Genomic DNA, 144,179 nt, shown 5'->3' with positions numbered 1-144,179 from the left:
TTAAGCCCTCTTTAACTGTGTAGTCCCATACCTACACAGTCTCAGAATCATCCCACTTGACCTTCCCCAGGCGGTGTGGGATTGCACAGCTTACCCGGTGTTTCCCCTTATGGATCACGGGACTACTGACTGTCACATTTAATTACCAAGAGGATCTTGTTGGTTGGGAAGCTTGACAATGGTCTGTACAAATTCGATTCTCTCCCTATCTGTCAACAACCTGCTGCATCATCTTCCAGCAGCAATTCCAGTTTTTCTCAATGTAATCCTTCTTGTAATTCAGTTTCTTTACCTGTTCATAATGCTCAATTTTCTCTTTGGCATAACAGGTTAGGCCATCCAACTGCTAGAATAGTTCAAAGTGCCTTACAATCTTGTAACATACCCATTAGCAATAAAACTCAATCTGGTTTTTCTGATTTGTGCTCTGGATGTTGTTTGGGAAAACATCACAAGCTTCCTTTTCCAAATTCCACAACCACTTACACTGAACCACTTCAACTACTGCACTCTGATTTATGGGGTCCTGCCCCTATCAATTCAGCAAGTGGTTATAAGTAGTATATTAGTTTTATATATGCCTACTCTAGACATAGTTGGATCTATATGCTAAGAACTAAGTGTGAGGCTCTTCCCACCTTTACAACTTTTAAAAACCAGGTTAAACTTCAATTGGGTTACAAGATTAAAGCCATTCAGACAGATTGGGGTGGTGAATATCAAGCTTTCATCAATCTGTTGCATCAATGTGGTGTCATTCACAAAGTGTCATGCCCCCACAGTCATGAGCAAAATGGAGTGGCTGAGCGTAAACATAGGCATATAGTTGAGAGTGGTCTCACTCTACTTGCCCATGCCTCTCTCCCACTCAAATATTGGGATGAAGCATATCGAGCTACTGTCTTTTTAATTAATCGAATGCCAACTCCCAAACTGAATTACAAGTCTCCTCTTGAAGTCTTATTTCACACTAAACCTGACTATACCACTCTTAGAGTCTTTGCTTGTTTGTGCTATCCAAATCTAAGACCCTATAATCGATTTAAAATTCAGTACAGGTCTATCCCTTGTGTATTCCTCGGGTACAGTCTGTCTCATAAGGGTTATAAATGTCTTTCCAAAGATGGCCGCTTGTATATCTCAAGAGATGTACTATTTGATGAGAATGTGTTCCCATTTGCCTCTGTAGCTTTAGATGCTGCACATTCCAGTTCTCCTATCAATGCTGCTGTCAATGCTCGAATTCCTACTGTCACTTCCAAAACACCAAATCCTTCTGCTATTCATTCTACTCCTTCTGCTGCTGCTACCACACACAATGTCATCTCATCATCTTTATCCAATACACATACTCCAACCCCAAATCCTTCTTCACCATCTGCTCCTAATCTTGTCCATGATAACACACTGTCAGAACTTTCATTCCAACACACCTGAGCATGAACCTACCAGCATTCAACCTGTTATTTCTAACAATATTTCTAGTGGTGTTGTCTCCCATATAGGTACAAATTTGCATCCTATGCAAACAAGGTCAAAAAGTGGCATAACTAAACCAAAAGTGTTAATGGCATCACTTTATCCTCTCAATGTCAAATCTGCACTTAAAGATCCGAGGTGGTTTAAAGCTATGGATGTTGAAAGTAAAGCCTTGATAAGAAACAATACATGGAAATTGGTTCCTCTTCCACCAAACAGAACACCAATAGGATGCAAGTGGGTATATCGGGTTAAAGAAAATGTTGAAGGAGAGGTTGTTCAATTTAAGGCAAGATTAGTGGCTAAAGGCTTTCATCAACAAGCGGGTTTCGATTTCAATGAAACCTTCAGCCCTGTTGTGAAGCATGTTACTATTAGGGTTGTTCTAACTCTAGCTGTCACACAAAATTGGACAATTAGACAATTGGATGTGGATAATGCATTTCTTAATGGTGAATTGCAAGAAGAGATCTTTATGGTTCAGCCTCCTGGTTTTGAGGATCCACAGCATCCAACTCATGTTTGTAAGCTTACCAAAGCTTTATATGGGCTCAAACAAGCACCTCGTGCTTGGTTTGAGAAGCTATCTGGTGCACTTACTGATCTCGGGTTTACCTCTGCTCAGTCAGATCACTCCTTATTTGTGAAATTCAACAACAACAACTGCTTGTATGTTCTAGTATATGTGGATGATATACTAATTACAGGCAGTAGCTCAACTCAAGTTACCAATCTCATTTCTGCCTTGAGTAGCAAATTTGCTCTCAAAGATCTTGGTAATCTTGATTATTTCTTAGGCATTCAGGCACTTCCCACTACTACAGGGCTTCTACTGTCACAAAAGAAATATCTTCAAGACATTCTTTGTCGTGCTCAGATGCAAGGTGTTAAAACACAAAGCTCTCCAATGAACTCGGGTCTAAGACTTTCTCAATATGGGAGTGATACTGTCACTGATCCACATCTCTACAGATCCATTGTGGGTGCACTTCAATATGCCACAATCACTAGGCCAAACCTTGCATATAGTGTGAACAAAGTCTCACAATTCATCCATAATCCATTACAGTGTCATTGGGTTGCTGTAAAATGAATTCTTCGATATGTGGCAGGCACTCTTGACTTTGGTTTGCACTTACAAAAAGGCTCAACACTTGATATACAACATTCTGTGATGCTGACTGGGCGGCTGACCCAGATGACAGACGCTCTACGATAGGGTTCTGCATCTATCTTGGTCCCAACCTCATCACTTGGCAGTCCAAGAAACAAACTACTATATCAAGGTCTTCATCTGAGGCTGAATTTAGCAGCTTGGCTGTTGTCGTTACAGAACTCACATGGCTTCAGTCTCTAATGACTGAACGCAAAGTTAAACCTCCTTCAGCTCTTACAATTTGGTTTGACAACCTTAGTTCAGTCATGATGGCTTCCAATCCAGTGTTGCATGCCAGAACTAAGCACATAGAGATCGATCTCTATTTCGTGCGTGATAAAGTTCTCACAAAATAAATTCAGATCAACCATGTTCCCTCTGAACATCAGCTGGAAGATGGGTTTACAAAGCCTATTCCCAGTAATAGGTTCTCTCTAATTCGTGACAAACTCAGTGTGCATAGTTCTTCCTCACTGAGTTTGAAGGGGGCTGTTAGAGAACCTATACTAAATTGTCCAGCTGTCACTTAAAGTTTTTTTTCTGTGTTGGTAGTTAGTTGGTTTTCCAACTTACTTTCTGTTATGTTGTTTTCCTTTGCTTGTGTATATAATACCTGGATTGGCATCTGTTGTAAAGTGTAACAGAATTGAATAAACACTTTCTCTCTTTCTTCCTTTCTTCTTCTTCCTCTCAATTCTGTTTTCTAAGTTTCTTCATTCTTTAATCTGTTGAGTACTCCTGGTCGGCATATTTGCTTGTTTATCGTTTGATATTCCGTCCAACACTCATCTTGTGTATTGTTTTTTGTAGATGAACTCAGGTGAGTCTTGGGAACTCGGACATCAGATCGACCAGGATTTGCTTCAACTTCTGCACGAGGATGATCCTCGTCTTCATTCTAGTCCTCCTTCTAGCGAAGGACATTCTTCTGACCTTGTACCCAGCCATAGGATGATGGCTCGTTCAAAGAACACCACGTGTCTGGCCAACGGTACTGATCCTCAAGTAGCTCGGCTTGCCACTCTGCCCAGCACTGAACAGGATTCGGCCGTTCCGATGGAGGACGATCGCGAGGGGACGCTGAGGTCCAGGAGGTTGAGGAGTTGGACGATTTGCGTCTCAGCAGCCTCTCCGAGGCGGAGGGAGATGAAGAGATTGAACTCCAAATTTCGGGGAGTACAATGAGGCTGGGCTGCCAGTCGATGCTGACGGAGACGTCCTGGTTAAGGGCGTGGACTACGTCAGTGAGGAGCTTGCTGTGGCGGTTCCTCATAGGAGGCAGGGTGCCTTGGGCGCCAGGTGGGTAAGTCCTCCGTCCAAGATTACGGAGGCGCGCCTTCGAACTCTTGACCAGGACGGGTACCTGGGTGAGCTGGACTGCTACATCCCTGCCCATAATAATCGTGCTACAAACCCTGACGAGGGGATGTGCGCCTGGTCGGGGGCCCATGGTCAGCAAGGAGCGTTGATGCCCTTGCACAAATATTTCAAGGATATGGCGGACTTTTCCGGTCTCTGCATGGCCCAAATCACTCCTAAGGGCATTAAGTATTTGTCCACCCTCTTCGTCCTCTATGCTTCCCAGGGATGGGGTACTCCTTCTCCCCACGAGGTTGACTGGTTTTTTGATCTGAAGTCGACCCCCAAAAAGGCAGGTCGGGGTACTTCTATTTCTCTCAGCCAGGCTTCAAGTGGTTGACCGGCACGGATGACAAGGCCATCAACAAAATAGGGCGTTTTGTTGATGAGTACTTCATGGTGAAGGATCCGAGCATTACCCGGACTTGGTTTCAACAGATTCTGGCCTATCACCGTCCTCCCCTCACTCTTGCTCTTAGGGATAGAGCTCAAAAACTTGCCCGGTTGCTGGGGGAAGACCGGTATTATCCAGTTGGCCTCCGATAATAATCTTGTGAGGTACGGGCTTTATCCCGAGGACGTTACGCCTAAGTCCGTGGTGGGGAAGAAGAGGAAGTCTGGTGCCGATAATGACTCATCTTTGGATGTGATTGTGGGCGGAGTCCTGAAGGAGTTCACCAGGGTAAGTCTTTTTTGATACTTCCCTCTAACTTTCAACACTTAGCTCAATATGCTAAAGTTTTTCTTCTGTGCAGGTCTGTCTGAAGTTGGCCTACACTTACTCCCGGGCTAAGTCTGTCGCTTCCAAGAATGCGGCTCTGTCCGACACCTTGAAGGCGGAGGCGGACTTGGCCAAGAAGGAAGCTGAGGAAGCCAGGGTGGAAGCCGGAGCTGTTCGGTTGGAGTTGGGCGAGGCCAACAAGAAGCTGTTCGCTGCTGAGAAGAAGATCTCTATGCTGACTAAGGATCTCGAGGCTGCTGATCGTTTTGAGGAGACCATCGAGATCTTATCTGCTAAGGTAAACAGTCTTCAAGATGAGAGGACTTCTCTGCGAGCAGTTCTTCTTCGGATGAAGGAGGAGAAGGACGCCAAGGAGGGAGAGCTTTCGGCCGAGGTGGAGAGGTTGAAGGAGAAGGTCAATGCCTTGGAGACAGCCGATCTCGAGCTCTTCTTTGATTTTTGGAAGGCTAATCCCCGGGCCAACTTTGACTACTTGGGCGACGCTAAGGACATGTACCTTGAGTACTGCGCGGCCCAAGTGGCTTATGGTGGGAACGAGGCGGCTGCTTCAACGTCTGGCCAAGCTGCTTCAACCTCCGGTCAGGCTGCTGATGCTTCTCTTGTTCAAACAACAGATCCTCCTGCTCTAGTTGACCCAGAAGAACCGAACCAAGAGCTTGGGACTCCAGCTGTTTAAACACTTCTTTTCATCTCTCTTTTTTTTTTTATATATCTTATTCGGCCTCAGGGCCTTTTCTAAGACATCATGACCGGCCAAGCGGTCTTTAAACTTGGAATTATTTTTCATTTTTTGGACAACGGGCTGACCGGGCAGCTTTTAATCCCAGTATTACGAGCTTTTGTCATCCTTAATGAATTTCATTCTCTGTTTATAACTTCCGTGCAATTGTGATTGTTTTATTTTCACCAAATCCTTTGTACAGGTATAGGTGCCCCCCAAGTGACCGAGCAGACGTATGAATCTTGGTCACTTGTCTTTACAAATATATTATTTATTTGTTCGGTGTTTTGGGGTTTGACCAAACCTTTTGTACGCACTGTAGGTAAATTATAATCATGCTGATTTTTTCGACTCAATTGAATTTTGAAATACTATCTTTATTCATTTTTTGATCGAAAAGTGTATTTTTTACCATAGTAACTTACATCAGAGCTATTTGATCTAATCTGATCTTTTAGCTTAACATGAAATAAAACAAATTGCAGACACAAGAAACTGTACTTTAAAGTGGTCAGCCCGACCTGAGTACTTTGTTTCTCGAACCTTTGGGCATAGTCCGCCCAGAAGGCCATTCACTTAAAAGCAAATGTTCATTTAGTACTTAAAATGGTCAACCCGACCTGGTACTTTATTGGTAGTATTTCCTTAAATGTTCTCTATTCCAGTAACGTGGTACTAGAATGAGTTGCATTTTTTCATCATACTTACCTAATTTGTATGCTCCGGAGTCGAGAACTTCGACCACCTGATATGGTCCTTCCCAGTTAGGTCCTAGTACACCTGTCGTGCTGTCTTTGGTGTTCAGGAATACCCTTCTCAGGACCATATCTCCCACGAAGGATTTATGAGCTTTCACTTGTTTGTTGAAATACCGAGCTACTTTTTGGTGATGAGCTATCAACTTTAAGTTTGCAGTTGCTCGTTTCTCTTCGATTTCATCAAGTGATTCTGCAAGGAGTATGTGATTGGTACCTTGATCGTACGTCAATCTTCTGTGAGAAGGTGGCTCGAGTTGGACGGGCAGCATAGCTTCATAACCGTACGCCATTACAAATGGTGTCTGACCGGTTCTTTTTTTTTCCGTTGTACGATATGACCATAGAATTTTGGGGAGTTCTTCTGGCCAGTTTCCTTTGGCATCTTCGAGTTTCTTCTTTAGTGTATCCTTCAAGGTTTTGTTGACTGGTTCAACTTGACCGTTTGCTTGAGGATGTGCCACTGCGGAGAAACTTTTGATGATACCATGGTTCGCACAGAAATCAGTGAAAGATTGGCTGTCGAACTGTTTGCCATTGTCTGAGACTATTTTGTACGGTAGTCCAAACCGGCATATGATGTTCTTCACTATAAAGTCTTAAACCTTTTTTGATGTAATGGTCGCAAGTGGTTCGGCTTCAGTCCACTTAGTAAAGTAGTCGACTGCTACCACTGCGTACTACACTCCGCCTTTACCTTTAGGTAACTGCCCGATTAGGTCATTTCCCCAAATTGCAAAGGGCCACGGACTTTGCATCTGTGTCAGCTCGTTAGGTGGAGCTCTTGGTATTTTTGGAAATCTCTGGAATTTATCGCACTTCTTAACATAGGCTTTCGATTCTTCAATCATCGTTGGCCAGAAGTAACCTTGCCTTAGAATTTTCTTAGATAAGCTCTGTCCGGTGGCGTGATTTGCACATAATCCGTCGTGAACTTCAGATAGGAGCCGTCCAGCTTCATCTTGTTTAGCACATCTGAGTAATGGCATTGAGAATCCTCTTCTGTACATGACCCCTTCTACTATGATATACCGTGCTGCCTTCCTTCTCATTTTCTGAGCTTCATTTCGATTATCTGGGATTTCCCCAGAGTTGAGGTAGGCTGCTATTGGCGTCATCCAGTTTGGGGATGTGTCGATCATTTCGATTTCTTCCGTGCCAGTGATGCTAGGCTCTTCAAGGAACTAGATAGGGACCAAGTTTGCCTTGTCACTTGCTGCTTGCCAATCGAGCTAACGCGTCTGCAGTTGTATTTTCTTCTCTTGGAATTTGTCTGAGACCGTAGCTTTTGAATTGTGCGAGCAGGTCATGTATTTTGCTCAGATATGCTATCATTTTTTCTCCCCGAGCCTCGTATTCGCCGGATACATGATTTACCACCAGCTGTGAATCATTGCAGATTTCAATGTGTTAGGCCTTCATTTCCTGGGCTAGCTTAAGTCCAGCGATTAGAGCCTCGTATTCAGCTTTGTTGTTAGATGCCTTGAATTCGAATTTAACCGCAGCGTGCAGGTTTTGCCCCCAGGCGTGACGAGGGCAATTCCTGCACCAGATAGTTGATCTCTTACCAACCCATCCACATGTAGTTTCCAGGTCGATTTGTCTTCATTGTTACTTGGCTGAGGTAGTGGCTCGGGATTGCTTTCTGGTATGCTTTCTTCTTTGCCTGTGCATTCTACCACAAAGTCGGCCAAGGCTTGGCCTTTGATTGCTGTTCGGGGTTGGAAGTTGATTTCGTACTGACCCAATTCTACCGCCCACTTGAGTAACTGTCCAGAGGCATCTGGCTTTTGTAGTATTTGTCGTAGTGGTTGGTCGGTGTATACCCGAACAAGATGAGCTTGGGAATAAGGCCTCAGCTTCCTTGTTCCTAGAATAAGGCAGTAGGCGAGCTTTTATATCAACGAATATCGGCCCTCGGCCTCGATGAGCCTTTTACTAATGTAATAGACTGGGTGTTGTACGCTGTTCTCTTCTCTGATCAGCACGGCACTCACGGCATGCTCCGTGACAGCTAGATATATCCCCAACTCCTCACCGTCTAGAGGTTTAGAAAGTACGGGAGGTTTTGCAAGTTTTGCCTTTAAAGCTTGAAAAGCTCTTTCACATTCTTCTGTCCACTCGAACTTTTTGTTTCCTCGCAGGATGTTGAAGAATGGAACACATTTTTCCGTTGATTTTGACACGAATCTGCTGAGTGCGGCGATTCGACCAGTCAAGCTTTGCACTTCTTTGGTTTTTGTTGGCGAGTTCATATCCAGGAGGGCTTGAATTTTTTCTGGATTGGCTTCAATTCCTCGGGCATTGACGATGAAGCCTAGAAACTTTCCCGGGCAGACTCCAAAGGAGCACTTTATGGGATTTAGTTTCATGTTGTACTTCCAGAGGACTTTGAAACATTCATCCAGGTCGTCTATGTGCCCCCCAGCCTTTCTGGATTTGACGAGCATGTCATCCATGTACACTTCCATATTTTGCCCAATCTGGTCTTTAAACATCTTGTTTACCAATCTTTGGTACGTAGCTCTAGCATTTTTTAGACCAAATGGCATGACTTTGTAGCAGTAGAGACCCATATCTGTTTGGAAACTTGTATGTTCTTGGTCTGGCGGATGCATTTTGATTTGATTGTAGCCTGAATAAGCGTCCATGAAGCTTAAAATTTCGTGCCCGGCTGTTGCGTCTACGAGCTGATTGATCCTTGGAAGTGGAAAATAGTCTTTAGGGCACGCTTTGTTGAGGTCTTTGAAATCAATATAGACTCGCCATTTCTTGTTCGGCTTGGGCACAAGTACGGGATTCGTGACTTTTCAACTTCATCTTTCAGGACTACTGCTCGTTCTTTATCCAGCAGTCTTCGTTTTTGCTGAACTGGCCGGATGTTAGGATTAATATTCGGGACGTGTGAAATAATAGAAGGGTCGATTCCGACCATATCTGCATGTGACCAAGCAAAAACATCTAGGTTTGCTCTCACAAATTTTATCAACTCTGATTTTACTTCGAGCAACAAACCCTTTCCAATTTTTAGCTTTCTGGCCGGGATAGCTGGATCGATCTCGATCTCTTCTAATTCTTCCACAGGTCCAACATTGCTGCTTGGGTCCCCAAGTCGAGGATCCACATCTTCATCCTCGCCTTGGGAAGTTTCCTACTTGGGAATGTTTTTTCCCTTGTCTGGGCTCTGGCTGGAGGATATTTCCTTCTTAGCCTTGGCCACTGCAAGGTTGTAACATTCCCGAGCAGATTGCTAGTTCCCTCTAAGACACCCTACCCCATTCTTTGTTGGGAACTTCAGGCACGAGTGAAATATTGATGTGACAGCTTTTAAGTCATACAGGACTGGTTGGCCAAGCATTACGTTAAAAGCTGAAGGAAAATCCAATGTTAGGAACTGTGCCATGATAGTTATGCTCGTCGGAGCTTGTCCAACAGTGAGGGGTAGCCGGATTTGCACTAGAGGTGCAACTCCTTGACCAGAGAAACCATAGACAGGCTGGAGGCATGGTGTTAGATCCTTGAGTTGAAGCCCCATCTTCTCGTAAGCAGTCTTGAAAAAAATGTTTGAAGAAGCTCCATTATCAATTATGGTTCTAGCCACCATTTTATTTGCTATATGGACTTCCACGACCAGGGGGTCGTTGTGCGGAAATCTAATCTTGACAGCGTCTTCATCGTTGAAAGTTATGGTTGGTTCTCTTGCTCGTGGAACTTTGGGCTTCCTTTCTTCCACGACCAGGATGACTTCTTCTTGCTCGTGCTGAGTTGTTCGGGCATACCTCTCCCGAGCTTTGCCCGGATCTCCAGCAATGTACGGGCCTCCAATAATGACTTGTAAATGTCCATCGACGGGTGGAGGTACCAGATCCTGCTTGTTTTGACCTTGGCTGGTCTTGACATACTTCTGCAGGTACGGATTGTTTTTCTTTATTAGAAATTCAATTTCCCGCTTCAGATTGTAACATTCGTTCGTGTCGTGGCCGTAGTCTCCGTGGAACTGACAAAATTTCTTCATGTTCCTTTTGTTGGTATCTTTCTTCATGGGCTCGGGCTTCTTGTACAGAATTAATGACTGAGTTGCCATATACACACTCTCTATATCTTCACTTAGAATAGTGAATGTAGTGTGTTTGGCATGATCACGGGGAGTCTATCCAGATTTATCGGTGAACTTTCCTTTCTTTCCCATTTCCTTGTTTGTGGTTATTGCTTGAACGCTTGCCACTTGAATTGTTGGAATAATTGGGAAGTTGGGCGGATGTTCCAGTGGAAGGAGCCTTCGTTTTGCCCGGCTTTTGCTCACCTTCTGCTCGTTGAATGGCTTCTTCGAGCTTGATGAAGCCTTTGCCTCGGTCAAGGAAATCACTCATTGAGTCTACCTGCCCGTTCTTCCTTATGTCCTTCCATAGTTCACCAAGGACTTCAATGCCCCCCAGTATCGCGGATAACTTTCCATCCTCGGTTACCCGCGAAACTTTGGTCGCTTCCGTCATGAATCTACTGATGTATGCCCGGAGTGGCTCGCCTGGTCGTTGCTTTACTTCGACCGAATCTCCCAAATGCAATGGGAGCTGACATGAGGAAGAGAATTGCGCATGAAATTTCGAAGAAAAAGTTTTCCATGAACTAAACTTTCTAGGAGCCAACTTGAAATACCATTGATGTGCGGCATACATCCTCTTGTACTCCTTGTAAATCTATTTGCATCTCAAAGTACTTGAGATGGGAAAGAGGATCTTCCCTCCCAGAATACATCTTCCACGTTGGCATTTTGAACTTGTGAGGCAGTGGCAGGAGATTGATCTCTGGTGAGAAGGGAGTTCCGCGAGCACGGTCTAACTCAAGATCATTGTTACGCTGTCCGGCCATGCCATGAAACATATTTTTCAACTCGTTAAGCTGGGCCTGTACGGCTGGACTGACCTGCTCGGCATTCTGGTCAACTTGGATTTCGTCAGCATCTTTCTTGAGCGGGGATTTGAATATGGGCTCAAGGCTGCATGATCGTTGTAATATTCTGCTCGTTTGTTCCCCTTCTTCTGTTTAGATCGTTCCACTACTAGAAAAATGGGTTTCAGTGACCCATGTTGAGTAACTCTAAAACTCTTTAGTGACACTTCACTGCGCGTCACTAATGAGGGTGACTGGAAAAGAAGTTTCTAGTGACACTCCACAGCGTGTCACTAAACCCTTTTACAGTCATTTATTGCATGTCACTATAAACGTTTAGAGTCACACATTGTCAGACGGTAAAAATAATAGCTACATATATAGAGTGTCACTATATCTATATTTTTATTTTCAAGAAATAAAAATATTATCAGATTTTTTATTTTATTTTATTTTTTATAAAAATAAAAATAATATTTATTTGATAAAAAAATAAATCACAATAATATATAAATTATATTTTTTTTCGGAATTAAAATTACTAATACAATAATCTGAATTGCATGTTCAAATGAATCAACAAAAAAAATTAAACTGAAATGTATATTACACAAACATAATACTCAGGACAATTTGAACCACATAGAAAATGTATACAAAATCTAAAAATAAACAGAACACATTTTGAAAAATAAAACCTAAACAAAAAAAATCAAATTCTTGTATTACAAACTTCAAGCCCGTCGAACCACGAACTTCACGACCCAAAAATAAAACCTAAACAAAAAAAATCATATTCTTGAAGCGATAGAAATCCTCTGGTCCTGGAGCATGTTTAAGTTTGGTGCCAGTAATCGGGTGTACCAGTCAAAATACAGCAACTGCTTTAAGAGAAGTGCAAATTCCCTTGGAAATTTTAATCCATATGATTCACTCACCTGCACCTATCGATCAAGTAAACAAGTCGTTTAGCTTACGATAAAATGATCACATCGATTACTTCAAATAATAAGAATATTAATTCTACCATTTTCAAATTGTTTCTTGATAAAACCCCTTAGTGGCCAAATTTCAGAACCAATCCCGTCGAACCCAAAGCCAGTCGAACAATACCCAGCTCGTCAAACCCAGAACGTCAATATCAAACACCAATCGCCACCCATCTTCTAATCTGACTCCTTACATTAATAATATCAATATGAAATCCAACAATAAAAACCCAGAAATAAAAAAAAAATATGATAAAGAAATGGAGATATGTAGAAAGAGGATTAAAGAGATGGATGGTGAAGAAGCTTATCTTGTTTCCATGCTAGAGAAGCTCATCCAAACTCTTTGACCGGCGGAGCAGACATCGGAGACAAGAGAGAGAACGAAGGAGTCGGGATTTTGGGATTTTCTTTGTCCGACGATGAACCCATTCGAAGGTTGAGAGGGTAGCTGTGATCGATGGTAATGTGCACATTGTGCAGAATGCTGAACACGTACAGTAGAGAGAAAAGGGGAAGAGAGAGAGGCGACAGAGAGATAGATAAGGAAGAAATTAGGGTTTTCTTTATCACATTTATATATTTAGTTAATAATATTTTTTTTATTTATTTTTTTTTTTGCTGAGATAACTTTTTTATTTAAATAAATATGTATAATTAATAATTTTTTTTTTTCAAAACGTATTGGTTATCTAATATTAACATATATATTTTTTTTATTTACTTATTAATTAATTAATTATACATACTTTTTTTTTAAAAAAAAATTAGGATTGTGATATAGTGACACGCTAAGTGTGTCAGGATATATTTATCCAATCGCACCTAGCGCGTCACTATAGATCAGTATTTTTTAAATTAATAAAAATTAAAAAAATTTAGATTTTACTCTTTAGTGACTCTCCATATTTTTAGTGACACACATTATAAGAGACTAACACTGAATATTTAGAGTCTAATTGTGCATGTCACTAAAAATAACCCCTATCTTTAGTGACACACATATTTATGTGTGTCACTAAATAGTGTCACTAAAAGGCCAAATTGTAGTAGTGTTCCTTAGGTCATGGGTTGTTCCCAACCTATCGAACACAGAAGAGCCTGGTTGCCTCAGCGATTGATTTGCTTGGTTGACAGGCGGAATAGCGCCATTAGCGTGGTTGGAACCGTCAGGTATGGCTCCTCCTAATGAATTCTCGGACAAGGTATGCCCGCCTACAACTTGGCCCACGAGCGGAACTCGTAACCGGGGATTGGGCGGCTGACCATTAGTTGTTTGGGAAGTATTCATCGTCGGGTCATCTTCCGTTTCTCCCACAAGAATGACGTTCGGCGTTTGCTAACCTACAAGTTGGTAAGCTCTTCGTATCAGCACGGTGGCTTGCCGACTACGATCTTCGATCTCTGCATGGTGAGCCCTTAATGCCTCCATCACTTTATCTCTCCATTCAGCGAACATATGCCTTTGTTCGTCAAATGCGAGATTTACTGCAGCACGCAGTTCATCCTGATCATGACGCAGGGTGTTGCTATGACTCTGCATGAGTCCGAGCGCGTCACGGAGATTTTGTAATTTGGTTGCATCTCCGATGGTCGTCTGAGCGTTGGTTCTAGGTGGAACAGTCGTGTTATGGATGCCCTGGTTGTGTGCTGAACTGTTATTCCCAGTCTCTTGCACACCAGACGTAACTCCACTAACAGGAGCTGTTTCACAATTCACCACGCTTCCCGTCTGTCCGGGATTGACAGTCCTGGGTTTTGTAATGCCGAATCCAGCGTCTGTGAATTTGCTGGGTCAGACAGGCCTCTACGAGTTCGCACCATCGTGTTGGCTATTGAGTGTCGAATAAAGAGCGATTTGTGATCTTGCTCTCAATGAAAGCACCAAAATGTTGATTTCGCTTTTAGCCAACGACAATGAGTCTATTTTATAAGTGACAAACGATATGTAGTATCAGATATACAATAAAACAATTATAAGAAACAAAAATTTTATAGAGGTTCAGCCCCGAGCAGTTCGATAATAGCCTAATCCTCGTTATTTATATTGACTTAAGAACAAGGAAGAAGATTTCTTTTCTTATAGCTCTTACAACAATATCTGTGAATATATAATTCGTAGATAATAATATAGTCTTAGCTTAGCTGTGTATCGACTTTCAATCTCTCAGTCCCCTTGCCCAGTGAACATGTATCACTATTTCTAGGGCTGGGAAACTTGAGGAGGAAGAGTTTCCTCTCTCGTTACAATGCGCATAAACAGAAAGATCGTGGGATCAATGCTGAATGCAAGGATCGTGGGATTGAGGCTGAGTACACTGATAGTGAGATCGTGTGTGTGCCGTATCCACATAAATTGATCCCTAAGTTATAGGGATTGAGCTAATGACTCATGATGCGAAGGCTGAATTCGCTAAGTGCTGATTGCTCTGCACGGATCGCTGAATATCTTATTCTGAATGTGCCAGCGAGGTATCCTGCTCGGCCTATCTTCCCGAGCAGGTGCTCCAAGTGGACTCCACGTGTCACCATTCTCGTGATGCCACGTCAGAGTGCAAAATTTGGGATAACAATAACTAAAGCTTATTATTTTAAAGAGTTGTATTTTTTTATTTGATACTTATTTTAATCTATTTATTTTAATATATATAAATTTATTTAATTAAAATTACTAATTTAGATAACTCTAAATATAAATTTTAATTTAATATTTATAAAATTATACCCTAGGAAGATCTAAAAAATAGAATTTATTTTCCATCCTTAGTATAAATTTGCCAATAAATATTATGAAAATTACTTAATTTAAGTTTGTTTAAAATTAATTAAATAATTAATTTTCTACTCAAATTTAAATTTCTATAAATATATAAAACAAAATTCGAAATCCAATGTATTTTAAAAATATATTTTCAAAATTCACTTAAAATAAAATAAAATAAAACTGAAAAAATTATGCTAATTTATGTTGGTCAAAAATTAAATAAATTAATTTTCAACATAAATATAATTTTCCTATTTAATAAAATCTCGTAAGAAATATATCAAATATTTAAGTGTGTAGAATAAAATCAACTTAAATATTAATTTTCTAATTTTATTAAATATATTTAGAAAAATACCAAAAGTCTTCCTAAAAATTATCTATCTAGATAATTCATAAACTAATTACTGATTTTCTAATTAAAATATTATATATTTTAGTCTATTTATTTTAATAAATCATTAATAAAAATTACTTGATTTAAGTTAATATAAAGTTAATTAAAATTAATTTTGAACTTAATCTAATTTTCAAAATTCGAAAAATTCTGAAATATCTCCATTAAAACTAATGCAATTCGAAATTTAAGTGAAAAATAAAATATATTCTGAAAATTATTCTAATTTATGTTGATCTTAAATCGAAGAATTTCCAACTTAAATATAATTTTCTATTTAATTAAATTCTTTAAAATAGAAATAATTAAGTGTCTAGAATAAAATTAACTTAATTATTAATTCTAATTTAATATCTAAGAAATTATTCTAATTTAAGTTTGTTAAAAATTAATTAACAACTTAATTTTCAACTTAATTATATTTTTTAATTTAATTAAAATTCATGAAATAGAAACAAATAATTAAGTATCTTGAATAAAATCAACTTAATTATTAATTCAAAATTAAGTTCTAAGAAAAAATCCCAATTTAAGTTAGTCTAAAACTAATTAACAAATTAAATTTTAACTTAAATATATTTTTCTACTTAATTAAATATTAGAAAATATAAATTAGTTATTAGAAATCACTATCTAGAATCTTTTCTTTAAACTAAGTATGTTTTTCTAAATTAATTTTAAAATAATTTCATTTATTTCAAAATTAATTACATTCCTAATTCAATTTTAATTAGGTTAAACTAGAATAATCAACCTAACACAATTATTTAAATAAGGCAAATGGACCTTCACAATGGGTTGTTCATGTGAGGGAGTGCTGTGTTTAATATGTCGTACCCACTACTAATAACCTCCGAATTCTCTCACACAAGGCCCAAAGGAAAGGAATTTAACCTTTCATTAAATAATTGTTATTCATTGAATAAGCTCAATACTAATTGGACCTAAATAGTAATGATTATCCATTATTACAATCCTAATTGTCAAAGATAGATGATCTACACTGAATAGGGACAAATTGACTGTTCTACCCTTCAATGTATTTTATCCTTAAAACACTTAGCTATCTATAAATGATATTTCAGTAAACTAATATAATTACTGAAATGAGATCTCAATCATTTATCTCTATTCAGCCAAGCTTGAAGGAAATCATTGTTTCACTTCTAAATAATTATAGAAGCTATAGATTCCATATCTATGATCAACGCTCCCACTCAATTAAACTACCATATTCCTAAGATGTAAATATCCCCCAGAACCATAGGTTAGCATCCACGAACAACTTGAAGAACATAAATAATACAACTAAGTTGAACCTAACCATAACAAGAATTAAGATCCATAGACCTTAGATCAACCATTGATATATTGACTTAGAAAGATATAACGGTAAGTTTATGATATCTTTATCCAAGATCAATATCAGTTCCTTCCAATGTATACTCCATACATCCGATACTGATAAACTTTGCCAATGTCCTAGAAAGGACATAACACTTATTCAAGGTGTAAGTATACCTTATCACCGATTATCATGTCAGTCTAAATCCAGTGAACTGACAAATCATGGAAATTAAACTTTTGAACATATAATCATGATTATATTCTACTGTGGTGACGACACTATAATCATGAACAAATATATATTTATATATGCTCTGGACTTAATAGAATTTATACATTGAATATAATCATGAAATAAACATGTGAACCATGCAACATAAAATGAATTCTGATCTTTCATTAATTAGTAAATCTGATTATATTGAAATGAGTTTTATTTAGGGTACAAAACCGAACAATACCAACATAAACTTCCTTGTATTACATATAGCGAGCAGATCACCTCGTATTATAAAAACCACAAAGAGGACATAGCGAGATGGAAATCTTTCCAACACTTAGTGTTTTTTCTTATCAAAATGTGGACAAGAAAGATAGCTCGAATTAGAGAAGATGTAACCTTCCACATCAACAATAACCATTTAAAGGATAAAACTAAAGAATGGTTGGGTAATTATTTAGTATTATCTCACGCGTGATTTAAATAAAACGTGGGGATTGTCCACGTCTCATTTACAATACTTATATTTAAATCTATCCCAAAAAGAATAACTGCCAACCTATACTCCTATAAATAGGGGCAGATTTCATGGAAAGATTGACGAAAAATTTGAGAAAGAATCATTATTATTCAATATCAGATATTGTACTCTGTACTCTAAAAATATCCCTAATAAGAACTCGTGTAGTATGTAGATTTTAACTGCAAAACTACATAAAAATAACTAGTTATTATATATATTTTATTATTTATTAATTTTTGGAGAATTCTTATTATTGAAATGCTATTTAATTTTAGTTAACAAAAATCTGCGTTAATAATATTATATAAAATTAATCTAAATTAAATATTATTTATTATAAAATTACTTGTGACATTTAATTATATATATTTTAAAATAAATTTAAGAAGTACCTTGACACGTAATATACATATTTAGTATATAAATTTTATTAAAAAAATAAATAAAAGAAAAAAGAAAAGTAATTACTAATCATTAATAGTTGATAATCAACTAATTAATTAATAAATTACTTAATATATAATTAACATAATTAATATTAATTGTAAAGTATATAAAATTATTTTAAATATTAAAAATCACTATAAAACAACAGTTACTAATAAAAAAAAAGGCTTTTTTCAATTTTTACCGAAAAAAAGTAATATTATTACAAAAATATTTCTAGCTGGCCAAATAAACAAATATATAACTCAAATAAAAAAATTACACATATACCACTTACACACACCTTCAACTCACGATCCATGCTTTCTGGGTATTTATCGCGCAACCACGCAGCAACCCAACGCAACTGAAATAAAAATTCAACCAGAAAGAGAACTATCATCAATTCTGGCAACTTCACCTGAGAAGACGACTAAAATCAATTAATATAGGGGCTGTTACGAATTCATAAAAAAAGTATAGAAAAACTACTACGAAACTAAAATGCAACTGAAAATCCAGTTTAATTAGCATAAAACTAATGTCTTGACTTGAATTTCAAATCCATGAAAAGGCAGATCTTAAAAAGTTTATCTGGAGTTCCCAAACAATCCAACTCAAGTATAATCCAAAAAAAATTACATCAATATTATAAAATTTATTATCCTAGTGTATTTTCGTTGTTTTCCAAATTTCAAATGGTAAATTTGTTCATATTAAATCATAAAGAGACATGTAGATAGAGTTACGTGGAAACACTGTTTTAATTTTTAATGTTTTACAACAGGTGCATTACAGCTGCATAAATATTTTGCTAATAGTTATTTCGTCTGATTGAAACCTCCGCCTGCTACAACCTTCAGCCAATTACCACCCAGAAACTTTCGTCTGATTGAAACTTTTGCCTGATGCAACCTTCGGCCAACCACCCAGCAACCACGCTGCAACCATCGTCTTATTGAAACCTTCGTCTGATGCAACCGCCGCGCAACCACGCAACAACCATCCTGCAACTATTGTCTGATTGTGTAAGTGATAGTGTAAGTGGTATTTTGGTAATTAAAATTATATAAAAGGTATAAATATTGTCGACACCTTATAGAGGTATTTTTGTAAATAAAATATCAATTTATATTTTCTATGTAATAGTTCCATAAAAAAAAAAAAGGAATACAATTGTTTACAGAAAAAATAAAGTTATTAAAATTAATAATACTAGAGGTCTTTAAAAAAAATTACTAAATGTTAATAAATGAGTGTAATCATGCATAGTTGGGATTATAAAAAATCTTATTTTTAGTCATAACAAAATTTGTGACTAAAAGTTAAAAAACTGTGACTAATTATAAATTATTATTCCTATGTTGTTACTAAAAGGTTTATGGTTAAAAATTATAATTTATTGTGACTAAATAAATTTTTAGTCACAATACTTGTTGTTACCAAAACTAAATTAGTGACAACTTGTAACTAAATATTATGTTTTAGTCATAAGTAACATTTAATTGTGACTGAAAGTCACATTTAGTCAAAAATAAAAAAATATGTTGTAATTAAAAAGTTTTCACTAAAATTTACAGTTTTTTTGTATAGTTTGGAGACATAAACATTTGTCAGGTTTGACTTTTTTTCTTAGTTTGATAAAAAAGGGTCTGCTATGATTTTTGTATTTGTATTAGTTTGGTTTTTGGTTAATTTAGTTGAGGTGTCACGTTAGTTTTTTTTTATTGTTTTGAACAACATTAGATCCCAAATATGTTTCTATCTTAGAAAAAAAAAAGAGAGAGAGAGAGAAAGTTTGGCAGGCAACATTTAGTGGTCATGAAGGTGATGTGGCCGATGTTAAGGAACAGAGTTACTTAAGCTAATTACTTGTTAGTTATTGTTACTAGTTAGTTGTGCTGTTGTTATTTAGTTAATTGCTTTCTTGATGTTAGTTACTGGTTTATTTTTGTAAGAAACTACTATATATAAGCTCAGCTGTAACATTTCTTTAATATCAATAAATAAAAATCACTTTCTTCCTTTTATTTCTTAATCGCTAGAGCCGAAGACCATATTTGTGTCCTTATAAAAAAGATCATATGCATGTACATGTGTAATGCATATCTTCGATTAAGCTATTTAATAATCTTCATTTTGACTTAATGGAAACTGAAATGAACGAGAAAATCAATATAGTGGACACTTAATTGATTATGCAAATTAATTTCATTAAAATTTTAAACATACATTATTAATGGTTGGATTTGGAGGGATTTGAGGAATAATCTGGTTGATCATTATTATTTACAGCCAATAATAACTCAGTCGTCTCCTGCTGCTTTTCATTGTATCTTTCTATTTCATCAACTAGCAATCCTCGAGTATCCTCTTCACTACTGTTGCTATTAATTTCTTTATTATTTGATGACCCACCATTCTTTCCCTTCCTGAATTTGTATCCCCAATTAAGGCACATCGATCAATCTCTTTAATTTTATATTTTTCTTAATCCTTTCAGGTCAATTACAGACATATATAATATGAGCTCTTGCTTTCTTGCATGTCTACATTCGATATATATCTTAAACAACTTTGTTTACTTCGTAAACTTTGGTTTCTTATTGGTTTAATGTCGAACAAAACAAGGAATTAATCGATTCTATTTTATTTTGTTTTCACATGTTTTTGTAACCTGTATTCCTTCGCTTACTTCGCACTTACAAAAAAAAAACAGAATACAAAGATACTATTAACTATGTTAGCGTGATTAGGAGAAGGGTATAATTGTAATAAAATAAAGCAAGGGGAGATCTTAATTAATTGTTGTTATATATGTTCGAAGCATTAATGATCATTATCTACATAAGAAAGAATAGAGCAAGAAAAAAAATGTTTCTAGTACTTCTGTATGATAACTCTGAGTTAGAAATGCATTATACTGTGGAATAATGAAATACATTTGTCTTGTTAAACACTTTATCATACAATAAAAATCATTTCCTGCTTATATAAATAATAATTCGCCAATAAGAATAACACAAATTTCTTTGATGTGATTTTGTACCTAATATTTCCTTGGCTGCAACTGGAGATCTCCTACTTGAATCTTTAAGGACAGCGCTCTTTGAAGAAAGGGTACATATATACAGGAGTTTCTATTTTGCGTTTATTTTTTATTATGATCTATTTATGATTAGGACTTATTGAAATGAGGTAAGGGTTATTTAGACATATATTTCAAAACATGCCTTGTTAAGGCTAGTATATGAATTAATTTGTTAATTTGGTTAGTATTAGTTTCTTCAATTACTCTTTCTTTATTATTGTTTTCTTTTCTCATTATTACGTGTATTCTTATTTTTCCCTCTATAAATACATTCTGCTCTGGCACACATGGTTGCTGTGCTTTTCTTTACTTCCCATTCTGTTGTTCCATGCCTATATAATCAACGTTGCAAACATGCTTTTGTGTAATAGGATAATGCAGAGAAGAGTTTGAGTTGAGGTGAGACAACGATTTGTTTATATTGAGTTACTTTAGGTGCGCTAGTCATGAGCTTAGAAATGCATATATACATATCGTTATGAACGATGGGGTAACATAATTATTTGAAAATGCAGTATACTTATAATTTAAGACAGCCCATACTTATGGGAAACCCTATATACAAAATAGGATAATCTATTAATTAATATGACAATAAGTTTGGATATCGATGGTTTAAAAGCAGTCGTTCCCTTTTAGCAGCCCTTTAATATATTGTGTACTCTTAACTCAAGCTTTTTTTTAGAAAAATAATAACAATAAAATATATAAGACGTTAATCCAAAGCCGGCTTCGCGTTTAATTAATCAAGTAATGCCCAGTGTCAACGCGTTAATTAAACATACAACTTCAAAACCAAAGTAAAGTAAAACATCCAATCCACAAAAAAAATGTTAATTAAAACAACTATAAGCTTTCTCCAATATTATGTTTGTACGTACGAATATGTACACACTACACAATACGGGCAATAGCTATACAAACAATCCACATCTGATATATGATATCTTCTTACCCTTTTACAGGATCACAATTCATATGTATTAATTCCAATGCAGAAACTTAATATACTTGATCAGTTGGTATATGGTCAAAATTTCAAACAACTTAATGTTTAAGAGAATTATAATTTATTGAGTCACACATATTTATAAGCGTTATTATATTTATTAGAAACGAATAGAGTGATCAATTATCATTAGAATTAAGAAAAGTATCATAATAATATTTATGAACTTCGATGAATACAAAGAATATTGTGGCATAATTAAATATCATATACTATAAATTTATAAGCATATGTATTTAATTATCAATTATCAATTATCAAATTAATAATAATAATAAATTAGTCAAAATAATTAACACTTTCTCTTCTTCATCCGAATTTGAGACTTTCTCTTCAATCCACGCAATTGGTTTTCCCAAACTTGCTTAGTAAACATAGACGAGGGTGACGATCTTCTCATTCCTTCTACTCCAAACCCAAACCCTAAGTCATTATGATCATGAGACAGAGCCAAACTCAACTCGTGATCATACATTCGACGCAAAACAGGGTCAGAAAGTGTCTCGTAGGCTTTCTGAAGCTCAACAAATCGTGTGGTGGCCGAGGGGTCAGGGCAAACATCAGGGTGGTACTGAAGTGCCATACTCCTGTAAGCCTTTTTAATGTCTCCCAACTCCACATTCTTAGTCTCTAGAGAAAGCAACTCATAAAAGTTGACCTTTTTATTATTCTCTTGCATTGTCTCAAAATACTGATTAGATCTGCATGAAATGGTATTATTTTTCTTCACCTTCAAATTTAGTACACTAGCCACTTTCTTTGGCATCATGATCATGGGTGCTCTTATTGTTACTGTCTTCAGATTCGTGTAACTCAAGGAAATATCCATTTTTTTTTAATTTAATGTATATATTTTTTTTGGTATATAATCTTGATCAAGAAAAGGGTAAAAGAAGAGAAAAGGATTAAGAGAAGAATAGGGTATGTAGTGATGATCAGGGGGTTTGGGTATTTATACATAAAAGGGGTTCGTGTGGATGATTAGTATTAAAAAATGATTTACAGGTACGCGGTATCGATTAGATTAGAATAATTTATCTTTTAGACCTGAGACACCGTTGAATAAAAACTTTATATCAAGTCTTAATTTGACTTAGTAATTATATATTTTGCTCGATCGCTAATGGCAGCTACTTTTCAAAAATATAATACATTATTTAAAAATGTAGTTTTTTCTCCACTTGTGGACATATTCTTATTAATTATATCTCACACACTAACTTTAAACTTTCCTTTTATTTACTTATTGGGTAGGTGGTACTTACTGAGAAATCTCCCGGTATTTTACATTTTTATTGTTTTTATTTTTAAGCTTTTTTATTCCCTATTGTTTCTTCTTTTTTTAATCGTGTGGAAATGATACATTTTATGGACTTTTATACATGCAAAATATGCATGGTTCTTTTCTTGAAAAAAAAAATTATTTAATGACCAAAATTAAAAAATATAAAAAATAGTATAAGTTAATTGATTACCTTTTTTTTTTTTTTTAGAAAAAGTTAATTGATTACCTTAAAGTAACTGATTATCCTAAATTATTTTTTTATATATATTTTAATTTTTTAATTTTTTTTTTTAATTTTTTCCCATAAATTTTTTTTTTTTTCAAAAAAGTGTTGTATTTTGTAAAGTTTTACCAAAACAACCACGAAATTAAAAATTTCCCTTTATATATAATTCAATTTTATCAATATATTAAAAAATTTTATTCAAAAAATATATATGTAATGTGTATCTCTTAAAATACTTTCACATTTTTCACTTTGCGCACTTTATCTCCAGTTGTTGGTTAATAATTTGCTCTCTCCCAAACAATTATAAGGACTGTTTGTGTTTCAAAATTAAGTAAAGGTACCTTGGTTACATTTAAGTATTTATCTAAGAGTTCTAATTATAATTTCTTATATAAAACATTAAGTCCAACATAATTAATTTAAAATATTGTAGTGTTTAAGTTAATAATTAATCAAAATACAAGGTTTGGAATTATATATCCTAAAAACAAAATATTGTATATATTTCTGAATATTTTACATTAAAAATATATAAAAAGCTAACTTTTATTATCAAAATACATTTACACCTGTATGTAAACTTTTATACTTATAACTATTAACAATTTACAAAATATCTCCTGATCTTGTCTCACACTTTTTACAGTTCTCACTTTTAATGGCAACGTACTTCTACCATCGAAAATTTGGTCTCCAAATTACAAGAAATGAGACATTTTATCCCACTTTTTATACTCGAGAAAAATAAAAAAATTGGATAAAAAGTATGTTAGAATATTTTATCACTGATGTGTATTACGAGGTGATTTATCACTGTTGTATATTATGAGGTGATTCATCACTACTATTTATTACAAGGTGATTCATTACTGCTGTCTTATATAAAATGATTCATCACTGTTGTGTAATACGAGACAATGCAAAATTTTTATACTATGAGTAGCAACAAGGTCCTTAATTACATTACGGGTAGCTACAAGGTTCTTGCTGTGAGATGTTGAATGCTTATCAAAATAACATCCAAACAAAACTCAAATACTTCACTTTATGAAAATTGTGATACTTATGTAGATGATATCACCTCGAAGCAATATATATCTTTTTCTTAAAAAAAATTCACATTTTTTTAAGTTTTTGTTTACTCTATTTTTTCTAGAAGAAATATTGTTTTTTTAGTTTTTTATGTACTTTTTTACCTATATTTTTGGTCATGTGTTTGTTCTTTTCAATTTTGTTGACCATTTTTTTAAATTATTTTTCTTTTTTTTTTTTAATAAAAAAATCTCTATCATCTCATGTACTATTTTTTGTGAAAAAATATATATTTTTTTAATCATTTGTACATTTTTTTACCTATCCTTTTTCTCTTTGGTTTTTTTAATTTTGTTTGCTAATTTTTTTTCTTATTTTTTTATTAGTAAATAATAGTGTAGAAAATTATAATAAGTCTGATAATGAAAATTAATTACGATGTTTGTTTTCTGTTGGAATAAATATTAGAATAAGTGATAAATTCACAAAATTATCTATATTTTAATTTTTATTCTTATATAAAAAAAAGTATTCGATTCATTTTACTTTTATTTTATTTAATATTTATGATATAATTCTCATTACATGGCTTCTCCAATATAATAAAGATATCATTACATAATGTAATCACCATTACGTTGTAATTTCATTACATCACTTTTAAAAGAAAATCGAAGATTATAATAGCGGTTTTGATTCCAGTATATTCTCCATTATACATCGAACACCAAACGTAACCTTACATATTATATATTTTTGTGTTATTTTATTTGTACATTATGATAGAAAAAAAATCACGGGCTTACATTTTAACAGCATGGCAGATGATACACTTTAATAAGAATAGGTATTACACTGTTCTTACTTAAATGTAACTGATAAAAATATACTACAAATATGGGCTTTGGAGGCGGTTTTTAAGGCCGTTCAGCGTCAGTTTTGGCGAAATTCGCTACCGACGCTGATCTTGGTGACGCTAAAGGGGTATGAAATAACCGTCGCCATAAGAACCCTACGGCATCGGTTATTCTGAAATAATTGAGGCCATAGGGACCCTATGGAGTCAGTTTTTATAAAATGACCGACTCCATAGGGGTTTCCTATAATTTTTTTTCAGCTTTAATTAATATAATTTTTTTAAAATTTTATTAAAAATCTAGATTTATTTTTTTATTGTTAATTAAATTAAATTAAAGCATAAATAAAATTAAATTTAAAAGCAAATAAATACACATTTATATTGCTCTAAGTGTTTGTATATTAGGTATTTTTTTATTAATATTTTATACTTTATAATATGTGTTTGTATTTTTCTAGTATTTCAGTATCATTTTTATAATTTTTTAAGTTATGTTTTTTTTATAATAATTGGTATATTGAATAATAAATAATGTGTAATATTTTAATTTTCATGTAACTTAATATTTTTACACATTTAAATTTTATAATATGAGTTTCTATTTTTCTAGTATATTAGTATTACTTTTATAATTTTTTAAGTTATGTTTTGTATAATAATTAGTTTATTAAATAAATAATGTGTAATATTTTAATTTTTATGTAATTTAATATTTTTGTACATTTAAATTTTATAATATGAGTTTGTATTTTTCTAGTATATTATTATTATTTTTATAATTTTTTAAGTTATGTTTTGTATAATAATTAGTATATTGAATAAAAATAATGTGTAATATTTTAATTTTGATGTAATTTAATATCTTTATACATTTACTTTTTAAAAAAAAAAAAAAAACCTTTACTCTAAGCAAATGTATTACACTATTATTATCCCAATAGACCATTTTTGTATTTTTTTTTAGCTTACTATATCTATCTTTAACACTCAACAATATCTATCCTATGTATTAATATTATTCTAAAATTACTCTAAGTATTTAAGGATTATCTAAATATATATATATATAAAAAATATTCTTATAAAAGTAAGTTAAAGAAAACATACCTTATACCAAAAATTATGTACTTGACTTCCGATAAAGTCACTTCTGATAAAATCTTAACAACTAAGTTTAAGAGAAACTAAAATAAAATATTATCCTAATTCTACCGAAATTTCAACAGCATAACGGTTATAATTGAACATTTCCAAAAAATTCAAACCTATTAGTAACAACAAAACACAATTCAAAACAATATTAAATAATCATAACAACATTTAGCAATATAAAAGTTTACCACCCATCTGACTACAGTACATGTATTCACAGAACCTACTTCACTACGGATGAATATTAATATTTAAGATATTCAAACTCATCTAACATGCATATTATTCCACCCATCGATCCGATATAGTATAATATATTGCAGAACCTACTTCACTACAGATGAATATTTAAGATATTCAAACTCTACTAAGCATTCATAATTAATTTATAATAAAAGTTAGTAAACGTATACATCGAGCTACCTAGAAACCGATCAACACCCAAATAAGTCAGATCCTTGCAAATTGACCTCACAACCTACAACATAAAGAAATACTACAAAATTACCAATTTTTTTATTTAGCTACTTACTAGTTATATAATTTATGAGTAACTAGTTACTAACTAGTTTATTTATTACTAACTAGTTTCTAATGAGTAACTATTTAGTAATAAAAACACATAAATATGAATGAAAATTAGTAACTTGTTAAATAGTTGTAACTAACTATTTACTAGCTACTAAAAAAATAAAAACACATGAATAAAATTAAAAATATAAAAAAATGATACAAAATAGAGTTAATTTCTAAACTTTTGTTTCTAAACTCATTTTTTAGAAATTAATTTCTAAACTTTTATTTTAATACTTTCCAATTTCATTCTCATTCACAATATTTAACAAAACTATTAGTTTAAAGTACTCAATATATACATATACAATATATAAAATACTCTCCTATATTACATTTCTCATTCACAATATATATATACACACAATACATATTTAATACAACACAAAATACATACATATATACTCTTCTATATCACATTTCTCATTCACAATGTATACACACACAATACATATTCAATACAACATAATACATATTTAATAATATAGAAAAACCCTAAAAAATTTATAAAATAAAAAATAAAGCAATGTACATTACTAAAATTAGTAGAAATTAGATTTATACCTTAATAGGCGTTGAGAAACAATGTTTTCTCCACTAAAAACGGTGGCCGGAGGTATAACCACCACAACCACTACCTTTACTTTTGGTTTATCCTAAAAAATGAGGAAAAATATATTCTTTTCAGGTATATAGTTTTAGGTATGAAAAATAGAAGATTTAGAAACAAAAATGAGCTAAAATGGTGAAAAAAATAGTGAAATGAGGGTGATTTTTTTGTGGTGGTTGGCGAGAGGGTTTGGGGTTTCTCTGGTTTGGGAGTTTCTGGGTTGGTTGGTCGAATGAGGAAGATGAAAGGTTGGGCTAGGGTTATAAACCCTTTTGGCGTCGGTTATTTGGAAGTAACCGACGCCATAAGTAGCGTAAAATTTCATTCTAAAAATTTCCAACCCTATGGCATGGGTTATTTATTATTATGCTGAAAAAAGTACCTCTATAGACTTGTTTTGTAGTAATATAAGAAATATAATTAAGGTTATGTGTCTCTGACGCATCTTCATTAGTTTATATATATAGGGACATGATTTTTTTCCGTGATTGTACTTTCACAAAATGTATTCTGTGATGTACGACAGCCGTTAGATGAGAGAGTTATTTAATCTGATGGTTGAGATTGATTTAGGGGTAATTAAGGTTAAAAAAATAGTAACGTACCCTGAGACTCATCTAATACATGTACCACGGAATACATTCTGTAAAAGTACCTCACGGGACAAAATCGTATCCCTATATATATGTATATATAATTTCTCAATCTCATGGCGGCGAACCTTTTTTTTCATTCATTGTTAATCTACTTAATTTTTGTAATAAGTTATATTTATTGTCTCTCTGATTAGTTTCTTAGCAACTACATTAAAGCTTCTCTCCTCTACAACTTGCACATTCACTAAAAGCAATGCTAGTTTCTGTGCCACTAAAATATGACTTTAGTTAATTAGTTAGCAAAAAATAAATATGACTTTATAGTCTTATTAATCAGGGCTAATCAGATAGGACAAATTAGTTGGCGGCCAAATATATGTTGGTCAAAATCAAATACAACATGAATTAATAAACTAATAATGAGATATCTTTATATATTAAAAGTGTCTATCTAACGGCAATTTTTGGTTTAACGATTCTTGGTTTAACGATTCTTTTTTTTATTTAGCCTTACACGATTAACTTAACAGAGTATTAACGTTAAACGTTAAAAATAAATAAACCCAAAAAATTAAACAATCTTTTTTTAAATTAAAATAAATATCTTACCCACATATCTCTCTAACAAATCCTACATTTTTGAAATTTTTTTACACGGCTAAATTCAAATTTCAAAAATAAACCCAATAATTAAACCAAAAAAATTAAAAAATATTTACGATTAACTTACATATCTCTCTAACAAACTACAATTTTTGAAATTTTTTTATTCATACAAAATAAACCCAATAATTAAACCAAAAAATTGAACAATCTTTACGATTAACCCATTCATCAGAATCGCTTTGCTTATTCTTAATTTTGTAATATTTATTTTTCTAGGTCAAATGCAACATATATTATAACCTTATTATTATTGTTTTCAATATGTTTTTACTGGACATAAAAGTTTAATTTAAATTTATTATTCAAATCTCTTTAAATTAAATATTATTTATTTTTTATTCATTTATTTCCTTCCGAACTCATAATATAATACTTAATATAAAACATAGCATACGTACATCGCAAGTAACAATATACTAGTATAAATAATAATTATTTATCCATGTTATCTAAGTCTTGCTGAACTAGACTCCAAATGAAACGACTAAAACTCGTGCGATTAAGCATTTTAATCTATATTTTATTGGGAGACCAACGTGTTAATTGATATTAAATACAATATTTTTGTAAAAATTCATGATGACGGCTATATCTTTTAGCAAAAGCATATGCAAACGCCCTAGCGTTTTGTAGATAAATAGGGCCAATTAATCTGTAATGGCCACAAGCAGGCCAAAACTATAGTTTATGATCTTTCTCTATTTATAAATGTTATATAATTAATATCATTTGTTTGATTGGGTTTGGTTGGGTTCGGTTCGGTTTTTCTAACAACTACCTTAATTATTTTGATTGTTTAGAGGTACCAAGATTAATTATAGATAGTTCGAAATTTTGTTTAAGGGTGATTATATTTACACTCCAGAAATTATAACTACACCCCATTATTAAGTTTACCCCATTAAATATTACTTTTTATAACTATATCCCACCTTATTTACAAAAGGGTATTATTTGTACACTTCAAAATTTCCTTTTAGGTTATTAAAAAAAAAAAAAAAAAAAGAAAGAAAGAAAGAAAAATTTTTGACGTTGCGTTCACGGTGTCACTCTCCTTTTCTTCTTTTTTTTTTTCTTTTCTTTTTCCTGTTTTTATTTTTATTTTTTTGAACAAAGCTCTTTTTCTTTTTTAATTGAAGAGTTATTGAAATTTATTATCGTATGTGTGATTTTTTCTTCTTTTTTATGAAAGTAAAATTCATTAATGTCTAGGAAAATCTTACAATAAAATAAACAAATCTGTATTATATAATTCATTGCAATATAACCCTTAACGATCAATATCTATTAACGAATAATATTTCTTTTGAAAAAATTTCCTTTTAACAATCAGTATTTAAGTGATGCAGATTACTAAAGGAAGGATCAACAAAGGGTCTTAGTCGTGTTTAGGCTTCTCACAAGCCAGTGTCTCCAAATTGAAAGATGTTATCATCCATAGCCGCTCATGTCCTTGCAATTTTTTGTTGAACAATGTTGTTGGTTTTTAAATTTTTGGACATTTTGATCATTTTACAAAAGGTTAATAATGTAAATATATTGTTGGGGTGTAGATATAATTTTATGGGGTGTAAATATAACTTGCCTTTGTGGAAAAGTATTGAAAATGACCATTTTACCCACGAGATAGTTTATGTAAGTTTTTAGTGTTAAGCAGCCATTTAGTAAATGGTTAGTTTGTAGATACACATTATTTTTTCCTAGGATTAAGTTTTTTTTTTTTTTTTCTGATTGCTGGCAACAGCCAAAGAAGCAGGACAAACCAAGAACAACCAACGAAGGCAAAAAAACAACTAAAACAGACCCCAGCAAAACAGGAACTGGGAAGGAAAACTAACTGAGAAAGACTAGGAAAAACTAGGAAACAGAAAAGAAAAGGAAACAAAAACTACATCCGCATGTCTACTACACAGCCATCTGCAATCCAAGATTGCAGGGAACCATCAAAATCGGACAGATCAAAAGTACCAAAGGTATTAGTTTGATTTGCCCATTTGGCCAAAGCATGGGCCACACCATTATGCCTCCGGGAAATCCAATGAGTCTCCCAGTTGCATAACGAATCAGTTGCAGTGAGAAAGCTTGGAATCAGCTCTCTCAAATTGTAGTGTAAGTTGTTGCAATCTGAACGTGCAATCCGAATTGCGTCGATCGCTGCCGCCGAATCACTGAGAAATATTACATTCTTGTAGCCCAATGAAACTGCTGATTCCGCTCCTTTGCTAATAGCATGTAGTTCACCAGGGAGAGGAACACAATAGTTTGATAGAAAAGTAACGATTTTTACAATCCTATTGTCTTCATCAAAGAATATAGATGCTCCTGCAGATTGAGATTTTCCAATTGAGATGTCAGAATTACAAATTAGCCAACCTGGGGGAGGAGCAAACCCTTGTGAGTCGTGAAAGGTTGCAGATAAGTTGGAATTTTGCAATTCAATTTCCTTGAGTCTTTGGTTAATCCCCTGTATCACCAAGCAAATTGGAGTTGGGTTCCCTTCATGGCAGAGTTTGTTCCTCACTCTCCATATGCTTTCAAATATGATGGCTGCCCCACCTAGGAAGGAGTCTAATTGTTGTGAGCCATGCCTATGATGGGTTATCGAGAACCATTTTAGCCACTCATCCCACGACCGGATCATGACTGTAGATGTTCTCATTTGCCAATTACATCCAAACCAGATGCCTCTGGCAAAGTCACAGTCCCAGAATAGGTGTAAAGAGTCTTCCGGTGCTGCAGAGCACAGAGGGCACATAATGTCGATACTCGGGAATATCTGAGCAAGTTTTTCCTTTGTGAGAAGGCTGTGACACAGAATTTTCCACCAGAGCAATTTTTGACGGTTATGGATCTTGGCTCCCCAAACTATTCGCCACTTCTCATCCGCGTCTGTCCTCTCTTGCACGTTCTTAACTATTCGGTAGGCTGATTTGACAGAAAACATGCCATTTGGTTCAGGTATCCATAACCATCCATCTTCCTTTGGAGTAATAGGAAGGGATATGTTCAATATTCTTTTTGCATCTTCATTGCAGAACCAGCTTCTGATTAAGGCTCTATTCCATTGGTTATTTCTGATGAAATTGCTAACGAGGCTAATGCCATCTGTGGCATTTCGAGTGGGGGCTGGTTGAGTGACTTCACCAGGGACCCAAGGGTCAAACCAGATAGAGGTAGAGTTCCCATCTCCAATTTTTCGACACATCCCCTTCCAAAGAAGAGGTCTTGTTTTTAGGATTGCTTTCCAAAGAGCCGAGTCTGTGGATTTTGCTTCCAGCTCCATGAAGTTCTCACTTTTGATATACTTCCCATTTATAATTCGTCCCCAGAGACAGTCTTCTTGAGTTAGGATTCTCCAAGCCCATTTCATAAGATAGGCTTTATTCATTGCCTCAATTGAACGGAAACCCAGGCCTCCCACCACTTTTGGCCTACAAAGCCTTTCCCAAGCTACCGTGTGTATTTTTCGTCTCTCCTCCGTATCACCCCACCAGAAGTCTCTTAGGATTTTATCTATTTTGTTGGCCGCAGACACGGGAATAACATCAGAGGAGGCTACGTAATTGGATAACGTTGAACCCACTGATTTCACTAGACATGTTTTCCCGGCACTAGATAGTAAACGGGCTTTCCAGCCTTGAACTCGTTTAAGGGTCTTGTCAATGATTCCCTTAGTGTCATTTGATTTCTTGCGAGACTTAAAGAGAGGCAATCCCAAGTAGGTGGCATTCCTCCCCATTTGTTTCATGCCCAGCAGTTGTGAGATGGCTTGGGATTTCCTTCTAGATACTCCCTGAGAGAAGTGAATTGCTGATTTTTGGGCACTAACCGATTGTCCTGACCAATTGCAGTAGGTCTGAAGACATTCTAAGAAAACCTTGGCCTCTCGAATTGACGCTTCCCCAAACAGAACTATGTCATCAGCGAACATGAGGTGGTTTATAGCAGTTCCATTTCGGGCCATCTTGAACCCTTTCAGTAGACCGAGTTTCTCCTTCTCGAAAAGCAGCCTAGATAATGTTTCCGCAGCGATGATAAAAAGCGATGGAGAAAGGGGATCGCCTTGTCGCAAGCCCCTCCCAGGGGAGAATTTTCCCACAATAGAGCCATTCAATAGCAACTTAATTTCCTCAACTGAGATGCAGGCCTTTATCCAATCCGTAAAAGGACTTGTAAAGCCGAATTGGTATAGGACTTTGATGATAAACTCCCAATCCATCTTGTCGTAAGCCTTTTCAAGGTCGAGTTTGATGAGCATGAACCCTTTCTTACCTCTTCTCCTCTTCATTGAGTGAATAATCTCCCGAGCTATCATAGTATTTTCTGCGATGTGTCTTCCTTTGATAAAGGCAGCTTGGTTTGGGGACACGCTTTTATGTAGCATGCTCCTCAGACGGGTGGCAATGACTTTTGAGATTACTTTGTAGGCTACATTGCATAAGGCTATGGGGCGGTAGTCATTAACCATCGCTGGAGAGTCCTTCTTGGGAACAAGAACAATTGCCGTGTCATTGATATACTTGGGAAGATCAGTGTTGGTGAAGAAGTGGGTAACCATCTCAAAGAGATCATCTTGAACAGTGTCCCAATGGTGAGCATAAAAGCTTGGCGGGAGTCCGTCTGGCCCTGGCGCTTTATCTTTTCCCATTCCAAACAGAGCTGCTGTTATTTCCTCCCTTGTTGGTATCATATTCAGGGTGACATTGTCCTGTGTTGTGACAATTGTGCTATTTGGCTCTTGTTGGAATGAAGGGTGAGTGCATTGATGTTTCTTGAATAGATTTCTGAATTTGTCGATGAAGCATTGTGCTATTTCCTTATCGTCTCTAATCCAATCTTCACCCGGGTTGTTTTTGATACATTGTATGTAATTCCGTCTTCGCCGGACTATGGTAGAGGCTATGAAGAATTTCGAGCACGTATCACCTTCTTGAAGCCATTGCACTCGCGATTTTTGTTGCCAATGAATTTCTTCTCTTTTTAGAGCCTCGTTGAGTTGTTGGCTTGCTAGCTCTATTGCAATGTAATCATCCGGGTTTTTTGTTTCAGTGTCTTGGAGATGAGCTTGAGCCTTCTGTACTTGACGATGAACATTCTGGAATTGAGTTTTGTTCCAGTGCTGCAGCTTCTTTGTTGTGGCTTTAACTTTCCTAAAGAAATTTAGCATGGGATCACTATGTTGTCTCTTTGCCCAGGCCTCTTTCACGATCCAGAAGCTTCTGGGGTCTCTTGCCCACATGTTCTCATACTTGAACAGTTTGCTCTTGCAGTTGGTGCCTCCTAAAGTGTCAAGGAGGAGTGGCCTATGGTCGGAACCAGAGGCAGAGAGATGATTTATGATTGCATTTGGAAACAGTACACGCCAGTCCGGAGAGGCGAGTCCAGTGTCGAGTCTAGCTCTTTTCATTGCTGTTCCCGGATTGGAAGTCCCCCCACCTTTGGCCCAAGTGAATCGTGGCCCTTGGAACCCCAGGTCAATCAATCCAACACGTTGGATCATACGACGATAGTCAAAAGAGTAGAGGGCTACGTTTCTGCTTTGAGTGTAATTAAAACAGTCAGAGTCTCGGAGGGTACCATTCATGTCCCCCAGTAAGAGGATTGGGTTAGTGGCGTTGATAGCTAAATCTCCAAGGTGTTTCCAGAAAACCTCCTTTTGATCTCTATGAGGGGGGCCATAAGTACCATACAACTGCCAAAGGCACCCTGGGGGGTCTGAACTAATTTCGCCAATTATTACATGTTTGTTTGCTAGCTTGATGTTACAATTAACCCCCTTCATCCAGCAGATACCCAGTCCCCCCGAAAGACCAACAGGGGGAACATAGTGAGAGTGTTCGAAGTGAAGTCTAATACAGGTTCGAGAGAATTTATCTTGTGGAAGACGAGTTTCAGACAGGACTAGAACCTCGGGTTTGTGTTGGCGAACTAAATTCGCCAATTGTCGAACTGTCGTGGAATTCCCGAGACCACGGCAGTTCCAAGCTAGCACTTTCATGGCAACTCGGGAGACTTTTCTGGGCAAGTCTCCGTAGCCCCGAAGCAAAAATCCTGTCTCCCTTCTGTTGCGCTTCCTTCTTTTGTCGTGTTTTCCTCTTCATCCACTTCTGTTATTTGGCAACTTGTCCTAGGCTTCGTGGTCTTTTCAATTACGATGAAGTGGTTGTTTAAATCCACTTTCAGGTCGAAGTCGCTACCACCAATGTGGTTATACTTCCCTGACTTTCCTCCCATGTTGATTTTTGTTTGTTTGCGACCCTTGAACGATTTCGGGGTTGCTGAGAGTGTTGGGTAATTCTTGGGAGGCCGTCCTCTGCGTTTCTTTTCCACTGGTTCATCTTGTGTAATGGGTGCCTTGCCTTTTCTATCTCCCCTGCTTCTGCGTTTACTGCTGGAGCCTTGTTCCATACACGAGCCAGGTGAGAAGCTAGTGGGAGGGGAGGCCATTTCAGTGTCAATCCCCAGATGTTGTTGAAACGAGGGAACATTTTCCCCGGTAGTGTTGCTTCGAGTTTCAGGCTCAGAGTGGCATTCCTTCGATTGAGAGGACGGAGTAGTGTTTGTGAATGAGTTGAAACTTTTGACTGGAGATGGGTTGATGAGTAGTCCATCTGATGCTTTGCGTTTTCTGGGCCCTTGGGAATGTTCTTGGACTCTAAAATCTTCTATGTCAAGTATTGGGTTGATTAGGGTGGGCTCCCTGTAATACTTATCCACAGTTAGAGATCCAAAAATTAGTTCACGGGCCTTTGGGTCTGCCCAGCATTCATTTGAGGGCCAATCAATAAGTTGGGCCTGAGTTCCCAGTAGTGGATTGTAGGCCAGTTTACTTGGGCCCATGTCGAAATCAGAGATTTGTTCGTTTGTGGGTGCTTCTTCTGCCTCAGCAACTTCTCCAGGTTGGCCGTTTCTAATACGAGGTTTGCTGGGGTATGCTTTTGAGTTACCTTTTAGTGTAGCTCCTAGAATGGAATTTTTTGTACTTCCCGTCCCTTTCATCCTCAGGCTTTTCCCAGCTTTGTTCTCTGTTTCCTTGTCGTTTGCTATATTGGAGCTTGATGCCCCATTGGTTGTGATCCCAGCGTCCTCTGCAGCAGCCTGTTGTAGGTCGAGAATAGAGACCGTTTTTGAATTGTTGCCATAAGGGGTAAATTCTCCTATACCCGGGAGATAAACTAGTGGAATCTGGGTAATGACCGTGTTGGGTTCATCAGCTTCGGTTGCTTCCTCTTCGTCGGAGACGATTCTTTTCTTCGTCGGGTATTGTCGACGGCATTCCCGTATCTCATCTGTCTCTCCATTTTGTATGGCTCTGTGAACCTTGAATTGGTTTCTGAGGATGGGGTCATTCCCCAATTGTTTTTGTAGGACCCAGTCCTGGAACCACTTGGCTAGAGGGGAGGAGAAAGTCGATTTTTCAGGGACCTCTTTTTTTAGCCATGTACCGAACATCGGATAGAAATTTCCTTTGGCGTCCTTCACTACCGTGGGGGACTTGAAGCAGGTGCTTTGGTCATGGTTTATTATCCCACACTTGAAACAAGTTTTTGGTAGGCGTTCATACTTGTATTGGAGCCATAGGTCTTTGAGTTTTTGTCTCCGGAGGAAGAAGCCCGAGAATATAGGTTTATTTAGGTCTATAGTTGCTCGGAATCTAAGTGAACTCATGCCTACGACATCTTCAATCCCATGGGGGAGTTCATAAACTGGTGAGGCTTTGGAGGCGATTTCTTTCAAGTTGGATAAGTTCCAGTAAAAGGGGGGGATGCTGTCCACTTGAACCCATATAGGGGTTTTGTCGAATCTTACCTCAGCTGGGGAGAGCCACGATGGCCACGGCATGATGACAAGTAAAGCTCCGCAGACGAACCATGGTCTACGGTTGAGAACATTCATCGCATCATTTCTATTTGCAAAAGTGAACTGGATAATACTATCATCTAGTTCTTTCCATTTCCACCCCTTGATGGCATTCCAAGACATTTTCAGAGAGCCCTGTATGGTGGCCTTACCAAGTCGATAACGACTTATGATTTTCCCCAGCAGGACTTTGTTCTCCTCCTGTGGTTCATCAATCTCCCCAGGGTTTAAGGCGAATGTGATATCATCTTGTGTGATCTGTACCGAGTCTTGGAACAGGTCACACACTTTTGAAGGATCCATTGCGAGGGACTGTGGAGGTGGTGTTGTCTGAATCTGTGATTCAACAGTAGTTATCGTCTGAGTAAAAACACTCTAGAGCAGGACTCTAAAAACTTCCAAGAAGTGAGCTCCTATAGAGCGATCCTTCAACAACGTTTAGTTATATTTTTTCATTATTATTATTTATTTTTTTTTTATTATTTTTTTTTTTTTAGAATAACTTAGAAGCATCTATTTGGAAATCAAACCCTCTCTCTCCTTCTCCTTGTTCCACCTCTCGGCTGAACCCCACACAAGGGGAAATCCAAATTTTTCTTCTTCATTTCCCTCCAATTTTTGTTAGGAGTCAAGCTAGGATTTGGGATTAGTCAATTGGAGAGCTAGTAGAAGGATCAAGGTATGTTACTGAATCTCAATTTCTTATTTTTTATGTGTAGAGGAAAAGTTAGTTTTTATATATTTTATGTGATATATAGCGTTAATTGTTGTAGAATAAGTTAATATTGAGTTCTTTTTGTAAAAACTACCTAAGTTTAATACGTTGGATTATTAAATAATTAGTGTTTATTTATGTGATTTAATTATTATTAATTATTTTATATTTGTGGAGATTTTTGAAATTCAATATATATCTATTATGCTATTTATGTGAATTTCTTGTTTTTCCGTAATTGTGTTCGGTAGCAGTGGAACGCAATGCTGGGCCATTAGAGAGTCACGCTTTCATATGATTTAGAATGTTATAGATAGCATGGGCATTATTGTTAGACATTGAAAGTATCATGAAATTGTTGGGGTTTGAAAATGACCGAATTACCCTTAGTTATCACTAAACCTTTGGATTATGTATAGGGACAAAATAGTTATTTTGCTAAGGTTTCTTATTTGTCTTTTTGTGAGCTTATTTTGAGGATAATAATCAGATTTTAAATTAAATTTTCATATATTACTAATGTTTCCTTCATTTAGAAGAAACCTAGAAAATAAATCTCTCTCTCTCTTTCTCTAGGAAAACAACTAGGGCTTGAATTTTTCTACATCAATTGTTAGATTCTAGCAAGTTGTGAGTATCCTAAATCAAGGTAAAATTCTTGTAGCTTCTCCCTTTTCATTGTCTTCAAGCTCAAGTTAAGGTTAATGTTTGAATTTTTGGTATTAGGTTGATGTCTTGTGGATTAGAGTTTGGTTTGATGTTCTGAAGTTTAATTGAGATAATTTAAGTTGAATTGAGTAGGATTTATTGGCTGTGGTGATGCTTGAGTAAAGTTTGAGTTTAAGAACCCAAATCTTGCTCTCTAGTGGTAATTTAGGAATATGTGTAGATTGCTAGGTTCTGTTGCTTGATATGAGTCTATTGTGGTATATACAGTTGTTTTAGAGATTATTGGAAAGTTTGGGTTGATTTGTAGTGTTGGGGACATTTTTGGTGGTTCCTACACTGAATTAGTCAACCGATTCAGGAGAACCAGTAACAACCGGTCGGCCGGTTGGTCCCCAGGAAACCCCATCAAATCAGAATTTTGGTTGGAGAACCGGTTTACCAGTTGGGGCAGTTTTGCCAACCCTAGTTTTTCACATTTTTGTGTTATTTAGGTTGTTGCCATGTCATTCATCAATAGGGCTATTCCTAGTTGTGATTTTAAGTCCCTAATAAGTGTTTTAGCGTGTCCTCATTGGAATTTCGAATATTGTGGATTAGGGCCCTATAAAGCGCCGAGCTGTAGTTCCACTCAGGCTGACCGACACACCTGAACCTGGAAACGAGGTAAGATAGCATAAAGTATGTATATGTGAATGAATGCATGTTATTACCTGTTTACACTACTAGCACTGCTAAATGTGTATTTATAAGGGTGTTAGTAAGTGTAGGGTTTTAGGGTAGTTACAGGGTTACCAACACGAGTACCAGGGGTACATCGTGCATGTGGTAGAACACTTAGTAACTCTCGAAAATACAATAATGGCCCTACCAACACGAGTATGGAGTTGGTGCTCTGGTGCATATGGTACAGTGGTCGTACTTCCGTTGAGAACGTTCTTAATCATTTGGTGAGCTTAACAATTGGGCTCAAGACGGCTTAAGCATAAAGCCGGTATATCATTTCTTATATATATATGTTATGCATATCTTACTGAGTCGGTTGACTCATCAGTTTGCTACCTTGTGTAGGTAAGGGTAAAGCAAAGCTTGAGGAGGAGTGAGTTGAGCCTTGGTAAGGATTGTACATATCGCTGCAGTGCAACCTGAAGGGCTTCGGTCTACAACATTTTGAATTATATTTTATAACTGCCTTGTAATTTTTAAAAAGAAAATATTACGAAACATTATATTTAGTAAATGTATTTTAAACTGTGTTCTAAACTCAGGATCCCGGTTTACGAGGTTTTATAAATATAATATAATAAGATTTTCTTCAAATTGCCAATTTTAAAATACGGGCATTACAGTTGTATCAGAGCCACCAGATTGTTCACTGAAGACCGTCAAGATATGTACAATCAAGGCCAGTGTCGAGCTCAGCTCATGGTTCTGTAAGCTTTTACATTTAGCAAACTGTTTGAGATGTATTGCATATATGTGTAAAATGTTCCATTACATTTCTTCCTTTCGATTCCTAGATTCGACCCATCTGAGGGGATCTAAAGAACGAAACTAGCCTTTGTAGAAACACCTTTAGGCCTAACCAAATTAAAGATTTTTGTTTTGGGCCGACCACATTATTTCGGCATATCCTTTGAAGAAGAGGCCAAAAACACCAAAGGGCTTCGGGCCCAATACTCAGAGATATTATTGATGATAGGACACAGTCCCACCGGAGCACCTAAAGGTCGTCGGACAGAAAAGTTATGGTCCCTGACCAACACCGTCATGCTATCCTTTCGCTCAGTACCTTTCCTCCTCAAGTTTTCTGTAGCAAAAATAGAATAACCCTTGTCAATCATTCCCTCAGCCTCCCTATGGTACCCACTTTCTAGATTTTGACGCATTATCTCCTCTGCATTAGCCTCAGCCATTAGTAGCATTCCCAACAAAGCAGATTCCATCTGAGAATGGGTGGGGGAAACCTGTTTGCTCCCGTGGCCTCTTTCCATCACTACACGAGTAAAAAAATCCTCTACTCCAAGAACATAAAATCTATTCTCAATACGAGCACTTAAGCAACGCCAAGAAACATGTAGCGGGACAAAAAAATCATCATCAAGACTTAGCATTCTCTTTTTCACAGAACATAGAGATTCTTCATGACCAATCCAACCACACTTGAAGAAAAATAGGAAAGTCGTTCATAGTTAAAATACACCCAAACTCTCTTTTGGCTCTCATCCAAAAGAAAAGCGCCATCCATACAAGGAGCCTCCAAACTAATCTATACCCTAAATTTGAGATATTCATTAACAAGGATCCCACCTTTCATAGTAGGACAAGCATAGAGGCAGTTTCCCACACGATTAGCCATGACAATAGCCCCCACATCAGTCAAAAATTGAGTAAGACCCATAAGGCCTGAACCCAGATAGTCGTGGCATTCAAGTCAACAGTATGCCATCTGCCATCGTTCGGTATCGGGAAAACAAGCATGGATCCATCACAAGGGGACCAAGGAGCCAACCTGACAATAGCATGAGCTTCATTAGCTTTCTGAAGTTGAAACAAGAAGAATTTTTGACTTCATATCACTTCTTGTAAGAGCCAACCCTTGGACGAATTCTGCAACCCAGAAAGCATTCTCCTCAGAGTACCATTAGAGAACTTCTGTTTAGCAAAGAAACAACCCAAGATGGACTTGACTATCGTGTTATTCGTAATTAGTGCATTCAGTTCAATTTAGAGGTTAAGTCATCTAGAAAAACATCTCAATCTCCTCCATAGCTTCTTTAACCAAGGTAGCATCATTAGAAGTTCCTGAAAGATTCTCTATTGAAGCAAATAAAAAAAATAGAGAGAAAACTCAGATGAGTACTTAACACCACTTAGCAAAAAACTTTCACAAAAAAAAAAAATCAGGGCACAATCTAAAAATTAAAATGTTAAATCTGAAAATATTGCAAAGCCAAATTTGCAACTGATCATTGCAAGAGGGAAGGTGAAAACACCCAGGACACCACAAAGGGTTTGCACCACCACTCTCTACCACCATCAAGGTCGTACTCTGACACTGGTACGAGGCAAAAAAATCCATCCCCATTACTTGTACGGAGAGAAGTTATAAAATTTGGGGTGTTAATAAAATACTTCTTACTAAATTTTGTTTATAAAAAAGTAAACCTTATATACTATTACGAAAATTATTAAATAATACGCAAATGCACGCAATCAAGTAGTAAACTCACGCAAGTGAGGTCGAACCACAGGGAATTAGATTAATTACTACTAAATTATACTTATGATTCTATTTGGCAAATCAATACTTTTTATAATTCAAAAAGAATGAAAGTAATTCAAGAAACTTAAATAACACAAGTGAATATTAATCAAGATGAGATAATAGGGAGGAGAATCCTGTTGTTTGTTTATCCAATTATTAATGCCTAATTGCTATCCTTTTCTTGAAGTGAATGACAGATTGTAAATTAACCTAACTCTTTTCAGATCTTTTAGGTTCTAAATCACATGTTCTCTAATTAATCTCTTAATTAAACTAACATGAAATCAGCATTAAGCAATAATCTAATTGTCACATAAGTCATGTGAATACTCTCGTTTCACATAGAACATCGATTATCCAATTTTAGCATTCTCAATTCTCACTTTTCAGATTTTGAATTGAGATCATAGAACATGTAGAAGGTGATCAAGCTTGCACATGGAATTAAACACAAATAGAGATAATTTCACAATCAAGAATGGAGGAATGGCAATTATTCATTAACTAGGCAAAAACTTTAAACAACATTCATCATCCTCCCTAAATGGGAAATTTAGTTCATAATAAAATCCATAACCATTCCTAAAACAAAATTCAACGAGAAATTCAAAAGGAATAGAGAAAGAAACTGTTGGTGGAAAGACTCTGGATCTTCACTTTTCTCCTCTTGCCGCTCTTCACTGCGTTTTAGGTCTCCAAATCGCTCTCCCTAATTTTCAATCGCAGTTTTCTATTTATTTCTCATTTTTAGGGTTTGACGGACGAAAATGCCCCTGCTCGTACAGACTCTCGCCGCGGCCACAGATGGTCTTGCCGCGGCGACTGGAGCTTCCAAAAACCGTGTCTCTATTTTGGACTTGATGGCCGCAGCCATGGCTATCTCGTCGCGGCCAGAAGTGCGTTGAGCCTGAATTTGGCATTTTTCTTGGCTCCAATTGTCTTTTATTGCACTTTTGCATCCCGGGGCTTCCATTACTCCGAGAAACCTCAAAACATAGAAAACAAGCATAATTCCGTCCTAAAACATCGAAAAGCGAGCATAAAAGTGATCCAAAATATAGGCTAGAAATAGCCTAACAAAATCCCCCAAATTGAATCTTTACTCGCCCCCGAGTAAAGCTAAAACTCAAACTGAAATTAAACAATGCAATAGATAACTAAACCTTCAAATGATTGAACTACCACTACCACCTGCACAACTTCAAGCAAATCAATAACCAAAATTTCAACTCAATAACTCTAAGAATTAACATGGACAAACAATTCAAAAGTAAGCAATTCATATAGACACAAAACACCTCTTTTGACACTCATATCACAACCATTCTACACTCTCTGACATTTCGCTAACCCATGTTCAATAAGCTTGAATGATATACCTTTCTCGACTAATGTTAACAATTCTTGCTCGGAATCAAAAGGTCTTTTTCGGTTACAATATCATGGCTTAGGTAAAACGGGTAGATGAAAAGTCATTTAGGCTACATTATTCCAAACAAAGACCCGCAATAATTCATTCTTTCATCCCAAAGAAACTAGTAAGAGATTACATTTTTCCTCGTTTATGTGCCTACCTCATTGTTCACATTTGTTTCTCAAGAAGAAATTATCACATTTATTTTTTTCTTTTGTTTCTTTATTTTTCTTCCTTTCTTCTTTCTTTTTACAGAAAAGGCACATCACATAACAAATATATTTTTTTTTTCAATCTCTTACTTTCAAAATATTTCCCACTTACAACACTCCATTCCCCCCAAACTTGATTAAAAGCTTCTGGCATAATAAGGTACGTTGAGAATGAAAGTAGTTAAAGATAACAAATTAAGCTTAGTTAAGTGGCGAGAATTTTGAAACAGGTTAAGGCTCAACTTCGGGTAAACTAAGGATAAAACTTTTCAGGTAAGCTCGAAAGGCTCAATCGATCCAAAGAAAATATGCCTAAATCATTTTCCAAACAACCACGAAAGGATTTCGCTTCAAGAGAGTATGTCACTCAAGTTCTATTCCATGTCAAGCCAACATTCCAAAATCCAAGTAGAATAAAAGTGATACACATTAAAAGTAAATGCTTTACATCTAGATGAACAACCTTCTTACACAACATCCAATTTAATTCAAAGAGTTCATGACTTAAGCACACGGTTAAAATTCCAATCCATTACACAAGTAAACAACAGTAGTTCAATCTTCCAACTTAGCTATCAACACATGACACTAACAATAACAAAGACTAACTAACAAAACGAAAAAAAAAAACTGAAAAACTGAAAAATTAAATCTCTCCCCCCAAACTAAAGATACACACTGTCCCCAATGTGTTAAAATAAAATTGTGGTTGAGAGAGACTTACCTGAGCCCCATCAGAATGGGTTTGGTGGAGGTGGTTGGTCATAAGGATTGAAGCGAGGCGGCATTGCCAAGTAGTTGGGCTCTTCCACTCTGACATTCATTCTTGTGATTAGCGTATTCAATTATTGCACCTGATTTTCATCAAAAACGCTCATCTGCGCCATATAATTCTGAATGTGCATGTTTTGTTGAATAAGATAATTGAGTTGATCATGCATGTACTGCATGGCTGGGTCGAGAGGCCCAGCAATACATTGCGGCTTTTGTATCATAGGAGTATTGTGGTACTCCATGTGCCTCACACAAGGTGGTGATAATGTCAGCAAGCCCGAGTCCACCCCCACAAGATCCCTCAATCATCATATCAAAACTTGTTCTAATTATGTCCCCCACATTCACGTTGTAACCCTTCATGATGGCATAAACGAATTTCAGCCTGTATATCTGAGCATCAGAATAGTGTTTGTTTGGTACCAACCTTGCACTAACGAAATATAGACATGCCTTGGCCACCGGGTTTAGTTCACACCAAAACAGCTAATAAGGTTCTCCATCGTATTCATGAAACCTGAGGCCTGGGTAACCTAATGTAACGACCGCCTTAATAAATTGGATTAGAAAAGGCAATTAGCACTAATTTTTATTATTTTATTATTATTTATGAATTTAATTATTTTGGCCCCAATATTTTAAAAATAAATATTAGAGTTGTAATTTCTCAATTTTGGAGATTTTATTAAACTCTAGGGGTATTGTTTGATTAATATATGAAATATGCAATTTTTGTAATTTTGTTCGGCGACAACGGAAAATGCGATGGATGGCTAGATTGATCACATGGGTAAGTTTAGAACCTTATTTATTAGTTGTTAATATTTTAGAAGAAATAAAATATCGGGGTTGAGCGGGGATATGGAGTTTGACCATTTTACCCCTAGCTTAAGAAATACCCAAGCTTTAAGTTTAAGGGGCATTTTAGTCATTTACCTTTAAGTTGATTAGGTGGCTGCCTAAGTGGACGGCACATGGCACTTAGATTTCTTTAAGGGAATTAATTAATTATCTCTCTTTTTCATTTGAAATAAAATTAAGGAAATTGGAGTGAAAAACCAACCTAGAACTCTCTTTCAGCTGAGCAAAACCAGGGCAAGGGCAACCCTTTTTCTTCCTAATTCTCGGTGATTGAGCTGGGAATTTAAGGAGGAGCAACCAAAGGTAACCCTAGAATATTGGTTTCATGTTTTTTTTAAGTTTTTACCTTAGTTTGAACTTGTGGTTTTGTGTTTTAATGGCTGTTATGGTTTGAGATGATTAGGGAGCAAATTGTAGGCTTAGTTTGAATTGATTAAAGGTTATAGCAGCTGGTTTGGTTGGTTGATTTAGGTTTTGTGTTAATTTGAGCATAAGACCTTAAACTTTGGTCTTTAATGGCAAGTTGAGTTTCTTTGGTTTATTCTGTGAAATTCTGGTTGGAAATAGTTGTTTATACATTGTATAGGTGTACTGGAGAGTTTGATAAAGTTTGGTTGAGTTTTGAGTTCAAGGGGAGATTTTTCGGGTTCCTAGCACAGAACCAGAATTCCGGTTCTGGCGGACCTGTGGCAACCAGTCGACCGGTTGGTGACCCAGAACCGGATTTCCGGTTGGGAACCGGTCTGCCTGTTGGGGGAATTTTTGAAACCCTAGTTTTTCCCAATTTTGAGATATTTAGGGTATTACCATGTGGTTTATTGATAGGGAAACTTTTAGTTTCAAGTTTAAGTCCCCGAGATGTGATTTAGCGAGTCACTCATCTGTGTTACAATTAATGTGATTAGGGCATCCATCTAGCGCGAGCATTTCCGTTCAGGTCGGCCAACACACTTGAATTCAGAAAACAAGTAAGAACTGTATATAGAGTGTTAAATGAGATATATGCATGGTGTATGTGTGATTGTGTATGTTTTGGGTGATATCATAGCGGCACAACAATTGTGTCGGTTCGGCAGTACAAGCATCGTACTGGTTAAGAGTGATATTCACCCCAGAGAGTATTAATTGGCGCTATCATAGCGGCACAACAATTGTGTCGGTTCGGCAGTACAGGCACAGTACTGGTTAAGAGTGATATTATGGCCAATTGTACTCTCGGGTGCTATTGATGCTATCATGGCGGCACGAACATAGTGCCGGTCCCGCAGTGCGATCATAGTGCTGGTAGTGGGTGATATCATGGTCAATAGTACCAACCATTAAGAACGTTCTTAATCAGTTGATAAGCCTTGTAAATAGTTGTATGGGCGCCTAGTTACAAGTCGAAAGTTCTATGATATGTTATATGCTTTTCTTACTGAGTCTGTTGACTCACAGTTCTACTTTCATGTATAGGTAAAGTGAAGGCGATAATTGAACTGGAATGAACCTGAGCTCGGATGGGATTGTACATGTCAAAGCAGTGCGACCTGGAGTGTTCGGTCTCGGAACATCTGGGAATTGTATTTTGATAGTCGTTGTGCGACCTGAAAAATGTGTATTTTGAAATATTACTTTTAAGAGTTTGAGAACGGGATCCCGGCGCTTGTAAATATTTAAATATATTATAAAGTTTATTTATTAATATAAAAGTTTTAATTTGACACGTTTTTCAAGAAAACTCTTCGATTAGCGAAGATTGCACTGTAATTGAAAAAGCACTGTAGCGTGCCTTAGCATTAGGGCGTTACAATTTTGGTATCAGAGCCGCCAGGTTTGTCTACCAAAACTTACTAAGACATGTACAATCTTCATCAGTGAAAGCTTGGTTCACGGTTCAGTAAGCCTGTACTTGTTTAGTACTTTAAATAATTGTGAATATGAAAGCATATTAGATTATAATTATTTATGTTAAGTGCATTGCCTTAAAATCCGTAAGTGCGGTAGTAAGAATGTAAATAGGCCGTTGCCTGACCAGGCTGACTTACTAACTGACAGGTTAGTCTTATAGAATGGACACCTGGTGCTTTATGGAGAGTCAGAATAAAGTGGTCAGGGCTAGTAACGGTTGGAGAGAATGGAGTCCAAGTTGTCCCCGTAACCAAGGTGAAAGTCCTTGGAGGGCTTCCGACGGGAGTGATGGTTATCAATCCCAGGCTCCGTTGGATTTGGAGCAAAGATTTGCAGAAATGGAAGCTGTGATTCAACGACATGAAGAAGAGATTCAGAGGTTGAAGCAACAAAGGTCTTCTGTAGTATCTTTACCATAAATGCCAATTATTTTCGATTCGGTATTACCAGCGAAACATGGAATGGCCGGTAATCAAGTGGAACCATTGCATGAAAAGATTTGGATCCATGAATCTTCAGTCTTTCAGGGGGATTCAAATATGAAGAATGCTTCTTGGGCTGAAAGTCCTGAGGAAATTATCGTGAGACCTCAGGAGATTATGACAGAGGGTCAAGATGTCACCTGCCTGATTCAAGATTATGGTGGAAGTGGTAGGAGCTCCATGATTGAGGGGAAGAGGAAACCTACGTCATCAGTGGTGGGTTTAAGACAGAACAAGCGGTTCCAAAGGTTTCAAGGAAAAAGAGGACGCCAGGGTTATTCTTACCCTGAGTGCCCACGTTGCATGAAACACCATCCCGAAGAATGTAACCGAAAAGTATGTTTTCAATGTGGTATGGTTGGGCATTTTAAGAGAAATTTCCCACAGGTGGAGAAAGTAGAGCAAGAGCAAGAAGCGATGTTTGTTCCTACTCTAGTGTATGCTAATGTTCAAGCTGATGACGCAGTGAGCTCTTCTGTGGTGGCAGGTCAGCTCCCTGTAAACGACTTCTTTTATTTTGTGTTGTTTAATTCGGGAGTTATACGTTCATACATAGTTATGTGAATAATTAATCTTTTAGGGTAAGGCCTTGTGATATTTTGGAAAGAGGGTTTGGAACCCTAATGTCTAGTGGGGAGTTGGTTGTCTCTTATAGGCATATTAGGTCTATGCCCGTTAGGATCGAAGATAGGGAGTTAAGCGTTGATCGTATAGAACTGGAATTAATTGAGTTTGACATTATACTGGGAATGGATTTTCTGTCCAAGTGTTCGGCCAGTATAGATTGTAAGCAGAAAATGGTGACTTTTCAACCGAAGGTGAAGATCCATTTGTTTAGGATGGATCAGTCCAGGGGTCTTGGATCTCGATTATCTTTGTATTAAGGGTTAGAGATTTGCTATGCGGTGACTGTGTAGAACTTCTAGCAGTAGTAATTAATATCAGCAGACTCGAAACATTTGAGCCTGAGGCAGTCGGGGGCGGTGAAAGATTTTTTTCTCGATGTATTTTTCAAGAAGTTGCTGGGGTTGCCGCGTCACCACAACAAGAAATTGATCTCGTAATTGATATGGCACCTGGAGTTGATCCTGTTTCTAAAGCTCCATATAGAATGGCTCCAGTGAGACTCAAGGAGTTTAAGTTGCCATTTTAGGGGATGCTTGACATTGGGTTTATTTGACTCAGTGTATCGCCCTGGGAAGCTCTGGTTCTGTTTGTGAAAAAAAGAAAGATGGCTCCCTCAGAATGTGTATTGATTATTGGGAACTAAACAAACTGATGATTAGAATAAGTACCTGTTGCCCAGAATTGACGATCTGTTTGAACAGCTTGAGGGAAAGGCAGTATTTTCGAAGAATGATTTGCGATCTGATTATCATCAACTCAGAGTTCGAGGAGAAGACTTACCGAAGACTGCTTTTAGAACCAGATATGGGCACTATGAGTTTCTGGTAATATCATTCGGATTGACTAATGCTCCTGCGGCCTTTATGGATCTTTTGAATAGAGTATTCAAGAATTTCCTAGATAACTGCATTATAGTGTTTATCGATGACATTTTTGTATACTCCCAATCAGAAGAGGAGCACGAGCATCGTCTTCGAATGATATTTCAACGACTTAGGGATCATAAGTTGTATGCAAAGCTCCAAAAGTGCATTGTTGAGGTGTCCTTTTTGGGTCATATTGTTGGGAAGAATGGAATTAGGGTTGATCCAAACAAGGTGAAGAATTGGCCGAGGCCAAGTCTGTGACAGAAGTTCAAAGTTTTCTCGGTTTAGCAGGATATTATCGACGATTTGTCAAGAATTCTCTGAAATTTCTATGCCCCTAACCGAATTGACCAAGAAAAATCAGAGATTTCTGTGGTCAGATAAGTGTGAAACAAGTTTCCTGGAGTTGAAGTAACGTTTAATAACAGCTCCGGTGTTAGCTTTGTCATCAGATCCAGAGAAATTTGTAGTTTATTGTGATGCATCCAGATAAGGTTTGGGATGTGTTCTGATGCAAGCTAACAGAGTCATAATTTATGCTTTTTGTCAACTAAAAGATTATGTGCAACACTATTCAACTCATGAGTTAGGTCATGCTGCGGTGGTTTTGTTTTTAAGATATGACGACATCATCTTTATGGTAAAAGTGTGAGATTTATACTGATCATAAGAGTTTCAAGTACTTTGTCACCCAAAAGGAATTAAACATGAGGTGGGGAAGATGGCTGGATTTGGTTAAGGACTACGATAGCGAGATTTTATATTACCCCGGGAAGGCCAACGATGGAGCCGATGCGTTGAGTAGAAAGAATTGCAGGAAAGTTTGTACTACTGTTCTGTTAGCCCTTAACTAGCCTATGAAATTGTTAACGCAGAGATTGAATTCGTAGTTGGAAAGTTACACAGTTTAACACTTCAATCTGATCGATTAGAAAGAATCAGAAAAGCGTAATTGGAATATCTTGAATTAGTTGAGGTTCGAGGCGATGTAATGGCCGGTTGGCCTAAAGACCTTTTTAGTTTCGAACAAGTGGAATGTTGTTATTTAAAGTTTGAGTTTGTGCTTTTAATGTTGAAGAGGTCAAGAAGGAGGTACTTGATGAAGTTTATACCACACCTTTTTCATTGCATCCAGGAACCACCAAAATGTATCAGGACTTAAAACCCTATTTTTGGTGATATGGGATGAAAAGAGAAGTGGTGGGTTATGGTTCAAGTGTTTAACCTGCCAGCAAATTAAAGCTGAACACCAAAGGCCGGCAGGGTTACTGCAATCTTTAGTCCTTCGTGAGTGGAAGTGGGAGGACATTGCAATGGATTTTATAATTAGAATACCTGGAACTACGGGAATGTATGATTCAGTAAGGGTCATCGTGGACAGATTCACAAATCAGCTCACTCTCTACTAGTGAGAGTTACATATTCGGTGGATCAGTACGCTGAATTGTATGTGAATAAAATACTTCGTCTCCATGGAGCCCCTAAATCTATTGGGTTAGATAGGAATCCAAAGGTCATATTGAAGTGTTGGGTGAGTCTTCAGAAGGCTATGATTATCAAGTCAAAGTTTAGGACAGCCTTTCACCCTCAGACTCATGGTTAGTCGGAAAGAACAATTCAGATATTGGAAGACTTGAGAGTTCATGCAGTAAGTACTTGCTTTTAACAGAGTACTATAGGAATGGCTTCCTATGAAATGTTATATAATGGAAAATGTCGTTTCCCAATTCATTGAGACGAGATTGGAGAAAGAAAGTACATGGGTCCGGAATTAATACTGAGGACCACTAAGGCTCTTAAAAAAATTAAAGATTTGGATGCTTGCTTCTTAAAGCAGGCAGAAAGTTATGATAACCTGAAGTGCAGAGATGTTACATTTTACACAGGGAAACATGGTTTATGCATATTTCACTAATGAAAGGTATTAAGTGTTTCGGAAAGAAGGGTAAGTAAAGCCCTAGGTTCATTGGGCCAGTTCAGATACTTGAGAAGGTCGGGCAGGTAGCGTATCGGCTAGCCTTACCACCAGCATTGTTGGCTGTTCATGACATATTTCATATTTCCATGTTAAGAAAATACGTGTCAGACCCGACTCATATCTTGAGTTATGAAGCTCTTGAACTGCAATCAGACTTATCCTATAAAGAACAACCTAGTCAAATTCGAAACAAGACTGTTGTTCTGAGTTAGTGCTATGGAAGAACAGTAAGGTGGAGGAAGCCACCTAGAAATTGGAGTCTAATGTGAGGACTCAACATATCCAGAGCTATTTAAGTTGGATTTCAAGGACGAAATCCTTTTAACGGGGGGATAATTGTAACGACCGCCTTAATAAATTGGATTAGAAAAGGCAATTAGCACTAATTTTTATTATTTTATTATTATTTATGAATTTAATTATTTTGGACCCCAATATTTTAAAAATAAATATTAGAGTTGTAATTTCTCAATTTCGGAGATTTTATTAAACTCTAGGGGTATTGTTTGATTAATATATGAAATATGCAATTTTTGTAATTTTGTTCGGCGACAACGGAAAATGCGATGGATGGCTAGATTGATCACATGGGTAAGTTTAGAACCTTATTTCTTAGTGGGAAATATTTTAGAAGAAATAAAATATCGGGGTTGAGCGGGGATATGGAGTTTGACCATTTTACCCCTAGCTTAAGAAATACCCAAGCTTTAAGTTTAAGGGGCATTTTAGTCATTTACCTTTAAGTTGATTAGGTGGCTGCCTAAGTGGATGGCACATGGCACTTAGATTCTTTAAGGGAATTAATTAATTATCTCTCTTTTTCATTTGAAATAAAATTAAGGAAATTGGAGTGAAAAACCAACCTAGAACTCTCTTTCTCTCTTCCTCTCTTTCGGCTGAGCAAAACCAGGGCAAGGGCAACCCTTTTTCTTCCTAATTCTCGGTGATTGAGCTGGGAATTTAAGGAGGAGCAACCAAAGGTAACCCTAGAATATTGGTTTCATGTTTTTTTTTAAGTTTTTACCTTAGTTTGAACTTGTGGTTTTGTGTTTTAATGGCTGTTATGGTTTAAGATGATTAGGGAGCAAATTCTAGGCTTAGTTTGAATTGATTAAAGGTTATAGCAGCTGGTTTGGTTGGTTGATTTAGGTTTTGTGTTAATTTGAGCATAAAACCTTAAACTTTGGTCTTTAATGGCAAGTTGAGTTTCTTTGGTTTATTCTGTGAAATTCTGGTTGGAAATAGTTGTTTATACATTGTATAGGTGTACTGGAGAGTTTGATAAAGTTTGGTTGAGTTTTGAGTTCAAGGGGAGATTTTTTGGGTTCCCAGCACAGAACCGGAATTCCGGTTCTGGGGGACCTGTGGCAACCGGTCGACCGGTTGGTGACCCAGAACCGGATTTCTGGTTGGGAACCGGTCTGCCTGTTGGGGGAATTTTTGAAACCCTAGTTTTTCCCAATTTTGAGATATTTAGGGTATTACCATGTGGTTTATTGATAGGGAAACTTTTAGTTTCAAGTTTAAGTCCCCGAGATGTGATTTAGCGAGTCACTCATCTGTGTTGCAATTAATGTGATTAGGGCATCCATCTAGCGCGAGCATTTCCGTTCAGGTCGGCCAACACACTTGAATTCAGAAAACAGGTAAGAACTGTATATAGAGTGTTAAATGAGATATATGCATGGTGTATGTGTGATTGTGTATGTTTTGGGTGATATCATAGCGGCACAACAATTGTGTCGGTTCGGCAGTACAAGCATCGTACTGGTTAAGAGTGATATTCACCCCAGAGAGTATTAATTGGCGCTATCATAGCGGCACAACAATTGTGTCGGTTCGGCAGTACAGGCACAGTACTGGTTAAGAGTGATATTATGGCCAATTGTACTCTCGGGTGCTATTGATGCTATCATGGCAGCACGAACATAGTGTCGGGCCCGCAGTGCGATCATAGTGCTGGTAGTGGGTGATATCATGGTCAATAGTACCAACCATTAAGAACGTTCTTAATCAGTTGATAAGCCTTGTAAATAGGTGTATGGGCGCCTAGTTACAAGTCGAAAGTTGTATGATATGTTATATGCTTTTCTTACTGAGTTTGTTGACTCACAGTTCTACTTTCATGTATAGGTAAAGGAAAGGCGATAACTGAACTGGAATGAACCTGAGCTCGGATGGGATTGTACATGTCAAAGCAGCGCGACCTGGAGTGTTCGGTCTCGGGACATCTGGGAATTGTATTTTGATAGTCGCTGTGCGACTTGAAAAATGTGTATTTTGAAATATTACTTTTAAAAGTTTGAGAACGGGATCCCGGCTCCTGTAAATATTTAAATATATTATAAAGTTTATTAATTAATATAAAAGTTTTAATTTGACACGTTTTTCAAGAAAACTCTTCGATTAGCGAAGATTGCACTGTAATTGAAAAAGCACTGTAGCGTGCCTTAGCATTAGGGCGTTACACCTAAAGTTTCAGCTACGTCATCATAATTCAACCTCTTTTCTCAGATTTGTTGTGTCAGTGGTAGTTCTTCCATGGTGAAGGTTGGTAAGTCATAAACAGCATGGATAGCGGCTGTGGAAACTGGCACTTTATCCCCCCTAACTTTGACTTTTTCATCCTCTCTTTCTGGGCAATTGGCAAAGAAATCTAAAGCTAGGGTTTGGTTGTTTCGTTCAGTAATATCCACATACTTAGTCCAACGCCTATTGACTATTTGCTCTCTAATAGGCTCAGATACAGAAGGTATGGCTCGAGGTTGTCTAGGTTCACCAATGTCTATACCCCTATCTTCTATGAATGGTCTATCCTTAAGTTGTAGAAAACGCTTTTGTGCCTCAACATTCACAAATCTAGCCCTATCAACATTTAAACGGCCTGATGACCTAGGTGGGTTAGATGAAGAAGCTCCCCCTCTTTCATTCACTCTTGCTCTTTTAGGACCCATTGTCACTCCAAATTTCTAACACTCAAAAATTTAAGAAAATTTCGGCAGCACTTCCTCTTAAAATTCCTCTTACCGGGTGAAAACCCAATCACAAATAGCACAATTCTAATTCACAAACAACTCTTCACAATGATTCAATGAACAATATCCCAAAAATTACACTAAAATTTCAAGATTTTCCAAAAATAAAAAAATTATCTATTAATAATTGCATAGATAATCTATGAAATTGTTACCTCAATGAAAATCCTCCTTCACTCTACCTCCATTGAAGAAAACTTTGAAGATCTTGAGGTAGATGATGATGAATAGTGAAATTTTGAATTTGGGTGAGGTTTAGGGATTGGGATATGGTTTTTGAGAGGAAAAGTGTTTTAGAGTGATTTAGGATGAAAGATTATGAAAAGATTTGAAGAAAAAGGGTTTAAAATGAGATGAGATGAAGAATTTTAGTTATGGAGAGGAGTTTTCGGAGGTGGTGGTTTTAGGGTTGAGAAAGGGGTGTGAATTTGAAAGTGATTTGTTTTCCCTTTTTTATTCTCGTCTGACCAATCTCGTCGCAGCCAGAAGGGGGCTCACCGCGGCGAGATACATGCCAAAAATCAGCTTACTGTGTAGCTCGCCGCGGCGAGATGTCCTTTGAAAAATCCCTTTCTGCAGTCGACTTTATGGCTGTCGCTGGGGTTGTGCTCGCCGCAGCCACTTGGCAGTACCCGAAAAAAAAAAACTTCTTTCTTTTTTTTTTCTTTGAACAGTACAAAAAAATTAAAGAAAACCAATATTCGTTTTACCAGTTCAATAAAAAAAAAAAGAAACAAAAAAAAAAATAGTAATAACAACTAAAAGAAAACAAAATAAGAAAGTTCAACTAAAACACCAAGAAAATTTGGGTTGCCTCCCAATAGCGCTGTCTTTTTCGTCGTACAGCCGGACGTTGACTGAGTTCTTTAAAGAGGCGCGAGAATCATGGCGGACTTGGCTTAGTCAAATTGACCTCCCAAGTAAAGCTTTAATCGCTGCCCGTTGACTTTAAAAGTCTGAAGGCTTTCACCTTTCAGTTCTACACCTCCATAGGGAAACGCCTTGACCACTGTAAATGGTCCTGACCACCTTGACTTTAACTTACCAGGAAACAATTTCAACCTTGAATTGAAAAGTAAAACTTGCTTCCCACGTTGAAACTCCTTCCTGACTAAGCTTTGGTCATCGCACTTCTTTGTTCGTTCCTTATAGATCTTCGCATTCTCGTAAGCCTCATTTCTAAACTCCTCCAGTTCATTCAACTGTAGCAATCTTTTCTCTCCTGTAGCTTTCAAGTCCATGTTGAGGGTCTTCATAGCCCAAATGGCCTTATGTTCTAATTCCACCGGCAGATGACAAGCTTTTCCAAACACCAATTGATATGGTGACATCCCAATCGGTGTTTGAAATGCTGTTCTATACGCCCATAGTGCATCATCTAACTTTCGTGACCAGTCTTTTCTTGATCTATGCACTGTTTTCTCCAAAATCATCTTTATCTCTCAGTTAGAAACTTCAGCTTGGCCAGTACTTTGTGGATGGTACGGTAGAGCAGTTCTGTGACGGACACCATATCTTGAGAGGAGTGCTTCAAACTGTTTGTTGCAGAAGTGACTCCCTTCATCGCTTATGATTGCTCAGGGAGTACCGAACTGAGTGAATATATTCTTTTGAAGGAAGAGAAGAACTGTTTTACCGTCATTGGCTGGTGTTGCTGCAGCTTCAACCCATTTCGAAACATAGTCCACAGCCAATAAGATGTACAGATTGCTAAAAGATGAAGGAAAAGGACCCATGAAATCTATCCCCCACACATCAAACAATTCCACTTCCAAGATTCCTGTTAAAGGCATTTCATTTCTCCTTAAGATATTACCTGTTCGTTGGCAACGATCACATGCCTTTACAAAACTACTAGCATCCTTAAAAAGTGTAGGCCAAAAGAATCCGCTCTACAACACCTTAGCAGCAGTTGTTGTGCCACTGAAGTGTCCCCCACATGGTAAAGCATGGGAGTGATTGAGAATAGAGTACATCTCCTCTTCAGGCACACATCTTCTAATTATTTGATTAGCACAGTGCTTGTAGAGAATTGACTCTTCCCAATAGTAATGTTTTACCTCAGAAAAGAATTTCTTTAATTGTTGACGTGATAGCTCAGGAGGAGTTATTTTGGCAGCCAAGAAGTTGACATAATCAGCATACCAAGGTACCATCAGGTTTTTCCTCACACTAAAGAGTTGTTCATCAGGAAATTGTTCATTTATTTGTACCTCTTTTGTATTCTGGCTCTCTTCTAATTCTAGTCTTGACAGATGATCTACTACCAAATTTTTAGTGCCCTTCTTGTCCTTTATCTCTATGTCAAACTCCTAGAGTAGAAGTACCCACCGAATCAATCTTGGCTTTGCATCTTTCTTGGTCATAAGGTATTTAATTGTTGAATGGTCCGTGTAGACTATCACCTTATTCCCAATTAGATAGGGGATTGAACTTATCACAAGCAAACACAATTGCCAACAATTTTTTCTCCATCGTGGCATAATTTAGTTGAGCATCATTCAGGGTTCTACTAGCATAGTAGATTGTATGAAACACCCTGTCAACCCTTTGACCCAAGACCGCTCCGATTGCATAGTCATTTGCATCACACATCAACTCGAAGGGCAACTCCCAATTTGGTGAAGTGACTTTTGGTGTTGAAATCAATTTCTCCTTAAGAACTTGGAATGCCTTCAAACATTCTTCTCCAAACTCGAAAGGAACGCCATTAACAAGTAGATTAGACAACGGTTTAGAGATCTTTGAGAAGTCCTTAATAAATCTTCGGTAGAAACCAGCATGACCCAAGAAACTCCTTAATCCTTTCACGGAAAGTGGAGGCGCCAAATTCTCTATTGTTGACACTTTAGCTTTGTCCACCTCAATCCCTGCTTTTGAAAGCTTGTGTCCCAAAACTATCCCTTCTGTTACCATAAAGTGACACTTCTCCCAGTTTAGGACCAAGTTTGACTTTTCACATCTGATTAGCACCTTTTCCGAATTCTCTAAGAAATCATCAAATGAAGAACCAAAGACCGAGAAATCATCCATAAAGATCTCAATGCATGATTCTATTAAGTTCGAAAAGATAGCCATCATACACCTTTGAGATGTAGCAGGAGCGTTACATAATCCGAATGGCATTCTTCTAAAAGCAAAAGTACCATAAGGACATGTAAAAGTAGTCTTTTCCTGATCCTCAGGTGCTATGGCTATGTGATGATATCCAGAGTAGCCATCTAAGAAACAGTAATATTCTTGCCCCGCCAACCGGTCTAGCATCTGATCAATGAAGGGCAAGGGAAAATGACCTTTTCGGGTTGCTTTGTTGAGTTTTCTACAATCAATAGAAATCCTCCAACCAGTAACTTGTCTTGTGGGAATCAATTCGTTCTTCTCATTTTTTATTACTGTCATCCCCCTTTCTTTGGGACTACTTGCACCAGACTAACCCATTTACTATCTGAGATGGGGTAGGCCACTCCAGCATCTAACCACTTGACCACTTCCTTTCTGACAACTTCTTTCATAGGTGGACTGAGTCTACATTGTGCATCAATTGTTGGTTTAGCATTTTCTTCCATCAAAATTCGATGCATCACAGTTGAGGGACTGATTCCCTTTACATCACCCAATGTCCATGCAATGGCCTTGTTGTGCGCCCGAAGTACTCTAAGCAATCTATCAGTCTCCACATCAAAAAGTGAAGCTGACGCTATCACAGGAAGCTTCTTATCTTCTCTTAAGAACTCATATCGTAGATGATTAGGGAGCACCTTCAACTCATGTAACGTCCTCGTTTCAAGCCTCCATTGGGTCCTTACACCCACGGAATGAATGGCTCTTATACACGAGTACGCCACTCTGGCTGCTTCCTGGACTGATGACTGGCCCTACAGACCAACACGAGTGTTTCTAGCGTGCTTTGTCCTCACTCACACGCTTCCTGGGAAAACTTCCCAGGAGGTCACCCATCCTTAAATTACTCTAGGCCAAGCACGCTTAACTGTGGAGTTCTTTCGTGATGGGCTACCGAAAAACAAGGTGCATCTTGTTTTTCGGTAGCCCATCACGAAAGAACTCCACAGTTAAGCGTGCTTGACCTGGGGCAATTTTAGGATGGGTGACCTCCTGGGAAGTTTTCCCAGGAAGCGTGCGAGTGAGGACAAAGCACGCTGAAAACACTCGTGTTGGTCTGTAGGGTCAGTCATCAATCCAGGAAGCAGCCAGAGTGGCGTACTCGTGTATAAGAGTCATTATTCTGTGGGTGCAAGGGCCCAATGGAGGCTTGAAGCGGGGACGTTACAACTCAAGCTCTGGAGGTTTCTCAATAGATGGCACAAACTCTTTTGGTACTACTCACAGCTCTTCATAATACTTTCTGTTCAATGGCCCATAGGAATCAAGCCATTTAACATACTCCATTACCTCCTTTCTCTCTTGCTCCGTCAAATCATTTCAATTAAACTCAGTTCTAGAGGATCATCTATCAACTTTTTCTCATTCACAATGGTATTAATCAGATCAACAAAGAAACAGTTATCACTTGCCTTTGGGTAAGTCATCGCCTTTAACACATTGAAAACCACTTCTTCTCCTTGTACTCACTGCTTCAATTCACCCTTCTGAACATCGATCAAAGCTTGGCCAGTTGCCAAGAATGGTCTCCCAAGAATGATTGGGACGTTGTTATCTTCGTCCATATCTAGAACAATAAATTCAGCTGGAAAGATGAACTTGTCAACCTTGACTAACACATCCTCAATGACTCCCCTAGGATGAGCTATTGATCGATCCGCCAATTGTAGAGTTACCGTGGTTGGCTTTGCTTCCCCCAACTACAATCTTCTAAAAACTAACAGAGGTATCAAGTTAATGCTAGCTCCCAAGTCACATAGTGCATTTATTCCTTCAATTCTCCCAATGGTACAAGGAATAGTGAAACTCCCTAGATCTCTGAGTTTGGGAGGGAGTTTCTTTTGTAGAATGGTGCTACACTCCTCAGTTAATGCCACTGTTTCATAGTCTTCCATTTTTCTCTTCTTGGACAAAATCTCCTTCATGAACTTCACATAACTCGGCATCTGTTCCACAGCTTCAGCAAAAGGAATTTTGATGTGTAATCTTTTAAAGACCTCTAGAAATTTTGAGAACTACTTGTCTAGGTTGGTCTTTCGGAGTCTCTGCGGATAAGGTATCTTTACATGATGATCTATACTGATTGGCGGAGACTGTTGTTGTGATGCGGGACTATCAGTAGCCTTCGACTCTGTTGATGTTGGGGTTGGTGCCGGTTGATCTTTAATTTCTTCATCCACTGGTTGTACCATATGAGGCCCCTCATATTTCTTTCCGCTTCGCAAGGTGATTGCCTTGCAATTTTCTTTAGGATTCACTGTTGGAAATTATTTTACAAGGATCTTAGATCTACTCACAAGTATGTTGATTAACACCCTAAAAATGAACTTTCTAAAACGATGAAATAAACACATATAAAGTTTAGGAAACCTTACATTGGGTGTAGCGGAATATAATGACTCCTTCCGTTCAGATACCTAGCCCTTGATTCCTTTCTGTAGCAGAGCATTATCAATATCTGAACCTGGATCTCTTTCTCTGAATCTTTGATGCTGAAACTCCTTCATGCTGAAAGACTTTCTTCACGATATTCCTCACTATGGTTGAGGTATCACTTGCTGTGTGTGGGAACTACTCTTACACTAAGAATTTTGAAATTCAAGAGGGAAGAAAGAGAGGAGTGGTCGGCCAGATAGGGAGAGAGAAGGCTCAGTTTTTTCTGAATCAGAAGTGTGAAATTTAAATGTAAATTTCCTGAAGCCTTCACTATTTATTTATAGCATTCCACTAGGGTTACGTTTGAATTATTTGGCATTAAAATAATGAAAATATCAGTTTTAACTTTCCTAGAAAAGTGGCCAGCCCTATACAAGTGGATTTGGGCCTCACTTTTTGCAATTTTGCAGTTTTATCTTTTGTGCATCTGATTTTCTCAAAAATGCCAATTTTCTAATTCAACCATTTAAATGCCAATTCTAACTATTTAATAACTATAAATAATTATTAAATAATATTGTCATTTATCATATTTATTAATTGAACCATACAAAGTATCATAATTAACAAATATGCCCCTAAAACTCTTTCTTTTCAATTTCACCCTTACTTAGAGAAAAATTCACAAATATACATAGTCTAATTTGAGAATTATAATTGATTAATCAAAACCAATTATATGAGTCTTACAAGCAATATTATCTCAACTAGTGCGGGGACCATGGGTCTACATAACCGAGCTTCCAAAAAGTAGATCAAGAATTTATTACTAAAATTCACTAACTTATTAATTCTTCGTTGAATCCACGCATAGAACTTAGAATTGCACTCTCAGTATATAGAATGCTCTATATGTTCCACCATATAGACACATCATTAGTTATCCATTGTTATAATCCTAATTTGATCAATGATCCTCTATATGAATGATCTACACTGTAAAGGGATTAGATTACCGTTACACCCTACAATGTATTTAATCCTTAAAACACTTAACCCCGTATAAATGATATTTCAGCTTATGTGAAATGAGATCTCCACCATTTATTTTCGTTTGGTCAAGCTCGAAGGAGATCATCCTTTACTTACTATTCGCCAGATAGAAGCTATAGATTCCATGTTTATGTTAGCGCTCCCACTCAATTGCACTACCGTGTTCCCAAAATGTACGTATCACCCTGACCTAAAAGTAGGCTTAACTAACAAATCAAAGAACACGAATAGCCCTTTGAGATCGAGCCTAATCATAACAGGATTAAGATCATTTGATCTAGGATCAACTAGGCGATATTGACTTGAATAGATATTACGGTAAGTTTAATAAATCTAAGTCAAAGTTCAATATCGGTCCCTCCCGATGCATACTCCATGCATCCAACCTGAGCTTTACTTTAACCAATGGTCTGGAAAGAACATAGTATTTCTCTAAATGCAAGTAAACTCTTGTTGTAGATTATCATATCAGTAAAACCCTATGTCTGATAAATCTAGGAAACTTTATTCACATAGTCATGTTTACTTTCCAATGTGTTGACAGCACAATAAACAGGATCAAGTATGTGAAAAGGGTTTCAGATGAATTTATACATTATGTACATATAATCATGAAATAAATCATGTGAACCATGCAACATTAAATGTTATTTCTGATCTATATTAATAAGTAAATCTGATTATATTGAAATGAGTTTTATTTAGGGCATAAAACCCAACAAACTCCCACTTGCACTAATATAAAACAAAAGGTGCATTTCAAATAATCTCAACACCTCGATATACAAATCAAGTGTAGTAGTAGTAAACTCCTCGTAATAGGATCTGAAAGGTTGAATTAACCACAACCTTTTCTCCACCATTACTCTTCCTTTAATCACAAAATCATCGATGATGTGAAATTCCTCTCTATATGTCTACTCTTTCTGGAATACTGGATTCTATACTTTTGGCAACTACTTCTTGGTTATTCAGGAAGTAACACAAGTAGTTAAGGCAATTTGGAATGGTGCCAAAAATGTATAGAACTTTCCTTAGACTGAATAAGTACATTTCCTGTAACTATAACATTCAGTCCCTTTCTGGTAGACCTAGAGACTTCAGATAGGTTTTTACACTTCTCCAAAATCACTATTCCACCCCCAGAGTAACCACCATCTTATCAGAAAGATTTACTAGCACAAAGACAAATTTCGAAATCTAATATGGTGTAGTCTAAGAGTTTTAAACACACCCTTATAGACTAACATATAGTTCTGTTGGGTTTTATTCCCTAAATAAAACTCTTTACAATCTGATTAGTTATCAATATAAGAAATTTGAAGTGATTGATGTTTGCATGAATTTGACATGCTAATGGTTTAATATGTTTATTATGTTCACACACAAAATCAGTTCAATCCAGATCATCTGTTTATTCACAATTACATTATCGTCAATGTAACACCCTAACTAGAATAGGCGTATTACGTGATTTTTAAACATGTTGTGCAGCTCGTTGCTAATCAACGAGGTTTATGGAAAACGTGGTTAATTAAAATTTTTGCTTTTTATGTAAACTTGTAATATATTTATACAAAAAACTCGAGATCCCGATTACAAAATCATTTACAAAAGTTTACTGTCTATACAAAATACTTGTCGCCTAGCGACTAATTACAAAACAAAAGCCTCGCTGTCCCGATGATCGTACGATCCAGGCCTAACCGCCCCGACATGTACAATCTTCATAGGCTCGTTCACGGTCCATCAGCTCTAGCCTTGCCTTTACCTACACGTAAACATAGCACTATGAGTCGATAGACTCAGTAAGAAAAGCATAATAATACTCATACATAAATCCCGGTCATGATCAGACGCCCATACCCCTGACCATAGCCCTAACTGTCGTGTCCAACACGATATTGAGTCTCCCTAACTTCCGTGTCCAACACGGTACTGAGTTCTGAACGTTCATAGGGACGGTACTATTGATAAGTAACAGCCTAATCGGTCGAACCGGTCATACTCCGGCTGCTGGTCATACTCCAACCTGTACCGACGTGTTACAGTATCAGCCTAATCGGTCGAACCGGTCATACTCCGGCTGCTGGTCATACTCCAGCCTGTACCGACGTGATACGTCAAAAAGTACGGAACCACCAACCTAAGTATCAGCCAAATCGGTCGAACCGGTCATACTCCGGCTGCTGGTCATACTCCAGCCTGTACCGACGTGATACAGTGTCAGCCTAATCGGTCGAACCGGTCATACTCCGGCTGCTGGTCATACTTTAGCCTGTACCGACGTGACACAGTTGGATGGTTCGAAGCCAACATACATATCTAATGTAATCTAACAGGCTTCCTACATGCACGCTAAACATGTAATCTACATATGCATACTGTTATACTAATCTTACCTGGATTCCGAATTCAGGTGTGCTGGTCAACCTGACTGGAACTATCTGCGCGGCGGATTACAGGCTCCTAAACCATAAAAATCACAACACTATAAGTGATACGCTAAATCACTTCCCGGGGACTTAAACTGGGAACTAAAAGTTACCCTATCAATAAAAAGCATGGCAATACCCCGAATAATATAAAATCGAGGAAAACTAGGGTTTCTGAAATTTCCCCAACCGGTAGACCGGTTGCCCAACCGGAATTCCAGTTCTGGGAATTTTCGAAACCCATCCAGAATTCCGGATGCACAACCGGAATTCCGGTTCCTCGCAGGCAGAAATTCAAAATTTCATAACTCAACCAAATCAACTCCAAACAACCTCAAACCTTCCAGACCTGTTCTATAGGACCCAAATAACATATCTAAAGCAATAACACAACCGAGAATGCACAGAATTGAAAAACACCATGTGAGCTCCAAGCTTTGAGTTCAAACTCAAACTTGGCTAAAGCTCACTAACAGGCCTCAAAACTAGCTTAGAACTTCATAAACAAGCATAATAACACTGCAGAAAACTAACCCTAATTCATGCAAACACTACAGCCACAAATTTCAAAAATTCTCTTTGAAAACCAAACTTTGAGCTAAAACTTTCAATCTAGAAATCAAAGCAATTAACATGCATTACACTAGCTCTAACAGGCCCCAAACTTTGAGTTCAAACTCAAACTTGGCTAAAGCTCACTAACAGGCCTCAAAACTAGCTTAGAACTTCATAAACAAGCATAATAACACTGCAGAAAACTAACCCTAATTCATGCAAACACTACAGCCACAAATTTCAAAAATTCTCTTTGAAAACCAAACTTTGAGCTAAAACTTTCAATCTAGAAATCAAAGCAATTAACATGCATTACACTAGCTCTAATCTACTTAAAACAGCAAGATTAAACCTCTGTAAATCAACACAAACCACAGCAGCAAGAACAACAAAAACAAGCATGCAACAACATTTCATTTTCATCAAAATTTCAAGAAAACTTAAAGGGGAGCTAGAGAGAACATACCAACAACAAGAAATCACAAAATTGACTAAAGAGACCTTGAATCACCAAGGGAAAAGGCTGGTTTCTTGATGCTCAAAGAGGCCGAAAGGGAGAGAGAGATTAGAGAGAAAAATGGTTTTCCTTTGAATTTTTTCTAACTTTCTAATTTTTTTGAAACTTTGAAAAATGAAGGTAAGGAAATCAATATATTCATTTCAGCCAACAAAATATAATAAAACACATAATAAACTTATTTTCTAAGTCCACTAAAGGACAAAATATTATTGGGGCAAAAAGACCATTTTGCCCCTCCACACTAAAATAACATAAATAACACTAAAGGAGTATTTTTGGGAAATTCTAAATTCCCGGCCATTCCCGACATTCCCAATGTCTAATAAACCGTCCCAAACTACTAACATACTAAGTTGTGATTTTACTGAGACAAACACCGAGTTCCATGATACCGGGCACCGGAAATGCAAAATCATGAAAACTACTAACTGACATAAAATGCATCTCAGAATTCAATAATAACAGTATAAATAATTATTTAAATAGCTATAAATAATTTCATAATTAAACGTGATTAACTGTTAATTTCCAAATTAAACTAAGCGGTCTTTACAACTATTCCCCCCTTAAAAGGATTTCGTCCCCGAAATCTAACCTGAACAACTCTGGATATTGAGCTCTCATATCTGACTCCAGCTCCCAGGTGGCTTCCTCCACCTTGCTGTTTCTCCAGAGAACTTTGACCAATGCTATGGTCTTATTCCAAAGGACTTTATCCTTTCTATCCAGGATTTGCACTGGCTGTTTTTCATAAGTCATATCTGGCTGCAGTTCTAGGCTCTCATAACTAAGTATATGAAAGGGATCTGAAACGTATTTTCTCAACATCGAGACATGGAATACGTTGTGAACTGCTGATAAAGTTGGAGGCAATGCTAACCGGTATGCCACTTGACCTATCTTCTCGAGAATCTCGAAAGGTCCTGTAAATCTAGGGCATAACTTGCCTCTTTTCCCGAAACGTTTGATCCCCTTCATTGGAGATACCCGTAAAAATACATGGTCCCCTACTAGGAACTCAACATCTCTGCGTTTCGGATCTGCATAACTTTTCTGTCTACTCTGTGAGGCAAGCATTCTAGATTTTATCTTCTCTATTGCCTCATTGGTCCACTGCACTGACTCTGGACCTAAGTATTTTCTCTCCCCTGTCTCATCCCAGTGGATGGGAGATCTACACTTCCTACCGTATAACAGTTCATAGGGAGCCATCCCTATCGTACTCTGATAACTGTTGTAAGAAAATTCTATCAACGGTAGATATTTATTCCAAGAGCCTTCAAAATCCATAACACAGGCTCGTAACATGTCCTCCGATATCTGAATTGTCCTTTCGGACTGACCATCTGTCTGAGGATGGAATGTTGTACTGAATTTTAGCTTTGTACCCATTGCTCGTTGCAAACTCTGCCAAAATTTGGAGGTGAACTTCGGATCCCTATCCGAAACTATAGACTTCGGTACCCCGTGAAGTCTTACAATCTCTCTGACATACAATTCTGCCAACTGATCCACTGTAAATGTTGTTCTAACAGGCAGAAAATGAGCAGATTTCGTGAATCGATCCACCACTACCCAGATGGAATCAAACAAACTCGCAGTCCTAGGTAACCCGACCACAAAATCCATCGTGATATCTTCCCACTTCCATTCAGGTAGGGTTAAAGGCTGCAACAACCCTGCTGGTCTATGATGTTCAGCCTTAATCTGCTGACAAGTGAGGCACCTCGATACAAATTCTACCAAATTCTTCTTCATACCGTTCCACCAAAAGTACGGTTTAAGATCTTGGTACATCTTAGTGGTGCCGGGATGCAGAGAATACGGGGTAGAATGAGCCTCCTCAAAGATCTCATTCCTGAGTTCCACACTATTCAGAACACAAACCCTAGCTTTATACAGAAGCATCCCGTTGTCTGACACTGAAAAGTCTTTGGCTTGACCAGCCAAAACCTCATCTCTGATCTTCACTAACTCTGGATCCGTCATCTGAGCGACTTTAATTCTTTCCAACAGATCCGATTACAGCGTCAAGTTGTGAAGCTGACCTACCACAAACTCAATGCTGGATCTAACCATATCCTCTGCTAGCTGAGGCGAGATCTGAACCATACTAGCTACTTGCCCGGGACCCTTTCTGCTCAGGGCATCGGCCACTACATTGGCCTTCCCAGGGTGATAAAGAATCTCACAGTCGTAATCTTTCACTAATTCCAACCAACGTCTCTGTCTCATGTTCAAATCTTTCTGAGTAAAGAAATACTTGAGACTTTTATGGTCGGTATAGATTTCACACCTTTCTCTGTAAAGGTAATGTCGCCAAATCTTCAATGCAAAAACCACCGCGGCCAACTCTAGATCATGAGTCGGGTATCGCTGTTCGTAATCCTTTAATTGACGGGAGGCATAAGCGATAACCCTATCGGCTTGCATCAACACACACCCCAGACCCTGTGTGGATGCATCACAATAAACTACGAACTTCTCGTTGTCCGAAGGCAAAGCTAGCACTGGAGCGGTAATCATCCTCTGCTTCAGCTCCTGAAAACTAGCTTCGCACTTGTCTGACCAGACAAACCGCTGATTCTTCTTTGTAAGTTCGGTTAAGGGCATTGAAATTTTTGAAAACCCTTCCACGAACCTACGATAATACCCAGCTAAACCCAAGAAGCTTCTGATCTCTGTCACTGTCTTCGGTCTCGGCCAATCCCTGACGGATTCGATCTTCTTGGGATCCTCCCTGATCCCATCTTTGCTCACAATGTGCCCTAAGAAGGACACCTGAGATAGCCAAAATTTGCATGTCTTGAACTTGGCATAAAGCTTGTGTTCCCGAAGCCGTTGCAGTACCATCTGAAGATGTAATTCATGCTCTTCTTCTGATTGAGAGTACACGAGGATGTCATCGATAAACACAATCACACAGATATCGAGGAAATCCTTGAATACTCTATTCATCAAGTCCATGAATGCTGCAGGAGCATTGGTTAGTCCGAACGACATAACCAGGAATTCATAATGTCCATACCTAGTGCGGAAAGATGTCTTCGGAATGTCCTCCTCTCGGATTCTCAACTGATGATAACCCGAACGGAGATCAATCTTAGAAAAGACCGTCTTCCCCTGAAGCTGATCGAACAAATCATCGATCCTAGGTAATGGATATTTATTCTTCACTGTCAGCTTGTTCAATTCTCTGTAATCGATGCACATCCTCATAGTTCCATCTTTCTTCTTGACGAATAAAACCGGGGCTCCCGAGGGTGACACACTAGGCCTAATAAACCCTATGTCAAGCAACCCTTGGAGCTGAATCTTTAACTCCTTAAGTTCAGATGGAGCCATTCTATATGGAGCCTTGGAAACCGGTTCCACCCCTGGTGCCAAATCTATTATGAAGTCAATCTCCCGCTGAGGTGGTAACCCTGGAAGTTCCTCGGGAAAAACATCTAAAAATTCCCGAACCACCTTGATGTCCTCTGGCCGAATGGTATCTGGCCGAGTGGTGTCCACCACCACGGCCAGAAACCCTAAACATCCACCGTGCAATAATTCTCTAGCTGACATGGCCGAGATCATCGGGATCTGCGATCCCCGAACTGAACCAACAAACACAAAAGGTTCTTCACTTTCCGGTTGGAAGATCACCATCTTCCTTTTGCAATCAATACTCGCCGAATATTTAGATAGGAAATCCATTCCTAAAATAATATCGAACTCTACAAAGCTCATCTCTATCAAGTCAGGACTTAACTCCCTACCATCTATCCTGATCGGCATAGACCTAATCCACCTGTTGGAGATAACCAACTCTCCGCCAGGTAATAGGGTTCCAAACCCTGATTCATATCTATCATATGGTCTATCCAATTTACTAAAGACACTGGCTGCCACATAAGAATGTGTAGCCCCAGAATCAAACAGTACTGAGTAAAGCGAGTTATTAACAGAAAGCTGATCTGTTACAACTGATGGGCTGGCATCTGCATCAGCCTGAGTGATGGCGAACACCCTAGCTGGAGTGGGTATCGCCGGAGCCCTCGGTGCCTCTGAGCGGAGCTGGGGACAATCCCTCTTGAAGTGTCCGGGCATGCCACAGTGAAAGCATCCCTGACCTTTGCATTCACCCCGATGGTGCCTTTTGCAGCTGGGGCACTCGGGATAGGAGAACCGGGTCTCTACACCACTGGCACGACTACCTCTATTCTGGTTCCCCCGGAACCTCTTGTTCTGACTCGAGCCACCGAATGCAATGGATGCTCTCTTCCTCTGATCCATGGCCGAACCACTACTCCCCCTGCTAAAACCTGATGCAGGAGGGGTAGGAGCCCCGCCACTCGCCGGAGTACTAGCCGACTCCGACATACACCCAACTGCGCCCTCAGCTCGCAGTGCCTTCTCCACCATCTCAGCATAGGTGGTCTTGTCGTCAGTGGTGATCATCAAATCATGTTTAATCTTCGCATTTAACCCGTCCAGGTACTTCTCTTTCTTGTTGAAGTAGGTTGGCACTATACCCGAGGCTAACCTCGCCAACCGGTCGAACTGAGTAGTATATTCTGTCACGCTCATATTCTCCCGCTGGGTCAGGTGGGCGAACTCTTTCCTCTTGGCACTTCTGACCGCCTCATTATAATACTTGGCGTTGAAGAGTTCCTGGAACCTTTCCCAGGTCATAGTGGTGACGTCGTGAATCTGAGACACCATATCCCACCAGACCAGAGCGTCTTCCTGGAACTGGAAAGTGGCACACACCACTCTGTCATTACCGGTGACACCCATAAAGTTCAGAATTTTGGTGATCATCGTCAGCCACTATTCGGCCTTCATCACATCTGGACCTCCCAGAAAGACCGGAGGTCTTGCTTCCGGAACCGTTCATACAAGGGTTCCAATCTGTTGGCCGCCACAACTATTTCGGCCTGAGCAGCAGGGGCGGGTGCCGTTGGAACTACAGGCACAGGCACTGCAGAAGCACCCTGCTGCCTCAATCTCTGAATCTCGAGGTCTTGCTCTTCAATTCTGGCTTGCATTTCAGCAAACCTAACCTCCCAATTCTGGGCTCCCTGATCGGCTTGGGGAGCCTGGGCAGCCTGTGGCGGGTTCTCATCACCCCGACCACGAGCCCTGCCCCTGGGACCTCTACCTCGGCCCCTAACTGGCAGGGGAAACTGAGCTCCCTGACCTTGATTCGACCCCACTGAATTGCCCTGGCTCATGGTAGTCCGCCTGGCGTCCATCTAGTCGGAACCGCCTGCGAAACCAAGAGTTGGCATATCAGGTCGTATTCAAGGAGAGCTTACTAATGCCGCTTAATTTGGAAATTAAAAACGAAACATGCGCCTATTCTACTATCAGGCTACTAACATGCTTCCTATCAGGCTTTTCTTATTCATAAAATAAATAAATAAACTACTAAAGCAATAAAAGCTTACTGAACCGTGGAACGAGCTAACTGCTGATGATGATTGTACATGTCGTGACGATCTTCGGAAGACAACATGGCGGTTCTGATACCAAATTGTAACACCCTAACTAGCATAGGCGTATTACGTGATTTAACATGTTGTGCAGCTCGTTGCTAATCAACGAGGTTTATGGAAAACGTGGTTAATTAAAATTTTTGCTTTTTACTTAAACTTGTAAAATATTTATACAAAAGACTCGGGATCCCGATTACAAAATCATTTACAAAAGTTTACTGTCTGTACAAAATACTTGTCGCCTAGCAACTAATTACAAAACAAAAGCCTCGCTGTCCCGATGATCATACGCTCCAGGCCTAACAACCCCGACATGTACAATCTTCATAGGCTCGTTCACGGTCCATCAGCTCTAGCCTTGCCTTTACCTACACGTAAACATAGCACTGTGAGTCGACAGACTCAGTAAGAAAAGCATAATAATACTCATACATAAATCCCGGTCATGATCAGACGCCCATACCCCTGACCATAACCCTAACTATCGTGTCCAACACGATACTGAGTCCCCCTAACAGCCGTGTCCAACACGGTACTGAGTTCTGAACGTTCATAGGGACGGTACTATTGACAAGTAACAGCCTAATCGGTCGAACCGGTCATACTCCGGCTGCTGGTCATACTCCAGCCTATACCGACGTGTTACAGTATCAGCCTAAACGGTCGAACCGGTCATACTCCGGTTGCTGGTCATACTCCAGCCTGTACCGACGTGATACGTCAAAAAGTACGGAACCACCAACCTAAGTATCAGCCTAATCGGTCAAACCGGTCATACTCTGGCTGCTGGTCATACTCCAGCCTGTACCAACGTGATACAGTGTCAGCCTAATCGGTCGAACCGGTCATACTCCAACCTGTACCGACGTGACACAGTTGGATGGTTCGAAGCCAACATACATATCTAATGTAATCTAACAGGCTTCCTACATGCACGCTAAACATGTAACCTACATATGCATACTGTTATACTAATCTTACCTGGATTCCGAATTCAGGTGTGCCGGTCAACCTGACTGGAACTATCTGCGCGGCGGATTACAGGCTCCTAAACCATAAAAATCACAACACTATAAGTGATACGCTAAATCACTTCCCGGGGACTTAAACTGGGAACTAAAAGTTACCCTATCGATAAAAAGCATGGCAATACCCCGAATAACATAAAATCGAGGAAAACTAGGGTTTCTGAAATTTCCCCAACCGGTAGACTGGTTGCCCAACCGGAATTCCGGTTCTGGGAATTTTCGAAACCCATCCGGAATTCCGGATGCACAACCGGAATTCCGGTTCCTCGCAGGCAGAAATTCAAAATTTCATAACTCAACCAAATCAACTCCAAACAACCTCAAACCTTCCAGACCTGTTCTATAGGACCCAAATAACATATCTAAAGCAATAACACAACCCAGAATGCACTGAATTGAAAAACACCACGTGAGCTCCAAGCTTTGAGTTCAAACTGAAACTTGGCTAAAGCTCACTAACAGGCCTCAAAACTAGCTTAGAACTTCATAAACAAGCATAATAACACTGCAGAAAACTAACCCTAATTCATGCAAACACTACAGCCACAAATTTCGAAAATTCTCTTTGAAAACCAAACTTTGAGCTAAAACTTTCAACCTAGAAATCAAAGCAATTAACATGCATTACACTAGCTCTAATCTACTCAAAACAACAAGATTAAACCTCTGTAAATCAACACAAACCACAGCAGCAAGAACAACAAAAACAAGCATGCAACAACATTTCATTTTCATCAAAATTTCAAGAAAACTGAAAGGGGAGCTAGAGAGAACATACCAACAACAAGAAATCACAAAATTGACTAAAGAGAGCTTGAATCACCAAGGGAAAAGGCTGGTTTCTTGCTGCTCAAAGAGGCCGAAAGGGAGAGAGAGATTAGAGAGAAAAATGGTTTTCCTTTGAATTTTTTCTAACTTTCTAATTTTTTTGAAACTTTGAAAAATGAAGGTAAGGAAATCAATATATTCATTTCAGCCAACAAAATATAATAAAAACACACAATAAACTTATTTTCTAAGTCCACTAAAGGACAAAATATCATTGGGGCAAAAAGACTATTTTGCCCCTCCACACTAAAATAACATAAATAACACTAAAGGGGTATTTTTGGGAAATTCTAAATTCCCGGCCATTCCTGACATTCCCAATGTCTAATAAACCGTCCCAAACTACTAACATACTAAGTTGTGATTTTACTGAGCCAAACACCGAGTTCCATGATATCGGAACCGGAAATGCAAAATTATGAAAACTACTAACTGACATAAAATGCATCTCAGAATTCAATAATAACAGTATAAATAATTATTTAAATAGCTATAAATAATTTCATAATTAAACGTGATTAACTGTTAATTTCCAAATTAAACTAAGCGGTATTTACAATCAACACAGTGGAATGTGATTGTGATCATATGAATCAAAAGACTTGGTCCCTGTTTCATCAGTGTTATTGGATTTACACTAATGTGATAATCAGCGATGATGTGTACTTACACTTGGAGTAAGTGTTATGTTCTTTCCAGGACATTAGTAAAGTATACTAGTTTCGAATGTATGGAGTATACATTGGACTGGACCGATATTGCAACTAAGTTAAGATATTAAAAACTTACCGTTATACATATCTTTCCAAGTCAATATCAGTAGTTGATCTTAAGATTAAAAGAATCTAAATCCTGATATGCTTAGGCTCAACTCAGGAGTGCTATTCATGTTCTTAGATTTATTAGTTAAGCCTACTTTTGGGTCAGGGTGATACGTATATTTTGGGAACATGATAGTATGATTGAGTGGGAGTGCTGAACATAAATATGGAATCTATAGCTTCTACTGGTGTATAGAAGTCAAGTGATGATTCCCTTCGAGCTTAGCAAATAGAAGTAAATGGATGAGCTCTTTTTAACTGACTAATTATTAGATCACTAAACACCATTTACAGGTAGCTAAGTGTTTTAAGGGGCAAAATACATTGAGGGGTGAGAACGGTAAAGAAATCCCATCTCGATGTAGATCATCTATATAGAAGATCTTTAAATCACAATAAGATTATAACAATGGTTAAATGAGATAGCATATTGATATCGTGGAACATACAATATGCTCTATATAAGTCTGAGAGTGCAATTCTAAGTTCTAAGAGTGGATTCAACGAAGAATTAATAAGTAGGAATTTACTTGGTAAATTTGGTTCACTTATTGGAAGCTCAGCATATAGATCCATGGTCCCCATTCTAGTTGAGAACATTTTGCTTGTAAGACTCATTAATTGATTCGTGATTGATCAATTATAATTCTAAAGTTAGACTATGTCTAATTTTATGAATTTTCAATAAGCAGGGGTGAAATTGTAAAGAAAAGAGTTTCTAGGTTTATTTATTTATTAATGGACTTTATATGTCTAATTAATAATTAAATTAAATGACAATATTATTTAATAATCTATTTTAGTTATTAAATAATTAGTTTTGGCATTTAAAAGGTTAGAATGTGAAAATTGGCGTTTTTGAGAAAATAGAGATAAAATTTGATAAAACTACAAAATCAAGTGAGGCCCACTATAACACCATGGTCGGCCACTTAATGAGGGTTTTTCAAATTAATATTTTCATTATTTTAATGCCAAATAATTCCTAACCTAAACCTAGTAGTTGCCTATAAATAGAAAGTGATGGCTCAGTCACAAAACATGCTTTCATATGCTTTCACAAGTTTTTGAAAAGCCTTTCTGACAGAAATTTCTCTCTTCAGAAAAACTGAGCCTTCCCCACTTTCTATACCTGGCCGAAACCCTCTCTCTTCTTTTCCCTTCATCAATTTCGACCCTAGTGAAAGAGTAAGTGCCCACACACAGCAAGCAGTAACTCAATCATAGATTGGAAGACTGTGAAGGATCAAACTTGAAGAAGAAGAAGGGCATTCGGGCTCAGATCTTGATTATACTCTGCTACAGAAAGGATACAAGGGGTAGAGATCTGAGTGGAAGGAGACATTTATTCCGCTGCATCAATGTAAGGTTTTCTTAACTTTATATGTGTTTAATTTATCGTTTTAGAAAGTTCATATTTAGGGTGTTTAAACAACATACTTGTGAGTAGATCTAAGATCCTGGCAAAATAAATATCCAACAAGTTCCTCTTCTTAATCTTAAGATTTACTTGATTGTCTTCCAATGTTCTTCTCCTGAATTAATCTGATACCTACTCATTACTCCCACTCAACAGCAGGTGTCTGGTCTAAGTCATACAAAAGCATATCTAAGACCTCTCACTGTTGATTTAAGAAATTCTTTCATGGCTTTATCTTTTCTGGAATAGTTGAGACTTTTCCTTGGATAAATAAAATCTATGTCTAAGAAGTTGTGAAGCTTCTATAGATTGCCATTAGAAAGAAAATGCTTCAGCATCTTACTAAAGTAAGTTTCTTGCATTAGAGTAAGTAATTACCAGGTATACCACAAGCCATAGGTTTAGATAAACTCAAACCTATAATACTAGGAACATGAAGTTTTGTTAAGTCCATTGAATAGACTTATAAACGAAAATTTCCTTTTATGTCCTTGTGATAGAAAAATTCAGGTTACTCCATGTGAATGGATTAAACCATAGTTCTATTGGCTTTTCTTCTTAGTTTCGTATCTTGACAATCCATTACTTGTTTAAACTCACATTCACTTCGGTTGTACTAGGCAAGTTTCCCTGAGGATGAGTTGTTATCTGAGTTGCTAGTTGCCCCATCTGAGTTTATAAGTCTTTAATGGAAGATCTCGTCTCTGTCATGAATTGAAATAATAAATCTGTCTGAAGACCAGAATTTCCACTAGAGCTTTGTTGCTGAGTCTGTTGTTGGTTCTGTGACTGGTTCTGATTTCTCTGTTGATAGAACCCACTGTTCCTTCGATTTCCTCCTTGATTAAACCCATAGTTGTTGTTGTTTTGAGAGTAATTTCCAATGGATTTTGCTTCATCCATTAGCAAATTATTCACATCTTCCTGACATTCTGAATAGGGATGAGGACCTCCACATAGCTCACAGACCACTTGAGCTTGTTTTACTTGAACAGACATCAGTTTTGTTAGGGCCTCTACCTGAGCTGTCAACTTGGTGATAACATCCACCTCAAGCATCCCAGCCACCTTCTTTGTCTGGCTCCTTTCAGTTGGTCACTGCTGATTATTCAGGACCATCTCTTCCAACAAATCATAGGCCTCATTTGCACTTTTCCTCATAAATGCTCGACCAGTTGCTGCATCTATAAGGGTTCTTGTGTTACCAACCAGCCAGTTGTAGAAGTTGTGAACCAACATCCACTTCTCAATACCATGATGAGGGTACTTTCTGATGAGATCCTTGAACATCTTCCAAGACTCATGGAGAGATTCATTATCCTGCTGACAGAAGTTGTTGATTTCTCCCCGCAACTTGGCAAACTTTGCTGGAGGAAAGAACTTAGACAGAAATTTTGTTGCTAAGTCATTCCACGTGGCTATGGAGTTTGGTGGCAAGGAGTTCAACCAACTCTTGGCTCATTCTCTCAACGAGAATGGAAACAGTCTCAAACGGATGGCATCATCACTAACTCCATTGACTTTGAAAGTCTCACATAGTTCCATGAAGTTTGATAAGTGCAGATTGGGATCTTCAGAAGGGAGCCCACCAAAATGGACTGAAGACTGCACCATTTGAAGTATGGCAGGCTTGATTTCGATGTTGTTAGCATCCACTGTTGGTGGTCTGATGCATGACTGAACCCCCGTAAGAGTTGGGAGGATATAATCTCTCAAGCTGTGGCCATTAGCTTGGTCTTCAACGGCACCTCTGTTATTACCGTTGTTTCGTCCATTATTTGCAACATTAGCGTTATCAGCCATGATTTCTGGTGTTTCAGCAGGTGCTGAAACTCTCTCTTGCCTTTTGTTTCTTCTGTTTCTCCTACAAGTCTTCTCAATTTCAGGATCAACGGGGAATATGACTCCTTGACCTTGACGGCGCATACACTCAAAATCCCTGTGATAGATAAAAACAGTATTGCAAGAAACAAATTAGAAATTTAGCAAGAGAAATAAATAAAAGTAGAAGTTAGTATAATTTTATGTAATATTATTCTTTATACAATTCCTCGGCAACGGCGCCAAAAACTTATTACGAAAATTATTAAATAATACGCAAGTGCACGCAATCAAGTAGTAAACTCATGCAAGTGAGGTCGAACCACAGGAAATTAGATTAATTACTACTAAATTATACTTATGATTCTATTTGGAAAATTAATACTTTTTATGATTCAAAAAGAATGAAAGTAATTCAAGAAACTTAAATAACACAAGTGAATATTAATCAAAATGAAATAATAGGGAGGAGAATCATGTTGTTTGTTTACCCAATTATTAATGCCTAATTGCTATCATTTTCTTGAAGCGAATGACAGATTATAAATTAACCTAACTCTTTTTAGATCTTTTAGGTTCTAAATCACATGTTCTCTAATTAATCTCTTAATTAAACTAACATGAAATCAGCATTAAGCAATAATCTAATTGTCACATAAGTCATGTGAATACTCTCGTTTCACATAGAACATCGATTATCCAATTTTAGCATTCTCAATTCTCACCTTTCAGATTTTAAATTGAGATCATAGAACATGTAGAAGGTGGTCAAGCTTGCACATGGAATTAAACACAAATAGAGATAATTTCACAATCAAGAATGGAGAAATGGCAATTATTCATTAACTAGGCAAAAACTTTAAACAACATTCATCATCCTCCCTAAATGGGAAATTTAGTTCATAATCAAATCCATAACCATTCCTAAACCAGAATTCAACATAAAGAAATTAAAAAGGAATAGAGAAAGAAATTGTTGGTGGAAAGACTCTGGATCTTCACTTTGCTCCTCTTGCCGCTCTTCACTGCGTTTTAGGTCTCCAAATCGCTCTCCCTAATTTTCAATCGCAGTTTTCTATTTATTTCTCATTTTTAGGGTTCGACAGACGAAAATGCCCCTGCTCGTACGGACTCTCGCCGCGGCAACTGGAGCTTCCAAAAATCGTGTCTCTGTTTTGGACTTTATGGCCGCGGCCATGGCTATTTCGCCGCGGCCAGAAGTGCGTTGAGCCTGAATTTTGCATTTTTCTTGGCTCCAATTGTCTTTTATTGCACTTTTGCATCCTGGGGCTTCCATTACTCCGAGAAACCTGAAAAACATAGAAAACAAGCATAATTCCGTCCTAAAACATCAAAAAACGAGCATAAAAGTGATCCAAAATATAGGCTAGAAATAGCCTAACATATACCATTATGCTCTTCTATATTTTTGTAATTTATTTTGAATTCCATATTTTTGGAAATCGTTTTCAATATGTTGTCCATAGTTAAAATTCCAATTAAAAAAAATTAATACCTTTCTTATCTCATATCTCAAATCCTTTTTTGCAATCTCAATATTTAACATATAAATAATATAAATTTTAAGATATAAATTAGTTAAATAATATACACACATCAATCATTAAAATTAGAGTTCAAAAGAAAATTCTACAAACACCTCAAATTAAAATGTCATATAACCTTTGTTTTTTTTAAAAAAAAAAAAGAAAGAAAAAAGTCCTATAAGCTATCAAATATGCATAGGCTCCTTTTCAAACTACAAAACAAAGCCATGACAAGCCCAAGTGAATCATTTAGGACCACATCTCAAAAATGGACATCTTTGGTTGATATTAAGAGGAGCCATATCGTTCACTATTTTTTCCACTATTTATGATGTGTGCATCAAAATTAAATTGTCTGGAAACATTATTATATATTATTGTGTTTAATATTTCAGTGCATACTGTTATTAATCCCTCGAAGAAATTACATTTCAAAAGCTGAATATGCCCTTTGTTGCTTCCTATTGAAAAGGGTAAAGAAAAATTAAATTGTGAAAATAAAAAACAAAAGCAACAATATTAATCATAATAAAACATTTTACTTGTATATGATATTATAGAAAACTGATCGAAATTGGTAAAGACCTTTTGGTTTTGTTTCGACATCTCTAGACTAAGAAAAGTGGTGTTTAAATTGAGAAATATTTGTGTGGAAAACTTTTTTATTATTAAGTTCCCAATCAAAAAGGCGCCTCTAATCAGAAATAGACAACAAAAATTCAGCCACTAGTAGTATGTACGTATAATTAAGTTGATGGAAGACAGGTTCTTTATTAAAAGTGAAAGAAGAAAGAAGATTCAATTATAGGACAAAATCTTTTAAAGAGGAAACACAATCAAAATTGTAGAATCAATATTTGCATTTTTGCTCTATAAATTTTTACTTGTAATGTATTTTGGTTTAAAATTGTGTTTCGCAACAAGGATGTACACCAAATTTTATTGGACAGACATGGATAATTTCGGCAGCACTTCTCTACAGTTCTCATAAGTAAGCAAATTTTTACTAAGTATGCCAACTTACAAGAACATGTAGCAAGATGGTGTACCGAAATCTTTAACAAAGAAACAATCAAATGAGCAATAGATCACACTACAGGTATAAAACAAGCCCAAACTATCCATGTGGACATAAAAAGTCCTGGATAATTCGGAGAAGAGTATTTAAGAGTCCTTACTAACTCAGTCTCTTCAAACGGGTCTAAGAAAAAATGTGTGTGTGAAATAAATTATCACTATGTGATAATACTGTTAGCCCAAGATATGTTTTCAAGAGGGGGGTGAATTGGAAATTTAAACTAATTTTGGTAAATTAAAATTTTTAACACAAACTTATGCAATTAGTCAATTAATCGAGTAAAAGCAAGTAGTATGGCAAGCAATATATTAAGACAAATAATTAAACTTGTAAAGTAAAGAGTTTAAGGATTAGAAAATGCAAACTCTCGATTTTTACAAGGTTCGGTAGAGCTATGCCACCTACGTCCTTGGTCTTCAAAGCTATGGACCTAGCTTTGAGTTCCAATATCGAGCCAAGTTAACGGGCTTGACTAACCCTTACAACCGGGAAATTTTCACCAAGGTATTTCCAAACCTCTTACAATAGTTTTGCACCCCCGAGGACTATTAACCTCTTTCTCGGATTGTTGAAGTGCCAATCTCACTATTACCGGGTTGTTTACAATACCGGTACCAACCTCACCTCAATCACAATATGGAAATGTGTTTGATATACAAGCTAAAATCACTCCAAAAATATGATGATACAATGGAAACCTAGAGTGAAAAGCAAGCACACTTAAGATGAATAAAATCAAATTTTGGCTCAAAGTGTGTGAAAAGTGTTTGTTTGGATTTCAAACTTGGAAGCTCCTTAATCTCACTTAGATAGGTTAGATGTTTATAATAAATGCTCAACCAACTTATTTTTTGAAAGAAAAATCGAGTTTATATAGTGTTGGAAAGAAAACTAGCCGTTTATAGCCGTTAGCACGTTTCCCGAGGTGAGGTCAGCCGTGAACCGGAATTCCAGATTGATTACAACCGGAATTCCGGATGCCAACCGGAATTCCGGATGACTGACCAGAGGCAAAAATGCCATTTTTCGGGACTTAAACGCGCATAACTTCTTACTCGATTATCCGATTTCAGAAATTCCAACTTTGTTCTCTTAGTTAAACAAAATGTGATTTAGAAATTCAATCAAAAAAAATTTGAACTATCGTGTGAGAAAACTTGTTGCACAAGTTAGTGAATGGGCCAAAATTCAAATTTATAAAAACTTAGTGTGCTATGCAAATTACTTTAACAAGACTAAAGTAAATTTATACCATTTGATTTTGAGTAGTCTTGATGTAGATGAGCATCCTAGCTTGATTTGCATGTTTTTGATCCCATGTGGACTTTTCTCGAGAGTTGACCTTGACTTTGACTTTGACTTTGACTTTCGGGTTGACTTTTGACTTTGGGCTTTTGAAGACCTCTTTTGAATAGGGTCTTGAGTTGTTGATCCCTTGATGAATCTTTTGCTTTTGATATGCTTGTTGAATCCATTTAGTGTTGCTTTCAAAAGTTTGGTAAAAATACCAAAATATTTATTTTCTCTTTTAAATTTGCTACAAAATCAATAAACCATTAGTAACAAATAATAATCAAATATTTGTTAATCATCAAAACAAGGAGATCTAAAAGTTTGAGTTAACAAATACAAACAAAATTGTTCTATCCTATCTTTGGTTTATAACCAAAGAAATCAATTCAGGATAAGAATTTCATTTTATGCTATATTAAAATGTCTTATGATATCTTATAATGTCTTATGCTATTTTATGTACTTTTATTAATTTTATTATTCATTCAATGTTATTTTATAATATATTATATACCACCTATGTATTTTTATTAATGTTATTATTAATTCAATGTTGAATGTTATGTTTAATTCCAAATTTTTTCATTTCAATTATGATATTTTTAATTAATTTATGAAAACTTTACTTAATTAATGAATTTCACCTATTAGTGATAAATATAGTTTTTTTGTCAAACTTTAATTATTTTTTCAATTATCTTATTTTTTTAAATTAACAATTTATGTAATATTATAACTAAAATAAATGAAAATTTTCAAATTAATTAATAAGTTTTTAATTTATCAATATTTTAACTTAATAAAGTTTCTAATTATTATTTAGTAATAAGTAAAGTTGTAACATTTTAAAATTACCAAGTTATTTAAATAAAGTTGTGTTACAATTGAAGTCTTAACTAATTAAATTATCAATTTTTAATTTAAATTTACTTAGTAATGTTGTAATTACTTTTCAAAAATAAACTATTACCAATATTTTTATCCTATTCTCATATCTATAATATTAGTGATGTTCTAGTAATTTTTTAAATATAACCTACAATCAAATTGAAAATGTTATGCTACTGAAAATTCGACAGTATAACACTTTACAATTGAGCATTTCTAAATTTATAACACCTACACAAAAATCATAAACACCATACCAAAACAGTTTACATGCATATTACATTATACCAATTATCATATCTATAATATTAATGATGTTCTAATTATTTGTTAAATATAACTTACAATCAAATTGAAAATGTTATGCTACCGAAAATTCGACAGCATAACACTTTACAATTGACCATTCCCAAATTTTTAACACCTACACAAAAATCACAAACACAATACCAAAACAATTTACATACATATTAATTTATGCCACCCATCCGACCGCAGTATATTTTTCACAGAACCTACTTCATTATGGATGAATATATAAGATATTCAAGCTGTACTAATATGCATTTTCAAATAATTTTTTTTTTAATATTATAAATAATATAACATAGACATACTAACCTTCCAATATTCCGAGAAGTGATTTTTGCCAAACACCGAAAAAAGGAATACTACAAAACCTATTTACCAAAAAAATAAATATTAACTAAATAAAATTAAAAGTACAGAACTATAGGTAATATATACATTGAGATATACACATATATATATATATACACACAAATATATACTTTTACATATATATACATATATATACACACAAATATATATTTACCTATATATCTTTATATATACATATATATACACACCAATATATTTTTACATACAATTACATATACACATATAGCAATACTTTTACATATGTATACATCTACACACATATATATACTTATACACACATATTTATACAAATACACACATATATATATACATTTACATATATATATACACACATATTTATACATATCCATATATAGATACATACATTTACACATATATACAAATATACATATATAAACTATTATACACATTTATATACACATATACACACAAATTTCTAAAAATACACATAAAACTATAAAAATTTACACACATATATAAACTTAAAAAACTAATTAAACACAATTTTATACACAATAAATTAAAATTATTATATATACACAAATCAAAAATAAATTAAATAAAACTAAAATAGAGGAAAAAAGGGTACCGGCGATGAGGTGCGGCGGTAGGATGGTGGCGGCTCGGGCAGCGACTGTCGGAGGTGCGGCGGCGGTTCTCGCCAGAGTCCCGGTATAATTGTGATTTTTTGAAAAAAAAAATGAAGAAAAAGAGAGAAAAGAAATTTGGTAGTGGAAATGGGGTTTCAGAATGGTGAAAATGGTGTTTGGAGGGGGAAATATGGGGCTACCGGCGGTGGTTCCACGAAATCGCAGAGAGAGAGAAAGAGAAGAGGAAAATGGGGAAGAAGGGTTCGTCCCTGGCTTTATTTACTTAAGACTTTTGCCGGTGTAATTAGGTGCGCCGACAAAAGTCGATGTTGAATAAAACGCACAAAACGCAGCGTTTCACTTAAGTTTCAACTTTTCCCGGTGCACCTAATTGCGCTGGCAAAAGTTTCCTTCAAAATTTTCACACAGGTTTTCATTTGGGCGGGAAGTTGACCGCCAAAAATTTTAAGGCTTTTGCCGGCGATTTAATGCGCCGGCAAAAGCTTAACCCCGATGCAACGTGTCCAATGGTCAAACGGTTCCCACTTTTGTCGGCGCACTGATATGCGCCGGTAAAAGCCCCACCTACTTTTGTGCGCACATTTTTTAACTGCGAGGGAAAATTGACCGCCAACTTTTTCCCTACTTTTGCCAGCGTAGTTTGGCGCTAGCAAAAGTAAATAATATTAAAAGAATTAACTTAATGGTTTTGCCAGCGCAATGAACTGCGCTAGTAAAAGTAGGAACTGTACAGCCAACAATTCCCATCTTTTGGTAGTTTGGCTCCAACTTTTACCGGCGCAATTAGTACATTGCGCCGACAATATTGTCTATTGCCGGCGAAAATAATCACCGGCAAAAGGTGTTGGGTTTTATGCCCTAAATAAAACTCATTTCAATATAATCAGATTTACTTATTAATACAGATCAGAAATAACATTTAATGTTGCATGGTTCACATGATTTATTTCATGATTATATGTACATAATGTATAGATTCATCTGAAACCCTTTTCACATACTTGATCCTGCCTTTGTTTATTGTGCGAAAATTCGACACATTGGAAAGTAAACATGACTATGTGAATAAAGTTTCCTAGATTTATCAGACATAGGGTTTTACTGATATGATAATCTACAACAGAGTTTACTTGCATTTGGAGAAGTGCTATGTTCTTTCCAGAGCATTGGTTAAAGTAAAGCTCAGGTTGAATGCATGGAGTATGCATCGGAAGGGACCGATATTGAACTTTGACTTAGATTTAATTAAACTTACCGTAAAATCTATTCAAGTCAATATCGCCTAGTTGATCCTAGATCAAATGATCTTAATCCTGTTATGATTAGGCTCAATCTTGAAAGGCTATTCGTGTTCCTTGAATTGTTAGTTAAGCCTGCTTTTAGGTCAGGGTGATACGTACTTTTTGGGAACACGGTAGTGCAAGCGCTAGCATAAATATGGAATCTATAGCTTCTATCTGGCGAATAGTAAGCAAAGGATGATCTCCTTCGAGCTTGACCAAACAAAAATAAATGGTGGAGATCTCATTTCACATAAGCCGAAATATCATTTATACGGGGTCAAGTGTTTTAAGGATAAAATACATAGTAGGGTGTTACGGTAATTTAATCCCTTTACTGTGTAGATCATTCATATAGAGGATAATTGATCGCATTAGGATTATAACAATGGATAACTAATGATGTGTCTATATGGTGGAACATATAGAGCATTCTATATACTAAGAGTGCAATTCTAAGTTCTATGCGTGGATTCAACGAAGAATTAATAAGTTAGTAAATTTTAGTGCTAAATTCTTGATCTACTTATTGGAAGCTCGGTTATATAGACCCATGGTCCCCCCACTAGTTGAGATAATATTGCTTGTAAGACTCATGTAATTGGTTTTGATTAATCAATTATAATTCTCAAATTAGACTAGGTCTATTTGTGAAATTTTTACTAAGTAAGGGCGAAATTGTAAAGAAAGAGTTTATAGGGGCATATTTGTTAATTATGATACTTTGTATGGTTCAATTAATAAATATGATAAATGACAATATTATTTAATAATTATTTATAGTTATTAAATAGTTAGAATTGGCATTTAAATGGTTGAATTAGGAAATTGGCATTTTTGAGAAAATCAGATACAAAAGGTGTTAAAATTGCAAAATTGCAAAACCCAAGGCCCAATCCACTAAGGCATGGCCGGCCACCTATTGTGTGTATTTTAAGTTGATTTTTTCATTATTTTAATGCCATATAATTCAAATCTAACCCTAGTGGAATGCTATAAATAGATAGTGAAGGCTTCAGGAAAAATAGACTTTTCTTCAGACTTTCTGAATCAGAAAAAACTGAGTCTTCTCTCTCCCTATCTGGCTGACCACTCCCTCTCTTCTTCTTCAATATTTCGAAATCCTTAGTGATTAGAGTAGTGCCCACACACATCAAGTGATACCTCAATCATAGTGAGGAAGATCGTGAAGAAAGATCATCAGCAAAGGAGTTTCAGCATCAAAGATTCAGAGAAAGAGATCCAGGTTCAGATATTGATAATGCTCTGCTACAGAAAAGAATCAAGGACTAGATATCTGAACGGAAGGAGTCATATTATTCCGCTGCACCCAATGTAAGGTTTCCTAAACTTTATATGTGTTTAATTTATCGTTTTAGAAAGTTCTTATTTAGGATGTTAATAAACATACTTGTGAGTAGATCTAAGATCCTGGTAAAATAATTTCCAACAACTGGCCTCAGAGCCATGGTAATTAATTTACTTGCAAGAAATTTGGACTTTAAAACGATTGTTTGTATGTTCTTTGGATGGTATCATGTTGTATTGAGTGTTATTTGATGATTGATTAATGTTTGTAAATTTTCGTGAAAAATAATTGCGATTTTGTTTCTGGAATTATTTTTATTGGATAGTATGGGAAAAATTAAGCAAGTTAGCCTTTTACAGAACTTAATTTCGATTTTATTTGAATTAGTTATGAATTTTTGAAGATTTGAAAAATTCGGGGCTATGCTGAAATTTTCCTGCGATCGCAAATCTGTCCGTACAGTTCACAATTTTTTCGTTTTTCTTCGATTTTTCATGCTTTTTCATGGAATTAACTTCCGATTTTTGGTATAGTTTTGTATTTATACTATTACTATTCCTAATTCAATTCTAATTATCTTTTTGAATTAATTTAATATTTTTTTAAATTTAATTCAAGATATTAGTGTAATTTGAATTTGAATAGAATTAGTATCTATCTTCTTGCTTAAAAATCTATCTTATTTTAAAATTTGATTATATCTTATCTTATTTTAAATTTAAAAATAAGATATTTATAATCATGTAATTTTTAAATGATATAAGATATTTTGCTAATTTTTTTAAATTTTGTTATTTTATTTATTTAAATTACATTTAAAATTTGAAAAAGATATTCATTTATCTTTTCTAATTTTTAATTTAATTTTTATTTATAAAATAACATTTAAAATTTAAAAGTAGTTAGCAAATTTTTGAAATGATATTTAGGTTGGTTGAAACCTAATTTTTCAAAAATTGTAGGTTTAATTTTAAATTTAAATTTTTTTAAAAATTTCGAATTTTTCAAATTTTTTTTAAATTTTCGAATTTTTTTTTATTTAATTAATTATTTCGAAATTAATTATTTAATTTAAAATTAAATAAATCCTACATCCAACTATCCAGCTAACCTTGTTGCAGGAGTATATGTTTTAACTTGTTTGTAAGTTTTCAAAACCTATTATTACTTGATTGCAAATAGCCATGGTTACTTTTTGCCAGATCTAATGATATGATGGCTCCCTTGGTCAAGATAATAATTTGTAAGAGGTATATTTACAATCTTCTTTCATCTGTGTATGACATAGCAACATGATAGGACCCATCCAAAGTGTGCCTGTGTGAGCCTATGTGTTTAATTTCATTATAGATGCATATAGGTTGTTGTTGCTAAATAAATTATCATAGTTCTTGATATAATTTATTTAGGCCCATTTAGTTATTGGGCTTATTCAATTAATAACAGTTGTTCTTATTAAGGTTAAATTCCTCTCTTTTGGGCCTTGTGTGAGAGTTGGGAGCCATAGAAGTGGGTACGACATACTGAACCCAGCACCCCCTCACATGAACCACCCCAATTGTGAAGGCCCATTTGCCTGATTTGAACAACTGTACTAGGTTAATTACACTAGTTTAACCTAATAAAATTGATTAGCAACATAATTAATTTCATTTATTTTGAAATTAATTTAAGAAAATTATAGTTTAAAGAATTTTTTTATTCTAAGCTAAACTATATGTATTTTCTTGTATTTAATTAAATATAGAATTATAATCATCTAGATTCTTTCTAGAGCTTAATTTAAATTTTTCATTAAATATTCCTATTTAAGTTGAAATTTAGTTATCTTCAACTAACCAACTTAAATCTGAATATCTTTTGGATTTAAAATTTCAAAATTAAGTTGAGGAATTTTAGGCATTGGTTATTAAGATTCTTTAGATATTTTTTAAGTTAATATCTTTTCGAATATTAACTTAAAATGGAATATTTTAGATATTTTTTAGGTTAATATCTTTTCGAATATTAACTTAAAATGGAATATTTTTGAATTAAGTGGTTACAACTTAATTTTTGATATTTAATTAAATTTAAATTTGAAAAATATTTAAGTTCTAGATTTTTTCTAATACAACTTAAATTAGATATTTTTTTCAAATTTTGTGGAAAAGATACTTAGTCAAATAAGATATTTTCTAGATAGTTATTTCTAGACTACTTATTATTTCTAATATTAAATAGGAAAATATTATACATTGTGAAATTAATTATTTATATAATTAATTTTGGTACAATTTATTTTAAGTATATTTTTCGTAGTATTAAACTAGAGACTAATAATTAAACCTTCTCTACACTTAATTATTTATTTCTTGAATTTAATACATTTAATTAATTTAAAAATTGAATATCTAAGTTGATTTTTATCATCATACTTAAATATTTCTTTTTCATGACATTTAATTAAATAGAAAATTATTTTTAGTTGAAATTTATTTTTTCAACTAAATTTAAATAATTTTCAAAATATATTTTTTCTTTATTTTATTAATCAATTTTCGAAATTGCATTTCTTAAATGCTAGAATTTCGAATTTTATCTTGAAAAATAGATTAAGTTGTAAATTAATTATTTATTTTAATTAATTCTTGGATCAACTTAAATCGATGATTTTTTCATTTATTGATTAATTTAAAATAAATTGAATTAAAGTATATTATTAGAAATTGAATTAATTAGTCAAAGGAAAATCTAGATAGATGATATTTTTGCTTGAAGTATTTTTCTAGTGTATTTAATTAAATATAAAATTAATATTTAAGTTGATTTTCATCATCATACTTGAATATTTGAAATTTTTCTTATATATTTAATTAAATAGGAAAATTATATTTTTTGTTGTAAATTAATTTTATTAATTAATTTTGGGCCAACATTAAATTAGAATAATTTTTCCAGGATTAATTTTTTATTTTAACATGCATTTTCGAAAATTGTATTCTTAAATACTTTAATTTTTCGAAATGCAATATATATTTATAGAAAATTAAATTTGAGTTGTAAATTAATTTATATTAATTTTGTAACAACTTAAATTGAATATTTTTCTAAATATTTATTGGAAATTATTACTAAGATGGAAATAATTCATGTTATTTTTATAGCCATCTAAGTAAAATTTATAAATATTAAATTAAAATTTATATTTAGAATTTTTCATTCTAAATTGGAAATTTTAAATAAATATATATTTAAAATAAATAAATTAAATAAAGAGAATCAAAGAAAATACAACTCACTTTAAATAATGAGCTTGATTATTATTAAGACATTCGATCTCCATTGTGGGTTTTACACCGCGTTTGTTTTAGTGAGTAATCCTCCCTAATGGAGGAACGTTCATTAACAATTTCGCACCGTTTAACCTCGCATGATAAGTAGTTTGTAAGTGTTTTGTATGGTATGGATCACCCTAATGGTGGCGACCATACTTGACTTGCAAATTATGAAACAATGGTGGAAGCTCATAAGATAGAATTGCCTTGACTCTCGCCTAAACGGGACAACGCTGAATTCCAATCTTGATCGAATAAAAGGTTGCTAGAATGTTTAACATTTTAGAGGAGCTGACATCTCTATTCAATGGATGATGCTTTGACTCTCGCCTAAACGGGACACTGTATCAGTTTGTTGAAAAACCTTGGAAATAATTTAGGATTGTATGTTTTAGTATTTTCACTTGTCATTCCTACTTGCTATATGCTTATAATTTCTGAATTGTGTATGAATTTATATTGAACCATGTTATTTTCTGTTATTAAGTTGTAGTTTAATTTCGAATCTTCATTGTTGGTCCAACATGTTTGTTTATCTAATGAGATAAATCCCTAGTGGATTTTCACCATTAGACATACATAATAGTGTTAGATCTCGAAAGATAAATATTGTATATGCGACATCTAGCTGTTCATCAATTGATGACACCTTAGACTAGTATTTTTACAATATGAAACAAGAAGAATACATAAATAAGATTACTTTGTCTTTCGCTAATCGAAGCATCGTTGGATTCTTATTTATAAACGAAATTATCCTAATTCCTCTTAGCTTATTCATTTCGAATTAGCTCCATAATATATCATTGGATGAATGGTCTATAAATCATTTCATGTCATTATATTTTCTCTTAAGAAATTAAATGACGCTTATGATTATAATCCCGAAATTCTATTCCCAATTGATATAAATCCTCAATCTTAGAAATCTCCTACTTGTATGGGCAAATCTGACTTAGAGTTTGTATTAGTAGTGCTGGTCCAAGATAGAATTACTCATAATATTTGGTATAAATTTAAGTCTTTGACTTTAATTTTAGATTCCAAATAGAAATTTTCTTATATTTCTAATTCCAGAATACAATACAGTTACACTTTCTCAAGTGTTCAATATCCATCTTTTATCAATGGATTCAAACTGTATGGAATATGAGTTAGGTATTCTGTGACCAGGATCCACTTGCAGTATTCTAAGAACTCTTTGATGTAACTAAACCTAAGTCATCAAAAGACACTACCACATTTTTTTTAATCTATGGAATTTGTATCTTGTTCATAGTGGATTTGACAAGATCAATCTCTGCAAAGAGTTAATATGCCTATATCCACTGAAAGTAGTTCATCTCATTCGCAGATGGATGTACATTCAGGGGTGGATATGAGTTTTTCGTTGTATTCTTAAAACGATAACTCTAGATTATACCTTTTAGCAAAGAAATTTGAAATGTTTGAAAAATTTCATTAATTTCTACCGATGGTTAAAACCATTAAGGTAAGTGGTTAAAGATCTAGCGAACTGATAGGGGTGGAGAAATAGTTAGTAGATATGCAGTTCAAAGATCATTAAATTGATTTTTGAATTATATCCAAACTTACCTCCCCAGAAATTTCGAGTTGCATATTGATGATTAGTTACTAGTCGTTGCCTAAATCCTTCTATGGTAATACAATTTCAGAATGATGTAATGGTTGTATACTTAATGTAAAACATTACTAGATTCATGGATGACCTAATCAAAAATCTTAAGAAAAGCTAGAACTGTTAACCATGGTTTGTTAGCTATTCTAAGTGATTAGGGGTGGACCATCCCATTGTCAATAGATAAGAAAGTGTTTGTTCAAACAAATACTACTTTTCTAAGAAAATGACTAAGTCTGAAAAACAAGTAGCAAATAAAGGAAATATTTTTCTTGATTCCAAAAGTGTTCTATCATCTTATATAACATATGATGATCCCACTGCCTCTGTTGTCTTGTCACAACCGAAGAGATCAATACCATTTAGTTTTCTTAGACATAATTCACGGTGCCTTGTCGTAGTGGGAGAGTTTCTAGGAACTCACCTTCTTATGACTTGGGAGACACTAGTGATTAAAATCCATTGTGAGTTTAAACAAGTAATGGATTGTCAAGATAAGAAACTAAGAAGAAAGCCAATAGAACTATGGTTTAATCCATTCACATGGAGTAACCTAAAGTTTTCTATTACAAGGACATAAAAGGAAATTTTCGTTTATAAGCCTATTCAATGGACTTAACAAAACTTCCTGTTCCTAGTATTATAGGTTTGAGTTTATCTAAACCTATGGCTTGTGGTATACCTGGTAATTACTTACTCTAATGCAAGCAACTTACTTTAGTAAGATGCTGAAGCATTTTCTTTCTAATGGCAATCTATAGAAGCTTCACAACTTCTTAGGCATAGATTTTATTTATCTAAGGAAAAGTCTCAACTATTCCAGAAAAGATAAAGCCATGAAAGAATTTCTTATATCAACAGTGAGAGGTCTTAGATATGCTTTTGCATGCCTTAGACCAGACACCTGCTGTTGAGTGGGAGTAATGAGTAGGTATCAGATTAATCCAGGAGAAGAACATTGGAAGACAATCAAGTAAATCTTAAGATTAAGAAGAGGAACTATATGTTAGTCAATAAGAGTGTGTTTAAAACTTTTAGACTACACCATATCAGATTTCGAAATTTGCCTTTGTGCTAGTAAATCTTTCTGATAAGATGGTGGTTACTCTGGGGGTGGAATAGTGATTTTGGAGAAGTGTAAAAACCTATCTGAAGTCTCTAGGTCTACCAGAGAGGGACTGAATGTTAAGGTTGCAGGAAAGGTACTTATTCAGTCTAAGGAAAGTTCTATACATTTTTGGCATCATTCCAAATTGCCTTAAACTACTAGTGTTAATTTCCTGATTAACCAAAAGTAGTTGCCAAAGATATAGAATCCAGTATCCCAAGAGAGTAGACATATAGAGAGGAATTTCACATTATCAATGATTTTGTGATTAAGGAAGAGTAATAGTGGAGAAAAGGTTGTGGTTAATTCAACCTTTCAGATCCTATTACGAGGAGTTTACTACTACTACACTTGATTTGTATATCAATGTGTTGAGATTATTTGAAACGCACTTTTTGTTTTATATTAGTGCAAGTGGGAGTTTGTTGGGTTTTATGCCCTAAATAAAACTCATTTCAATATAATCAGATTTACTTATTAATACAGATCAGAAATAACATTTAATGTTGCATGGTTCACATGATTTATTTCATGAATATATGTACATAATGTATAGATTCATCTGAAACCCTTTTCACATACTTGATCCTGTTTATTGTGCCGTCAACACATTGGAAAGTAAACATGACTATGTGAATAAAGTTTCCTAGATTTATCAGACATAGGGTTTTACTGATATGATAATCTACAACAGAGTTTACTTGCATTTGGAGAAGTGCTATGTTCTTTCCAGAGCATTGGTTAAAGTAAAGCTCAGGTTGGATGCATGGAGTATGCATCGGAAGGGACCGATATTGAACTTTGACTTAGATTTAATTAAACTTACCGTAAAATCTATTCAAGTCAATATCGCCTAGTTGATCCTAGATCAAATGATCTTAATCCTGTTATGATTAGGCTCAATCTTGAAAGGCTATTCGTGTTCCTTGAATTGTTAGTTAAGCCTGCTTTTACGTCAGGGTGATACGTACTTTTTGGAAACACGGTAGTGCAATTGAGTGGGAGCGCTAGCATAAACATGGAATCTATAGCTTCTATCTGGCGAATAGTAAGCAAAGGATGATCTCCTTCGAGCTTGACCAAACGAAAATAAATGGTGGAGATCTCATTTCACATAAGTTGAAATATCATTTATACGGGGTCAAGTGTTTTAAGGATAAAATACATAGTAGGGTGTTACGGTAATTTAATCCTTTTACTGTGTAGATCATTCATATAGAGGATAATTGATCACATTAGGATTATAACAATGGATAACTAATGATGTGTCTATATGGTGGAACATATAGAGCATTCTATATACTAAGAGTGCAATTCTAAGTTCTATGCGTGGATTCAACGAAGAATTAATAAGTTAGTAAATTTTAGTGCTAAATTCTTGATCTACTTATTGGAAGCTCGGTTATATAGACCCATGGTCCGCCCACTAGTTGAGATAATATTGCTTGTAAGACTCATGTAATTGGTTTTGATTAATCAATTATAATTCTCAAATTAGACTATGTCTATTTGTGAAATTTTCACTAAGTAAGGGCGAAATTGTAAAGAAAGAGTTTATAGGGGCATATTTGTTAATTATGATACTTTGTATGGTTCAATTAATAAATATGATAAATGACAATATTATTTAATAATTATTTATAGTTATTAAATAGTTAAAATTAGCATTTAAATGGTTGAATTAGGAAATTGGCATTTTTGAGAAAATCAGATACAAAAGGTGTTAAAATTGCAAAATTGCAAAACCCAAGGCCCAATCCACTAAGGCATGGCCGGCCACCTATTGTGTGTATTTTAAGTTGATTTTTTCATTATTTTAATGCCATATAATTCAAATCTAACCCTAGTGGAATGCTATAATGTAACACCCTAACTATCTTAGGCGTATTACGTGATTTTCAAACGTACTGTGCAGCTCGTTGCTAATCAACGAGGTTTATGGAAAAAACGTGATTAATTAAAATTTTGCTTTTTCATTAAACTTATAAACCATTTTACAAAAAGTCTCGGGATCCCGATTTATAAAAATATTTACAAACGTTTTAACTGTTCAACTTTTACATCAAAATGAAAGTCGTCTAACGACAGTTACAAAAATCTCACCACTTCGTCCCGAGGATCGTACGCTCCAGGCCTAACCGCCCCGACATGTACAATCTCATATGCTCGGTCACGGTCCATCAGCTACAGCCTTGCCTTTACCTACACATGAACATAAACTGTGAGTCGACAGACTCAGTAAGAAAAGCATAATAATAACATACATAAAACTGACTGCCGTGTCCAACACGATACTGAGTCCCGCTACTGCCATGTCCAACATGGTACTGAGCACTACTGCCATGTCCAACATGGTACTGAGTTTTGAACGTTCAGGGGACGGTACTATTGACAAGTATCCTCCTGATCGGTCGAACCGGTCATACTCCGGCTGCTGGTCATACTCCAGCCTGTACCGACGGGATAGGTCAATAGCACTGAACCACCAACCAAGTGTCAGCCTGATCGGTCGAACCGGTCATACTCCGGCTGCTGGTCATACTCCAGCCTGTACCGACGTGACAGGGTTGGATGGTTCGAAGCCTAAATACATATCTAATGTAATCTAGCAGGCTTCCTACATGCACGCTAAACATGTAATCTACATATGCATACTGTTATACTAATCTTACCTGGATTCCGATTTCAGGTGTGCCGGTCAACCTGACTGGAACTGAAGCTGAACGGCGGATTACTGGCTCCTAAACCATAAAAATCACAACGCTATAAGTGACACGCTAAATCACTTCCCGGGGACTAAAACTTGAAACTAAAAGTTTCCCTATCGATAAAAAGCATGGCAATACCCCTAAAAACCCAAAAACGAGGAAAACTAGGGTTCTGAAAAATCCCCAACCGGCAGACCGGTTGCCCAACCGGAATTCCGGTTCTGGGAAATTCTGAACCCCCATCCGGAATTCCGGATGCTCAACCGGAATTCCGGTTCCTCGCAGGCAGCAAACATAAAATCTCATAACTTGACCAATTCAACCCCAATTGGTCCCAAACTTTCCAGACCTGTTCTATATGCCCCAAATGACATTTCTAAAGCATCAAACCTACCCAGAAACCACATACACAAAAATCACCATTGGAGCTCAAGCTTTGAGTTCCAAACTCAAGCTTGAGCAAAACCACCTAACATGCATCCAAACCTATTTATTTCTACTCAAATAAGCATATAATCATCTCTGAAAACACCTAGAAACATCCAGCAATTCACAGAAACAAAACACAACATTTTCTTTCAAAATTCATAACTTTTTCACCTAAGCACTTAACCAAGTAGAACAAGGATTCAAGCATGCTATACAATCTCATAAAACCTAATTATTTCAGCATTTAAACAAGGAACAACAACAATAATAATCAGCAGCAACAACATCCATGAATCAAGCATGCAACACCCATTTTCATCATGAATTTCAAGAAAAACAAAGGAAGAGATTAAAGCCAAGAAATACCTTGATTAGAGACACACAACAAGCTGAAATCTACAAGAATTTGAAGAGGAAAATCACCCTAGGAGCTGCCTCTAGTGGCCGAATAGAGAGAGAGAGAGAGAGAGAGTTTCTTTGAATAAAAAGTGATTTATTTTCTAAGTTTGGGAAAAGAATAAAAGCTATAATAATTCAATATATTCAGCCAAATAACATGCATAAAATAACCATTTAATTCATTTAATAAACTCACATAAGACAAAACACTAATGGGGCAAAAAGACCATTTTGCCCCTCCACCATAAAATCATGAAAATCATACTAAAGGGGTATTTTTGGGACATTCTAAATTCCCGGCCATTCCCGACATTCCCAATGTCTAAAACCCGTCCCCAAAATACTAACATACTAAGTTGTGATTTCTACTGAGCCAAACGCCGCGTTCCAAAATACCGGACACCGGAAATGCGAAATAGAAAAACTGCTGATGACATAATCATGCATATCTGAATTCCATAAATATCAACAATAAATTATTTAAATAGCTATAAATAATTTCATGATTAACATAAATAACTGCTAATTTCCAAATTAACTAAGCGGGCTTTACATATAAATAGATAGTGAAGGCTTCAGGAAAAATAGACTTTTCTTCAGACTTTCTGAATCAGAAAAAACTGAGTCTTCTCTCTCCCTATCTGGCTGACCACTCCCTCTCTTCTTCTTCAATATTTCGAAATCCTTAGTGATTAGAGTAGTGCCCACACACATCAAGTGATACCTCAATCATAGTGAGGAAGATCGGGAAGAAAGATCATCAGCAAAGGAGTTTCAGCATCAAAGATTCAGAGAAAGAGATCCAGGTTCAGATATTGATAATGCTATGCTACAGAAAGGAATCAAGGGCTAGATATCTGAACGGAAGGAGTCATATTATTCCGCTGCACCCAATGTAAGGTTTCCTAAACTTTATATGTGTTTAATTTATCGTTTTAGAAAGTTCTTATTTAGGATGTTAATAAACATACTTGTGAGTAGATCTAAGATCTTGGTAAAATAATTCCAACAAAAGGTTGAGATGGGCAAAAAAGGTTGACCAATATTGCCAGCGACTTTGTTGACTTGCGCCAGCATTGCTTAACTTTTGTCGGTGCAATTACTTAATTGCGCCGAAAAAAGTACACATTCTTGTAGTGGTAGTAATTGTAACAACCCGAAACAAAGAAAGGGTAGAAACAAAGATACAATTACAACTTGAAACAAGAGAGTCATCAAACTCTCCTGATATGATCCTTATCATAGCGTAAAGCATCTCAAGCTTCATTATGTGCCAACGTGTTTAGGGTCAGTGGAACATGCTGAAGAGAGGCTTTAAGAAAGGTAGATAAGGACTGAATGATTCTATGTATGAGGCCTGAAAAAGTTGATCGGTCTGCACTAAATTTATTAATCTTTGTGACAAGTTGAAGACAATCAGATTCAATGTGCTTCAAAGGGATTCTTATGGCAGAACACCAGGTGAGGCCACGGAGCAGGGCTTGTCCTTCGGCAAAGATGGTAGATGAAGCTCCCGGTTTTGGTGAAGAGAGAGTTGTAACTAAGCTACCATTCTAGCCTTTAATCACTACACCCAAGCCTGTACGATAGTTTTTGAAGTCTAGGGCTGCATCAACATTAAGACAGTATTCTCCATAGGACATCTGGGAGTGGTTATGAGCTATATCAGTGGTTGATTCACTCATGGTGGGGGTAGTTGCAATCCCCTCGGTAGAAGAAATTGTATCCTGCGAGTGTTGTGATAGAAAATAATCCTGCAAATAGGTGTGAGCATAGAATTCCAAATCATTAAAACAATAAGGTTTTTTCTAGAAAAGCAATTCATTTTTTTTCCAAATAAGCCAAGTGATAATCAAAACCTCGAAAGAGAAACTCTCTAATATTACACTGCCTTTTATTTTTATAAAACTGCTTAAAAGAAGTTCTCTCCCAAACTGCCTTGGCTTTGGGACAGTCTACGAGGGCATGGGAAACAGTTTCTTCATGAGTCTTGCAAGCAGAACAAATAGGAGAAGCAATACTTTTCCTTTTGAACAGATTAAGTGCACATGGCAGAATATGATGGTAGGTTTTCCAGAAAGAAATGCTTTATTTTTTTTTTTGGGGGGGGGGGGGATCTTCAAAGACCACAAATACTTCTACCAAGAGTTTAAACTCGCCTGATTTGATGGAGAAGGAGAATGGGTCAAGGCTAGGGAATTTGCAAGATGGTAGGCCAAATTGACAGTAAGCAAGCCAGATTGATGGTGCCCCCAAATGAGGCTATCCTCCCTGGAAGGATCAATCGGAATTTGGAGAATATTATCGACCTGGAAATCGGGAAGATGATGCTGAAGCTTATGGCGATTCCAAGTGCTATCATTATCAATGAAAAAATGGACATTTTTGTCACTCAACCGGGCATTGTTCAAAAAGTTTGGTAGTGTAAATCTAGAGCCCATCGATTGTCAGTGATTGGGATGGAGTTACTCTTTCCGATTCTCCAAATGAGGCCTTTTAGGAGAAGGTCTCTTCCCTAAAGAAGGCTTTTCCAAGTATGAGAGGAGCTATGGCCAATAGAGGCTGAGAGAAAATAATCATGTTTAAAATATTTTGGCTTTAAGCAAAGAGGATAGGAGGGAGGATGGTTAGACCAGACTCTCCAAGCCTGTTTAGTCAACAACGCTTGGTTTTGCAAAGTAATGGAACGGAAGCCAAGACCTCCAGCAAATTTAGAAACACAAAGGCTATTCCAATTTTTTCAATGTATTTTTTTCTTGTGATTCGAGGAACCCCACAAAAATTTGCAATGAGACTTTGCAGCTGCTTAATAGTGCAAAGGGGTGGTTTGAAACAAGACATGACATAGGAAGGGAAAACTTGGACAACTACTTTGATGAGGGCTTCCTTACAAGCTTTGGAAAAATATTTAGAGTTCCACACACTCATCTTGGAAGAGACATTCTGGACAAGATAGTGGAACACAGACCGGTCAATTCTTCCAGAGCATTGAGGGACCTTGAGATATTTACTGACGAAACACTCATTGTTAAGACCCAACACATTACAAAAACTCATTCTGTCCATGGGATTGGTGTTAGGAGAAGACAAGATGGAAGACTTGGCAAAGTTGACCAGTTGACCCGTGGCACGATTGTGGATGGAGAGAACACCTAATAGTGTTGTTTCCTAGGTGATCTGATGTACCTGACATCCTTTGTTACACTAAAAATGCCCCTTTTCATTTTGTACATTGGTTATGAAATGAACTTTGTCCCTATTATCCATATTCATGGTGCTATTGCTATCTCGTCTGATACTTCCTTGCTTAGTCTGTTTGTGTTAAAAGGGAAAAGAAGATCGATGGGAGTGTAGGAGGACGGGCGCAGGCGCGCGAAAGGGGCGCGGAACGCGTCATGGGTGCAGGCGCAGGCGCGCGACTGGGCGTGAGCATGCAGCAGGCGCAGGCGCGCGACTGGGCGTGAGCATGCAGCAGGCGCATGGGAGCGGGCGGTCGCGTGGGCATAGGCGGCGCGAGAATGACTCCAAATATTACACTTAGTAATCTTTGAGGGTCAACACAACTTCATACTTCATTTTTTTTTTCTTTTTGAGTTAGTGACAGTTAAAATGATAATTTATTTTTTAAAAGTTAAATAAATAATTACATTAATAACAAACATAATAAAATCTTATGATTTCAAAATAGGGTATATAATATAATGAGTAATATATAATTAATGTGTCAATATATACTAATGCACATTGTATCAATTAAAAAGACGAAAAATCATATCATTCTATTTTAATAAAATGTGTCAAGAAAATAAAGTAAATATATGTATTTAAACTACAGAGTAACAAACATACAACAAAAAAAAAAATTATCAAGAAGAAATTAAAATATGCACCATAAAAAATACACATGAATAAAAAAATAACTGTTGAACAAAAAAATATTTTGAAAATCACTTAAAAACAATTAAAAAAAACATAAAAATAACAAAACAAATGCACATATATAAAACAAAAAAATTATTTAGAATAAACTAGAAATATACACCATAAAAAGTGCACATATATGAAACAATAACTGTACAAAAAAAAAAAGCACAAAAAACTAACAAAACAAAAAACTATAAAATACTCAACAATAACATAAATTAAATATAATTATAGAACAACTATAAAATAGCAAAAAGAGAGCTATAAATTAATAACAAAAACTACTTTTATTAATCATGTAAAAGAAAGAAAGATATTGGATGAGTGCTCTTAATTTTTTCGTAAGAGAGAGAAAGAGTAATAAAAAAAATATGAGAAAATGTGTGAAAGTTAAAAAAAAATCATATTTTAGTAAACGTTAAAAGAAATGAATTAAGATTTTTTTTTTATAAAATGTGATTAATTGAAAAAATAGTATAAAATTGTTTGAGTGTAAATTGTAAAAAAAATGTAAAAGAGAGAAAAAGAAATATAATAAGTGTTTGTAATTTTTTAAAAAAATCATAAAATAAAATTTTGCTAGAGTAAAAAAGTGTTGGAAAAAAAGAGATATAAAAATAGAGACTTATTATATATAATTCTAAATATATAAAGATAAAAAAATAGCGTTTGAAAAAGAAAAGAAAAGAGAGAGAGATGAAAAAAAAGACGAAAAAGAGAGAGAATAAAAAATATACCCAACACTGACATAAGAAAAAGACAAAAAAAAAAAAAAGAGCACTAAAAAAGAGTAAGAGTAAGAGATATAACGAAAGGAAAAAAGTTTTATAGAAACTTTAATAAATAAAAAATAGTAAAAAGAAAAAATAAGTATGGAAAGTATAAATTTATTGTCAAAATATAAATGTAAACTTGATGAAAAATTTGTGTATGGTGTAAATATCTCTTTTTAAAGACTAAAATAGTTAATAATTTAATGTTATAGTTAAATTTATTAGTAAAATAATAAACATGACATAAAAATAAATAAAAAATAATAATTTATAGTGATATAAATTTTGTTTCATAGTAAATGTTATTCTAAATTTAGTACAAGATTTATTATGTGATAAATTTTAACCCATACTATTGAAACATATATTATGCTATGAGTCATAATTGAGCTTTGTATTACTTATTTCTGTTTACATTCACAATATTCTTATTTTTGTGTAATTGGATGAAAACTAATTTGAGTTATAATTTAGTGCATATCTCAAAAGTAATACTGTGAAGATTCTATACTAATTTTGTAAAATTGTAGACCATTAAATATAACATTATAGTAGCTCATTGGGATGCTAGATACCCATCTGCATTTCCCATTATAACCAGGTTAGTAGTACTTCACCAAAACAGGCAATAGTAGTAGGAGTAGGAGAGGGTGTGGGACCAGAAGTTGAGTACTTTTTTATTTTATTGAGTGAGAGGGTAAGAATGGCCACATGTTAATCTTGGAGATCACCTTACCAAAATAATTTCTGACACATTTCACACTTAATTTTATCTCTTTTCTAATTTGGTCCCTCTAGTACTTTTCTCTTTTCCAATTTGGTCCCTCCAGTACTTTTCTCTTTCACGTGAATCCAAATACGAATACCTGCCACAATAACTTCCTTGTACTTTTTTCTTTTTTTTTGGATTTTGAACTTCCTTGTACTTAATAGTATACATTAACTAGCAATAATGAAAACCACTTGGTAACTTTTTTACTTTTGTTGAAAAAAATGATAATAGAAAACACTTAATGCAACTTTTACGGGTATATAATAAAAAGAGAAATGTTAAAGGATACTAACGGTGCCTAGCACCCTCTTATGTGTCAATATCGCTATTGGTCTAACTAAGTATCTGGTCTCATATAATTTAATATAATAGTTTTTAGGAAGTATTGCTAGCCAATCACAACGCAACATGTTCAAAAAATACTAAGCACCACTAGTGCCTTATAGCAATGCTCAAATAAAAAGTATACGTGTCCAATATATTATATGAATTCTGTTTTTGACGTATTAATTTTTTTTATCAAAATTTTACAAATTTTTTTAAATAACTACATGACTATAAAAGGTGTATGGTAAAATTTTCAGTTATTTTACAAGACACTTTTAATTATAGAGGCAAAAAAGACTTAATATTGTGAAAATAGCACTGACTTGAGGTAAGACGAGCAAGCTGTACGTTTCCTAACATTGAGGACTTTGAAATTGTAAAAAAATATATACATATTATTATTAGTAGTATATACATAAAATATAAAATAATAAGTAGACATATTTTAATGGTTTTTTTTACACAAAATAACAAATTTGACCAATTATTTACATTTTTAATGTCACATGTCATTTTTTACTTCTATACAATTTAACTTTTTCATTTATACCTTTTTAAGTTTTGTTAATTACAATTATACGAAACCTCTTTTTCCTCTATCTTTTACTTCGTCCTTCTCTTCAATTGCAGAAAACTCATCTCCAAGTCCCTTGCTGTCAATAAGATCGACCTCCTCCTCCTCCTCATCCCTCAATGGCCGCACAAAGTCCATCTCCCTCCCCATATCGTTCATATCCATTCTCATTTGCTTCTATTAATTTGTAAGTTTTTTTTGTTTAATTTTCAGAAATATATTATTAATTTTGAATGTCATTTTAGTTTTTTTTTTTATATTAATTGATGGTTGCAAACTTTTTTCTGTAAATATATTATATTGGTGTTTGGATTTTTTTTTTCTTTTGTATGTGTGTATATATATATATATTTAAATGTATATAAAAATACACATGCTATGTGTTTGATGAAATGCTCAAAAGAATTGAGTTTTCACTAGCCTAAAGAAAGAAGACATATTCAATTGTATTTTTTTTTTTTAAGTTGAGCTTTTTCGTAGTTCTGGCATTATTTTTTATTCATTTTGATTTTATGATTTAGTCAATTTATCTATAGATTTTTAATGATAATGTTAATATAGCGTTGTGTTAGCGTTGTTTATAAGTTGTCTATATGTTATTTTGTAAATGCCTTCACTATTTATGTTGTTGTCCTGCTTCTGCAGTTGAATGCAAAAAAACTTAATTTTTAGTAATGGTGAACTTCAAAGTTGATTAGAATAGACTTGTTGTCCATTTTTATTAATCTGTAAGTTGCATTTTTTTTAAAAAAAAAAAATAGATTATTGATTTTGATGTCATTTCAGTTGCAAACTTTATTCTGTAATTTGTTTATATTTTTAGTACATTAAGAAACAACTATTATTATTTTTTAAATTTCTACATCAAGTATTGGTATAATTATATATATATTTTTTAAAAAGGTAATAGTTGTTAGTGGCTTTTTTAAATTGTTAACAACCATTTAGCAATGATATAAAAACATAAAAATAACTGTATATATAATTTAGGGAATTTACAGATTTTGACCACTGAAACTCAACATACAAACAACGTTCACTATTTATGTTGTTGTCCTGCTTCCGCAGTTGAATGCAAAAAAACTTAATTTTTAGTAATGGTGAACTTCAAAGTTGATTAGAATAAACTTGTTGTCCATTTTTATTTATTTGTAAGTTGTATTTTTTTTAAAAAAAAAAAATAGATTATTGATTTTGATGTCATTTCAGTTGCAAACTTTATTCTGTAATTTGTTTATATTTTTAGTACATTAAGAAACAACTATTATTATTTTTTAAATTTCTACATCAAGTATTGGTATAATTATATATATATATTTTTTTTAAAAAAGGTAATAGTTGTTAGTGGCTTTTTTAAATTGTTAACAACCATTTAGCAATGATATAAAAACATAAAAATAACTGTATATATAATTTAGGGAGTTTACAGATTTTGACCACTGAAACTCAACATACAAACAACGTCAAAGCAACATGCTCAAAAAATAACGAAATTAAACAACATGTTTACAACTTTAAAACAACGATAAAACAACGAATAATGTTATTACTAAATATAAGTAATTTTTCTTCATATTTATAATCTCTTCCTATCAATTTTTCACTTAATTCAAAATTAACATAATTCGTGTTCTCTTATTATTTTCCATGTCTTAATATAAGAGATATATAATATAAGTTTTTATTTTAACATGTAAAACTCTATTTTTTTCACTTGTTGAACAGTTAGTGTAATGTATAACAATGCATAACAATTTTAGAACAACATAAAAACAACTTAATTTTATATAATATTTTAAAGTAGAAGTAAGATGTTGCAAACAACTTTAATTGATTTATATGTTATGGTTAAGTTGTTTTCTAGTTGTTTTTGTGTTGTTGTTTAGTTGTTTTGCGTTGAGAAAAAAAGCCCTACACGTAAAATCCACTTTGTCCGAATTCGCCACGTGGCAACCACTGCTGCGTTCTGACGCTACAGTTTGTGAGCGTCAGGCTACTCTGAAGGCTTTGTCCCTCACTTGCGTGTGAGTCTCACTCGCCCACATAGCCACATGTGTGTCACACTTCTCCTTACGCATCTGGGGGAGTTTTTCTACCGTATTTTTGTAAATAAGAAACTTTGAAAATAGTAAATTTGAAATTAATAAACAATATAAATGTTTATTTTTGCTTGTAACAGTATAAATGTTTATTTAAAGTAATATTAATCCAAAATAGAAAAAAAACCCCTATTTCAATATAGTATTCACTGTAGGGCTAAAAAGTCACATTTCAAGTTACAGCATCTCGGGATGCTTGCTTAGGTGGATAAATAAAGTGGCAAAATATTGAGATGTTATACCATTAAAGAGAAAAAAATATTATTCTAGTTATAGGAATATGTGTAAATGCTAGTAGTATTGATGCTATCATTATTTTTTTAATAAAAAATTAAAACTAAAAAATTAAATAATAATGTCTCAAATCATAATTATAGTATTTTTGAAGACGCTATATTATTTGAGTGATTTTAGAAATAAGAATGCTAAAAATAATATGAAAAAAAATAAAATAAAATATTATATTTTTGAATGATGTGGAGATTTTTAACATTTTTAAAAGATGCTACCACTGAAGATACTTTTAGAAGTCCAAAAAAATCAATTAGCAACTTTCAATTTTTATTATTTGAATGATGATTAAACTATTATGATAATTGTAGCTGTGTTCGTACTGTAGGCGAACTTGTATTGGTGAAGAGGCAGTTATTTACATGTCAATTTCATAATATATTAAGCGGTATTATTATTATTATTATTATTATTATTATTATTATTATGATAATTTGAGTTTTTTGCTTAATTTTCTTAACTAAACAAAAAAAAAAAAATACACAAAGTACAATATTTGGTAAAAAAATTACACTTTTTATCAATTTATGTTGAAATATTTTTTTTTATATATATTTTTATAGTGAAACAACAGAAAAAAATTATATGTAAATAATATGAAAATAACGTACAAATAATATAAAAGTAATATATAAATAATGAAAACTGACAATAAAATAATAAGAGTATAACATGAAAACATTAAAAAACAGTATGAATTGTAAATAAATATGTTCTGTAAATAAAATCTTAAAAGCGATAATTAAAAATGTTTAAAATTTCATACTTTTGTAATTTTTTTCTGGTGTATTTTTGAAATAGTTCCTTAAAAAATCTCTTATTTTTACATTATAAGTGCTAGATTTATTCCATCTGCGGAAAGAAATAATAATAGTAAAAATTGAGTCTAACTTAAATATTTTTTATATAATATATTTTTGATATAAAAGATATAGTTTTTTATAATTTTTTTTTATTAAGTGTTGACTGAGAAATCTGGACTAGACTTTTAAACCACACCCACTTGCTAGATTGGCGAGAATGAATAAGTAGTTAAGTTTATATAAGAGAGACACAGTAAATTTATAGTAGTTCACTCCCTATATCGCGACAGTAATGGTGCGACGTCTACTTCGAGTTTTTATTTCTTACGAGATGATAATGACAACAATAGACTAAGTGTCAGAAGCTCTAAATTCTATAGATAGAAAATCTAGAGAGAGAAGCTCATGTGGGTAGTTTTCTAAATGTTAAAAATGAGCTAAAGGTAAAAGCTTGTATGAACAACATTAATGGTGCAAAGCACCAAGAACACAAACAGAGAGAAAAGAAAATGAGCAAATATATATGTATATATATATATTTATATATATTATGGACTTAATAGAAGTAATTATATATTAAACATAATCATCAAATAAATCAAATCATGTGAACCATGTAACATAAAAGCAATTTTTGATTTTTTATTAATTAATAAATCTCATTATATTGAAATGAATTTTATTTATGACACAAAATATAACACAACCTCTAAGAGCTTTTCTTCTTCCCTTTAATGGCATGAAGGAGCTCCTATGCCATCAGGATGTTATCAGAGATAAGGCGACCTTTAAAAAAAGCACTTTGGTTGAGAGATGTAAGAAGGTTGAGAACCTATTTAATTCTGTTGGCCAGGGTTTTAGAAATAATTTTGTATATTGTGGTGCAAAGGCTAATAAGGCGGACATCTTCAAGCGTGGATGGCTCTCTCACTTTTGGAATGAGGGTAATGAAAGTGGTGTTGAAGTGGAATATATCTGCCTCGTTGTTAAGGAAGCTTAGCACAAGCATCAGTAACCATGTTACCCACCACATGCGCCAATTCTTTTGGTAGAATTGGTTGTTAAAGCCATCAATTCTAAAAGCCTTATCAGGGGCATTTAGAAGAGAGCACACTTTACCTCAGCATGGGTGAAACTTTTCTCTAAAAGATGGCTCTGCTCAGGAGTAAGTTGGGAGGTGATTCCCTGGAAAACAGTGTAAATGGCATTGCCATGTGGTTGCTGCAAAATGAATAGGTCGGTGTAGAATCTTTCAATTTCTTGAAGAAACTCATCGACCGATTCAACTTCAGTCAAGCAATTATTATCTACCAAAAAAAGGAAAATAGCACCTACACTTAAAAACAACAACTCTGCCAACAAAAATTATGAGTCATGAAAAATTGAAAGACATGTGTGTGAACTGTGAAGTAAAGATAGTCTATATATTGGGACGTGGCAACAATGCTAAAATTCTACATGTTTGGATATGGACATGAGAATAAACTGAGTTACTTTCAAGGGAATCTAACCCAGGATAAATTTTGATTTTGTCACTTTACATTATATTCCAAAGCTAAGTATAATATATAAGTAAGAACACATATTATTGAAAAGTAATAAAGGAAAAAAAAAAACAAGAGAAAAGAACAACTGCAAAAACGATCACGACTCACAAATATTGGACCTACTTGGTAGTTGAAAAGCATTATGACAAAGATGTCGTCATTAGGTGCTGATCACGAACCAATTGAAAGAGAGCCACGTATCTAAGATATCCTAATCAGTGCCTAAAGCACCACAACTATTTTTCTCAATTGTTTGTCACGCTCCTCAAACCCGCGTGTCGCTTTTACCATTTTACTGTAATTAATTATTGAGGTTAGTTTTTCAAAAAATCAAAATTTATAGTTGTTAAAATTAATATATCATTTTAAAATATTAATTTTTTTTATTTTTCATTTCAATATTTTTTAATAATTGACAACTCTAAAATTTATTTTACATATCAAATTTTAAATATTAAATTAATAAATTTTTTTAATACAAATAATTTTTTTCTAAAAACAAAATATATATGACATGACCATAGGAACTCACCTTAAAATTTAGTAGGTAATAAGAAAAAAATTAATTTTAGGCTTTTATTTTAAAAAATGTAAATTTTTTCAAAATTAGTAAAAAAATATAAAATTTTAAAAAAGAAAAAAATTTCCTTTTGATTTCTGAATTAGGTGGGCTTTAAGTACAAGCCTAATTCATTAATTCCTAGGACTAGGGATGTTCATCCGATCCAATCCGCACTTTTTTGGTCAAACAACATCCAATCCGCACTAAGTACGGATTTCATATTTTGGATCCAATCCGATCCGCATAAGAGTTTAAATCCAATCCAATCCAATCCGCAATAGTGCGGATTGGATCGGTTATTTTGGACGGTTATTTTTTAATAATAAATTATTTAATATTTCATAGAAAAAAAATTAAAAAAAAAGACTATTGTTTCTTAATCTCCAATAATAATCTATTTCTATCTCTATTTATATACAAATTAAACCAATATACATATATATCAATGTATATATACTTATCTTTAGATTTACACTAAAATATATATGTATCTAATTACTAAAATAAATAAGCTAGTATATATATATATTTAAACTTTATGTGTATGTGTCTATGTTAATAAGAATTATTTTTCTTGTGTTTTTTATTACAAAATAAATAAAATGCATAAACTGAATATATTACTAAAAAAGATTAAAAAATTAGAAGTTTGTATCTTTTTTTAATTAATATATATTACATATTATAGTTTTTTAAAAATATATATATAATTAAGTGCGGATTGGATTGGATCGGTTAGTTTTTGAGGTCAAACAACATCCAATTCGCACAAGTGCGGATTTTAGATTTTTCAATCCAATCCAATCCGCACAAGTGCGGATATCCGCATTTTGCGGATTGGATTGGATTGGATCGTGCGGATTGGATTGGATCGGATACTTTGTGAACACCCCTACCTAGGACTAAGCTTGCATGACTATTGTTTTTTGGAGGAACACTTAACATTTATACTCTCAAAATTTATTTTAAAATTAAGTTGAACCGCATTAGATATGTAGCAAGATCACTTTAATGGACAATCCAATTGAAGATACGCTTAGTGATACATGTGTGTGGAGTCCGATCGAGTCTCAAGTTGTAAAATGTATCGTATATATATATAACAGCTTCAAAAAAAAAAAAAAGAGTTCAGTGATACATTCACGAGTGTCACACTCACCGGGTCACCCGCTTCATTCGAGCACCTTCGTTTCGTTTCGTTTGGTTTCAATAAAAGTAATAATTTCTTTTATTTTTATAATTTCCCTATTTTTCCTTTTTTGCATGGCCACGCTTCTCTAAACCCAGCGCCAGTAATATTGCGGGTCCCGGAAGCTGAAGTTGCGCCACGTGTAGCAGCGTGTCAAATATTCGCTCTATAAATACGGTGTATTGGTGCAAAATGTAAGATGCACAAGGCTCAGCATTGAGATCGATTCAACACCTCACCTCTTTTCTGAGCCCCTTTTTCTAATCCCTTCTTTCAAAGAAAGCTCTTTTCCCTTTTCCTTTGAGAAAATGTTTATTGAGAGCTTTAAGGTCGATAGCCCAAACGTAACGTACACAGAGAGTGAGATTCATTCTGTGTACAACTATGAGACCACTGAGCTTGCCCATGAAAATAGAAAGGGAACCTATCAGTGGATTGTTAAACCCAAAACTGTCAAATATGAATTCAAGACCGAAACCCATGTCCCTAAACTTGGGTCTGTTTTTAAAACCCCTCACCATTTTATGCTTGATTTTTGAAATTAAAAATAACCCAAAAATGTTTATCTTTCATGCAATTGTTAGAGTTATAGTTGTTTAATTTATGAGATTATATTTGACAGGGTTATGCTTGTGGGATGGGGTGGAAACAATGGCTCAACTCTCACTGGAGGTGTCATAGCTAACCGAGAGTGAGTTTTCTTGGTTATTTTCAGGCTTTCAGCACTACCAAGATGGTAGTCATTTTCGATTTTCATTTCAATTTTTAATTCCTAGTTGCTAAGATTTTGATTCTCTTTTTGATTCCTGTTTGAAGCTATTAATTTAATAAACAATGTTTAACGTTTTATTTAATTTGTCTTTTTATATGATATGCTTATTATAATGCTTATTTTTTGTCCATTTAGTAATGTTGTGAGTAATTTGGGTTCATCTTAACATTGGGTACTGATTATTTTCAGAGGCATCTCTTGGGCAACCAAGGACAAAGTGCAACAGGCCAACTACTTTGGCTCACTGACCCAAGCATCGTCCATTCGTGTTGGGTCTTTCAATGGAGAAGAAATTTATGCGCCATTTAAGAGCCTACTTCCCATGGTATACTAAATAAATAAATCATAGTAAGTAGTAACAGTGTAAAGTGAAAAGTGAAAAAGTAAGGATATGACTTAATATGTGTTTAATACAGGTGAACCCAGATGACATTGTTTTTGGGGGATGGGACATAAGTGACATGAACCTAGCAGACTCCATGGCAAGGGCCAAAGTCCTAGACATTGACCTGCAAAAGCAGTTAAGGCCCTACATGGAGTCAATGGTCCCACTTCCTGGTATCTATGACCCTGATTTTATTGCTGCTAATCAAGGGTCACGTGCCAACAACGTTATCAAAGGGACCAAGAAGGAACAGGTCGAACAGGTCATTAAGGATATTAGGTATTTACTACTTCAAAGTGTGTTTAATTAGTACTTTAAAGTGTGTGTTTAGTATGCACTCTTTTTGTGTTCTTGTCTTTTGTGAGAAAGGACTTATATTGGTGATGTTTAGTACTAATATTTTTAGGCTCATCATAACAGAGAGTTCAAGGAGAAAAACAAGGTTGATAAAGTTGTTGTGCTTTGGACAGCCAACACAGAAAGGTACAGCAATGTCATTGGAGGCCTAAACGACACTACAGAGAACCTTTTGGCTTCAGTGGACAAGAATGAGGCTGAGATTTCTCCTTCCACCTTGTATGCCATAGCCTGTATATTTGAAAACGTTCCCTTCATTAATGGAAGCCCACAAAACACTTTCGTCCCAGGTAAGTTTCCCGACCATAACTTGATTATTATTGTCTTTTTTTTTTTTAATCACAACCAGACATAATGAACTCTAATATTAGTTCTGTATTTTTGTCTTACTTATTTCCAGGGCTTATTGATTTGGCTATTAAGAACAACACTTTGATTGGTGGGGATGACTTCAAGAGTGGTCAAACCAAGATGAAATCTGTACTGGTTGATTTCCTTGTTGGGGCTGGTATCAAGGTACTATCTTGATCACATAAGTTTCAGTCCTACCATGAATTCCAGCTCATTAGATGAGTTTGGTATGATGAAAGTCAGTACAAATATCTCATAAAATTTTGTATTTGTGATCATGATCTTACTGCAGCCAACCTCCATAGTGAGCTACAACCATTTGGGAAACAATGACGGTATGAACCTCTCCGCCCCACAAACCTTCCGCTCTAAGGAGATTTCAAAGAGCAACGTTGTGGATGACATGGTTGCCAGCAATGGAATCCTTTACGAGCCAGGCGAGCATCCTGACCATGTAGTTGTCATTAAGGTAAACTCCAAGAGAATATTTACTTTCTATTGATTTTATTTTACTTTTTTGTAATTTTTAAGACTATGAACTTATCAACTGAATTTTGACACTATTGCAATGTGTGGATGGTCTTTTGGTTTGGGTTGTAGTATGTGCCATATGTGGGGGACAGCAAGAGAGCTATGGACGAATATACATCTGAGATATTCATGGGAGGGACAAACACTATTGTGCTCCACAACACATGTGAGGACTCCCTTTTGGCTGCTCCCATCATTCTGGACTTGGTTCTTCTCGCTGAGCTCAGCACCCGTATACAGTTCAAGGCTGATGGGGAGGTAAAAATACTAGAATTATTCTATTGAGTTGACTTATAATTATAGTGACTATACCAAATTATTGATTTGATCTTTCTTTCTGCGTTAAAAAACAGAGCAAGTTTCACTCATTTCACCCTGTGGCTACAATTCTCAGTTACCTCACCAAGGCTCCTCTTGTAAGTCAAAGACACATATCTTTATTAACTAAATTTTATAATACTTGTTGTGACCAAGTAATTAATAAACAAAAGAAAACTGGAAAGCTGTGGGGCATGCTAAAGTTTGTGTCTTATAGGAAAAAAATGGAATTGTAAAATGAATTCATATGTATAATTGACTGTTCTGTATTTATATACACAAATTAAGACAAAAAAGGGAAAAAAATAATAATTATGTTATAATTGAATTTACTTAAGGAAAAGACCTTAAATACTATTTTTGTGTGATTGTGGCTACAATAAACAGGTCCCACCGGGTACCCCAGTAGTGAATGCACTGTCAAAGCAGAGGGCAATGCTGGAGAACATAATGAGGGCTTGTGTTGGATTGGCTCCAGAGAACAACATGATTTTGGAATACAAGTGAATTTGGTTAGGAGGAGAGTTAGCTTTGATTCATAATAAGTTGTAGAAAAACAGAAAAATCTCCTCTTTTCATGAATCTTGTATGTATGCTCTGCTTGAAATTCTCCACCTTGTATGAGAAAGTTGTGGTTTTCTGTCTTTGTAATTGCTTTTCTTTTTTCCTTCTCTTTTGTTCGGGAAAGCCTTTTAGCCTATATGTAAGTTTTAGCGCTGTTGCAATTGCTCATTCACAAGCCAAAAACAAAACAAGAAATGCAACTCTTTTGTGTGAAAAGTAGATATTAGCTTCTATATATAAAGTGATGTGGTGATGCAGTAGTAGTTACAACTTTGCCTCTCTTTTCACAATGGAACATATCAAATGTCTATGGTAATCCTTAATGGATACATGAAATTCACTCTTTCTGCAACATAATAGACAATCACCCAACCCACACACATGACACAATTATACGTACAAGAAACGAAGCTGAATTTATTGTCTTTGTTAGAACTTGTGAAAAGTTTAAACCTTTCTTCCACAAATATTTCTATGGGTTTTGTTTGGCGTGCCACTTTTTCTTTTTCTTAGAAAAATAAGATTTCTCTTACTCTTGCTGCGGATCTGTAGTGATTGTATTTGTTGAAGTTCACTAATTGCAATGAAAATAATACATTATTTCACTAATAAAAGTCCAAGAGGTTCCATTTGAAAAAAAAGGAGAATGGGGACACACTAATGTAATAATAGAAACAAAAAAGAAAACCTTCTTGAAAATAATAATGGAAAATTTCACTAATGTAATAATAGAAACAAAAAAGAAAACCTTCTCAAAAATAATAATGAAAGCTTTGTCCCTGCAAATGAAAATCACCAATTGAGTTTCAATCGAAACTTGATGAATTATTAAGAGGGTGATAATGATGTGAAGGAAACACTACATTTCATGTGGTCCTTTGTCAGTGTTAATCAATCTTTTTCTCTAAACTCTAAATTTTCATGTGGTGCACATTTTGTGAACAAAAAGAGAAGCCCAATGGGCCATATCTAAGGACCATAATAGACTCTATAATTAATAACTGGTAGACACGACTGTGGTCCTTATTGGTGTTATTGAGAATTGAAATCACATGATCATTAACTATATATTATTACATGAATATAAAATTTCATTTGTGTTTGTGTTATTTAGTAACCGTTATGATAAGTAAAATTTCTCGTTTTCTTCAGCATAAAAGAAAGTTGTCGTTTTCCAACAACAATAGCTATAAAATGACCTTCAATTTATTGACTGTACTATATCGATCCTATAATTATTGTGAGTATCCATATCCATTTATATATAAGGATGTCGTTATTCAATAAGCTTTCATTCAATCTCTCTTTCTCTTACAATTGGTCTTTCATGTAATTACAGTGGGAAAGAGTATCATAATACTGTCTCAAATGAATAATTGTTTGTTTTTAGTGAAGATTTGTTAGTTTCTTAATTATTATATATATAAAAAAGAAACTAAGTAAATATTGGGAAACACATGTTAGTATTAGTAGTACTGTGGTAGGATCCACGTAGAACAGATTCAAAATTATTGAACTGCACGTGAGTTTTTATCAGAGAGGACAATGGACATAATTGAGTTTTTGTTGGGCCATCCATGGAAACAGTCTTTTCCACTTTTTGCCTCTTTGGAGTTATACGTGGAGGAGAGAAGCATCAACATGTGATTACTGATTATTTCTCTTAAATAATTTCATTTTTGTAATTTTATTGAAATCATGTTGTACTTCAATTTGTATGAAAGAGAAAAATTATTACAATGAAAGACATCAAAACAAAATGAACTGACACTCTGCTTCAAAATAGTTCTCGATTTAAGCTCTCAAAAAATTCCACACATAATTTAGTTTAGGGGTGTACAATATAACCAATCTAATTGGATTAAATTTGATGTTAAAATTTTAATTAGATTGGATGAGTTATTGAATATCAATCTTAAAATCTAATTAAAAACAGATACAATTCAATTATATTTTTATATATTAAAAGAATTATTTATATAATAAAAAATATTAAAAAAATATATAAGAATACACTATATAATTATATTTTTAGAGGGAGTTTTTTTTTTTAATTTATTTTGTGTATTTATTTCCAGGATATTTTATTCTATTTAATTTCATTACTTCAAAATTTTATTGTTTTAGTTATTTTAAGTCTTTTGTTGCTTTATACTTGTAAGTATATATTTTTTATGGAGTATTAAACTTATCTAAATGGTAATATATAGATTTTATGTATTTTTCTTATTTTTCTAAGTTAACCAATTCAATTGGATCGGTATTATGGTGTTTTTTTTAAATTAAATTCTTATTAACAAGAATCAGAGTTTAATACAGCAATAGAAATGATAGAAAAATTCAATCCAAAGCTTGTTCACCATCCACCTTAAGTGGATACACAACTAATTCATTAGTAAAGACATGAACTAGGAATACCTCATAAATATTGAAAAGTAAATAAAAACATCTAATAAAGCGTCTAATTCATTACCAAAAGTGAAAAGCTTTAAAGAAGTTAAGATCAAGGCTAAATAATCACACTCTATAAAATGAATAAGAAGCCCCAACATGAGAGAGCAATTTAGTAGTAGCACTCCCATCCAAACAACTGCATGTTCTTGATTGATTGGAAAACTCCCTACAATAATAACAAAATACAAAGAATGAGTTCAAGAAACCAATCATATATTAAAAGAAAAAAAAAACCTTATCTCATGTAAATGACTCCAAAAGTGATGTAAAAATCTTCCATAAATAGTCGTCAAATAAAATTAACAAAATCAAACAAAAAGTATCATACCATACCACATAGTATAACATAACATATACACCTTAAGGGTAAAGAGTTTAGAATAAAGAGTTATTGCTTAAGGGGTAGATGGAGAGTAGGAACAGGTTATAATATCAGCTACAAATCTAACCCTTGGATCCCAGGGCACACTTGCTTTACACCTTTTTTATTTAAAGGTTCTATATCAAGTTTGGTAGTTGCTAATTTAATAAACCATAATAGGCAATGGGATTTGGTGGTCTTACAATCAAATTTTTGTCAAGTTGATGTTGACAGAATTCTTAGCATCAAATTTTTGTCAAATTGATGTTGACAGAATTCTTAGCATCCCACTGAATATTTCTCCATCAGATGATACAATGATATGGCACAATTCATTCACAGGATGCTACACTGTAAAATCGGGCTATCACTTTGTAGTAAGTCTTGCTGAACAGGAGGATACATGTAGCTCTACATCAACAGAACATTGGTGGATAACTTTTTGAAAGTTGAATCTTCCATCAAAGATTCGTATTTTTGTATGGAAAATTTTTCACATGGCACTACCAATTGATGTTGAGCTACATCGAAGACATATTGCTGCTGACTCTCTATGTCATCTCTGCAAATCTCATACTAAATAATTAATCATGTATTATTTTTCTGCAAAAGAGCAAAGGAAGTGTGGCGTCTCTTGAAATTACAAATTGATTTTAAACTTGTTTGACCACTTGTGAAGATTTCCTTCTACATCTCTCAGCAAGCCTTTCAACTACACATTTTAATCAATTTATTGTCCTTTACTGGTGCATTTGGTATGAAAGAAATGCTGAATTCCATGGAAAAAATGCAAAAAAAGCTGATATAGTTTTACTATTTGCGACATCAAATCTGCATGAATATCAAGCTGCTTGTGCTTCTACTCAAAGGCCTAAGACACATCCACCAATAACAACGCTTCAAGTGCTCCTTCTCGTCCTACTTCAAAGCCCAAATAGTTAGATCCACCTTCCAAAAGACTCAAACTTAACACAGATGCTGCTATTGACAAATCTAAAAGTGTTGTTGGTGTTGGTGGACTCTTAAGAGAATCTTCTAGTTCTATTGTTGCAACTTTATTTAAGCCTCTTCAGGACTGTTTTAAATTTGAAGAAATGGAAGCAGTACCCTTGTCTTTAAGTCTGCAATGGCTCCTATCACTCAATTTGTTAGCGGATTATATTGAAACTAATTCACTCCTGGTGATTTAAGGATTGCAATCTTTTCATGTGGCCTATTTTCCACGAGCACAAATCACTCGTGTTTTTATATTTGTTAATACTTATGCCCAATTTGGCTAAATTTGCTCTTACGGTAGATATTGATTGTTATTGGTTGGAGGAATTTCTATCTCCACTTATCACTATATATGTAATTTTATCTAAATTAATATAATTGTCTTTCTCTAAACAAAAAAAAAAAAAACATAACCTATATACTGTTGCCCCTGATTTTGCCCAATATATGTGGACCAACCAGACAAGGACGCGTAGATCAAACAACTTAGCATTCAAACTATTTGCTAAGTCTTTATGTAATAAGGCAGCATCCGGGACATGCCCCCCGGAGAAGGCATAGGGAGCCCCATATGCTCCCAAAAGCCCAAGTAACGCTAAGGCATCTCCGCGAGGTGTCAGGCTTCCCCTGAGCAATCAAGTCGCATTTAATGCCGCATGGGAGGAAGCGTGTTGGGACTGCTACACGCAATAAAGTCTGACGGCACAACCCCCAACCTGCAGCTACAAAGTAATGATCATTTAAGTCTATCGACGGCTACACTGTGAAGAGTCACATCAGTCAAAAGACAATAAGGACATTCCACATAAAAGCCCTACAACACCTAGGGATTTGACCATGCATTGCTCATGGTATATTCATTGGGAATGCCCAACTTTATGGATACTTACAGATACACTTGTACAATAGTTCTGGGGATCCCCCACCAAAAACACTATAAATACCCCCTCAAAGCTCATTAAATGGGGTCGAGAATCTTGGTTTGCACAAGAGCAAGAAGAGTAAACACTCACCAAGAACATTCTCTGTATTTATAAGAGTGAAACACTCACCAAATTCATTCTCTGTATTAAATACATCCATAAATAAGATAGACTCGTGGACTAAGGCTCATTAACGCCCCAACCACGTAAAAATCCTTCTCTAATTTTCTTACAGCTCTATAATCTTATAATATTTTATTGGTTGCCGAAAACCTCGGTCAACATTTTGGTGCTTTCATTGAGAGCTGAAGAAAGCTACTGCAAACATACACTTCACTTCACAAGAATGGTGGAGACTAGAAGTACTCGTCAACCTCGCCCACTAGAAGATGCTCAAGATCCAAATGAGGAAGATGTAGCCTCAAGAGCAACTGAGGGTTCTGAGGAAGAAGAAGGAATTCCAGATGATGACTACGAGGGAAACCTCGATGAGTATGCCTACGATGAAGGTAGCTACTCAGAGTTGGTGCTTCTCAGGCAAAAAGCTATCGATCACGAAGCCGAGATCGAAGCCCAAAAAGCACAAAACCAAAAAATGCAAGAAGTGATGCTGGTCATGCAAAAGGCCATGGAGGCGGCTGGCATCCACGTGCATCCCAAGGCAATGGCTGCTGGACTCGGCAAGGAACCAGAGGAATCCTCGCCTAGTACCCAACAACAAAAGTCTAGGGAGCCTAGCCCCATAAGGTATCCTGCTAAAGGGAATCAAAAGAAAAACCCTACCTCTACCCCTGGGCGAAAGAAAAAGGCGCAGGATCCGTGAAAGGTCCGCTCAGATTTCCCTAAAGGGAAAGGTCTGCAGAGGGGCAAGCTCTAAAAAGGGAGTCTTGGCCCTCAGGATCGAGAGGACCGGAAAAGCGTTTCCGTGCACCAGGAGCCCGGAGGTAGAGGAAGTAGAGGACAGAGATGTCCTCCCATTGATTTGAGAAATCAAATCAATGGGAATCAAGGTGACCTCCGGGATCACCTTGACCAAAAAAGATACAGGCCCGCGGTCTCCACGGGTACGCTGAATGAAGGAATTATGGCGGAACTCGCCATACTTCGAAAAGACATTGCCCGAGTCTCCCAAAGACAAAAAGGGGATGACTCCGACTCAGACTGCGAGGACCGGGAGCCATGTGCTAAGCACATCATGGAGGCCGAGCTCCCCAAGAACTTTAAGACGCCCGAAATGGCAGCTTATACCAGGAACTCCGATCCAAGCGACCACTTGTCGCTGTTTAACCGTGTCATGACGGTCATGAGAGTGAGCAATGACGGAAAATGCCTGTGCTTCCCGCTTACTTTAAGTGGGTCTGCGCAGGAATGGTTCAAGAAGCTGGAACCAGGATCTGTGGGCTGTTGGAACAAGTTACAGACCAACTTCCGGAGACAGTTTGTCGCCACAAGAAAGGTCAACTTGGAGGTCAATGCCTTGACTAACATCAAGCAACTGCCCACCGAGACCTTGAAAAATTATATAAAGAGGTTCCGAGAGGAAGCCTCGAAGACTAAGAAAGTTGATGACGGACAACAGCTTGCGCTTCTCCAGGCAGGCATCCGTACAGGAACTCCCTTCTGGAACGAAGTACAACAAGAGGGGGCTGCTAACCTTCAGGACTTCCAGAAGAGAGTCCAAAAATATATCAACCTTGAAGAGGCCCAGATAGTGGCATATGGAGGATACTATCCCACCGGGATATCAGGGTACTGTTAGGTTTTATGCCCTAAATAAAACTCCGTTTCAATGTAATCTATTTTATTCAACATCAATAAAGAAACAGAAGTATTTTTCATTCATTTGTGTATGTTTTGGCTCACTTTATCAATTGCTTGTCTAATTGATTTATAAATTCATCTTAAACCCTTTTCACATACTTGATCATGTTTATTGTGCTGTCATCACATTGGAAAGTAAACATGACTATGTGAATAAAGTTTCCTAGATTTATCAGACACAGGGTTTTACTGATATGATAATCTACAACAAGAGTTTACTTGTATTTGGAGAAATACTATGTTCTTTCCAGAACATTGGTTAAAGTAAAGCTCAGGTTGGATGCATGGAGTATGCATCGGAAGGGACCGATATTGAACTTTGAATTAGATTTAATTAAAGTTACCGTAAAATCTATTCAAGTCAATATCGCCAAGTTGATCCTAGATCAAATGATCTTAATCCTGTTATGATTAGGCTCAATCTTGAAAGGCTATTCGTGTTCTTTGATTTGTTAGTTAAGCCTACTTTTAGGTCAGGGTGATACGTACATTTTGGGAACACGGTAGTGCAATTGAGTGGGAGCGCTAGCATAAACATGGAATCTATAGCTTCTATCTGGCAAATAGTAAGCAAAGGATGATTTCCTTCGAGCTTGGCCAAACGAAAATAAATGGTGGAGATCTCATTTCACATAAGCTGAAATATCATTTATACGGGGTCAAGTGTTTTAAGGATAAAATACATGGTAGGGTGTTACGGTAATTTAATCCCTTTACTATGTAGATCATTCATATAGAGGATCATTGATCAAATTAGGATTATAACAATGGATAACTAATGATGTGTCTATATGGTGGAACATATAGAGCATTCTATATACTGAGAGTGCAATTCTAAGTTCTATGCGTGGATTCAACGAAGAATTAATAAGTTAGTGAATTTTAGTGCTAAATTCTTGATCTACTTATTGGAAGCTCAGTTATATAGACCCATGGTCCCCCCACTAGTTGAGATAATATTGCTTGTAAGACTCATGTAATTGGTTTTGATTAATCAATTATAATTCACAAATTAGACTATGTCTATTTGTGAAATTTTCACTAAGTAAGGGCGAAATTGTAAAGAAAGAGTTAACAGGGGCATATTTGTTAATTGTGATACTTTGTATGGTGCAATTAATAAATATGATAAATGACAATATTATTTAATAATTATTTATAGTTATTAAATAGTTAGAATTGGCATTTAAATGATTGAATTAGGAAATTGGCATTTTTGAGAAAATCAGATACAAAAGTGGTAAAATTGCAAAATTGCAAAAATCAAGGCCCAGTCCACCTAGCCTAGGGCCGGCCACTTATGTTATCTTTTTTAAATGATTTTTTCATTATTTTAATGCCATATAATTCAAGTCAAACCCTAGAAGGAATGCTATAAATAGATAGTGAAGGCTTCAGGAAAATTACACTTTCTGAATCAGAAAAACCTGAGCCTCCACTCTCTTCTCTAGCCGCCACTCTCTCTCTCTTTTCTTCCTCAAAATTTCGAACCTCTCTTAGTGATTAGAGTAGTGCCCACACACATCAAGCCATACCTCAATCATAGTGAGGAAGATTGTGAAGAAAGATCAACAGCAAAGGAGATTCAGCATCAAGAATTCAGAGAAGAAGATCCAGGTTCAGATCTTGATAATACTCTGCTACAGAAAGGAATCAAGGGTTAGAGATCTGAACGGAAGGAGTCATTATAATTCCGCTGCACCCAATGTAAGGTTTCTTAAACTTTATATGTGTTTAATTTATCGTTTTAGAAAGTTCATATTTAGGATGTTAATAAACATACTTGTGAGTAGATCTAAGATCCTGGTAAAATAATATCCAACAACTGGCCTCAGAGCCATGGTAATTGATTTACTTACATGAAATTTGGACTTTAAAACGATTGTTTGTATGTTCTTTGGATGGTATCATGTTGTATTGAGTGTTATTTGATGAATGATTGATGTTTGTTAAATTTTCGTGATAAATAATTCTGATTTCGATTCTTATTGGATAGTATGGAAAAAATTAAGCAAGTTAGCCTTTTACAGAACTCAATTTGGATTTTATTTGAATTAGTTATGATTTTTTGAAGATTTGACAAAATCGGGGCTGTGCTGAAATTTTCTGCGATCGCAGAACTGTCCGTACAGTTTCGGTTTTTTCCCTTTTTCTTCAATTTTTCATACCTTTTCATGGAATTAACTTCCAAATTTTTGTATGGTTTTGTATATATACTAATACTATTCCTAATTCAATTCTAATTATCATTTTGAATTAATTTTATTTTTTTTAAATTAATTCAAGATATTAGTGTAATTTGAATTCGAATAGGATTAGTATTTATCTTTTTGCTTAAAAACCTATCTTATTTTTAAATTTGATTATATTTTATTTTTTTTAAATTTAAGGTCAGTTTTTATAAATATTTTAAAAGATATTTTGACCTTATTTAAAATAAGATAATTATAATCATGTAATTTTAAATAGATATAAGATAAAAAGTAGGTTTAATTTTTTTTTTAAATTTTTTTAAATTTTCGAAATTTATTTTTTAATTCCGAAATTTTTTTTTTAATATTAAATTTTTATTTAATTATTTATTTATTCGAAATTTATTAAAATAAAAAAAAAAAAAAAAAAAAAAACCTACTTCCAACTATCCATTAACCCCGTTGCAGGAGTATGTGTTTTAACTTATGTGTAAGTTTTCAAAACCTATTATTACTTGATTGCAAATAGCCATGGTTACCTTTTGCCAGATCTAATGATCTGATGGCTCCCTTGGTCAAGATAATAATTTGTAACAGGTATAATTTACAATCTTCTTTCATCTGTGTATGACCTAGCAACATGATAGGACCCATCCAAAGTGTGCCTGTGTGAGCCTATGTGTTTAATTTTATTATAGATGCATATAGGTTAATGTTGCTAAAATAAATTATCATAATTATTGATAGGATTTATTTAGGCCCATTTAGTTTTTGGGCCTATTCAATTAATAACAGTTGTTCTTATTAAGGTTAAATTCCTCTCTTTTGGGCCTTGTGTGAGAGTTGGGAGCCATAGAAGTGGGTACGACATACTGAACCCAGCACCCCCTCACACAAACTACCCCAATTGTGAAGGCCCATTTGCCTGATTTGAATGACTGTACTAGGGTTAATTACACTAGTTTAACCTAATTAAAATTGAATTAGCAACATAATTAATTTCATTTATTTTGAAATTAATTTAGAAAATCATAGTTTAAAGAATTTAATATTCTAAGCTAAACTATATGTATTTTCTTGTATTTAATTAAATATAGAATTATAACCATCTAGATTCTTTCTGGAACTTATTTTAAATTTTTCATTAAATATTCCTATTTAAGTTGATATTTAGTTATACATAACTAACCAACTTAAATCTGAATATCTTTTGAATTCAAAATTTTAAATTAAGTTGAGGAATTTTAGGAATTGGTTATTAAGATTCTTTAGATATTTTTTAAGTTGATATTTTTCAAATATTAACTTAAAATGGAATATCTTAGATATTTTTAAGTTAATATCTTTTTTGAATATTTAACTTAAAATATCTACAAAATTAAGTGGTTACAACTTAATTTTGAATTTAATTAAATCTGATTTGAAAGATATTTAAGTTGATTTTTTAGATTCTTTCTAAAACAACTTAAACAAGATATTTTCAAATTTGTTCCATTTAAAATTCAAATTTTTGAATTTAATTAATAATTGAAAATTAATTAAAGTTGATTTTTTATTTAAATCAATTTTGATTTTTAATTTTTCATTATTATATTATGGAACTTATTCGATATTTATTTGAATTTATTTTTCAAATTTAAATAATAATTGAAAATTAATTAAAGTTGATTTTAATTAAACCAACTTTAATTTGTAATTTTTCATTATTATAATATCGAATATTATGATTATACAAAATACATATATATATTTTTTTAAATAATGAGCTTTTAATCAAGAGACATTCGATCTCCATTGTGGGTTTTACACCGTGTTTGTTTTAGTGAGTAATCCTCCCTAATGGAGGAACGTTCATTAGCAATTTCGCACCGTTTAACCTCGCATGATAAGTAGTTTGTAAGTGTTTTGTATGGTATAGATCACCCTAATGGTGGCGACCATACTTGACTTGCAAGTTATGAAACAATGGTGGAAGCTCATAAGATAGAATTGCCTTGACTCTCGCCTAAACGGGACAACGCGGAATTCAAATCTTGATCGAATAAAAGGTTGCTAGAATGTTTATCATTTTAGATGAGCTGACAACTCTATTCAATGAATGATGCTTTGACTCTCGCCTAAACGGGACACTGTGTCAGTTTGTTGAAATACCTTGGAAAATAAACTATGTTAGATTTAGTATTTCTATAACATATGTAATTACTTGTTATTTTCTAAATTGTGTATGAATTTATGAGCCAAAACCTTACTTCTGTTTTATTGATGTGTTGTAGTGTCATTATGAATAACCCACACCCCGATCCTCTCTTAGTTACTATCTTAGCAAAAGAACTCTATAGTGTGAAAATGCATCCTGGTAGTTGCATTAACTCGCACCTGTTGATGATGAATCTGAAATTCCAAAAGGCAAATCTGCGGGAATTGATTTATCAAGAGAACAATGGGTCCAACTTATCCTTAATAGTCTTCCTCCGGAGTATAATGAATTTGTTATCTCTTATATGATCAACAATTCTAACTCCTCCGACATGGACAAGCTCGAAACAGAATTACGAGCCCATGAACGGAACTTGATTGCAATGGGTCCCCACAGGTTTGCAATCAACAATCAAAGGAAAAGGACTAGGTATGAAGGATCTAGCAAAACTGCTTCTTCAAGTACAATTATCAGACATAATCTTCTATGTTCGAATTGTAATGGAAAGGGTCATCATGAAGAACGATGTCCCAGGCTTCTAAACAATTCAAACGAAGGTAATGCTTTTGTCTTTGAATCATGTGTTTTAGAGAACGACAAATCCATCTGGATTGTTGATTCTGGGTCTACTAACCATGTATGTTCTTCACTGCAGTTGCTTGAAACCTGGGAAAATCTACTTCCAGGAGAGTTACAGCTTAAAGTTGGCAATGGCGAATTAGTATCGGTCAAAGCTAGAGGAAAAGCCCGCATCAAGTTTCAACAAAGATTTTTAATTTTAGAAAATGTTTTATTTATTCCAAACTTTAGTAGAAACTTGATTAGTGTCTCATGTTTGCAAACACAATCTTATATATTGAATTTTTCGAGTACAAATTGTTCAATTTCTCGTAATGGATTTCAAATATGTGTTGCTATAATGGAACAAGGGCTTTATGTTTTAAGACCGAGTACTCAAATCTCACTAAATAGTGAACTTTTCGGTGTAGCTAGACCTAGAAACCTAAAAAGAAAAGAGATTGATAATGATGATCAAACTTATCTATGGCATTTACGTTTAGGTCATATAGGCTTTGATAGACTCAATAGGCTCACCAAAGACGGTCCATTAAAAAATGTCGTCCTAGGTGAACTGCCAGTATGCGAGTCCTGCCTAGAAGGAAAAATGACTAAACGTTCTTTCTCTGCAAAGGGAGAGCGTGCCAAAATCCCTCTAGGGTTAGTGCATTCCGATGTCTGCGGACCTTTGAATGTCAAAGCCCGAGGTGGTTATGAGTATTTTGTCACTTTCATTGACGATTTCTCTAGATATAGTTTTCTTTACCTAATGCAAAAGAAATCTGAAACGTTTGAAAAGTTTCAAGAATTTCATGCTTTGGCCCAAAACCAATTAGGTAAATCATTAAAGATCTTGCGAACTGATAGGGGTGGAGAATATATGGATATGCAGTTCAAAGATCATTTAATTGAACTTGGAATTGAATCCCAATACACTCGCCCCGCCTACTCCACAACAAAATGGAGTTGCGAGAAAGAAGAAATCGCACTCTTTTGGAAATGGTTAGGTCTATGCTTTGAGTTATTCAACTCGTCTACGTCCTTACAGGGATATGCTATACGGATGGCAAATGACATTTTAAATGTTGTTCCATCTAAAGCGGTCCACTAAGACACCCGTCGAACTTTGGAATGGTCGAACACCTAGTTTGCGCCATTACAGAATTTGGGGGTGCCCTGCTCATGTCTTAAGAAAGAAAGAAGGCAAACTTGAATCACGTACCGAAGTATGCATGTTTGTTGGAAATTCTAAAGAGACTAGGGGTGGACTATTTTATAGTCACAAGGATAATAAAGTGTTTGTTTCTACAAATGCTACTTTCCTTGAAGAGAACTATATTAAAGACTACAAACCGAAAAGTAAAGTTGTTCTAGAGGAATTGCTATCAGATATAAGTCCTTCCAATGTTCCGTCCTCTTCCACTCGTGAAGAAGACGATCCCACTCCCTCAGTTGAACAAGGCGAGAAATCTACTACTAAAGTTTCGTTCGAGAAGACAACCATACCTCGTCGTAGTGGGAGAGTTTCAACAAAACCTGCTCGTTATGGCTTGGATGGTGAAATCAATATGGTCGTAGGTGACGGTATTGATGACGATCCATTAACCTATAAACGAGCAATGGCTAGTCCGCAACGGAAACGATGGTCGGCGGAATGGATTCAGAAATGGATTCCATGAAAAAGAACAAAGTCTGGGAATATGTAGACGCACCTGACGACTATCATCCGATAGGATGCAAGTGGGTTTACAAGAAGAAAAGAGGAGCTGGAGGCGAAGTCGAAACTTTCAAAGCTAGACTTGTAGCCAAGGGTTATACCCAAAGAGAAGGCGTGGACTATGAGGAAACTTTTAGTCCTGTTGCCATGCTCAAATCCATCCGAATTCTTCTCTCCATAGCTGCTGCTTTCGATTATGAAATCTGGCAAATGGATGTCAAGACTGCCTTCCTTAATGGGGTACTTGAAGAAACCATCTATATGGAGCAAACCGAAGGTTATGTTCTTCCACAGGCAAGAAAAGAAAGTTTGCAAGTTAAACAGGTCTATCTATGGACTTAAGCAAGCTTCTCGCTCATGGAACAAGAGGTTTGATGAAATCATCAAAACCTATGGCTTTCTTCAGAATGAAGATGAACCTTGTGTTTACCAACTCAAGGAAGACCAAATAGTAGTATTCCTGGTCCTTTATGTTGATGACATTTTGATCATTGGAAACAATGTCAAGAAAATGACTCACATTAAGGAATGGCTCAACACTCAATTCGATATGAAAGATTTGGGTGAAGCAGCCTATGTTCTTGGTATTCAGATTATAAGAAACCGGAAGAACGGATGTCTTGCTCTCTCTCAAACAACCTACATAGACAAAGTCTTAGAGAGATTCTCCATGAGCAACACCCATGGGGCAAACATGCCTTCTAGATATGGTATTCGTCTATCTAAGGAACGATCCACCGACCGATCCTCAAGAGATAGAGGACATGGCGAAAATTCCCTATGCCTCTGCGGTTGGAAGTCTAATGTATGCAATGTTATGCACTAGACACGACATACGGTATGCTTTGTTGGAATCGTGAGCAGTATCGGTCTAATCCGGGACAAGAACATTGGAATGCGATTAAGTATATTACGAAATACTTAAAGAGTACAAGGAATCTTGTGTTAGTCTACAAGGGTGGTGCTTTAAATCCCATAGGCTACTGCTTGATTCGCATTTCCGGGCAAGTCTTGAAGACGGGAAATCAACATCCAGGATGGTGTTTACTCTTGGGGGTGGAGCGAGTGGTTTGGAGAAGTGCTAAACAAACCGCAATATCGGACTCAACTATGGAAGCCGAATACATAGCAGACGTAGAAGCCGCAAAAGAACTTGTCTCGGCTAAGAAAGTTCTTCACCAAAGATAGGAGTTGTTCCTGGAATGGAAAAGCCTCTGGTACTACTCTGTGATAACAATGGAGCAATAGCAAACAGTAAAGAACCTCGAAGCCACAAGAGAAGCAAACACATTGAAAGGAAGTATCACATTATCAGAGAATACGTGGCAAGAGGGGACGTACTAGTTGAGAAAGTTGACACGAGAGGACAACCTAGGCGATCCATTTACCAAAGTCTTGGCCGTGACGGCCTTTGAAAAGCACCGTCGAATTTAGGATTAATTGATATGTACTAATTAGTTTTATATTAGTGCAAGTGGGAGTTTGTTAGGTTTTATGCCCTAAATAAAACTCCGTTTCAATGTAATCTATTTTATTCAACATCAATAAAGAAACAGAAGTATTTTTCATTCATTTGTGTATGTTTTGGCTCACTTTATCAATTGCTTGTCTAATTGATTTATAAATTCATCTTAAACCCTTTTCACATACTTGATCATGTTTATTGTCTTGTCATCACATTGGAAAGTAAACATGACTATGTGAATAAAGTTTCCTAGATTTATCGGACACGGGGTTTTGCGATATGATAATCTACAACAAGAGTTTACTTGTATTTGGAGAAATACTATGTTCTTTCCGAACATTGGTTAAAGTAAAGCTCAGGTTGGATGCATGGAGTATGCATCGGAAGGGACCGATATTGAACTTTGAATTAGATTTAATTAAAGTTACCGTAAAATCTATTCAAGTCAATATCGCCAAGTTGATCCTAGATCAAATGATCTTAATCCCGTTATGATTAGGCTCAATCTTGAAAGGCTATTCGTGTTCTTTGATTTGTTAGTTAAGCCTACTTTTAGGTCGGGGTGATACGTACATTTTGGGAACACGGTAGTGCAATTGAGTGGGAGCGCTAGCATAAACATGGAATCTATAGCTTCTATCTGGCAAATAGTAAGCAAAGGATGATTTCCTTCGAGCTTGGCCAAACGAAAATAAATGGTGGAGATCTCATTTCACATAAGCCGAAATATCATTTATACGGGGTCAAGTGTTTTAAGGATAAAATACATGGTAGGGTGTTACGGTAATTTAATCCCTTTACTATGTAGATCATTCATATAGAGGATCATTGATCAAATTAGGATTATAACAATGGATAACTAATGATGTGTCTATATGGTGGAACATATAGAGCATTCTATATGCGAGAGTGCAATTCTAAGTTCTATGCGTGGATTCAACGAAGAATTAATAAGTTAGTGAATTTTAGTGCTAAATTCTTGATCTACTTATTGGAAGCTCGGTTATATAGACCCATGGTCCCCCCACTAGTTGAGATAATATTGCTTGTAAGACTCATGTAATTGGTTTTGATTAATCAATTATAATTCACAAATTAGACTATGTCTATTTGTGAAATTTTCACTAAGTAAGGGCGAAATTGTAAAGAAAGAGTTAACAGGGGCATATTTGTTAATTGTGATACTTTGTATGGTGCAATTAATAAATATGATAAATGACAATATTATTTAATAATTATTTATAGTTATTAAATAGTTAGAATTGGCATTTAAATGATTGAATTAGGAAATTGGCATTTTTGAGAAAATCAGATACAAAAGTGGTAAAATTGCAAAATTGCAAAAATCAAGGCCCAGTCCACCTAGCCTAGGGCCGGCCACTTATGTTATCTTTTTTAAATGATTTTTTCATTATTTTAATGCCATATAATTCAAGTCAAACCCTAGAAGGAATGCTATAAATAGATAGTGAAGGCTTCAGGAAAATTACACTTTCTGAATCAGAAAAACCTGAGCCTCCACTCTCTTCTCTAGCCGCCACTCTCTCTCTCTTTTCTTCCTCAAAATTTCGAACCTCTCTTAGTGATTAGAGTAGTGCCCACACACATCAAGCCATACCTCAATCATAGTGAGGAAGATTGTGAAGAAAGATCAACAGCAAAGGAGATTCAGCATCAAGAATTCAGAGAAGAAGATCCAGGTTCAGATCTTGATAATACTCTGCTACAGAAAGGAATCAAGGGTTAGAGATCTGAACGGAAGGAGTCATTATAATTCCGCTGCACCCAATGTAAGGTTTCTTAAACTTTATATGTGTTTAATTTATCGTTTTAGAAAGTTCATATTTAGGATGTTAATAAACATACTTGTGAGTAGATCTAAGATCCTGGTAAAATAATATCCAACAGGTACATGCCCGGAGCACCGCCCTCGGGTACACTCCCGACCACGTTTCCACCAATAAGCGGCATACAGTTCTCTGCCACCCACGGATATAGTCAGGGCCAACCCTTGGCGCCCGCATCATCTCATTTTGGAAATCCCTCGGGGATAAATGGACAAGCTCCCTCGCACTCCGCTCCAACCGCTAGCCTGGCAGGCCCTTCCCAGGGCTCGAGGAGCAAAAGATCCTCCAATGGCAGCACCCGGACGGGGGAGAAGCGTCAAAAAAGGGGGTACACTCCCCAGTACACCCAGTACATGGAGCTGACGGACTCCCAAGAGCGTGTGTACTTTGCTACTAGGCAAAATACACACTACCGGAGACCACATCCCTTGTACAAAGATAGCTCCCGGAGGGATCCAAGTAAAAGATGCGAGTACCACAACGACATTGGTCATAGCACCAACGAATGCAAGAATCTCAAAGACGAGATTGAAAACCTGATCCGATTGGGCCACCTCTATGAGTGGATCAAGAAAAGGCTGCCTCACCTCAATCCCGGCTAGGCGACAGGGGTTGTGCCCCAGGGAACACCGGGGGGTGCGTCAGGAGTATTGGCTCCAGCTGCTCCCGCGGGCGATGTCCAGCACATCCCCGGTCTGCCGCCCAGACCCAACGGGAGGGTAGCCATGATCTCCAGAGGTCCTCATATTGGAGGAACTACCCGCAAAGAGCTAAAGCGGTATGCTGGAGCCGTAAAACACAATGAGGTTTGGGAGGTCACTCAACTCCCAGCTCAAAGGCCCCGGCTGATGGATCAACCCATCACGTTCACGGAAGAAGACGCTAGGACGGTGCGCTTCCCTCACCATGACCCGTTGGTCATAGAGACCCCCATCGCCAATAAAGTGGTGGCCAGAGGCTTGATTGACAACGAAAGTTCCGTGAATCTACTCTTCAAGGAGGCCTTCACTACAATAGGCCTGACGGACCGAGACCTCTCACCCAGTGGTTCCCAACTCATAGGGTTTGATGGAACGACGCTTATCCCAATGGGAAAAGTAAGACTCCCAATCACCTTGTGTCCGGACACCCCCTAGAGCACATTCAAGTACTGCACTTTTGTGGTGGTGGACTGCCCGACCGCTTACAACGCGATCCTCGGCCGACCAGCCCTGGTAGATTTTGGCGCAGTCACGTCCATTCGGCACCTGTGCTTAAAGTTCCCTACCCGAGAAGCTGGAATCGGGACGGTGAGAGGAAACCAAGGGGAAGCAAGGCAATGTTACAATGTTGCAACCCACCTGCCCGTGCTGATGGTCCGGGAAACCATTGAGCCAGAAATGGCTGAAAAAGATGAGTTGGATCCCCGGGTGGGGTCCGAAAAAATTGTGGAAACAATGGAGGATGTCGAGTAAATATCAGTGTGCGACGTGACTACACCAAAGTACTCCGGCTGGGAAAGAGCCTATGTCCGGAGGAAAAAGAAAAAATAATAAAAACACTGAAGGGCCATCAACATTTTTGCATGGCGCAAAGAGGACATGACTGGCATAAGTCCCCATGTCATCACCCACGTCCTCAACGTCAATCCGGACATGCCACCAGTCTAACAAAAGCGGCGCCCTCTTGACTCGGTGAAAGCCGAGGCTCTAGAGAAAGAAGTGGATAAGCTTCTGACCAACGGCATGATCCGCGACGTATACTATTCGGAATGGCTAGCCAATCCGGTCCTGGTGCCCAAGACGAACGGAACTTGGCGAGTTTGTATAGATTTCACTGATCTAAACAAAGCTTGTCCGAAGGACTGCTTCCAGCTACCCAGGATCGACCAGATGGTAGACGCCACTTCTGGATTCAAATTACTATCCTTCATGGATGCCTACGCCGGGTATAACCAAATAAAGATGCACACGGCAGACCAAGAATGCACTAGCTTCAGGACCGATAAGGGAGTATACTGCTACCTAGTCATGCCTTTCGGACTGAAGAACGTCGGAGCGACCTACCAAAGAATGGTCAACCGGATGTTCAAAGGCCTCTTGGGACGAAACATGGAGGTATATGTAGATGATATGCTCGTCAAGTCCAAAGCATGCAATAGCCATGCGGACGACTTAGAGGAGTGTTTTGAGGTAGTCCGGAGATACGGCATGAAGCTCAACCCAAAGAAATGCACCTTTGGGGTCAAGTCAGGGAAGTTCCTAGGCTTCATCGTCAGCCAGAGGGGGATTGAGGCAAACCCAGAGAAAATCCAAGCCCTCTTGAGCATGCCATCCCCCAAAAAGCATAAAGATGTACAGAGCCTAACCGGAAAGGTTGCTGCCCTGAGGCGTTTCGTCTCACGGTCTACAGACAAGTGCATCCCCTTCTTCAACATACTGAAGAAGTGTCAAAAGTTTGAGTGGTCGGACGAATGCGAGGAGGCATTCAAGAAGCTTAAAGAACATATGGCCAAGCCTCCTATCCTGTCAAAATCTATTCTCGGAGAGGACCTATTTCTATATTTGGCTGTCTCCGAGCACGCGGTCAGCGCTGCCCTAGTCCAGAAAGAAGAAAAAACTCAACATCCCGTGTACTATGTTAGCAAGCGCATGATAGGAGCAGAAACAAGGTACCCCATCATCGAGAAACTGGTTTTCTGCCTCCTGATGGCCTCAAGAAAATTAAGGCCATATTTTCAAGCACATCCGATCAAGGTACTGACCAACCACCCGCTCCGGCAAGTCCTCCAAAAACCAGAAGCATCCGGAAGGCTCCTCAAGTGGGCAATAGAGTTAAGCCAGTTCGATTTACACTACGTTCCCCGAATCTCCATAAAAGGCCAAGCCTTGGCAGACTTCATTACCGAATGCAATGAAGCCGAGTCAACCACAAATGCGCCAACACCATCGGTCCCCACATGGAGAGTGCTTGTGGACGGAGCCTCTATTGAAAATGGATCTGGAGCAGGAGTGGAAATGATATCCCCGACCGGACTACGACTCCAGGCAGCCCTACGATTCGATTTCCCAGCTTCAAACAATGAGGCAGAATACGAGGCCTTGATAGCAGGGCTGAGGTTAGCGAAAGCCGTAGGGGCCAAAAGAGTGGAAGTCTATAGCGATTCCTAGCTGGTCGTAAATCAAATATCGGGAGAGTACCAAACACGCGGCGAGCGAATGGATGCGTATGTAACAATAGTCCGAGAGCTGCTCCACGAGTTCACGGACTACAAAGTAGAAAGAATCCCCCGGGAAAAGAACGCTCACGCGGACTGTCTGGCTAAGTTAGCTTCAGATAGTGAAATCGAAGGGCTGGGGGTAGTACCAGTCAAACGCTTGGCAGAGCCAAGCATCAAAGTAAAAGAGACCTCAATAACGGTTGGGCAAGAACCCAGCTGGATGGTCCCCATCATAGAATACATAACAAAAGGTGTGTTGCCCCAAGAAAGGGCACTGTCTCGAAAGATTCAGTATCAGGCTCATCGTTATGTAATGATGGATCAAATTCTCTACCGAAGAGGACTCAGCATGCCTTATTTAAGGTGTGTATCGGACCCTGAAGCTAGACAAATCATGCTAGAGGTCCACGAAGGGTTCTGTGGAGATCATACAGGAGGACCCTGTCTCTCAAAGAAAATATTGAGACAGGGATACTTCTGGCCGACAATGAAAAAAGATTGTATAGACTACGTCCAAAAGTATGATTCGTGCCAAAGGTTCGCGAACATACCGAGAGCTCCTCCCAATGAAATTACCCTGATGACTAGTCCCTGGCCCTTCGCGGTTTGGGGAATAGATCTTATTGGGTCCCTGCCAACAGGAAAGGGAGGAGTAAAGTATGCAATAGTAGCAGTAGACTACTTCACCAAATGGACGGAGGCTGAGCCCATGAAGACTATAACTGCTAAAAAAGCACTAGACTTTGTTATCAAAAACATAGTGTGTCGATATGGCCTGCCTCATAAAATAGTCTTTGACAATGGAAAGCAATTTGATTGCGAAGAATTTACTGACTTCTGCAACCAACAGGGAGTAGTGAAAAGCTTCTCCGCAGTGGCAAGACTGCAAACAAACGGTCAAGCAGAAACAGTCAATAAAATCCTAAAGGTCACCCTGAAAAAAAAAAATTTTGGCCTGCAAAAACAACTGGCCCGAAGAGTTGCCAGAGTGTTATGGGCCTACCGGACGACCCCTAGAACCACGACCGGCCACTCGCCTTTTTCAATGGCGTACGGTTGCGAAGCGATGGTCCCGGTAGAAACGTTATTCCCGTCCCACAGGAGAACGACTTACGATCCAGCCACGAATCAGGCCTTGCTTCAAGAAGCTCTGGATCAAGTTGAAGAACTCCGGGACGAGTCTCAAATACGGATGGCAGCTTATCAAAAGAAGGTGCCCAAATATTTTAACTCCAAAGTTAAAAACAGAAAGTTTGCTATTGGGGATATGGTCTTAAGAAGAGTCTTCCCAGCCACCCAAGAACCCGGAGTGGGGGTACTTGGACCAAATTGGGAAGGACCATATGAAATCGAGGACGAAATCGGTGCAGGCACTTACAAGCTAAAAAGGATGGACGGAACCATCGTGCCAAGGGCCTTGAACACCGATCACCTCAGAAAATATTACCAATAGCCAAAAGTGTTACTTAGATTTTGTTTAAAGAGTTTGTACCGTCTAAATGTATACATCCTCCACATGTTAAATAAAACTGAGTGCCTTAAAAACAAAGTTTCTATGCCACTCAGGGGGGTACTAAGGTATACCACACGGACAGACAAAAAAACAAACTAAGTAAAATATCCTCCCAAAGGGCAGGTCACCCTGACCCAAAGGGCAGGTCAAAATATCCTGACCCAAAGGGCAGGTCAAAATATCCTGACCCAAAGGGCAGGTCAAAAAAAAAAAGAGTGTGGACAAAAAAAGAAAAATGAAAAGCATATGTATAAACATCCTGACCCAAAGGGCAGGTCCAAAAGAAAGATATGTGCACCAAAAAAGATCATGTATAAATATATAAAAATCCTAGCCCTAAGGGCAGGTCAAAATATATACAAAGGGCCCGGGGACAGGCCTTAGATATTGTCTCCCCCTTTAAAAAAAAAACAAAAACAGCTATGTAAATAGAAATGGTCTTAAGTACAAGATAATTAGCTGTAAATAAAAAAAAAAAAAAAGAAGAAAGAAAGTAAAATCTTGGTTGTACTGGGTGGAACTCAAGGTGGCCTAGTCGATACAAGGAGGAAGGCGAGGACCAATGCGCGCCTCCAGCATGACATCAAGCTTCTTCTTCTTCTCCCGGAATTTTGTAATCATCTCTGCAGGTTTGGGATAGAAGTTAAGCTTGATATTCTGGTCATTTGTAGACCAGGCCATGTAAACGCCATCGTCGAAACGCTTGATGCACCGGCTGCAGGAAGTGGGAGAAAGGAGCTCATCCTTCTTTGCCTTCTTCAAGGCTTGGTCTTTGAAGTCCTTGAGCTCCTTCAGCTCCACGGCCAGGCTGGCCCTAGACTCCAAGTTTGCTTGGTGAACTTCCTCTAAGGACTTCACCTTGGCAGCCATTTCATCCAAGGCTTCCCTAGCCTCCCGAAGCTCACGCCTGGCCTTAGCAGCAGCTTCGCTCTCCGCTCTCAGCTCCTCATGGTGTCTGGCCTCCAGCCTATCCCTCCGAAGGGCCTCCTCCCGGATCATCACCTCCGCTTGTGCCTCCCTCTGCCTGGCCTCTTCCTCACTGGCCTTGGCAAGGGCCTCCCGGCGCTCGGCATCCTCCTGATAAAGCCGCCTTTCAGCAGTCAGGTCTTGAAGGATCTTCTTAACTTCGTCCATGCCCCCAAAGTCGAACAGGACGAAGCCATGATTAATTATGTTCTTGGAAAGGCGGCCGGCCTCAGCAGCAAGCTGGGAAAGGATACAAGTATGAGTAAGAATCTTTAAGGGAAAAAATAAGGAGACAAGTAAACTACAAAATACTTACCACGGTGAGGGAGTGGCTGAGATCCTGGACTTGGAAGATGGAATTCAAGGATGCACAAGCAGCGAACCGCCTGGGTAGTTGTGTTTAGCTATCCGGAGCTCCTGTCTCGCCTCATCTCCAGGAACCGGAGTCAGTACAATGTTGGGAGGGGCTGTGTGTTCCTCCATCTCGAGAGAGATCCCGCCATCAAGACCATGGGCCGGAGTATCAGCTCTCCGTTGCCGTTTGGGCTCTTCCTGGGCAACCATCTTGCCCTTGCGCTTGCGAATCAGAGCAACTTCTTGCTCTTCTTCACTTTCTTCAACTTCCTCAGGAAGAGCCCGTTGCTCTTCTTTACCTTCTTTAACTTCCTCAGAAAAGCCCCATTGCTTTTCTTGACCTTCTCCCGGAAGCACCTCCTCCTCATCCACTAATTCAATAGTGTCTGGAGGGGCACTGGAAGAAGCTTTCAAGGGGGTGGCCATCTGGGAGGAAGTTAAAGGAAGGGGAGCATCGGGAGTGTGAGCCCCGGCAAGTTCGGCCAGAATGGCATCCATGGAAGTACCTGCTACAACAAAAGAAAAAAGGCAAGTGTTAGAACATCCATGGAAAACAACAAACACTCAGATATAGCAATCAAGCTAGTCCTACCCTGACTCTCTAATTCGGCCCTAGCAAAGTTCTCAATCTTAACGCTGGCAGCATCATCTCCGAGATAGCTGTCTGAAGGCCGGAACCAGTTGGAAGAAATGTAAGCCGAAGGGTCTAAGGGAACGGGCTCTGGAGGACCAGAACCCATCCGGGACCGACCTAGGAAATCTCCTAAGTTGGAAAAATAATATTCCTTCATATGGTCTCCCCACCGGGTCGAGGGCATCCTAAACCTATGGAGACGCTCATCGAACCCTACAGGCCTAAGACTGGCATATTCGCCAACGGAAGGTATGTAATGTACTGCTAAAGGAGACTTACCGGAGCCAGAAGTGCTGGCGCCAGGAGCCCCAGTGTTCGGCTCCTGATCCGAAGGCTTTGGCCTGGAAGCCCTTCTCTCAGCCGAGTCCCCAATGCGAAGGGGCTTCCTAGCGATCGACTGGCTTCTCCCCTCGACTGGGCTCCCCACGCGAAGTGGCCTCCCGAAAGCTGCCTGAGCCTTGGAGTAAGCTTTCTCCTGAGCCTTCCGGTAGAGATATTCCTGGTACTTCTTCTCGGCAGTGGCGATGATTTTGTCCCGGAAGGTCTTCTCCGCGGCAGGCACCCTCACATTCGGGCAAATAACCTTAGAAGGTTAGAGTCCTCCACTGATTGGTGCGGCAAGATGAGCTTGGCCTTCCGGCAATTCTCCGTTGTGACCATGCCCCCAACGTCAAGTTCTGCCCGGTCATAAGTTGCAAAGACCTTGGCCCTATGGAGAAAGACCTGAGTAGGCGCGGTCCGCTCATAGGGAGGAATCCTAACCCACTCCGTGAGAAGCTCCGGGTGCTCCACTGCTCGGATGTCGGAGGAGAAGAAGGAACGGTGGCGATACAACTTAACATGAGTTTGCCTATTATAAGGGACCACCCCATCATTGGCAGGGTGGGCCCGGAATCCATAAAAACCATCTTTAAATTTGTCCCCCTTTTTGGGGACAGAAACGAGTTCATAAAAATACAAAATCTCCGCCGGACTGGGAGAGCCTAATCCACGGGCGGAGTAAAAAATAAATAAGCTTGAGAGCAGGCGGTATGCTTGAGGAATCAGTTGGTATGGCGCAAGGCCGAAAAAAACTAAAAAATTAACAAAGTAGTCTTGAAGAGGAAGCATGGCCCTAGCCATCAGGTTCGTTTGACTCCAAGCCCCGAAGCCGCCATAGTTATGGTTGGGCATCTCTGCATCACGGGGTGGCCGGTGATACGTCCCGGATGTTGAGGGTTTGATTCCAGCCACCTCCACGATGTTCTCCAGCTGGTGGGGGCAGGTTAGGGTGGAGTGAAGCTCTGCCGCCTCCCATCCGGTGGCCCGAGTCTTATACCCCTACTGGGCAACGGGTTCCAATGAAACATCTTCAAGGGTAGCCAGACGCTTACCTTTCTTCTTGGACGACTTTGAACCAGATGCAGACATGTTTTGATTCTGAAAAAAGAGTTAAGATTCCAGCAGTTAGGCCTCGTACCAAACCCTAAGCCAAGAAAAAGGGAATGGGGGTCCCCTAACCGTTGGAAAGAGGCCCCATCTGGACATCTGTCAAACAGAAAACCCTAGAAGGATTTCCTGGACAAAAGTCGGGTGCAATAAATTCGCAAAAGACGACATTGCGCATAAAAGAAAAAGAAAGGGCAGAAAATTGAGAAAAAGCAGTCTCCTCTATGCCCTAGACGACCAGTATACGAAGAACGTATGGTCCTTTGCAAAAAATAATAACAAATACGTGACAAGAGTAGTCCTAACACCAGAAATGGTGAATCTAGACCTGTTACGTGAAAAATCCAAAAGAGTGCATTCCCAGAAATTTCAAATACCAAACCCAAAAAAAACGAACATATAAGTAAAGCATGCCATGTACATTAACAGTAAAGCAAGGGGTGCAAGAAACTTACACTAAAGTGTCGAGACTGAGGGTTCTGGTGTAGATCAAACAAAGATAAGAGGGATTGACAGTAATGAACGAAGGCGGACTGGGAAATTTGCAGAGTGTTCGAAGGTGTTCTCTTGGTCTAAGGATTTTTTCTCTCTAGGAAACTTGAGCAAAGTTGGCAAGAAATGGGAAGTAACCGAAATGAAGGAAAGGTGGTGGCTTTAATAGGCAAAAATGCATGAGGAACAGACACTATCACCTACCAATCGAACGGTTGGGGAAACGCACGATTCGAATTCTCAAAGATCAACGGATCGAATTGATTTGTAATTAAGGCAGTGGAAACGTTTGAGTATCCGTCTGCCACCATTAATGCACCGTATCAATCAATGGGCGTGAAACAAATCGATCTCTGTGAAAAGTGAATCGCTGCATTAAAAGCCATCATTAAATGCACCCTCACGCGCTCAGAGCTCGTGCCAGGAAACCGAGGAGTCGACCGAAGGCACTTGAACAAGCCTTGTTTTATTTTTCAAATAAATAAGGCTTGGGGGGTAAATGTTGCCCCTGATTTTGCCCAATATATGTGGACCAACCAGACAAGGACGCGTGGATCAAACAACTTAGCATTCAAACTATTTGCTAAGTCTTTATGTAATAAGGGAGCATCCGGGACATGCCTCCCGGAGAAGGCATAGGGAGCCTCATATGCTCCCAGAAGCCCAAGTAACGCTAAGGCATCTCCGCGAGGTGTCAGGCTTCCCCTGAGCAATCAAGTCGAATTTAATGCCGCATGGGAGGAAGAGTGTTGGGACTGCTACACGCAATAAAGTCTGACGGCACAACCCCCAACCTGCAGCTACAAAGTAATGATCATTTAAGTCTATCGACGACTACACTGTGAAGAGTCACATCAGTCAAAAGACAATAAGGACATTCCACATAAAAGCCCTACAACACCTAGGGATTTGACCATGCATTGCTTATGGTATATTCATTGGGAATGCCCAACTTTATGGATACTTACAGATACACTTGTACAATAGTTCTGGGGATCCCCCACCAAAAACACTATAAATACCCCCTCAAAGCTCATTAAATGGGGTCGAGAATCTTGGTTTGCACAAGAGCAAGAAGAGTAAACACTCACCAAGAACATTCTCTGTATTTATAAGAGTGAAACACTCACCAAATTCATTCTCTGTATTAAATACATCCATAAATAAGATAGACTCGTGGACTAAGGCTCATTAACGCCCCAACAACGTAAAAGTCCTTCTCTAATTTTCTTACAGCTCTATAATCTTATAATATTTTATTGGTTGCCAGAAACCTCGGTCAACATATACAGACATAAAAAATAATATAAATATACTTAATTAAACTACAATTAATTAATTAATTTAAAAAGTTAACCTGTAATTAATTAATTTAATAGTAATTAAAAACATTTAGAAAGTTCAATATTCACATTCACTCGATAAAAATTAACTAACTTCAAGATTTCAAAAAAAAAAAAAAACTCAAAAATCAAAATAACTTTAATTAATTTTATTGGTTTTATTTCCTTTTTTTTTTGTCATAATTATAATTTAGATTCTTATTTATATATTTTTAAGAAAATATACAAAAGCTTAAAAAAAGTACTAAATAATAAATTAGACTAAAACTATTACTATGAATATCTAAACCATGGGCAGACTCACATTAAGGCGAGATGGGGCAGTCGCCCCCTGAAAAAAAAAATCAAGAAAAAAATGTACATGCATTTTAGTTAGTGAAAATATATATTTCTGCTATAAATTTTAATAATTATGTAGATGTCCAAATCTTTTATTTATTACCATTAATTGTAATCAACATTCATCTTTTTCTTAGTTTCCCTTTTTCTTAGTTTCTTAATATTTACTCTTGTATTTGTATAAATAGAGGTTCACCCCATTGAAATAAACAACTGAGAAATTCTCATTCACTTTCTCTTTCTCTCTTCTTCTTCTTTCTTCTCATCTATTTTATATTATTTTATAACACGTTATCAGCACGAGTCTCTGCCCAAGATTCAAGCATGAGTCTCTGCCTAAGCCTCAATGTAAGTATTTTGTTAAAGTTCTTGAATTGTTTCAAAGTCACGATACACTAAATATATATATATATATACTCATCTGACTGAAACAATTTTAAGAATCCTTTATTTTCCTTTTTCTTTTTATCTATATATTTATATATTATGGGTGACTATTCAATAGTTACATTTTTATTGTAACCATATGGTTCTATTTTTCTTTGACATGTAATAGCAGGTTACTAATAGGTAGACTCTCCTTTTTTAGAATTAATTAATTATAATTAACTATTTTCTTAAAATAATTAATTAAATAGTAGACATTCCTTTTTTAGAATTAATTAATTATAATTAACTATTTTTTTAAAATAATTAATTAAATATTCAACAACACCTCTTTTAGCAATTAATATTTATATTTAAATCCTTACTTGAATTATTTTAATAATTAAGCCATTTAATTATAATATTTATAATAAAATTAATTTTTTTACAAAAATTAAACTTTTTTTGACACAAATTAAAATTCTCTTCTTATAATAGATTTTCAAATAATTAATTATTTTTAAATGATATTTAATTATTTTGTTACAATTATATGTGTTGGGAATTATTTTACCAGGATCTTAGATCTACTCACAAGTATGTTTATTAACATCCTAAATATGAACTTTCTAAAACGATAAAATAAACACATATAAAGTTAAGAAAACCTTACATTGATGCAGCGGAATAAATGTCTCCTTCCACTCAGATCTCTAACCCTTGATTCCTTTACGTAGCGAGTATAATCAAGATCCGAGCCCGAATCTCCTTCTTCTTCAAGCTTTGATCCTTCACGCTCTTCCAATCTATGATTGAGTTATCACATCGTGTGTGGGCACTTACTCTTTCACTAGGGTCACGAAAAAGATGAAGGAAAAGAGGGAGAGAGGTTTCGGCCAAGGTAGAGAGTGAGGGAAGGCTCAGTTTTTCTGAAGAGAGAAATTTCTGTCAGAAAGGCTTATGAAAGCATGTGTTGTGAATGAGCCATCACTTTCTATTTATAGGCAACTTACTAGGTTTAGGTTTAGAATTATTTGGCATTAAAATAATGAAAATATTAATTTGAAAAAGCCTTATAAGTGGCCGGCCATAGGTGTTGTAATGGGCCCCACTTAATTTTGCAATTTTATCAAATTTTATCTCTATTTTCTCAAAAATGCCAATTTTCCAATTCTAACCTTTTAAATGCCAAAACTAATTATTTAATAATTAAAATACATTATTAAATAATATTGTCATTTAATTTAATTATTAATTAGACATATAAAGTCCATTAATAAATAAATAAACCCAGAAAACTCTTTTCCTTACAATTTCACCCCTGAATAGTGAAAATTCATAAAATCAGACATAGTCTAACTTTAGAATTATAATTGATCAATCACGAATCAATTAATGAGTCTTATAAGCAGAATGTTCTCAACTAGAATGGGGACCATGGATCTATATGCTGAGCTTCCAATAAGTGAACCAAATTTACCAAGTAAATTCCTACTTATTAATTCTTCGTTGAATCCACTCTTAGAACTTAGAATTGCACTCTCAGACTTATATAGAGCATATTGTATGTTTCACGATACCAATATACTATCTCATTTAACCATTGTTATAATCTTATTGTGATTTAAAGATCCTCTATATAGATGATTTACATCGAGATGGGATTTCTTTACCGTTCTCACCCCTCAATGTATTTTGCCCCTTAAAACACTTAGCTACCTGTAAATGGTGTTTAGTGATCTAATAATTAGTCAGTTAAACAAGAGCTCATCCATTTACTTCTATTTGCTAAGCTCGAAGGAAATCATCCTTTACTTCTATTTGCCAAATAGAAGCTATAGATTCCATATTTATGTTCAGCACTCCCACTCAATCATACTATCATGTTCCCAAAATATACGTATCACCCTGACCCAAAAGTAGGCTTAACTAATAAATCAAAGAACATGAATAGCACTCCTGAGTTGAGCCCAAGCATATCAGGATTTAGATTCTTTTCAATCTTAAGATCAACTACTGATATTGACTTGGAAAGATATGTATAACGGTAAGTTTGTAATATCTTAACTTAGTTGCAATATCGGTCCAGTCCAATGTATACTCCATACATTCGAAACTAGTATACTTTGCTAATGTCCTGGAAAGAACATAACACTTACTCCAAGTGTAAGTACACATCATCGCTGATTATCACATTAGTGTAAATCCAATAACACTGATGAAACAGGGACCAAAACTTTTGATTCATATGATCACAATCACATTCCACTGTGTTGACGATACTGTAATTGTGAATAAACATATGATCTGGATTTAACTGATTTTGTGTGTATGAATGTAATAAACTTATTAAACATATTAAACCATTAGCATGTAAAATTCATGCAAACATCAATCACTTCAAATTTCTTATATTGATAACTAATCAGATTGTAAAGAGTTTTATTTAGGGCATAAAACCTAACAAACTCCCACTTGCACTAATATAAAACAAACTGCGCAAATAGGTCAATCTGATGTCTTGATCTTCAGATCAAGTGTAGTATATTTGAATCCACCCAAACTTCTGGAAACAAGTTCATAAATACTCTTATGAAACATCCTTTACTATATGCTTTACTCATCAAGGGATACTGAAATCTTTACTGTTTTAAAAGTACATCTGAATTAACAGAGGACATATCTCTCATATTTTAAAATATGTAATTGAGATAATACAGTGTAGACTTTTCTTCAGTGATATAACTTTCTGGTATTTTCGAATAGACCAAGTTATAGTTCTTCTCTGGTAGAGCTTGAATTATTATACAATAATTCCTCCACCCCCAAAGTAAGCACCATCTTAAGAATTTCGAAATTAGATGGTGTGATACAAAGACAACTGATAACAGTTCCTTAATATCTGACATATAGATCACTTTCATAAATCCTTCTTGAATATCTTCTAATGTTCCCTATTTGATTACATCTCAGATAGCTCCCACTCAATAGCAGATGTCTGGTTAAATAATACTTTTAACCTCTGATTGTTTGGAGAGTTACCTAGTTGTGACTTTTGTATTAGTCTGAAACTTTAAGTTAAGACTAAGTCATCAACATGGCAGACTAGTATTTGAAGTGAAAAATACATGCCAGAGATAAAGTAATCAAAATTAAGATACCATCAAATTTTATGAGGATTAAGAATTCTTGGCTCAAGTCATTCGAATAGACTGAACTAGAGTTCTTTATCTTATTCTCATAATTCTGATAAGCTATACCTATCCATGTGAATGGTTAGATTTGCTTTTCAGTAGTGTTCTTAAGTACCTATCACAATTATCAACCTAATAAAGATGGGTATAGAACTTTAAAATTCTCCCACTCAATTAAGGTAGTGTGAAACTTTAACAAAGAGCTTTCAAAGGTATCAAACTCTTACTTACAACAGTAAAATTGAAATGGAACATACAATCAAGATCAAGAATTTATATTGACAATAGCTGACTCATTATATTACTTCTATGTTTAAACAAGATATGTGTTTCATAGGGAATTGTGGAATAGACTCCACCCCTAAGAATATACATATAGGGTACTATGGATAACCTCCACCCCTAAGTATATAGAGATTATGATCCACCCCTAAAGGTTGTAAAGATCATGATTCTCTGTGTGATAGAGTTTTTGTGGAGTTGAATACTATCCAGAGTTCATTAGATATAAAAGATCGTTGAACTGCATAGTTTTCTTAACTTTTCTCCACCCCTATCAGATCATAAGATCCTTTTATTAAACAAATTCTTAATAATTGTATGAGAATTAACAATTATGATAAACATAGAAATAATTTCTAATGTTTATATAATATAACTCTATGAAGAGTTGTAAATATTATAGAATTTGCATCAATAATAAAAACACTTACACATACAAACATACAAATATAATGTGGTAATAATTGATGAAGATAAATTAAATGAAGCTCAATCTCATAAATTGCAATAGGGAATTTCGAAAAAATAAACTTTATTAATAATAAAAAAATATTGCAACAATATGATAGTAACAGGGATAAATATCCCTAACTAAAATTTGAAATCCAAATTGTCTTTAAACTAAAACAATTAATTCAAAAAATAAATTGAAGAGCTTCATCTTCATCTCGGACGATTTCACCCTTGGTCCAAATTTTGCCGATCCAACTCAATTGAGTTCAAGTAGCTTGGCCTATAAGAAGAAGAAAACAAATAAACAAAGTTAGTCCAGAATTATAAATCCAATTGGATAATAATTCACTAAAACTCTTAAAGTTTATGAAAGGAAATACCTTGTTTCTTTGCAAGAAGTTTAGGACATTGGGGTTTCCAATGGCCTTTTTCATTGCAGTGGAAACACTTTCCTTTAAGTGTAGCATCACCAGAAGGAGCAGTCTTTTTCATGACTTTTGTTCGCTTCTTGGTGTTCTTCCACTTCTTCTTCGATTTGGGCTTTGAAGCAGAGGCGACATTTGCTTCGTGTTTCATCGTCCCATTACCATTACCGGGATGAGGTTTACTCCCTTTCTTCTTGGGTCCTCCAATCAAATTTTCATAAGTTTGAAGGTCATTGACTAATTCATGAAAGTCAATTTCCTTCTTATTCATGACATAATTTGATGTGTATGGTAGAAATGCTGGAGTCGAGTCGTTCAAGATAAGACTTACTTGAGTAGCACTTGTCCATTTCAAAGCACCATGATCCCGGGCTTCTTGGAAATAAGCGGACATGAGGAGAACATGATCACGCACGTATTGATGAGGTTCCATCCGTGCGTTAATGTACTTCTTAGTCGCGTCAAAGCGTGACCGAAGTGATGCCTTACCGAATAGCTCATTTAACTTCGTCATAACTTCAGCAGCCTTCTCAGTTTTAGAAAACCGAGTTTTGAGGGTGTCAACCATGCTAGAAAGCATAAAGTATAGAGCTTTGTCATTTGCCTTCTGCCAACGCTCATACTTTTCTTTCACAGCTTTGGTTGCATTTTCCCTGTGCACTTCAGTGACGGCTCGCTTAAAACAAACAAGGCACTTTGTCCTATGAGAGCAATATTAATGTTCTCATTCCATTTATTAAAGTTAGATCCATTCAGCTTGTTTTCAGTCAACAGTGATAACATGGGATTCATTTTGACAAACAGGATACTACAAAATAATAGAAATCAACAAATAGAAATTAATGATGGTTTAACACACAAAATCAATTCAGAAATTATAAGCACATAGCAAGTAGGAATGATATGAGAAAATACTTAAAAATTCAATCCTAAATAATTTCCAAGGTTTTCAACAAACTGATATCAGTGTCCCGTTTAGGCGAGAGTCAAAGCTACCATCCATTGAATAGAGTTGTCAGCTCATCTAAAATGTTAAACATTCTAGCAACCTTTTATTCGATCAAGATCGAATCCGGCCGTTGTCCCGTTTAGGCGAGAGTCAAGGCTATTCTATCTCATGAGCTTCTACCATTGTTTCGCAATTTGCAAGTCAAATATGGTCGCCACCATTAGGGTGATCTATACCATATAAAACACTTACAAACCACTTATCATGCGAGATAAAACGGTGCGAAATTGCTAATGAACGTTCCTCCATTAGGGAGGATTACTCACTAAAACAAACGCGGTGTAAAACCCACAATGGAGATCGAATATCTTAATAATAATAAAGCTCATTGTTTAAAATGTATTTTCTTATTATTCTAATAAATAAATCTCATTAAATTCTATTTAAGAATTAAAATTAAAAAATAAGAATTTAATATAATATTTATAAAATTACACTAGATGGTGATTGAAATAAAATTAATTATTTCCATCTTAGTAATAATCTTAAATATAAATATTAAGGAAATTAATTTAAGTTGAATTAAATAAATAATTAGCAACTTAAAAATTTCCTTTGAGAATATATTTATTGGGTTCGAAAATTAAGTATAAAAAACTATACAATTTTCGAAAATAATAAAAATAGAAAAGCAATACTTCAAGCAAAAATATCACCTATCTAGATATTCTTTTGACTAGTTAATTCAATTTCTAATAATATATATATTTTAAATTCACTTATTTTAAATTAATCTATTAAATGAAAAAATCATTGACTTGAGTTGGTCCAAGAATTAATTAAAATAAATAATTAATTTACAACTCAATCTATTTTTCAAAAATTCGAAAATATTGCATAATTAAAATGCAATTTCGAAATTGATTAATAAAATAAAGAAAAATATATATTTTGAAAATTATTTAAATTTAAGTTGAAAAATTAAATTTCAACCTAAAAATAATTTTTGATTTAATTAAGTGTCATGAAAAATCAATAAATATTTAAGTATCATGATGAAAATCAACTTAGATATTTAGATTTTTCAAGTTAATTAAATATATTAAATTCAAGAAATAATAATTAAGTGTAGAGAAGCCTTAATTATTAATTTCTATTTAATACTAGGAAAAATATACTTAATAAAATTGTACCAAAATTAATTATTTAAATAATTAATTTCACAAAAGTATAATATTTTCCTATTTAAATATTAGAAATAATAAGTAGTCTAGAAATTACTATCTAGAAAATATCTTATTTGACTAAGTATCTTTTCAAAAATTTGAAAAATATCTAATTTAAGTTATATAGAAAAAATCTAAAACTTAAATAATTTCAAATCTAGATTTAATTAAATATCACAAATTAAGTTGTAACCACTTAATTTGAAGATATCTTTTGAAGTTAATATTTAAAAAAATATCAACCAAAAAATATCTAAAATATTCCATTTTAAGTTAATATTTGAAAAGATATTAACTTAAAAAAAATATCTTAAGAATCTTTAATAACTAATGCCTAAGATTCCTCAACTTGATTTAAAATTTAAATCAAATATTCAAATTTAAGTTAGTTAAGAAAAATCAGTTGATACAACTAATTTATAACTTAAATAGGAATATTTAATTAAATAAGCTCCAGAAAGAATCTTAGTTAGTTAAAATTCTATATTTAATTAAATACAAGAAAAATACAAATAGTTTATCTAGAAATAATATCTAAACTAAAAGTGTTTTTCTTAAAATTAACTTTAAAATATTAAAATGAAAATAAATTTTCATATAATTTAAAAGTTAATTATGTTGCTAATTCAATTTTATTAGGTCAAACTAATATAATTAACCTAGTACAGTTATTCAAATCAGGCAAATGGGCCTTCACAATTGGGGTAGTTCATGTGAGGGGGTGCTGGGTTCAGTATGTCGTACCCACTTCTATGGCACCCAACTCTCACACAAGGCCCAAAAGAGAGGAATTTAACCTTAAAATGAATAACTGTTATTAATTGAATAGGTCCAATAACTAAATGGACCTAAATAAAATCTATCATGGTGTGACATTTTATTTAGCAACAACCTATATGCATCTATATAATAAAATAAACATATAGGCTCACACAGGCACACTTTGGATGGATCCTATCATGTTGCTAGGTCATACACAGATGAAAGAAGATTGTAAAATTTACCCGTTACAAATTATTTACTTCGACCAAGTGGAGCCATCGGATCATTAGATGCGGCAAAAAGTAACCATGGCTATTTG

At 35.9% G+C, this 144,179-nt stretch overlaps 4 protein-coding genes across 6 annotated transcripts; 1 reads left to right on the top strand and 3 right to left on the bottom strand.

The window, feature by feature from the left end:
* Nucleotides 1-21,980: 21,980 nt before the first annotated feature.
* LOC115714795 (chaperone protein dnaJ 20, chloroplastic) lies at nt 21,981-22,770 on the bottom strand. The gene has a single exon (XM_030643546.2). It carries the CDS (start codon nt 22,695-22,697, stop codon nt 22,161-22,163), a length of 537 nt encoding a protein of 178 aa, XP_030499406.2. The 5' UTR covers nt 22,698-22,770; the 3' UTR covers nt 21,981-22,160.
* Nucleotides 22,771-30,758: 7,988 nt separating this feature from the next.
* Nucleotides 30,759-34,868, bottom strand: LOC133036919 (uncharacterized). Its single transcript, XM_061113694.1, has one exon. The coding sequence runs from the start codon at nt 34,866-34,868 to the stop codon at nt 30,759-30,761; it is 4,110 nt and encodes a 1,369-aa protein (XP_060969677.1).
* Nucleotides 34,869-54,417: 19,549 nt separating this feature from the next.
* LOC115723554 (uncharacterized) lies at nt 54,418-54,951 on the bottom strand. The gene has a single exon (XM_030653046.2). The coding sequence runs from the start codon at nt 54,949-54,951 to the stop codon at nt 54,418-54,420; it is 534 nt and encodes a 177-aa protein (XP_030508906.2).
* Nucleotides 54,952-57,454: 2,503 nt separating this feature from the next.
* LOC115712828 (inositol-3-phosphate synthase) lies at nt 57,455-109,620 on the top strand. Of its 3 annotated transcripts, XM_061114841.1 has the most exons (11): nt 57,455-57,594; nt 106,273-106,622; nt 106,749-106,817; nt 107,088-107,223; nt 107,315-107,562; nt 107,704-107,930; nt 108,041-108,156; nt 108,284-108,460; nt 108,592-108,780; nt 108,876-108,938; nt 109,228-109,620. In XM_061114841.1, the coding sequence occupies exons 2-11, from the start codon at nt 106,435-106,437 to the stop codon at nt 109,345-109,347; spliced, it is 1,533 nt and encodes a 510-aa protein (XP_060970824.1). In that variant the 5' UTR covers nt 57,455-57,594; nt 106,273-106,434; the 3' UTR covers nt 109,348-109,620. The 3 variants fall into 3 exon arrangements, with proteins under 3 accessions (XP_060970824.1, XP_030497077.2, XP_060970823.1); XM_030641217.2 differs by lacking the exon at nt 57,455-57,594 and having other exon boundaries at nt 106,206-106,622; XM_061114840.1 differs by lacking the exon at nt 57,455-57,594 and having other exon boundaries at nt 106,206-106,622; nt 108,876-109,620.
* Nucleotides 109,621-144,179: the final 34,559 nt, after the last annotated feature.

This window comes from Cannabis sativa, chromosome 4 (assembly GCF_029168945.1).
Source record: "Cannabis sativa cultivar Pink pepper isolate KNU-18-1 chromosome 4, ASM2916894v1, whole genome shotgun sequence".
NCBI classification, from domain to species: domain Eukaryota; kingdom Viridiplantae; phylum Streptophyta; class Magnoliopsida; order Rosales; family Cannabaceae; genus Cannabis; species Cannabis sativa.
The sequence above is the reverse complement of the archived record's forward strand: the minus strand, read 5'-3'. Positions and strand labels throughout refer to the sequence as shown.

Excerpts from the sequence above, each read along its gene's own strand:
- LOC115714795 (XM_030643546.2), bottom strand. The coding sequence starts at position 22,697 with ATGGATATTTCCTTGAGTTACACGAATCTGAAGACAGTAACAATAAGA.
- LOC133036919 (XM_061113694.1), bottom strand. The coding sequence starts at position 34,868 with ATGAAAGTGCTAGCTTGGAACTGCCGTGGTCTCGGGAATTCCACGACA.
- LOC115723554 (XM_030653046.2), bottom strand. The coding sequence starts at position 54,951 with ATGATTTTGGAGAAAACAGTGCATAGATCAAGAAAAGACTGGTCACGA.
- LOC115712828 (XM_061114840.1), top strand. The coding sequence starts at position 106,435 with ATGTTTATTGAGAGCTTTAAGGTCGATAGCCCAAACGTAACGTACACA. Across the intron at positions 106,623-106,748 it reads ACCCATGTCCCTAAACTTGG|GGTTATGCTTGTGGGATGGG; the intron begins GTCTGTTTTTAA and ends TATATTTGACAG. Across the intron at positions 107,563-107,703 it reads CAGGTCATTAAGGATATTAG|AGAGTTCAAGGAGAAAAACA; the intron begins GTATTTACTACT and ends TCATCATAACAG.